Source organism: Lycium barbarum, chromosome 7 (genome assembly GCF_019175385.1).
Source record: "Lycium barbarum isolate Lr01 chromosome 7, ASM1917538v2, whole genome shotgun sequence".
In the NCBI taxonomy this organism is placed as follows: domain Eukaryota; kingdom Viridiplantae; phylum Streptophyta; class Magnoliopsida; order Solanales; family Solanaceae; genus Lycium; species Lycium barbarum.
In genome coordinates, this window is record NC_083343.1 from 126,255,640 (window position 1) to 126,376,147 (window position 120,508).

A 120,508-nucleotide genomic window follows, 5' to 3' on the forward strand; every position below is an offset into this window, starting at 1 on the left:
CGGGTATATGTGTGCAATTTCGCAAAGGTTAGGGGCATATTTGAGCCTTCGCTGTTCTATTTATGAAAGTAATTTATTCATCGTGTCTCACCCTTGGTAGAATAAGTTTCTAGCAACTAAAACATAATGTTTTTTTCGTCGGATGGGAATTAATAAGAATATGTTGCTCCTATCCTACGAGATAAACATGAGCGGAGCTATGTTGTTTAAAGGGAGTCAATTAACACTCATTCGCCAAAAAATTATATTTTATAGATAAGTACTATATTGAATCTCCATGACACCATGTGTATATATACTTCTTTATATTTTAATTATTCTTTTAATGATTATGTTTCTGCCACAACACTACTAATCTTAAAAAGTAGCAATACATAGCTGTTCTGGTTGATTATGTAATGGAATAGTTGGGTTTACACCCAATTTTCATAAAGATTTAGTTGATCTCTTAATATATGTATAGCCAGGGGTGTTAATGGGACGGTTCGGTCGGTTCGGTTATTTTAAAAAAAAATATACCATCTCAATTTTTCGGTTATTTTATTTTGTATAACCAAAATTAGACTTTTCGAGACCGTCCCATCATCTCGGTTTTTCTTCGGTATCGGTACGGTTCGGTTAATTTTCGGTTATTTTAGTTTTAAAGTGTCACCTAAAAATACACCACCATTAAAATGTAATGACACAGACCTCCACAAACCTATTTGTAGTATACCATCAAATAAAGCTTCTATTTGTTTCTTATGAAATATTTAATGTAAAAGCTATTAAAAAAAATTACACAATGTAATTAAAATGAAATGTGTTATATCAAGTAGCAAGACAACAACGATAGCATCATCGCGACGTGAATCCTCACTGATTGACCAGGGAGAAGAATAACTTGCCGAAGACAACAATTTTGAATTGAACCAAAACAAACATTAGCTTGTAGGCCACATAAACCACAACTTGAATTTGATAGATATACATCAAGCAACATAGTAGAAGAGACCAACATGGAGGTAAACTTATGTTAGTGCTAACTATAACCAATAATGCCTACTTAAATCATCTAAATCTATGACTGTATGACTATGTATATGAGGTATCCTTTTGAAACTAAATCCAATCAACTAAAGGCCCAAAATTTAGTGGCCAAATTCTTTTTTATATTTGAAACAGAACTTATAAAATATATTTTATATATTCAATTTAACATATTTGTAATATATAAAATATATTTCATACATGTAAGGCTATTCGGTTCGGTTCGGGAATTTTTTGGTTTTTTGTAAAATAAAAAGACCACCCTAATTATTCGGAACGGTTATAAGCTTAAATAAAAATCCACGGTTTTATTGCAAAAACACTATAAATCGGTTCGGTATGGTTAGGTTCGGTCTGTTTTTCATAATTTTTTGAACCCCTATGTATAGGGTCAGATAATAGCTATTGGTCAGTTCACGTGAATCCGGGGGCAGCTCAACAAATTTGGTGGCGTAAAGCCAAAGTTTATTAAGAGGCCTTGAATTGTTTTCTTAAAAATAACTTTTTATTTCATTTAAAGTTCATTTTTCTAGCTTTTTGAGATGTGAAGTTATTTGTAATATTTTTATAATGGGTTTCTTCTAACAACTTTGTTTCTTGAAGATGTGAACTTTTTATTTCATTTAATGTTCATTTTTCAACTTTGTTTTTTGTGTGTGTTTGAGCCCACATTCATATTTTATTGTTTGACGTATTTCTAAATGAGTATTAAAAAGTGAACAAATTTAATATACACATATATATATATATATTCTATCTCAATATGTGACATTTTTGTTTATCGAAAATTAATTTGACTAATTTTCGAAGCTAAATTGGATGATATCAACTTAATATTTTAAAATTTAAAGTTAGATGTTCAGAAACTATAGAAACGTACTATACGTTGCAATTTTTTCATGTCAGTATGGTGAAAAATACATTTTAAAATATTGATCAAAGTTCACATAGTTTGAATTTCGCGAAATGGAATATATTACTACATGATTTGAGGAGGAGGGTGTAATATTCTAATAATAGAAAATGATTCTAGAAGTTGATAACTTGATATTTATACAAGATTTCATTACTTCATTTTGCTTGATATAATACTAGGAGCCGTTTGGACATGATTTGAAATCATGAGATGAAATCATGTTTGGGCATGCAATTTGGATTTCTTAAGTTGTATTTTTTTTATTTATATAGACATAAAACCTCACAAGTTGTGAAAACCATCAAAACTTTTCCAATTCTTATACAATCTTACCAAATGAGCAAGTAATAGTTCATAACAAAATTAATACGCTACTAGAAGAAATTTCTAAAAAACAACATCAAACTTAGTTCAATAAAATGAAAAATTGAACATGAGTTGTAGTGTAATTACTCTGTAATATAATCCTCCCACATGGTTGGTAAGAGTAAATTTGTTATAAATATACTACCAATTTGTAACCTTTTAATATCTGATATAAATGGTTAGTAAACTGGTAGATATATCTACCAAATTATGAATCTATTTTTATAAAATATAAACTTATGGGTCAACTTTTACATTTAAAAAATTTGAAATCATGATTTGGAATCCCAAATCTTGCCTTTTCGGGTGATTTGGGATTTCGTCTCATGAGATGAAATCGCATGTCCAAACGCTGATTTCATCTCATGTCCAAACGCCTACCTAGAAAACTTGAAAATTAATGAAAAGAAATGTAAAATTTAAATTCTTCAATGCTCTTGCTGTTGAAGATATTTTATTTTTTAACCTTAAAAATATTCAATATTCTTAAAGACAATTAACCACAACTATTTAGAATCTACTGTTATAATAGAAAATGAGGTCTCACAGATTGAGGACCTAAAGCCTCCGCTTCAGTCGCTTGGCCCTTCGGCCGGCCCTGGGTGAATCATATGTTACCATGCAGATCAGCCCCTATTGTTATTAGAGGCAAATTCAAAATTTGAAGTTTAAGGAATTTTATAGCGGCGTCAAGTTTACAATGGATTTTTTTATACGATATGGAAATGGCCTGAAATTGAGTTGCTTGAGAAGGTTGTACAGGAGGCTGTGAAGGCTTATACTGTTAGAGTTAGTTGTTAATTCCAGAAACTTACCAATAGGTCCCTATAATTTAAAATACTAGTTTGGTTACTTACATATGTTCCTCAATTGTAATTTCTTATTTTCAGTTCAGTCTTCTCCTCGACAGAGGTTATTTGTAGTCACTATCAGCTCATTTGGAGCTTATTAATGAAAAACTATCTTTTAGCTCTCTTAGTATAATTTAGCTTAGTTTTAGCTAGCTTCTTCTTCCTTTGAAATTTAGTATTTGTATCATTTTTTCAGAGATATACATTGATTTGTTAGAAAAATTGTGCAGAAATTAATGGATTCCCATGAACTTCCAAATCATACTCTCGATCGATCTGCCACTGGTTATTATGCTTATGGTGTTTTAGTAGCGGCGTAAATATATTTTACAAGAAAATTAAAAAAAAGAAGTTATTTCTACATTAATTTGCACAATATAATTTTTGAACGAAGGAAGTTCGATTACAGCATCATTAACTCATTACATGCATGTAACTCCGCCACTAGTTATTTCCATCTTTTTTTCAAATCGTAATTCGTTTGGAACTTTCAATATCCCATGGTCATCTTTTAAAGGTAAAATAATCATTTACGAATGATATGTCAGGCATATGGCACCATTGAATCTTTCTTTTGACTCAAGAATATATGCTCTGGCATTTGAAATAGGATGCTAAGAATTGAGACGGAAAAATAAATTGCCTTGATCATTACTTAATATTCTATGTTACGAGAGGCGGAATCAAGTTTTTTAATTTATGGATTCTGAATCATATTCTTTTTGTTTAGAGGCTTTTGAATTTATTAATTATACATATAAATAAATCTTTTAACACAAATACAAGATTCGAGTCAAAGCTATCGAGTTTTATTGAGCTAAAGGGTTGACTCTGCTATGCCCTTAAGTTTTTTTTTTTGTTTTTGTTTTTTTTTATATATGATTTTTTACTCGGTGTTCGATATCCGCTTTGGGGCTGACTAATTCACATTCGTGCCTGAAAATCCCACTTTGGGAGGGTAAAACGCTCCTTTAAGTTGCATATACAAAGCGTAACACATACTCCTTCCTATATGTGTTTTAGTGGATTATTAGTTTATGCCACGCATTAAAGTTGTTGAATTCTTGAAGCGCTCAAATATTATTGAATCGTGGGTAGATATGGAGTCTTACATGTAAAAAATATCATGTGAACCTTTACAAAAGGAAAAAAGAAAATCAATGATCAGAGACGAATTCGAAAATATATACAGTACTAAAGAAGAAGAAAAAAAAAGTATTGACGGGGAGGTATTTCTCTTAGATTTATAGAATTGGGATGTATTTGTATATATGAGCCTGTGTACGCATACCTTATGTGTGTGTGTCATGTATTATAACTTTCTTTTCACCAGAATATCTAAAAATCTCATCTATTGCGTCATTTATGCGGTGCACACTCGATTATTTGATAGTTTTTACTCCCTGAATATTGACGTGACAAAGAGCGTGAATATAGGTGAAGCATGGGGATGAGGAATAATCGACAAAATCAAATCAACTCCTGGTACAGTATTTTTCCAATCATCATTCTAAAACCGACCGCGTAAAATTCAAATTCTAATCCAATAGTGAAAAGCTGATAGGAATATTTTCGTCAATCTTCAACCAATACATTTCAGGCGATCAAAATATCAAATACTAGAGTCTTTCTGCATGTTATCCCAATTATGAGATCATTACTACTAAGATGTATGAAATAAAAAGCCAAAAAAGAGGATAACACAAAGGCAGCATTTCAAAAGATTGGAACAACATTTTATCCATCAGAAGTCCTCTCCGAGAACAGGTAAAAATGTTGATAAATTCATCTCATCATCACTCACACTTTAAGGGGTTAATTTTTCCTTCAATTTCAGTAACATTAACACATGAAAAGAGAAAATGAACTATCCAACTGATGCTGACTGCACTCAATTAATGTTGTAAAGGAGAAGAAACCACAGACCTGAGTTGACAGTAGTATCCATCGTGTGTGGACGGGATCTTTTAGTATTAAAGATGCACGGGGGCAAAGTTTAGCTACCGATACTTGGCATGCTGCTCATTCCGAATTCCCTAAGCTTATTAAGCTCAGGAACTATTACTGAACTAAGATCCGGTCGATCTTTCTTCCTTAGCTCAGCACACTTAAGTGACAATTTTGCAATCGTAAGAGCCTCTTCCACTGGCCAATTTGGTACTGTCGGATCTAATAATTCTGCAAATTTACCTTTCTCGATGGCCCTCTCAACATGATGAGTTAAACCCATTGGTGGCCTTGCAGTGATAATTTGGAGCAACATCACGCCAAGCGAATATATATCTGATTTAGTCCCTAACTTTCCTGTTTGTTGATATTCAGGATCTATGTAGCAAAAAGTCCCAGCAGCTGAAGTCATGTGATATTGTGTCACACTATCGGCTACAGATGATGGCACTAACCTTGCCAAACCAACATCACTGATTTTGCTTACATAATTTTTGTCTAACAGAATATTTCCTGGCTTTAGATCCCGGTGAACAAGAGGTTCTGGTTTTGCTTGGTGAAGGAATAGAAGCCCTGTTGCAATCTCAGCAGCAATTTTGAAGCGAATTTCCCATGGAATTGAAGGGGTATTACCTTTCCGAAAAAGACGATCTTCCAAGCTGCCATTATTCATAAGCTCATAAACTAAACACCCATACTCAGGACATGCACCTAATAGTAGCACCAGATTCGGATGTCTAATGAGACTGAGGACCTCAACCTGTAAATGGAAAAGAATTTTTCATGTGCATCAGCAGGTTTGTCAGATACCCGAGCTTTTAGCCAGAATTGTCCCTTATCTACGGGAGTAGGTCTATTTTTGTCCTGTAAATATAACCTTGAGCATTTTTGTCCTTTAAGTTTACGGAGTTACCTAGTACCTGTTGCTAGTGGGTGGCTACTAGCTGGTATCCCGTGGAATTAGTCGAGTTGCGCACAAGTTGGCCCAAACACCGATTATCAAAAAAAGTTTACTGAAGTGGAGCACCTTACGTCCAACTAACAGAATGGACTTAAAAACGAATGATGACTACCAAAAACACTATTAAAAACACGACAAAAACTGACCGACTTTCGGACCGACCAAAAAACTGACATAAAGGTGCTCCACTTTAGCTAACTTAAGGGACTAAAGATGCTCAGGGACTCAGGGTTATATTTAAATGACAAAAATAGACCCACTCCCATAGAGAAGGGACAATTTTGGCTAAAGACTCAAATACCTTATACTAACATCAATAAACAATTTAACCAAGAAAGAGGACTTCTATATATATTAGCATAGATGAGAGAGTGCAAGCTACAGCATCTTTTATAGTTCTAGGTATAGCAAGTGAAAATCTATTCCATCTACATTAGTAAACCATCATTTAAATATTTTCAAACAAAAGTTTCATTGTACATCTCTAAGAACAGGCTCATAAATGTACTGGTAAAAATCTCTTCACAAAGCTTATGCACATAATCGAGAAGCTTTTAGATGAAGCATGCATATTAAAAATAAGAAATAACTACCATGTGATGCATTAGTCAAAAACATTCCTGTTATATATCAATCAAAAGCAATCATGTCATGCATAAAAATGTATCAGTATACATGCATTTGTCTACTTTCTACAATTTTTATCATGATTCCTCAAATGCATCGCGACTAATTAACTCTAGAAGTGACTCAATGAATGCACAGAATTCTATGGATAATGAGGTTGCTCAGCCCAAATAATGCACGATGCTTCGTATCTTAATACGTATTATAAAAGCAGAGGGTATCATTGAATTAGAGATATAAAGAGGTACCTCTTGTTGGAACTGTTTCTTCCCTTGTGCAGCATCAGGACTCAGAACTTTAATGGCAACAGGTGTGTGATCTAGTTTTCCCTTAAAAACAGGTCCATATCCACCTTCTCCAATTTTTTGTGAACTTGAGAATTTGTTGGTGGCTGCCTCAATCTCTTCTATTGTATACTTCCTATAACGTAGATTATTCTGAGGTCGAACATTCATTGTTCCTTTCTTTTTTTCTGCCTCTCGCTTAATTTTTAACTCCGCATACTTCCTTCTTTGTGTTTCTATCTCAGCCATCTTTTGTGCTTTCTTAGCAGCTTCAATAGCAGCTCTGCATTTAGCCTTTTCGGTCTCAGCAATTGCGAGAGCCGCCTCTTCAGCAAGACGGGCTTGTTCGCACTTGCGAGCTTCTTCCATTTTCCATTTATTAAGCTCTTCAGCCTGAAACTTAGTAGACATATCACATATGAAAAACTTATTGCAAGATAAGTAGAGGGAGAAAGCCTTGGTCATTAAGTTTGATGTCATAAATTTGTAACTCGTCTTTCCAAGAGCCATGTATGGGATCAGAGACATACTAACAATTTGTTCAAAAACGTACGCACAGTGGTGATGCGATGTTATTTCTTAGTACTACCTTATAACAATTATTTCTGACCTTACATATTTCCTTGGAAGAATAACTTCCCATAAAAATGCTGAATGCACCCATGTAGTTTTGGGCGTTGGTAGCCGCTTGATTCTACTCATACTAGTAGATTTGTAGAAACACGAGATCCCTTATAATTTTTATTCGATAACCGTGGTGTCCGGCCCAGCTTGAGCGCACCTCAACTAATTATACGGGATATCTGCTACCTCCCCAACAACATGTACCAGGTAATTCTATCAACCAAGACTTTGAGATGAAGAGAAATCACCTAGTGTTCTTGTCTCCGCTGAGATTTGAACCTGAGACCTCAGGGTTCTCCTCCCACTTCATTGACCACTAGGCCACACCTTTGAGTGCATAATTTCGTTTAAATCATTGAACGGGTAAACTAGGTTTCTTGAAACTATGATCTACGTGATACAATGCAAGTAATATGTTTAATGCTTTTTGCAGATAGTTGGGCCCATGAATTTCTTCTTTTTTGCTATTTTAGATGTCTTCATCTTTGTGGTCTAGGCAGTTAGAGAATGTGATATTACCGCTTGGTTGGCCGTGATAGCTTCTTTGCAAGCTTGATTGTACATATCCAAAGTTTGCCTTAGCTCAAGTTTTAGTCTTTTCATCTCGGCGTCCAACTGCATTATCACATATGATGAGACAGAGGCTATTACTAAGCAAAATTTGATACTTTTCACATAATGGAAATGCTCATAACATCTATTAAGCAACAAATTTGAGTTGCGATGTATTTTGCCTGTTTGGTCAAGTTTCTAAAACATGTTTATTTCGAAAGTGTTTTTTGTCAGAAGTGCTTTTTAAAAAAGTACTTTTGGAGAGTAGCAGTTTGTGTTTGACTAATTAATTTGAAAACACTTTTGCCAATATTAGAGCAGTACGTTGTGGTTGGCTAATATTTCAAAAGTGCTTCTGAGGAAAAGCTCACTTATTTTTTTCTCTAAAAATTTGTCCAAACACCTCAACTTTCTAAAATAAGCACTTTTGGCTTCCCAAGAGCTTGGCCAAACAGGCTAGTAGTTTCTATGATTGTATTGCACTTACTGAACTTGAGGAGCTTTCATTCGTTGGAGGGTCTTTGACTGCAACCTGTGTGAAGTCAAGATTTTCGGCCGACATATCAACTGATCTGGGGTTAATAGCGAACCGAATACTACCATCAGATTGAGAAGTGTGCCTATATGAATTCGTCTGCCCGGGAGGATGAAGATTATCCGTCGCTACATTAGATGGTCCTTTTTCAGGCCTAGCCTTCTCAGATTCTACAATCTTTTGCTCTGACCTTGCGAATGACAGCCTATTTTGTATCATTGATTCATTAAAGTTAGCTAGCACAAGCACAAAACGAATTAACACTTTTGCTTAGAGCATCAGGAAGTCTAATTCAATTACACAAAGATGATAGTCAAAGATAAAAGTGTTTTGACTCCCAACATAGTAGTTAGTAGTACATAAAATGAGAAGGACATAATAATATTCAGAAATAAACAAAAAATCTTTTGAGTTAATGATTTCCCATAAATTAATTCTTAAAATCTTATCTAACTACTTATCCTTTCGTCTACTATCATAGAAAACTGAAAATTGAAAACTGCCCCAAAGTACTAAACTAAGTTTAACTGCTCTGCATTTGCAAAACGATGCGTGTCCTAAAAAGTCATGACACGTTTTCTTCTGATTCTTCGGGTCCAATTCAGAAATATCAAGTGACACCTATAGTTTGAGAAAGTTGTAATTACTCCCTCAAAGATAAGGACAACAAAATAAGAATAATGTTGGCGAGTTTTTATATCACACTCGCTTATTTTATACCTGAATGAATTTTCTAAATCAGAGTTACTTAAACGAGAAGTTGACCACGCTGAGGAGGATGGTTGCCTTGCTGGTGCAGAAGGAGGCGATTTTGCTGCTAGTCGGACAGATTGTTGCTTGCCTTTTGAAACTACGTATACAGTACAAAATTCTGGCGCAGCCTTATTTATCATTGTTGGCACATCATGAGTCCAATATTTCCTGCAAAGAAGGTTATAAGCCAAGTTCTTTCTTTCCTCCATAATGAAGCATAAGCAACAGAGAAATTGGGAGATAATAACCTGCCAAGAGCACTCCTAGATGATGCACCAAGAACGATGTTGGTAACACAGTTACTGTTGATGTAGTCAAGAAGTCCCTTTGACACTTCAGTATTCTCAAGGACAATCTCATTCACCACTATCTGCAATAACCTCAAATAACCATTTTAATTGAATAAAGTAAGATTTAGTTAAAGCTGTGGAATGGATAAGCGCGTTTTCATCTAAACTTTTATGATGCTACTCTAGGTAATTTATAGATTACTTTAGTGGTGCAAAATACTTAAGTAGAACAAGAGGTTTTAGAGGGGGGAAAGAACAGAAAACACCTATTTCTTGTGATCTTAAAGACCATACAGAGGACAACGTGGTGTTTAAGCTTTTTAACTACTATGTTACTAGTAATGTAGAGTGGAAATAAAGACTTTTTCCACGTTATCTAAATATGTATAACTTATCAAATGTATTCCTTATAAAGAGCAGGTCATTACAATGTAAAATGAGAAGGTTAAAGTTAAAGAGCTTCCAGGAACGTATCAAAAAAATTCAGAATAGATTAAAATAGGAGCATCGTGTTTAATATAACGGATTTGGTCTAATCAAAGGAAAACAAAGGATTAAACCATACTTGAAAGGAAAAGAAAGTGCTAAACTTATTATGGATATTCTCAAAAATGACACTTCCCTTACGTTTTCTTGTTTGTTCTACTCAATCAACCCCTATGATAAGATTAATTCACTTACCCTTTTGCGCACAGAATAAGCCCTGAAAGGTGTGAAGACATTTTGAGTAGCTTCATCGCTTGATCCTCCATTTGAATCTGAATCAGCATCATCCCCACCAACCGCTACAAAATAACATCAATGTCACAATAAACAACCAAAAATTTCAATTGTTCCATATATAGAAAAATGGCGATTTCGAAACCAAAAGCACTTATTTTTGGTTAAACATCCCGTATTCAAAACCTACTAGCATGACTAATGCGGTTTCGCGCCCTATAGGGCCCATAAAAGGGAACCACTCTCTATCAGGAGTTTCTCCATTCCTACGGCTCGAACCTGGAGCCTTTGGTTAACAGTGAATGGATCTTATCCATTATCACGCTCCTTCGTGGTAAACCAAAACGCATACTTAACTAACATCCATTGGTGCAATAAAATTTAATGAGTTCCCCTTACAAAGACTTCTTCTCTAATAGAAAATAGAATTTTAAATTTCTTCCTAAACCAATTTTTTTATCCCAATTACATTATCAATACGAATGACCTTTTTTATAATAATCCTGTGTGTCCGGGTCAGCTTATGCAGACCTCAACTAATTCCATGGGCAACTGTTGCCTCCCACCGACACAGATACCAGCCAACTCTGTCTACTAAGGCTTCAACATATGAAAAGAAATCACCTACTCAATCTGTCTCAATTTATACGGCACAGTTGGAATTTCGAGATTCAAACTTAGTTTGACCATGTATTCGGACATAGAAGCTTTTAACTTTTTGAAATAAAATATATATATTTGGAAACTACGTAAAAGTAATACTATAAATCACAATACAAGAACAACTTAAAATATTTAAAAGGCATATAAAGAAATTCTGGTCAAAGAAAACTTGGTTGACTCTCTAAATTTCAACTGTGCCTCATAAATTGGGACAGAGAGAATACATTTTTTTTTTTTTTTTTTGCATCCATTGAGATTTAAACCTGAAATCTCATGGTACTCGACCTACTTCATTGATCCCTAGGCCAAACCTTTGACGAACATGAATACGAGAAAATTGGGAATGTGATGAAAGCAGAGAGAAGGTACCTACGATTTGATGAGTTCTTGACCCGAACATGAAGCAAAACAAGAATTTGATTGCTTGTAAGGAGATTATCAATAGCCCATTTCACGGCAGAATTGCTATTTTTATCTTTATCAACTGCCACAACGATAGGGTGGCTAACTACATCTGTCAAAGCCATTTTCTGTTCATTTATTAACACAAAGAAAGAATGCTAGAGCTAGTTAGTCATCTGCCACCAGCTCTGCCACTTTCAACCACCATAACGGTGGCTAAAGTCTTTTATTTTTCCTTGTTCTTTCACGTGTGGACAAAGGGAAAATTGATGCATGTGCATGGAATGCCATTAGTTTTACAAAAAGTAATTTGTGTTGTTCCCCAAAAAAGATGGATCAATTTGTAAGTTTATCTCTGCTCCATTAACTATTTTTAAGCTGTTTGACTAGGCCTATGGTGTTGTTTTAACTCCTTTTCCCATTTTTATTTTTTATTTTTTTTTATTTTTTTTTATTTTTAAGAATTGTGTTGTGTCCAAACTAGCTTGTGAGCATCTGAGGTACCTGCTTCTCTCACCAGCATAAATACTGAATAACTCTGTCCAAATTCCACAGGTACTTGCTACCTCTCATCGGTATAGGAATTAGATGCTGTCTGTTACCTTGTCAAGAAAAAAAAAGTATAGGAATTAGATAACTTTGTCCAGCTTGTGCACACCTAATCACAGGATACTTGCTACCTCCCACCAACACAAGTACTGATAACTCGTTCAAGTTCCACGGGTACCTATTACCTCCCAACCAGCACAGATACTAAATAACTTTGTCCACCAACGTTTGGACAGATGGGCGAAAATCATTTAATCTTTCTAGTTTCTAGATTAAAATGAAAAAGAAAATACAAATATGAAAAAGCTAGAAGAAACAAAATTTCTGCATGTTTTTCTATGCGCTAGTGTCCGACCAACTTGTGCACATCTCAGCTGTTCCACGGGATATCAATACCTCCCACCTCATTGACCAAAAATGTCACTCTTGACCGTAATTTTTGCCGGTTAAATGAAGGATAACACATAAATATCCTCTAAATGTGTCCCGAATTTTCAACTACACACCTATAGGTCCTCCAAAAAGTTTAGGCGTGTAGTTAAAAATTGAGGACAAGTTTGATGGAATATTTATCTATTTCTTAAACTATGAGACACAGCAAGTACAAAAAGACATTTAATTAGGGCGGAGAGCATACAATATTAGAAGAAAACTCAAATCTAAATTGCTCGTTATGGATGTATAAAATGTCAAAGTGGCGCTAGGATAAAATATCTCATGGAGCTTTTTGACTCTGAGGCATAATGACCATTACTTTTGATTATAATGCAGTTGTTGCTACTTCAAATAGCTACATGAAGAAAATTACATACAGAATGGAGCATGTGCTAAACTACATACAGAAGCCTACTCCAATAAAGAGCCATTATCCCAGATTACCAGGTAAAAAATGTAAGGGCTTGACTACATTTTGAGCCACATATTTAGTTTATACTGCAAATCTAAAAACGGAAGAAGGTCAAAAATGGCCTTAACGTAATAGAAATGGCTAAAAACTGCATCTACCTATTGGATCAAATTTGCCCTTAACGTATTACAAATGGATCAATAATACGTTTAAGGGTATTTTTTTATCCAATTGGTGGAAGGAGGGCATTTTTTAACCATTTATAATACATTAAGGGCATTTTTGAAACATCAGATAATGAGGCTAGTTATGTTCAGGTTTTGCTTTTGAACTTTCTTTGAGCTTTCAAGTCCACCACAATCACTGTTATATTGTCCTTGCTGCCCTTCTGAAGAGCTCGATTCGACAAGCATTCTGCTGCTGCTTGTGCTGCTGGATCAATTCCTTCGCCCCTTTCCACGGGGAGCGTTACACCGTACTTTTTATGCCACAAAAGTATGCGTTTACGAGCCACATCACAAACTTCTTCATTTGTCATGACATCCCATAAACCGTCACTAGCAAGAATAAGGCATTCGTCATCCTTGGTTCGAGGTATGAACGTTACTTCTGGATCAGGAATTATCCAAGGCTTCAAGTATTTATCTCCTGCAATCAAGTACCGTATTAAAGAAAGAGATAAAAGACCTACTATTTACTAACAAAATTAGGACTTTTAGTGTGTCAAGTTTACTGGCCACCAAATCTGTCCAACTGATAGACGCCCAAGAAAACACATAACAAGAAGATTGCTACAAGCTGGATAACATTATGCAATCATGCAGCTCACTTAGTTTATTTTCCAGTGAGAATTCTAATCCTCGAAAGCTTTGGCGACCTAAGCATAGGTGGCAATCATAATTTACCGTCCAAACATCTTAGACCAAACAGGAGAATAATAGTCATACCCGCATTACTAATATATTAGAAATTACAGTATATTGGATGTATCACCAATCATGCGTATAGTTTCTATTTTAGAACAATGAAAGAATCCACTGTGTCACGTCTTTTAAGATGCCCTCAGAAATTCTAATATGGTAATGAACACTGATATCCATAATAAGACAACTGAGGGTGACCATTATATCACAGTCTCGGACGAGAAAAGGGACATTGACCCTAAAATCGTGCATGTTCAGTCATTACTGACGAGTATTTATCTTGAAGCAAAGAAACTTTTGACAGCAGTCTTACAAGCTATTTGTCATTCCACAACTCTACGCAAAAGATGAACGAGAAAGAACATCCTAACTTTACATGCCTAGCAGCAAACCCACCCTTAGTTTACAAGTTACCGGGTGACAGACCTGAAAGAATTTGGGCTTCCTACTAATCGGTAATCACAAAGGAATCTCTCAGAATAATAAAATGAACAAGTATAAATCACCATAATCAAGAACCACCTCTGCAGGGACAGAGGCAGTCGCTTGCATCTTTTCTTTTGTTCTGCGATCTAATTTGTGGTAAGTCAATGGTCACATCTTATATCTCTAGGCATGTGTTTTGGACTGGTCTCATTGTAAAATCAAGTATGTTGTTCATCTCAAATTCGCAATGCCCACACTACCATGGTCAGGCAAGTTTAAAGATTTTTAGGACATTGATAAAACAAGGAACGGAGAGCATAGCCTTTGCAGTAATGCAGAATCAAAGACCAATAACCAATTCTTGGATCTTTTCATATACAAAACTGAAGCATGGTTATGTGGACAGGCAACAAGAGTTGTAGTCTGCTTCATGGTGGGGAGATATTTCTTTCAAGACAAAAAACAAAAAGAAACAATATGTAAATGTCTAGTAAAAGAAATATTTTTGTCTCGTCATAAATTATACTATAGTTATATATACCTCCCTCTCCTATATGTTATATTGCGTCCTTTACACAATGCAAGATTTTTTGAAACACTCCTAAAGCGGCAGAGCGATGCGAAGTAAGGGGTTATTACTTCTGGAGTGAAGTGATGCGCTCAAGACAATGAGGTGCAGTGATCGTAGCAAGAAGGTGTCACCTCTTTGAAAATGACTCTAAAAAATGGATTGAAAAAAGAAGGAAGAGAAAAGGATGGAAGTTTGCTATTTGAGCACAAGACCTCTTCATTTACAAACAATGCTCTCGCTGTCATAGATACACTTCAATGTTATCTATGTCAAAATTGTCTCATTTTTCTTCTCGAGCTTTTTACACCCCTTCTTCTACTCCTTTTCACTAACTTTCCTCTCCCTTCTCCTCTGCTAAGTAAAGGAAAAGGGATCCCTTTTGTTGAGAAATTATACTTTAAAAATACGGGAAAACCATTTTTTTTGGTTATAACTTATATATAAACTGTTGAATCCCCTTGATATAATGAAAATTCTAGTGAAGTGGCAAAAGGGGTTCAAAAACTGCTCTAGGTCATTGGTCCAAATCCTTGGTGTGACATTCTCGTATTTTTTTTTCTTTATTCCTTGTATAAATTCCTTGCCCCACCTTGCTTGTCAAGATTCTTTGACCAGACCATACTCTAAGGGTAGCTCGTACAGGCTTTAGAGGTGGCGCTCATCACTTCATTCCTGTGTTGCACTTAAATCCATACAGTAATAAGGGTGCATGTTTTTTCCATTTCCAACAAACTGGGTCTTATATCACACAGATTAGTTAGTTTTTGCATATTAGGGTCTATATCACAAGGCCCAACAGACTAGTATTGTTACACCATACCATGACCAATGCATGAACCTGAGCCATACAGAACAGATTGTTATACCGTACTACAGCCCTATGCTACATGGACCAAAAGCCTAACAATGATCGTCCAATCCCAAGTCCTATACAAGGGTTCTCTTCTTTTGCGCATATAAAGGTTGTTTGGTTGTTGGTTAGAGTAATGCAGGGATTAGCTATGCATGGTTCAGTTATAAATGTATTAGTTATTCTTTCTTCTACCCCGCATAAAATTATTATTAGTTATTCTTTCTTCTACGCCGCATAAAATTACACACAAATTGACTCATAACTTGTACATGTTTTAGTTATGAGGAATTGTAAAATGATAACCAAACACCGTACTTGTTGTTCTGAATTTATACAAAGTAAGTAAAAGCTACCAAACATGGAATTAACTATGCTAGTTTTAATACATGAACAACTCCCTTCCTAACCAGCAACCAAACGACTCCTTAGTAATGTGGACTACTTGAAATGTGTGTACCATTCTACTAGACTACTACTACACAAGAATTGCTGATCAAGCCTATAAAAGGAAGCTAATGAAAGAGATAAGGATTTAGGTTTTGAGATATAGATAACTAACATATCTTGCAAATGCTAGAGAACAGGTTAGCTAGGAGAAACATACCGATAGACCTAGACATTGCAAGAACACCGAAAACACGATGGCCATTCCACTGTATCACCTTACCACCAGCTGCTTCAATCCTTTCATATTCATCTTCTCGGTTTGGCTGGCAAAAAGAAAAACAGAACTAAAAATAAGTACAAACAGGGATTATTTACTATGCAAGTAGATTTGTTTAAAATTTCGCCTTACTTTGTGATCCACCGACAATGCCATTGGTTCCTTCCCACGACACAGAACAGCCCTTGAATCACCACAGTTTGCCACTATAATGTGAGATGAACAAATAGCGGCAACAACGGCTGTGGACCCTACAGTTTCTGGGGCAACAGGCTCATGACTAGCCCCCCCTCCAATCTCAGCATCAACTTTAAGAAAACAGTTCGTAAATGCTCTATTCCAATGCTCTTGGCAACTTTGCTTAATACTTTCATCACTGAGATTCATCATAAAAGTTTCCAATTCCTCAGCCAATACAGCATGAACCCGGTCTCGGCAGTAATTCGCCACCTGAAAAGAGAAAAAAGATTCAAAATTTTTGTTCATATGTACTCCCTCCGTCCCAACTTATGTGGTACCTTTAGGATTTCGAGAGTCAAACACGTTTCTTTGACCGCAATTTTTTCATATGCCTTTTAAATATTTTGAATTGTTAATTATTGTGACTTATAGTATTTTTAACGTAGTTTCCAAACATGTAAATTGTATTCCAAAAACCTTAAAGATTCTATGTCCAAATTCACGGTCAAAATTAAGAAGTTTGACTCGAAAGATGCCACATAAATTGGGACATAGGAAGTAGTTAACAAGGAGTCGTGTGAACCAAAGTCAGAGAGAGAGAGAGACCTGAGAACCACCATGGCCATCATAAACTCCAAAGAAATGAGTCGTCAAATGACTTAAGCGTCTAGACAGTCCATCAAACACACGATCACCAATTAGCATCTGTAGAGGAATTTTCAAGAATTTTGGAACAGTTGCAAACGCATCTTCCATTTCCGGTCTCCTTCCACATATAGACGTATGTCCCCATAGAGGCACGTAATCCACATCAAAAACACTGCGGCTGACAGAAAGTGCCACGGGTCTAATCACATTTTCCTCAATATCTGACTCAACCGAAACTTCAGTCTTCGCAATAAGTTCGACACTGCTGATACTTTTCTGAAAATCCACTAAATCTTGACCTTCTATGTCGGACGCTATCTCAAAGCCTATAAAGTCATCAGCGCATATACTACTACAGTCGCTCACTACTGACAAGGAACACGAACTATCAAGAATCTGATCACCCTCCAATGAGAAGGAATCATCATCAAGCGACATAGTCCCTTCACTTTTGCTCTCTTCAAGCACAGATGATGATACCGTAATACTAAAATCGCTCTCTGAATCAGCAGAGCTGCAATCATCATTGCCCCCAGAAACGGGGTCCACCAACGCTTTTGTCACAGAATTAGAATACAAGATTGTTGTATCGTCTATAGACTTTAACCTAGTAACATCCATATCACTTCCTATGCTTGAATTGTCACAGATCAAACTACTAAATATAAATGGCACTGCAACCGTATACATTTCCTCCATCGTAACGACTACACTGAACGCAGTAAAAGTTAACCACCAACCCCTCGAAAACTACAGTGCCTTTCATTGTTAAACTAATTCATCACCTCTCTTTAGAATCAGTAATAGTCCTATCATAAGCTTCAACAGACCATTTTCCATTGCCTAAGAGAATCAACTAGTAGTAAAAAAGCATTCTTTTTACATTTCACCACACCCCATTAATCAAGATTCTTAACAGAAATTGGTAATCAGATCTATTTAGCAAACAAGAAACAGCAAGAACCCTTTTTTTTTTTGGTCCTAAATCTTAACTTTTTCTTCTCTACACACCAGCAATTATAGCTAAAAACCAAAACAGGTAGTGAGACAAAAACCCAAAATTGACATAAATTTTTAGTCTTTAAACACAAGAAAGAGAGGTAACAAGAAAAAGGGTCATGTGAATTAACCTATGGAAAGCAACAAGTTCCAAGAATCACAAGAAATCACTGAAAAAGCAAGTACCTTTTTCTCATAAAAACTTCAGTAACCTGGATCTGAGGCAATTCATATCAACCGCACTTTGAAATATATATAGTCCTTTTTTCTCTTCCAAATTTCAAATAATGATGACCCCAATATGGCAATATGTAACAAACAAATAAAAATAAATGAAATAGCCACTACTTAATATTTTCTTTTCAAGAACATGTACTCTTCTTCACTGTTGACATTATAAGACAACTAGAGTTGCATCAAAGAATCAAGAATATAGGAAATCAGGTTGCTTTCTGATTTACAGAATAAAAGTTCTATGTAGAGACGTTCCTTTTTTAATATTTTAAATAGTAGTATTATTTTCTATCTTTAGCTCAGGAGTGAGAGAGTGACAAAAATGGTTTTTTATGTCTAGCAAGTTTTTTTTTTTCTTTTTAATTCCTTTAAATATAATTCTAAGTAGTTCTGGTCAGTTAATTTTTTTTTTCGTTTAATATTTTAATGAAGTTTGTCTCTTATATTTGAAAAGAATTGTAAAAAGAGATTAACCAAAACTGCTCAACAATCCCATTAAATTCTAGAAATCCAACACAAAAAATTATACTAAATGTCAAATATAGCAAAAGTTACGCTCAAAGGTTGTTCAATCTCTAAAAAAAACATACCCCTCTGTCCCAAAAAGATTGTCCTCTTTTGACTTGGCACAGAGTTTAAAAAATATAGAAAGACTTTTGAAATGTGTGGTCCAAAACAAGCCTTAGATATTTGTGTGGCTGTAAATCATCTCATAAAGTTGAATTGTTTCTAATTATAGAAAGGAGACAATCTTTTTGGGACAAACTAAAAAGGAAAGGAACACAATCTTTTTGAGACAGAGGGAGTACAAAACTAGCAAAAACGCAAAAATGAGTCCCTCCTAGATCCTCTTTTTTCACAATCCCTAACAAATTTAATACTTGTTAGAATTTATTAAATATTCGAAGACTAAAAATACTGACAAATTTAATGATAAGAAAATAAAATTACTCCAAAATATATTAAAGAGGTTATTTTAAACCTTTTCTAAATATAAAATGGACTATTTTTATTATTTTCTGGTTCAGTAGTCATAAAAGCTCAACAAAAATGAGTTGAGTGGACAAAAAGTAACAATTTGAGGAAACAATAAATCCAGACAAAAAATAAACAAAGGACAGATGTTCAAATCTGAAATGGCACATTAAAGCAATATAAAATGTTTGCTCTTTCACTTTTTACTCTCCAATTAAATGCCCCCACACTCCCTGTCTTTTGTGAACAAAATTAAATGACTTCGATAGTGACCCTCACTCATGTCCAATATTATTCAACAAAAAATCTTCTAAGTAGATGCTGTCATCCAAAGGTAAGATTCCACATTCATCCGAAACCAGATGTCTTCTATTTTTTATTTTTTTTATGACATGAAAATTCACAGCCGCTACTCTTTGAATTTGTGCACAACCCAGCTCCTGATGCAATAATTTGCAAACCACACGTGAGAGATAACTAGCACTAGACAAGCCTCGTGCGATGAGCTCGACCCAGAAGGCAAATTCCCTGCTGTTATAGGCATGAGGTTTCGAACCTGAGACATCCATTATAAAAGCTTTATGCTCAACCAACTGATCCACCCTTGCGGGTCAAATGTCTTCTATTTTAACTTTCATAATATATTTTTCAGTAGAGAGCGTTACCGAACATTTTATTATGTGAATCTAAATTAATCTAACCAAGCAAGTTCTGCACTTCAAATGTTTGGAATAAAATAAAGAATAAGACAATTACGTGATAACTATGATTTCATTCTTTCGGGATAAATTACAAAAAATGTACCACATAAAATAAGAAAGAGTGAACATAAATTATGCAGAAATCTGTACATTATCTTTATGCGAGATGGAATGCGAAATAAAATACGCACACAACATAAATACTTAAAGTAAGCAATTCTTACACTGTATAATTAGTTTGTGAACCAAAAGGTCTTTAAGCAATTCTTGCATAATATTTTATATAACTAGTCTGTAAGACAAACAATAAAAATTTGGTTAATAAGATATAAATAGTAATTTTTACTTGGCATAGCTTACTATGTTACATATTTATGAAACATAACTATACTTTTTAATAATTAAGTTTAGTAGCTATAATATTATATTTTTACAACTTATAGCTACCCACTTTTCTACCAATTAATTTACCATTCCCTACACCCCTATTTTTTAGCTGCACACTTTCTCTCTCTCCCCTTTTTCTAAATATATACGTTTCTAACTCCCCATCTCTCCTAATTTTGTGCTTTTCAAATCAGTTTCTGATTTCTTTCACTTCCTTTTTTTACTCTGTATTAACTGCTCATTAATTTCAACCTTTTACCCCCAAAATTCAACTCTATTTCCTAAAATATGTAAGATTCTCTGTTATTTTTGCGTTTTAAACGACGAATATATATTTGAATTCATCTGTTGAAATATCGAATTCAAGTTGAGTTCATAATTGAGGTAACAACGTTTTCACTGTAACTTTTTTTTTCTGAAATTTTGAAAAATATAGTCAAAATATATGAAAAATATATCTGAAATATAGTCAACAGAAACCAGAATAAGTAATATTGAACATATTAATCAAAATATAATTAAAAAATATAGCCAAAATATAGTCATAATTGAGTTCATAATTGAAGTAGCAAGTTTTCACTACAACTTTTTTTTCTGAATTTTTTCTAAATATAGTCAAAATATATGAAAAATATATCTTAAATATAGTCAACAGAAACTAGAATAAGTAATATTGAACATAATAATCAAAATACAATTAAAAATATAGCCAAAATATATATGAAAAACAACTAAAAAGTTCAGAAAAATATAAAAAATAAAAAAGTTGCAATTACACGGTGAAACGTGTAATTCAGTTGTTGAACAAATCAAGCTTTGCATGATTTATGGAACATTAAAAAGAGATTTTTTTTTAGTTATATTTTGGGAAAAAATATGAAGAGAGTTTTTTAATTCAAATTTTATGTGAATGATTAGATGTTGAATGAGATATGTGATTAGATAGGGAAGAGAATAAGATTTGTGTGATTTATAGAACATTAAAAACAGATTTCTATTTAGTTTGAAAAAAAAAAATTCCCTTAAATAGAGGCATTATTTGCTCAACAGTTCCGTATATTTAGTCTATATTTTGGTTATATTTATGCGACGCGTCCAGGACCTAAATGTAGGAAAAACCAGCTACGAATTGTAAATAATGAACTTATAATTATAGCTTGTTAGAAGCAGCTAAAAGGTAGCAATTTGTGAAAAATTTATATATAAATATACTAGATAATGTAAGGCCCGTACAACGGGCCGGGCCCAACAATTAACTTTTTGTTTTTGTTTTGGTTTTGGTATTTAAAAAGGGGGAAAATAGAATTTCTTTCTTAAAGTTCAACTTTAAATATGAGAACCAAGAATGATTTTGTCTCTTTTCGTACTTAGGCGTGGCATCTTGCTATTTCTTATATTGGATTGTATTTGTTATGGATTTACACATTTGGAAATGATTTGTTGTATATTTATTAACAAGTAAAGTTAATGTAAAGAGAGAATGTAGTAATGAAAATTGATGTGGTTGAAATCAGAGTCATTCATATTAATGTTTTAGGTTTATCTATTTAAAATATATTTTATTATTGAAATGGAGTGTCACTTTGAAAGACAATTATCTAAACCCAATCATATTCTTGTAAAAAATGTTAAAAAGAAATTATATAGATCCAAGATGGTTAAAAGAATTAGGTTGTATCTAATTTCTCATCATATTTATGTTTTTTCTCCATTAAAGGAAATTTTACTCTTTGAAGTTCAGCAACAAATATATGGAACGCATATTTCAGAAAATTATTTTCAAGAGAAAATAAATAATATTCGAAAACGTAATATCAAAGTGAAATTATTAAATATGTGAAAATAATTGAAAGTAAATGAAGAAATTGGAAGGAGTTAGTATGTAAACTTAAAAAGGAAAAATTGATTGAAGAAATTGTGATTGTTGTCTTAAAAAAAGATGAATATTAACTTTATTTTTGTTAAAGTAAATTTATGCATAAAACCACAGTTACGTAGACAAAGAAATATTGATCTTTAAGGAACTGAAAGAGAAAAGTCTAAGTAGTGATATGTTGAATTGAATGTTTTGGGAAAAAAAAAAACTAGCCCTTTTTCTTCCTCTCGTTGTTTTACAAAATATAAGTCAAATAAACCTTTAACCCTAAAATAAAAGGGTTGATTGAAAAAAAAAAAGTGAATTTTGTTAGTTTTGAGAGGCAAATTTGAGCAAGTTCTTCAACGATAAACGCATATTTAGGATCAATTTTAAATTGAGGGTAAATGTGCTCTATTTCTCATAGTTGAGGGACAAATCTAAGTCCGTCCAACAATAAAAAGGGCATATCTAGGATGAAATTCAAACGGAGGGCCAAGTAATTTTATTTCCTACGGTTGAGATGCATTTTTGGCCATTTTTCCTACCGTTTAGCATTCAAAGTGGTGATGTAATACTACCTGATAGAATCAATAGTGCCATTTGAAACAAAAAAATTATTTCTAATCTATACTATATTAAAAGCACAAAGGACCTTAGAAATGTTGTTTGAACTTTTTGTCCTTCATTAAAAGACTCTACAATAGACATAATAGTCATTTACTATTTTCCTCAAATTATTATAATAATACATTATTATATAGACACTAATAAACTTTTTTGGCGAAAAAACAAAAATTAAACTTTTATTACTTCTTATATTGAAAACGGATTTTTATTACTCACTTCAGGTTTAGAATTCCTTTATAACTTGGACTTTGGAGAACAAAACGTGAGCAGCTGATTTAAAACCACCATGAAGGTGACGAAAATTAGTAATACTATTTGTGAAGAGATTTAGGAATTTTATACCAAAACTGGTTTCTCCCCTTCTTACCTTTGTACTACTTATTGTTTATGCTTTTCTAAATTTCAAGTTAATGTAATTTAGTTTTTGGTTTGTTTTGGTTATTTTGCTTATTGTACTATTTTGATAAGGATTTTGAGGTGATCTGTTATTTAGTTGATAACTGTGGTTTTAACTGTGTATTATCAAATAAGTGAATTATGTTGTTTCAGGATTTGTATTATTTTGTTAATGGGAGGATTTGGAGAGTAAATAAATAAAAAGCGCAATTTTTTGTTTGAGGATTATCAATTTAGAACCTGTTTGGATTGACTTATAAGTTGCTTATAAGTTGTTTTCAGTTTTTTTGAGTGTTTGGCTGGCCAGCTTAAAGTCATTTTATGCACAAAATAAGCCCAAAAAAATAATTGGGCCCTTTTGGCTTAACTTATCTAAAGCAGCTTATAAGCCAAAAAAAAAATAAGTTAGCCTACCCCAACTTTTTTTTTTTTTTGCTTATAAGTTGTTTCCAGCTTATAAGCTGCTTATTTTAAGTCCATCCAAACAGGCTCTTACAATGGTGATGATATATGAAGATGTGTTCTAGAGATGATGAGCTACATGAATTCTCAACTCAAACGCCCCACTAATTCGCTGTAAGTATTCTTCTCATTATTATTTTAAATTTTATACTACAAAATTATTATCAACTGCATAACTATTGTCTTCTTTCATCGCTTCGTTTTTATGCAACACCTCAAATAAGTACCATAGGTAAAGCATAAAATAAAGCACAAAAACTTACATCCGAATATTGTAAAACATAGTTCTTTATAATGATCTCACGTGAATAATTGAGGTTGGGGTCGGGGGGCTGCTGGGGTGGTGGGGGGCACTAAAGTAAAGCGGTGAAAGAATTTATTATTAAAGACAACTTGAAGACAATGGCAATATTACAGTATGGTAAGATGATACTGTCGCCCCATATAGTATATTTATTTTCACTTTCTTTTAATTGTTTTAGTGTTCTAAATTTTAGGATTTTCCGTATTTCTAAATAAATAAGGATTAATAAACACAACTTAATTTATATTAAGGTCCTAAATATTTTTAAAAAAGTAAGCTGAAAAATTATAATTATGTTATATAGTCCAACTTCTTAATTTTCTATAAATTACTTAGAAAGTTAGAGATTTTATAGGCTATAGGCGTTGGCATCACAAAGAAAATTTATTACATTGAAAGTTTTGATCAACTCTAGAAGGGAAAATGGAGTAATCCTATAAGATTTGTACTTGCCAATTGGCTTTAGGATTTTTCAAAATATAGTTGGGTTTGGAATCCTAAATATTAGGGAAATGATTAAATGTCTATTATAAATAAATATTAGGAAAATTATTAATTTTAAGTTCCAAAAATATTGGGGGAATAATTATTGTCTATTTATTAATAAATATTAGGAAGATTATTAATTTAAAGTTGTGACTAATGCAAAATTTAGTTTTAAAGGGTAAGTATATTTTCTATTTTTACTTTTAATAAAGCTAATACCAAAATTTAGAAAAAAAAATATGACATTATTTTATAAAATATGTCAAACCCTAAAAGTGACAACTCAAAATGTCACAATAAAAAACGAGCTTACGAGAAGGCATATGTTAATTTAAGGGTGTCTAATTTATATTGTGACATAATTTAAAATACAATTACGTAACTATCAATTCTAAAGTATTATAATTAATCTAAACTATAAAAGAATTTCGGCCAAAAAAATAAAGGTTTAAATATAAAATAAAATTTCGTTTCGTGATGTTTAAAAACAAAAATAATTTTCTCTGGTAGGTAATATCATTACATCTTTAAAACAAAGACAAAGAAAATCTAAATACTTATTAAACGTAATTCAGCAAATAAGTCAATGTAATAACATTATTTTGTCAATTAAGTGAATGTTGAATCTATTTTAATGCCCATTACTATTTTACATAATTTGCTCTATTCGTAAGAATTTTAATTTATTGACACGTGCAACGCACGTACACTAAAGACTAGTCATTAAATATCTTTCAAGCACTCTTTATTAAATTTTCTAATCATTTATCATAGCAAAATTTATTTAATTTTTTTTAGATAAAACAATTCTAAATTTACTCCATTTTAAATTTATATGATCATTCTCATACTTGTTCAATTCATATTATACGATATTTTTAGCTTTCATACTTTATTTTTTGATAACTAATCATTTGCATTAATTATCAGTATAAACATTACGATGCTTGTAGCTTTTATACTTTACTCCAAAATAAATAGTGTTTTACATAATAAATGAAGTATTGATTTTTTTTCTTTCAAAATTTCCTATTTAGTAAGTGTGTTTTTATGCAACCAAGAAATCATATTAAATATGTATTATTTAATTATAGAAAATGTAGTAAAAACGCATATTACTTGCTAGGGATGATTGAATATCTTAAAAGGTATGCTCAAGCTAAAAATACTAAAATATGGACCAAAGGGAGTAATTTTTATCATTCAAAGTACTAAATAATAGTTAAACATGATATCTTGTCTGTTGTATAATTATTTTCTGACATTTATTAAGTCGGTACTTTCTTTCATGTTCCCTAATATTCATATTTTTCAAAAGAAAAAAAAAAGGGAAAAGCTTATAATTAGTATCCAAAATTTTAAAAAAAAATCTAGCATAGAAACCAACTGGAATATACAATTTTGATATTCGTTGTTGGATGCAAGTTGCTTGTGCATCTGCATCTACATTGTGCAATTTTCTATGGAGATTAGGAAATGATAACTTGAATAACATTAGCACTTTTATGGGAGGAAGGATAAATCTTAAACATCCTTTGTTTAATGGACCCTTAAAAGAGATCCAAATGTGTAGCAAAGAAAAAATCCAGATACTTCTAATTGTCAAAGCTGACAAACTGGGACACCACGTGTCCATTTCAGACGTTTTTTGGCCCTACAATTAATTCTCAGTGAATAAGGATATAATAGTCAAATCAAGTGAAACTTTACTAAGCAGCTACGGTATAGCAACCTGCGGTAAAGCACTTTATGACTGAGTAAAAAGACAATATTGCCCTTGGTCGTCCATGGGCTTCACTCTTCTATGTAACTACTAGATGGCTTATGCCCGTGCTGCGCACGGGCCCAACACTTTGGATTATAATGTATCTATGTATATGTAATTGTGTTTAGATAGTGATAATATATATATATATATTATGTTCAAAATACGATTAATATAACATTGTAATTTGTGCTCCGTAGCTAAAACTTTTTTTTCCCGTGAGTTTGGATGTGGTGGGTTCCACTTTTTTTCTCTCTTTTTTTTTTAATACTGGTTGGTATTTAATATGGTGCCCAATATTTTTTTTAATATTAGTTGTTGTTGGGGCCCATAATTTTTTTTCCACTTTTTTTTTTACATTGTTTGTTTTTTTAATATGAGATTCATTATATATATATATATATATATATATATTGCTTGATTTTGTCAATAGGGGATACTCTGTTCAAAACACGATTAATATAACATTGTAGTTTGTGCTCCGTATTTAAAACTTTATTATATTAGTGTTTGCTACGAATACGCACGTGGCAATGAATCCATCATTATTGACTTAATGAGATACTTTGAAAATTATATGAATATTGTTTGATTTTTTAATATGGGGTGCACTTTTTTTTTTGACATTATTAATTTGCACTATTTTTTTAATATTAGTTGTTGTTTAATATATATGGGGCCCACATTTTTTTTTGTGTAGAAGAATTAAAATTATGGAGCCCACAATTTTTTTTTTAATATTAGTTTTACACTATATAGAAGAGATGGGGCCCAAATTAAAGTGGAACGGACGACGAAAAAATGAGCCCCAACCGGCTCTTCTATATAGTGTAAATAGAAACTAGACGGTGTATGCCCGTGCGCACTTCGTATTATAGTGTATCTATGTATATGTAGTTGTGTTTAGATACTGATAATATATATATATACACACTATGTTCAAAATAAGATTAATATAACATTATAGTTTGTGCTCTGTATCTAAAACTTTATTTTATTCGTGTTTGCTACAAAAATTTATTAATTCTTTTTAAAACAGAAGACTTGTTTAAAAGAAAACTATTTTCCTCTGTTTGAGATAAAATAATAGCAATATTTAAGCATTAGTTGATACTTTCAATTTTAATTCGATTAATTTAAAAGTGTAAAATACTTATTATTTTTTATCAAATTTTGATTTGGATAATTCTAATTCAAATTATTAAATTAATTTTACATGTTTGAAACGAAACAAAGAAGAAATTAACTTTCTATTTAAACTAAGAAATTCTATTTTTTAATTTTTGGTAAATATTCTCGGTTTAACTCAATTTACTTGTCATGTTGTCTTTTGCATGGTTTTTTAAGGAAACGTGAATTAGAATTATAATTTGACTAATTTACCTTATTCATTATTTGATCTCCATTTGATATTAATCTCTTTTCACATTTATTAGAGTAACGAAAAAATGAAAACGTAATTAAATTCTATCTTATTTTAATATATAAGTATTTTAAGTATGTTGTTGTACAATAATTTCATTTGCTCCCACTAATAGGTTGATACGCATGTGGCAATGAGTCCATCATTATTGATTTAATTGTTTGATTTTGTAAGACTTTTTTTTTTAACATTGTTTGTTTTTGTAATATGAGATTCTTTTTTTTTATTATTAATATTGCTTGATTTTGTTAATATGGGGTCCACTTTTTTTTCCCGTGAGTTAGGATGTGGTGGTTTCACTTTTTTTTTTTTTTTTCATACTGGTTGGTGTTTAATATGGGGCCATGAAGAAATTCTATTTTTTAATTTTTAGCAAATATGTTTTGTTTAACTCATTTTACTTGTCATGTTTTTTTTTACATGGTTTTTTAAGGAAACGTCAATTAGAATTATAATTTCACTAATTTAGCTTATTAATTATTTGATCTTCATTTAATATTATTTTTTCTTTTATGACATTAATCTCTTTTCACATTTATTGGAGTAAGTAAAAAATGAAAAAGTATTTAAATTCTATCTTATTTTAATATATAAGTATTTTAAGTATGTTGGTGTACATTAATTTCATTTGCTCCCACTAATGGGTTGATACGCATGTGACAATGAGTCCATCATTATTAATTTAATTGTTTGATTTTCTAAGCATTTATTTTTTAAAATTGTATATTTTATTAATATAGGATTCACTTTTTTTTTTAATATTGCTTGATTCTGTTAATATGGCGTCCACTTTTTTTTTCCCGTGAGTTTGGATGTGGTGGGTCCCACTTTTTTTTTTTAATACTGGTTGGTGTTTAATATCAGGCTCACAATTTTTTTTAACATTGTTTGTTTTTTTAATATGCGATTCATTTTTTTTTTTTAATATTGCTTGATTTTGTTAATATGGGTTTTATTTATTTTTCCCATGAGTTTGGATGTGGTGGGTTTCACTTTTTTTTTTAATACTGGTTCGTGTTTAATATGAAGCCCACAATTTATTTTTTAATATTAGTTATTGTTTAATATATATGGGGCCCACAATTTTTTTGCCTGATTCTGTTAATATGCGGTTCACTTTTTTTTCCCGTGAGTTTGGATGTGGTGCGTTCCACTTTTTTTTTTTTAATACTGGTTGGTGTTTAATATGGGGCCCACAATTTTTTTTTAAAATATTAGTTGTTGTTTAATATATATGGGGTCCACAATTTTATTTTTTACAATTTTGTTTTTGGATGTGGTGGGTTTCACTTTTTTTTTTTTAAATACTGGTTGGTGTTTAATATGGGCCCACAATGTTTTTTTAAAATATTAGTTGTTGTTTAATATATATGGGGTCCACAATTTTATTTTTTACAATTTTGTTTTTGGATGTGGTGGGTTTCACTTTTTTTTTCTTTTAATACTGGTTGGTGTTTAATATTGGCCCACAATTTTTTTAACATTGTTTGTTTTTTTAATATGGGATTCAGTTTTTTTTTAATGTTGCTTGATTTTGTTAATATGGGGTCCACTTTTTTTTTTCCCGTTAGTTTGGATGTGGTGGGTTGCACTTTTCTTTTTAATACTGGTTGGTGTTTATTATGGGCCCACAATTTTTTTTATGGGCCTGTTTAATATGGGGCCCAAAAGTTTATTTAACATTGTTTGTTATTTTAATATGAGATTCACTTTTTTTTTAATATTGCTTGATTTTATTAATATGGGGTCTACTTTTTTTTCCCGTGAGTTTGGATGTGATGGGTTTCACTTTTTTTTTTTTTTTAATACTGGTTGGTGTTTAATATGGGGCCCATAATTATTTTTTTAATATTAGTTGTTGTTTAATATATATGGGGCCCACAATTTCTTTTGCCTGATTTTGTTAATATGGGGTCCATTTTTTTTTTTTTTTCAATACTGGTTGGTGTTTAATATGGGCCCCACAATTATTTTTTAACATTGTTTGTTTTTTAATATGGGATTTTTTTTTTAATATTGCTTGATTTTGTTAATATGGGTTCCATTTTTTTATTTTTTTTTAATACTGGTTGGTGTTTAATATAGGGCCCATAATTTTTTTTTAAATATTAGTTGTTGTTTAATATACATGGGGTCCACAATTATTTTTTTGGATGTGGTGGGTTTCACTTTTTTTCTTGTCTTTTTTTTTTTTAATACTGGTTGATGTTTAATATGGGCCCACAATTTTTTTTAACATTATTTTTTTTTAATATGGGATTCATTTTTTTTTTAATATTGCTTGATTTTTTTAATATGGGGTTCACTTTTTTTCATGTGAGTTTGGATGTGGTGGGTTCCACTTTTTTTTATAATACTGGTTGGTATTTAATATGGGGCCCACAATTTTTTTAAAATATTGGTTGTTGTTTAATATATATGGGATCCACCATTTTTTTTTTGTACAATTTTTTTTTTAGGGCCTGTTTAATATGCGGGCCAAAAGTTTTTTTTTTTTTTATAGGGCCCATCAACGGACGACGAAGAAAGACCCCAACTCGTGCTTCTAATAAGTACTAGATGGCCTATGCCCGTGTTGCGCACGAGCCCAACACTTTAGATTATAGTGTATCTATGTATATGTAGTTATGTTTGGATAGTGATAATATATATATATATATATACACACACTGCGTTCAAAGTACGATTAATATAACATTATAGTTTGTGCTCCGTATCTAAAACTTTATTATATTCATGTTTGCTATGAAAATTTATTAATACTTTTTAAAAGAGAAGAATCGTTTAAAAGAAAACTATTTTCCTCTCTTTGAGATAAAATAATAACAATATTTAAGCATCAGTTGATACTTTAAATTTTAATTCGATTAATTTAAAGGTGTAAAATACTTATTATTTTTTATCAAATTTTGATTTGGATAATTCTAATTCAAATTATTAAATTAATTTTATATGTTTAAAACGAAACAAAGTAGAAATTGATTTTCTATTTAAATGAAGAAATGCTATTTTTTAATTTTTGGTAAATATTCTCGATTTAGCTCATTTTACTTGTCATGTTGCTTTTTGCATGGTTTTTTAAGGAAATGTGAATTAGAATTATAATTTGACTAATTTAGTTTATTCATTATTTGATCTTCATTTGATATTAATCTCTTTTCACATTTATTAGAGTAAGAATAAAAATAAAAAATTAATTAAATTGTATCTTATTTTTTAAATATATAAATTTTATGTATATTTATTTTAGTAAACATAACAAATAAATGACATGGCGGACTAGCAAATACAACAATTAAATATTTTAAAGAAAAGTAATAATATGGGGTCCATGTTTTTTGCTTGCAATAATTTCATTTGCTCCCACTAATGGGTTAATACGCATGTGGCAATGAATCCACTATTATTGACTTGATGGAGATACTTTGGGAATTACATGAATATTGTTTGATTTTTTAATATATGGGGTGCACGTTTTTTTTTTTTTTTTGATGTTACCTTTTTTTTTTTTTTAAATATGGGATCCACTTTTTTTTTCATGAGTTTGGAGAGGGTGGGGTCCACCTTTTTTTTCATGAGTTTGGAGAGGGCGGGGTTCATCTTTTTTTTTCTTTTTTTTTTAAGAGTGACTAACGACGAAGCATGGGTAAACCACACTTTTTTTTTTTAATATTGATTGGTGTTTAATATGGGGACCACACTTTTTTTTTTTAATGCTTAACGGACGACGAACTATGGGTTGAGACCCATGCTTCTTTATAGTAGTTTTTTTTATATTGCTTGATTCTGTCAATATGGGATACTATGTTCAAAACACGATTAATATAACATTATAGTTTGTTTTTTTTTAATATGGGATATCACTTTTTTTTTATAAGTTTGGAGAGGGTGGGATCAATCTTTTTTTAATGAGTTGGGAGAGGATGGGGTCCATTTTTTTATTTTTTTTAAAAACTATATAGAAACACTTTTTTTATAGAAGCATTTTTTTTTAAGAGTGACTGACGACAAAGCATGAGTAAACGGATGCTTCTATATAGTAGAAAAATAGAAATATAATAAAATATTTCTATCTACTTTTTAAAAGAGTTGGTAATGTAAAGTATAAAATGTCATTTTTTTGCCCTTAAATAAAAAAGTGGGTGGGACCACAAATGATTTTTTTGCCCTTAAATAAAAAAGTGGAACCAAAGGACAGACGACGATCTTGCTTATAAACTGGCTCTTCTATATAGTAGTAAAGTAATATATATATTGTTCAAAACACGATTAATATAACATTATAATTTGTGCTTCGTATCCAAAACTTTATTATATTAGTGTTTGCTACGAATACAAAGTTGACAAAAATTTATTAATAGACTTATTCAAAAGGAAACCGTTGATACTTTGAATTTTAATTCGATTAATTTAAAAATGTAAAATATTCTATTGTTAATGTATGTAGATTGGACCTAAACAATACCTATTATTTTTTTATCAAATTTTGATTTGAATAATTCTAATTCAAATTATTATATTAATTTTACATGTTTAAAATGAAACAAAGTAGAAATTTGATTTTCTATTTAAATGAAGAACTACTATTTTTTTATTTTTTGGTAAATATGTTTGGTTTAACTCATTTTACTTGTCACGTTTTCTTTTGAACGGTTTTTTAAGGAAACGTCAATTAGAATTATAATTTTACTAATTTACCTTATTAATTATTTTATCTCCATTTAATAATATTTTTTCTTTTATGACATTAATCTCTTTTCACATTTATTAGAGTAAGGAAAAAAATTAAAAAGTAATTAATTCTATCTTATTTTAATATATAAGTATTTTAAGTATGTTACTGTACAATAATTTCATTTGCTCCCACTAATGGATTGATACGCATGTGGCAATGAATTCATCATTATTGATTTAATGAGATACTTTGGAAATTACATAAATATTGTTTAATTTTTAATATGAGATGCACTTTTTTTTTGACATTGTTTGTTTTTTTAATATGGGATTCATTTTTTTAATATTGCTTGATTTTGTTAATATAGGGTACACTTTTTCAATCCATCATTATTGATTTAATGAGATACTTTAGAAATTAATTGTTTATTTTTTTAATATAGGATTCATTTTTTTAATATTGCTTGATTTTGTTAATATGGGTCCACTTTTTTAATCCATCATTATTGATTTAATGAGATACTTTAGAAATTACATAAATATTGTTTGATTTTTTTAATATGGGATGCACTTTTTTTTGACATTGTTTTTTTTAATATGGGATTCATTTTTTTAATATTGCTTGATTTTGTTAATATAGAGTCCACTTTTTTTCCTTGAGTTTGGAGATGGCGGTTCAACTTTTTTTTCTTTTTTTTCTTTTAAATATTGGTTGGTATTTAGTTGGGGCCCACACTTTTTTCTAATATTGGTTGATGTTTAGGTGGGGCCCACACTTTTTAATGAGATACTTTATAAATTATATAAATATTGTTTGATTTTTTAATATGGGATGCACTTTTTTTTGACATTGTTTTTTTTTTTAATATGGGATTCATTTTTTTAATATTGCGTGATTTTGTTAATATGGGGTCCACTTTTTTTTCCGTGAGTTTGGAGATGGCGGTTCCACTTTTTTTTTTTTTTTTTTTTTTAAATATTGGTTGGTATTTAGTTGGGGCCCACACTTTTTTCTAATATTGGTTGATGTTTAGGTGGGGCCCACACTTTTTTTTTCAGTGGAAACAGACGACGAAGCATGGGTGGTCTATGCACGTGCTGCGCACGGGCCCAACACTTTAGATTATAGTGTATCTATGTATATGTAGTTATATTTGGATAGTGATAATATATATATATATATATATATATATATATATATATATATATACACGAAGCATGATTTTGTGCTCTGTATCTAAAACTTTATTATATTCGTGTTTGCTACGAAAATTTATTAATACTTTTTAAAAGAAAAGACTTGTTTAAAAGAAAACTATTTTCCTCTCTTTGATATAAAACAATAGGAATATTTAAGCATCAATTGATACTTTCAATTTTAATTCGATTAATTTAAAGGTGTAAAATACTTATTATTTTTATCAAATTTTGATTTGGATAATTCTAATTCAAATTATTAAATTAATTTTACATGTTTGAAACGAAACAAAGATTTTCTATTTAAACGAAGAAATGTTATTTTTAAATTTTTGGTAAATATTCTCGATTTAGTTCATTTTACTTGTCATGTTGTCTTTTGCATGGTTTTTTAAGGAAACGTGAATTAGAATTAGAATTTGACTAATTTACCTTATTCATTAGTTGATCTCCATTTGATATTGATCTCTTTTCACATTTATTAGAGTAAGGATAAAAATGAAAAAAGTAATTAAATAAAAGAAAAAGTAGACAAATAATATGAGACAGAGAGAGTAACAAAGTTCGTGGCGACAGTAAGCATATTTAGAAAACATCCTTCAAATTGTAAATTTGCCTTTCTATATCGTCTAATTTAAATCCTTTTGAGTTATAAAACTTGTGAAGTGCCTTATATATATGGGTAACTACAACGTGTCGATGTTTATAGCATACTCTATTGTGAAGTATAAAAATCGTGTTCTACATATTAACCACTTGTACTGTTGTTTGGACATGATTTGATTAAAATTTGAAGAAAAAAGTATTTGAATTTGAAGTTAAAATAAGATTTAAAGTAAACTGTTACAATTGTATTTCACTTAAAAAATTTTTTTGTGAAAATCATTATTTCACTTAAAATAGTTTGTAAGCTTGTTTTTAGAACTTTTAAATTCTTTTATTATAAATCTGAAATCATAATAATAAATCAGATTGATAAATAAATACTTCGTACTCATTTGAAATAACTTTAAGATATTATTTTCAATAGTGAGAATTATTTATCAAGCGTGAAGGAAAAAGTCTTGTCATAGAATTATGGAATTTTTACCTGTCATAACTACCTCTAAGACTTATTTATGAATAATAACTACCTTATTTTTTTATTTAATTTTTATAGCTTTATTTTTCCAAAATTACATTTCATAACTAATCCAGTAACTTTTGAAATATATGTACCAATTTATTCTCCCTCACTACACATTTATTATCTTCTCCAGACCCTAAAAAAATTCTCTCTCCTCTTTCCCTTTCCCCCCACTGCCGCCTCGGCTCCGACATCTCCTTAGCGCCACCGCAGCTAAGGCTGCTCTTGCCGTCGGTGATGCCAGATTTGAGTCGCATTTACATCAACCCTACTTTTTGCCGAATAATTTTACATTTCCATTTTTGTTGAAATCTTGTGCGAGATTATCGAATTTTATTACTGGTGTTAAGACTCATGTGATTGTGGTGAAATGTGGATTTGATAATGATGTTTTTGTGAATACTGGGTTGGTTTGTTTTTATGCAAAGTGTGGGTTTTTAGAGGATGCACACCAAGTGTTTGATGATATTCCTGAGAAGAATGTTATTTCTTGGACCGCGATAATGACGGGTTATATTGATTTTGGGAAGTTTAAGGAAGCTATTGAGTTGTTTAAGGAAGCTATTGAAGTTGAGGCCCTGCAAATCCTGTTAATATTTTTTTTTCTTTCTCGTTAAGATATGCATATGCTCAAGTTACAATCTTTTCAAGTAAGTATGGCACTCAGAGATATAATGATGCGAAGAAGGTGTTTGATGAAATGCCTCAAAGATATATTGTTGCCTCTACTGTTACGATATCATGTTATCTTGATCATGGGTTGGTGAATAAGGCAATGGATGAATTTCGTCTGGTTTCTACCAAGGATAATGTTGGCTGAACAGCTATGATTGATGGTGGTTAGAAATAGTGAAATGAAAAATCTTGGGAAATATATTTCAGTATGTTTCGTTGTATTTTAATGTATTTCTAATTTATGAAACAGTTTCTGATATATTTCATTGTATTCCATTGTACATACACATACTACAATTTTATATTTCTTAAACAATCAATCATATTTCATTGTATTTCAGTGTATATTTTTTTGTATTTGGAAGTATTTCTAAAAGTTTGGAATGGAGTAATTTGGAGAGAGAAAAGTGAGTTGTTGTGGAACTTCAACAGTTATGCGACATACATGGTTGATTTAATTTGACTTACCATTTAAAATGAAAGAAGAGAATCTATTCCATAAATACAGCCTATTTTTACTCTGCCAGATTTTATATTTCAGTGTATTTCAAAAATGTGAACTCTCCCAGATTTTGTATTTCCGTGTATTTCCCTATATTTCGAAAACGCGAAATACAACTAAATACAACAAAAATTAGCTACGATTTGTAAATATAGAAAAAGTAGCTATAAATTGTTAGAAACTATTAAAAGGTAGCTGTTTATGTAAGTTTCACTATAATTATTGTAGAGGGGTACACTGGCCCATATTTATTAGTACTAAACTATTTGACAAAAGTAAGAAACACTTGTCGTAAAATGTTAGGTTAGATGGTGTGTATATTGATGTAAACCCCTTTAATTTGGCCACTTTTTTTTTTTTGACGACGAAGCAAACGACGAAGAGCGAGTAAGAACTCAGTCTTCTGAGTAAGAACTCACTCTTCTAAATAGCAGTAAAGTAAAATATCACAAGAAAGGTTATTTGATTAATTTGTATTTTATTAAATGGTAAAAGAGATAAGTAACATGATGGGATTGAGGGCTACCCACGTGGCTAGCTTTATTTTCACAATTGAGATGGAGGGTTCAAATGCTAGTAGCGTAGCATCTCCCTTGATAGAACCCAAAGAAAAAAAAAAAAATGACATAATACAGAAGATTTACATTGGTTGGCCAAAAGAGAGGACATCACTCACTTGTCTTGGACGATCTCAGTGGAAGTGGATGTAACAGGCTATTGCTTCTCTTGGGCCTATTGCATTTTGTTGGGGGCAATTTGCACGATCGTCCTTTATACGGACTGATTTTTAATTTTTGACCTTCGCTTAAAAAGGTAACTGAAAGTATCTTAGAGTTTTAAGTTCGAAACTTAGCAGAGTTAAAAATACAAATAATAATTTTGCAAGGCATAGAATCTATGCCGGAGACGACAGACTTTTTCTTATAAGGCAAACTTATGTCGCATAAGACAGATTTTTTTGCAAAAGTCTGGCCTTGTAATTTTTTTTTTTTTTTACTGAACGGGAGTTCGAACTCAAAATTTCGGGATATTTTCAACCATCTTTTTAAGTGGAAGACAAAAATTAAGGCCCACAATTTGAGGGCCAAAAATTAAAGACCACCCCATAAGAAGGACAATCCGATCAAAAAAATATGGGCAATTCGCAGAATTGCCCTTCTTTTGGGGTGGTCTTTAAATTTTGCCCCTCATATTTGTGGTCTTTAAGTTTTGCCCTTAGCTTGGATACTTGAGGTTCTGGGTTCAAATCCCTGCTCAGGCATAAAATAAAAAAATAATTTCGCAAGGCACGGCTGGAGGGAGTATATGCCGGATCCAGCATAAAGTCCTTAAGGAAAAACTAAAGTTATGCTGGAGGGGGCATAACTTTTCCTCAAGACATAGTTTAGTTATGCCTTATGGGGCAAATTTTTCCCTTAAGGAACTATGCCTTATGGGGTAGACTTTTAATTAAGGCATAACCAAAAGTATGCCTCATAAGGCAGAACTTTTCCTTAAGGCACACTTTTAGTTATGCATTAAGGAAAAATTCCGCCTTATGGGGCATACTTTTAGTTATATTTTACGGGACACACTTTTAGTTAAGGCATAACTAAAAGTATGCCCCATAAGACGGAACTTTTCCTTAAGGCATAATTAAAAGTTTGCCTTGAAAAGTAAAATATATATATATATATATATATATATATATATATATATATATTGTGTGTGTGTGTGTCTCAAGGCAAAGTCTGCCCCCTTCGGCATAACTTTAGTTTTTCCTCAAGGATTGTATACCGGATCCGGCATAAAGTCCTTAAAGAAAAACTAAAGTTATGCCGGAGGGGGCATAACTTTTCCTCTAGGCATAGTTTTGTTATGACTTATGGGACAAAACTTTTCCTTAAGGAACTATGTCTTATGGGGCAGACTTTTAATTAAGGCATAATCAAAAGTATGCCTCATAAGACAAAACTTTTCCTTAAGGCAGAACTTTAGTTATGCCTTAAGGAAAAGTTCCGCCTTATGGGGCATACTTTTAGTTATATTTTATAGGGCACACTTTTAGTTAAGGCATAACTAAAAATATGCCCCATAAGGCGAAACTTTTCCTTAAGGCATAATTAAAAGTTTGCTTTGAAAAGTAAAAAATAAAATAAAAAATATGTCTCAAGGCAAAGTTTGCCCCCTCCGGCATAACTTTAATTTTTCCTTAAGGATTGTATGCCGGATCCGGCATACACTCCCCTAGCCCTGCCTTGCGAAATTATTTTTTTATTTTATGCCTGAGCGGGGGTTCGAACGAAAAACCCCAGGTATCCAAGCGAAGGGCAAAACTTAAAGAACACAAATATGAGGGGCAAAATTTAAAGACCACCCCAAAAGAAGGGCAATCCGTGAAAAAAAATGAAAAAATGTTTGTTGGCCTATGGACTGGAGCAAAAGTTGAAAAAACTATACTTTTGCCCTCCAAACAGGCCGGTCTTTAATTTTTACCCTTAGCGACCGAATTTATGCCTACGAAAGTGCTAGTTTTTTAAGAGCGTGAAATATGACTTAAGAATATTATGATACGAAAATATAAATTTATGCCTTACAAAAAAGTTATTGGTATTTCGGTCAAGGTGCAAAACATAAAGACTAGACAAAATAGGAACAAAAGTTCCAATGACCCGCAAAAGTTTGCCAAAAGGCCCAATATAATATGACTTGCTAACCCGGTAGATTTTTTTATTTTGTTTTTGGTTGGGGTAAGAGTAAGACAAAATTTTATTGATATGAAAGAAAAATACAGTTACTAGTACAATTGAGCATGTGACTAGAAAAGGTTGAAGATTGTACTTCGTAATTTAATTTAAGAGATTTTAACTATATAATAATCATTTGATTGTAATGTATTCTAATGTAATCTTTATTCAATTTAAACTTAATGAATTTATTAATAGCCTTATAATCACACACTTGTCTAAAACTTGCACAAATTTCAAAAGTCTTGTATTCTTTTTCAAATTTCATGACTAATCAAATAAATCATTCATGCCCGGTTAAACAAAATCAACAATGCTGCATCAGATGACCAAGAACTAAGAAGCAGTTCTTGCACCAAAGTTAGCTGTTGGGTTTCCAAAATTAGGGATTTATGCCCCACATCGCACATATCTGTTTATTTTCTCTCCTCCTCCTTTTCTTTATTTGTGTAAAGACATTGATTATTTAAAATAAATAAATAAAATGGAGCTGCTAGGTGTCACCTCGGTTTCCCGTGGTTCATAGGAAAACCATGTTTGTTTTCATTGTTCTTAAAATTATGTGGTATGGTGTTGTAAACCCGTTATTCATTCCATGATTATATAACCATGAAAAGTTCCAATTTTTGAAACCACGAATTTAGTGATTTTTCCGTAGTTACGTATTTCATTTGTCCATTATACCCTCCACCCGCCACCATCCACCCCGCCCCGCCCCGCCCCACCCCACGCTACCACTCACCCCACCCTCACCCCTGCCCCACGCTACCACTCACCCCCACCAACCCCCCGCCACTCACCCAACCCCACCCGACCTACCACCCACCCTCACCCCCAACTACCCCATTCCTCTGCCACCCACCCCAACCACCCCAACCACTAGCCACTACCCCTCACCACCACCCAATCCCACCTAACAACAACTCACCCCACCCTCATCCCACACTACCCACCCCTCCACCACCCCACTACCCCTCACCACCACCCACCCCCACCCCCATAACCACTCACCCCCACCCTACTAGCCACTACTCCCACTCTCATCTCACAATCACCCACCTCACACCACCCACCCCTCCCCCATCCACTATTTACTTATTTTTTAAAGTTCCTATTTTATTCTTTACCTGAATTTTATTAATATATATAAATTATTTCTAATTAAGAATTAAAGGTATTTTAGTAAACTTACAAGTTATTATACAGTACCATACAATCAAACCAACAATACAAGTGTTATTAAACCACAACAAACGATACAGTCTATCCAAACATTGTATTCATTAATACAGTACAATACAATACAACACCATATTGTACCATACCATACTGTACATTAATGAACCACGGGAAACACCCATCCAAACAGAGGGTTAAAGACAACAATCTCCATCTGTAAAAACCAAACAAAACAGAAAACAAACAAAATCAATCCCCCAAAACGACATCACTCACTAAAATCCATTTCCATCTCATACTTTTAAGCAATTTTAACTTCAATTGTCTTTGGCTTCTTTGGTTCAGGTGGAGGCAATTTCTCCACAGTCACAGTCAATACCCCATCTTGACAAACAGCAGAAATTGCATTTGTATTTGCATTTTCAGGCAACACAAATTTCCTCATAAATTTCCCAAATCTTCTTTCCATTCTCACATATTTTGCTCCTTCTGATTTTTCCTCTTCTCTTTTTCTCTCGCCGCTAATAATCAACACATTGTCTTCCTCTAATTGTACTTTGATGTCGCTTGACTTCAGACCTGGCATGTCTATTATAAAAATGTACGAGTTTTGGTACTCCTTAATGTCCGCTGGTGTCGCGGCCATGGCCTTAGCATCTCGCACGTAGTTCCTTGATGGGACATTATTCGACTTGTCTGAATCCTGAATAGGACACATATAATAAATAAGAAAATATTAAAGAAACAAGAAGATATTGAGCATTCGTTAAAAAAAAAAAATTGGTTATAACACAAGATACAAAGGCATTTAATCATGTTAAAGGTCGTGAATTGTGATGGCGTAGTAAGTACTATTCTATCTTTAACTAGAAATCTCATATTCAAGCTGTGATTTACCTTTAGTAAGAGGCGCATCATCCCAAAATGAGACTTTCCAAGCATAAATTTATTTTTTAAATTAGTTAAACTCCATAATGAGTACCAATTCGCAAATAGAAAACTAAAAAATCTCAAAGCTAGGTAACTACAAAGGATAATTTGAATCTCTTTTGTTAGAAAATGATCAAAAAATGACTTTTTTAGTACAAAAACATATACATGAATGAATACCCTTAGACTTCATGAAAGATTTTTGCCTAGGAATAAAAGAAGTTCAAAAATAATGTTCAAATCCAAATGTAACATTATATTCTTGCATTTTTTAACCATTTGTTAGAACTCCTGACTCCATATAATGTAACACTAGAGATTCCAATCACAAATTTTCTCATCAAAGTTTCAAACAATAAGAAAAATGCTAACAATACGAGTTGTACAAAAATTCAATAATAAAACAAGATGCTTACATCTGCAGCAAGGTCCATCATGTGGTGGAGAGTGTGAAAGAGTGGATTATCTAATCCCATTAACCTGATATCCATTCTTCTCTTCTTAATTTGCTGTGATTGAGATAATTTAGGATTTTAAAATTGAATTATATTGCTTCTGAGAATAAATTGGATTGTGGATAATGTAGATGGAACTTTGGTCATTTATATATAGTGTGACACAAAGGGAAACAAGAGAAGCTTCTGGAGGGACATGGAGGAAGGTATTGCAAATTTCTAGGATCTTCTCTTATTATAACTTCTACATCTTCTAGAGTAATCTAGAACAATTGGTTGGTTAAGGTCGTTTGATACCTCGTTATAGTTACGCAGGTATGTATTGGTAATATAAGGATTTGTTGTGAAAAAATATATGTATTATTTTATGCATGAATTAGTTAAGTCGAGTTTAATTAATATTCATGTATTAGTTATTCCACCTTTTATCTTGCATTATATATGTATTAGTTATGCGGGTTTCTAAATTAAACTAAATACCGTATTAATTTTATACATGAATAACTTAATTATCTTCTAACCAACTACCAAAATATGATAGGGTATTACTTATGCGAAATTTAATACCTACATAATTCTACTCCAAACAAGCTACCAAATATGCTATATTACTTATGCAGAATTTGATACTTGCATAGCTCACCTCCAAATCAGCAATCCAAGGACCTGTGTTTCTAGTTTTGGCTCGCTAATTTTAGATTACTGGCATTTAACCCCAAAATATAACACCTTTTACCACCAATATATTACAAATCTCATCCTAATTCCTAACCTCTTTGCTAGCAAAATTGACCCTCCGGCATATTTTTATTTGAAAATGGATGGAACGTAAAATTACGACTACTAGCTGTCTCTCAAAATGTAGATTTATATCCACGCTAGCTTCTTGAATATAAATTTCAATGTCAACCGCAACCCACCCTGGGAAAAGACACTTGTTGAGCTATATTTGTTGAGTTTGATTACTACTTTTATACCATACGCCATCCGCTATTATAATTTTATATGGTAAATTGAGGTGTTTATGGGACACATCTATGTTAAAAAGATGTGTCTAGGTGGTCATTGGCAAGTTAAAATGTTTACCGTTGATCTCAAAATGGATTATTTATGTATTTGACCTTTATTTTGGCTTAAAAATTTCATATTTTTTTCGGCTCAAAAGCCACGTGTCTTCATTTTATTTGTTTCTTTTCCATGAGAGTCGCGTGCCGACTTCATGCATTTTATTATTCCACTCTCACATATTTGTCAACTTCAAATGTTATCTTAATTGAAGTGTTTAAGTGCAAACAAAATAAAGAAATTGCACGAATTGCCTTTTAAATGGGCTGGACTTTAATTTTTGCCATTTAGCAATTGAATGTATTCCTGGTTGGACATAAGTTCTATAGTCTTATAATTTCGCGGGGCATAAGTATATATTTTTTGTTGTAGGATATTGTGATGCAAAAATACATATTTATGCCCGCAAAATAGTTACTCCTTCGTCTCAATTTAAGTGTCTTAGTTTGTTTGGACATGAAGTTTAAGAAAAAAGGAAATTTTTTAAATCTTGAATCAAAGATGTTTATAATCCTTTATATTTTGTCCCTTAATCGTAAAATGTTGGAATGAAAAAACGTACTACATATAGAGAGAGACACTCTTTTTAGGACAGATCAAAAAGAAAAATAAGACAGGTAAATTGGGATGGAGAGAGTATCTGTTATGAGGGGCAACAATTAAAGACTAGCACAAAATAGGGGCATAAGTGTCAATGACCCCAAAAATTATGGTAGATAATTTTAGGGAGTTCTAAGTTCGGGACAGATTTACAGCATTAGTTATAGATTCAACAATACTTGATAAATTTAACTCAAAGTTTATATTTATATTAAAAAAATCACTCAATATAAGCTCGTAAATTGACATATTACAAAGAACCCCATGGACGTTCCCAAGAAGTTCTTGATGTTCCATCAAACGAATTGAGAAGTGATGAGATATAGAATAAAATAAAATAAAAATTCTTTGAAAAGAAAAATATAAAATCTCAAATTCACAAGGAGGTATGATGATGATGAATGAAACACTATTAAGTGGCTGCAAAAGCCAAAAGCCATGCCCAATTGCCCATGGAATAAGTGATGATGAGCCCACTGGTGTTAGCCACCTGTTTATGCAATCAACGTGCTGCACCCCTTCTTTTAACTGGCCCAATCTCAAATATCCTTGTCAGTTCTTGCACACATTTCCACACAATTATAAATATAATATTTTTTTATCTACGTTACTTACAATTATAAAATATTTTATTGAATTTAATACCAAATAAATAAATAAAATATGAATAAACAACTGGATATAGCAAGTCAAATTTGATTGTTGGTGTGAAAGTTTGTACCAATAATTACCATCCATCCATAGTCCTAAAGTTTTGAATTAAATATTTAAATAATCTAATATTGGTATCGTACCCAATTGTTTTGTAATAGATCCATTTGATGGTGTTTTCTGTCTGACCCAAAAAATCTGTTTTGTAACTGCCGCATTCTGTGTCCCAAGGTATTTGATTTAGAAGTCAAAATTACTTTTAAAGCATAAACCAGAACTTGGCAATTACTACTCCACTGGTATTGTGACAGGATGAAAATATTCGTCTTTAATTTAAGATTTCGAATTCGAATTCTGATAATGACAAGATCTCCTTAAGGAGCTTTTTTAGAAGTGAATCTATGTGTAATTTATTAACTCACGGGAAAGTTGTAATTTTACTTGAACCTTATATATGTATCGAGAAAATCAATAAATCTATAAGTATTTAATTATTAACTCAGTTAATATTATATACTAATAACTTGATATTATTGTAGGAACTCATAATAAAGTTAAATTCTAAACTTACCTCTCGTGCTTCTCCCTTATTGGACACTACACATGGCGAATCCAAATTAATCAAACAATAAATTTCGGACAACAAAGAGTTAAAGAAAGTAATAATCCAACACGACATTCATATAGAAGAAAAGTCGATTGTATAGAACTAATATTTCGTTCTCATAACTTTAATATTTTTCATAATAAAAATTTAAAATAATTCCCATTTAAAACTTGCTTTGATACTTGTGACTTCTTATTTTACATAATTTTGTAGTAAAAAAATACTTTTTGAGAAAATTGACTAAATACATCGTACTTATCATATACAAAAGAGATCTCTTCGTAAATTGGTAAAACTGTCAAACACCAAAATACTTCTCTCCCATAATAACAATAACATCTTCTTCAGTGTAATCTCACAAAGTGACGTCTGAAGAAGGCAGAGTGTAAGCAGACCTTATCCCTATCATGAATGTAGAAAGGCTGTTTTCAAAAGATGGCTCGACAAAAATATTTCTGAAAGTGAATAATTTTTGTTAATTTGGCCAAACAACTTCCAAGATTAGAAGTGGATTTACTTTCTTAAATTCAGTGATCAAGATCACACACAAAATGAGAGGAAGGACAAGTTAATTATTCTCAGATATAAACCGACACGTGTCCATCATCCAGAAAACCCTCATCTTTCATCAAATCCATAACCCTCTCTCCTTTCCTTTTCTTCATTTCTCCGTTATTCCGCCACCACCACCTTTTCACTCTTGTACACTCACTATAAAACAACCTTCTCAAAACTAGTAATCTCTCATAAAATTATGGGCTTCAATTTCCTTCTATGCTGATTCAATATTGAGCTCCCAAATCTACAGAAAAGTAAACACAGGAGTAATACTACTATTTTTCAGATATAGATATATATATATATATAAGTGTATATATACCATTTAAATCTGTATGTGTAGATTTTATTAATCTGAGCTGGACCCATTTTAGATCTCCCTAAGTTAGTGTCTGGGTTGGTTTTATTTTTCCTGTTTTTCTTCTCCTATCTCTTCTTGATAATAGATATACACAATATATACAGTGTATATACACATTTTAACTCTGTATGTGTATCTTTTTTCTGTTCTGAGCTCGACCCATTTTAGATCTCCGTAAGTTAGTATCGGGGTGGGTTTTATTTTTCTTCTCCTTTTTTCTCTCCATCTCTTCTTGATAATAAATATACACAGTATATACAGTGTATATACACTTTGTAACTCTGTTTCTGTAGATTTTAACTGATCTGAGCTCGACCCATTTGAGAAATCCGGATTTTAGTATTTGGGTCGGTTTTGTTTTTTCAGTTTTTCTTCTTTTTTTTTCTTGATCTGTTCTTGATTTTTTTTTGTACAAATTGGGTGGTATTTGGGGAATATTTTATATATATAGAAGGTTTAATATAATCAGTTGGTGGTTTGAGATTAAGAAGTAATTTTTTGCTGATTTTAGTAATTTTTAAGGTTCTTGAAAAGTGGTGAAAAAAATGAGTGTGAGTATGGAGGAAGATGTTGATTCAACTTCAAAAATCCATTTACCTGCAGATATAGATTGGGAAATGCTTGATAAATCCAAGTTTTTTTTCTTAGGTGCTGCACTTTTTTCTGGTGTATCAGGTGCATTATATCCAATTGTAGTGTTGAAAACTAGGCAACAAGTTATGAGTACTCAAATTCCATGTCTAAAAATGGCTGTATCAATGTTGAGAAATGAAGGTTATAGAGGATTTTATAGAGGATTTGGTACTTCACTTACTGGTACTATACCTGCTAGAGCACTTTATATGGGTGCACTTGAAATGACTAAAAGTAACGTTGGAACTGTTACAGTTCAGCTTGGGTTCTCCGAGGCATCGGGGTCCGCGATCGCCAACGCTGCTGCAGGACTTGCAGCAGCGATGGCGGCTCAATTGGTGTGGACCCCGGTCGATGTTGTGAGTCAAAGGTTAATGGTACAAGGAAGTGGAAATCATGGAAATGGATTGAAGTGTTATAATGGTGGGATTGATGCATTTAGGAAGATTGTTTGTAGTGATGGATTGAGGGGATTGTATAGAGGTTTTGGTATTTCAATACTAACTTATGCACCTTCAAATGCAGTTTGGTGGGGTTCATATTCTGTTGCTCATAGAGTGATTTGGGGTTCAGTTGGTGGCTATTTTTGCAAGAAAGATGAAAGTGGTGGTTATAGGCCAAATGGGATGGCTATGGTGGCTGTACAAGGGGTAAGTGCAGCTATGGCAAGTGGGATTTCTGCATTAGTAACAATGCCACTTGACACTGTGAAAACAAGATTGCAAGTATTAGATGAATGTAGTGGTAGTAGGAGGGGACCCACAGTTTTACAGACAGTGAGGAATTTAGTGAAGCAAGGTGGATTTGGTGCTTGTTATAGAGGATTAGGTCCAAGATGGGCATCAATGTCCATGTCTGCAACAACTATGATTACTACTTATGAGTTCCTCAAGAAACTATCCACCAAGAATCAAGGTAGCTTTGGTTGAGTGATGAAATCTTTCCTTGATACGACGCGAATCTGAATTAGTCAACCAGTGGGAAAATGGAGCCCACGTTGGTATGGGAAAAATGAAGCCGTGTTTGGTAGGAATCACGGACTTTCTACGTCTGCGAGTCTGGATTAGTCGACCGGTGGATTTATGTACGGTGTGAATTTGGATTAGTCGGGCGAGTGAATTCCGGAAAGTAAAGCAGAGGTCACCTAAAAGAGAAGGGAAAATGGAGAAAGATGTTCTATATTTTGAATCCTTTTGCAGTTTTTTTTTCTTATGTTTTGCCTAATTGTACTAACCCAATGTAAATTTTGTAAAGATGTAGTAGCAATGTTATGTTAATATTCTGTGTCTTTCATGTTATGATCACTACTTATGAGTTCCTTAAGAAACTATCCACCAAGAATCAAGAGAGCTTTGTTTGATGAAATCTTGCATTGACATTGAGCACAGAAACTAAAGAGGAGAAATGGAGCCCTTCCGGGCACGTTGCGAACCTGAATTATTCTGACAAGTGAATAGTGGAGGTTTATACGTAAAACAAAAGGGAAAATGGAGAAGATATTCTAGATTTTGAATCCTGTTGCAGCTTTGTTTTTTCTTATCTTTTGCCTAACCCAATGTAAATTTTGCAAAAGATGTACTAGTAGCAATGTTTTGTGAGCCATTTTCGTTGTCTTTCATGATGTCTCTTGTTCCACTACTATCCATATTTATAGTAAGATGTTCCAATCTATGAAAAGATTGGAACTTTCTAATGTAAATTATGAAAGTGAAGTTACTTGAAAGTCAGGAAATTGAGGAATGGCCTCTTGCTGCATGATGCTCCTCTTCACATATCTATTATCTATATATTGGAATTTGTGAAACATCTCTGGCCTTGTTATTCTTTCCCCTTTTCAAAGTTAAATACGTTTTGTGTTTGTGTTTGTTTTTGTTTTTTGTCAATGCCCTGTTATCCATAACAAAAACAAAATAGTGGTCGTCTGATTTAGCAGATGATGCATGTGATTATGTGAAGTAACTGTTTATCTAGCAATTGGGAAGTGGTTTCTTTAGGTTCTAGTTTTTGGACCCAATAAAATGACCTTTTTCTAAGCCACTTTATGTCAAGTGGATTTGGCACTTTTTGTAGATTCTTTTCTTTTCCTTTGCTTAGTTAAACAAAACAAACAGAGATGAGATAATAAATATAATCCCCTAGATTTCCAATACTGGAACATATTAAAAATCTATAGGGGTCGGTATTGGTTGGTTGAAAGCCTGGAAAGGTGTTGTGGTGGGAAAATGGTTGTAAATGAATCTGCCCAGTTTTCGAAAAAATGCTTGAATTGTTTATGAGTAACAAATAAAAAAATGATAAGTCAAAAGTATTAGTAATAAATTCTAAGAACTGCAAACTACCTATCTTAAAGATCTTATTATCACTTAGATATTTGTTGAAGAGGGCAATTATATATTACTACTATACATGGAGATTTGAGATTACCACTGGAGTAGTAAGTATCTTTCTATTCTTAATCTAAGGTCTCGTATTCGAACTTATTCATCTACATTGGGAGTATTTTACCTTTAGATTCATCTACATAGAAAGTATTTTACCTTAAAGTATAATTTTTCGACACAAATCTAAATTAATCAAACACGAATAGAAAAAAAAGATTTGAGATTTAGAGTCCGTCAGCGGAGAAGTGAGCCATGAAGTGTGATTGTCTCTGTCCATCATGAAGAGACAACACCTCTTGGTCAGAGGTTATGTCACTAGTAAATGGCTCCTATTCCTAAATCTACCCTTTGCACCTACTAAATATGATTAAAGAATATAAATGTTGGGATGAGGTCATTTGGTTCTTAATAATACTCTACATACTTACTGAAAGTGTGTCATTGTTTTCTTATTAGTTGGTCTCAAAATTAATATAGTATTTTATATTTAAAAATAATTTAACTTGATTTTTTTATTTTGCTCTTGATGACAAGCTTTTATAGCTATCCAAATGTTATTTCATACGTATTTAATACAGTATATTTCAAAAGCCTTATAATCATATAGTAAATATTATTACTCTTGTCTAAATTTATGTTTCATACTTTTTTTTTAGTCTATTCCCAAAAAATTATCATACTTCTTTTTTTTAAGAAATAATTTAACTTTAAACTTCTTATTTTAGCGTTTATAAGATGGTTTGGCCATACAAATGTCTATGATTTGTTTTAAACCACAAGTTTTAAACGTCTCTTTTTCTTTTTAAAATTTGTGTCCAGTCATATATACAGTCACATAAATTGAGACAGAGGAGATATAAGATATTTTGACACCATCAATTCCAAAAGTCTTAGTAATTTCTTGTTATAACGTTGTATCCAGTTAAACTATACCATATAAATTGAAATAAAGGATATACTTTAGCGTAGATGGTCCAAAATGTCTCTTAAATTTTTTTTTTTTTTTTGGTCTTCCATTATGTTTAGGGTTGTTAACCCAGAATCAAGTATTATTTGTGTTGAGTATATGCCAATAACTAAAATAATTTTACCCTCATACATCAAAATCTATTTGGATAATTTTTTCTCTATAAAATAGTGTGTGGCGACTAGTGCATGTGAGAAGTTAATAGCCTTAGTTCAATAATGATTCAACTTCTTTCAATATCCAAAGATAAGACAAGATAATGATCGAGTTCAATATATTTGTTTGCAAAGTAACCATAAAATATAGCCAACAACCTAGTTAAATACGGAGAGCTAGACTTGTTAATGAAAAAATTAGTTAAATTTGGAAAAGTCAAGTAGCTCTCCTGTTCTGGGTGCCCAATCTCAAAGATACCTTATCTTTCATAATTAGACGTTGCTTATTTTCTCTATTTACTTGATATATTTCGTTTTATGTGATTGATAATGAAAATAATACTATCAAAGTAACAGTTGAAAGGAAGGGAGGCAGAATTGTTCAATAAACTTCGGGGTGTTGGTGAGATAACCTGTGGAATTATTTTATCCCGTGTTTAGTTACTGTATTAATTACTAGTGAATTAATCCGCGCTTCGCGCGGTATTGGAAAACCTAACAGCATTTTGCATAAATTTTTTTATAATACTCAAATATTAAAATGTGGGAAAAAAATTAGGTATTGTAAATCATCAAATTCAAATGGATTAGAACTTGTAATCAATTTACTATTCACGCTTAGTTGTATATACTTTTCTAACTTTTATTTTCTTTTAATTAATATATAGATAAAGTTTAATTCCTTTATTCTTCTTAAAAAGCAGGTAATCAACAAAAAAAAAAAAAAATCAAGAAAAATTAATTCGTTTTGTAAGTTTGTGTATTAAAAACATGATCTTCCCTTTTACAAACAATAAATGTTTATTGGTATCTAACTCTAACTTTTTACTTCATTATAAAGTTGAATTCTAGTGGTTTCATAATTTTCTTCTTGATTAAAATCTAAAAAAGGTAAATAAATAAGAAAATACGAACCTGAAAAAAATACAAAACTAATTCCATCTGACCCAAATCAAGTATCAAATTGTATGAATCTTTTTTTTTTTTCTCCTTTCCTTCTCCCTTCTTTTTATATATCTTTTTTTCCTTTTCCTTTTCTTACTTCCATTTCTTCTACTCTAACTCGTTTCTTTTGAAAGTTTCTTCAAAATTCAACATACTGCATTAAATAGAGAGATTATTCACAAGAACTTAAACAACAATTTCAAGCTTCAGTCTCTTTCAGAAATTAAAAAAGTAAAACTTACATAAATAGCTACCTTTTAGTAGCTTGTAACAAGAAATAGCTATAAAATTGTTATTTACTAAGCGTAGCTGTTTTTTAAGTTGAAACGCGTGTATTTCATTTTTTTGAAATATACTGAAATACACGGAACGTCCGACACTGCTGAGTAAAATTAGGCCGTATTTATGGAAAAGTTTTTTTTTTTTTTAAATTCAGGGATTCGTTTAAATCTACCCATTAATCACGCGTAATGAATGTTCTTCCATAACAGATTACGTATCTCTCTCCACTTTTATCACAATCAAAACCTTTTGAATTCAAAAAATACTGAAGATCTAAAAAGATCCAACTACAGAAGTATCTCTTTGAGCTCTGTTTTCTACATTCGAATTCTTCAAAATCAAGTCGAAATACACTCAATAAGATACGAACGAGTGTATATATGGAATTTTAGTGAAGATCAGATTTGTATTTCAGATTCTACAAAAGGTATGTTTCAAATTTTCAATGATTTGCGTGATTTTTTTTAATTCAATTTTCTGTGATTGGAACGATGAATTTTTTTTTCCAATGCAGTCAATGTTCTTCTAGTTTTGTTGAATTATCAAAACGAAACATGTCAAGCATAACAACAGCGATCAGACACTCCGGTTTTGGAATGAACAGAATTGCTTTGTTGATTACAAACTAGACGCAGTTGTCTTCAAAGATTATTGTTCATACGGTGAATTGGTTGAAACTATAGCAATTCAGTTAGGTGTTGATATTAGCAGGAAAACGATATCAATAAAATATGCTATTGAAGGAGACAACATGCCAATTGAAATACGCAACAATATGGGAGTAAGGGTGTATGTTGAGCTTAAGAGAGAAAACAGGGGATTTGAAGCATATCCGTTGTGCGTTAGCATAACTGATAATGATCTTGAGAATTTTGTGTCCGGCGAATCTGCAGTTGGAGATGATATGTTTCAACTTGAATTTAATGATTATATGTATGCTATGGACGTAGTTGATTCAAATGATTTGGATGCGTCGGATTGTGCTAAGGCTGTTGTTTTATTTCAAAACAACGATGACTTGATAATTTCAAGCAAGGAACATAAGGATGTTTTTGTTGATCAAATCTACAAAGATAAGGACACTCTGAAGAATGTTATGGCGAATTATGCAATTCGAAAAAGATTCAATTTCAGGATGTAGAGGTCGAATGCCGTAAGGTATGTTAGTCACCTAAAAATATGAAATACATTGAAATATACTATGAAATACATATGAAATATATTGAAATATACTAAGAAATACATTGAAATACAGTGACGTAAACTGTTGTATTGCCATTACATTTCAGTTGGATTTAATTAAATATAGTGAAATACGAACTGTTTGAATTATTTAATTCCATTATCTAACCATTTCAGTATATATAGACAATGTATTTATGATGTTGTATGTGTTTGAAACTTCAATCTGACTGTTCTTTTCTTGTTTTGGATTATGTAGTTACACTCTGGTATGCTGTTCAACTGATTGTCATTGGAAATTCAGAGCTTCAAGTATTGCGAACTCTGAAATGTTCAGAGTGAGATCTTTTTATGACGAACATACGTGTCCATTGAAGGACAAAGTGTATTCCCAAAGGCAAGCAACAAGTTGGTTGATTGGTGCGTCAGTTGTTAAGCCAAAAATAGCAAATCACAAGAGGAAATATACACCTGGTGATATAGTAGACGATGTAAAAAATGAGTATGACGTTAATGTTTCTTATATGACGGCCTGGAGGGCTAGAGAAAAGGCAATGAATGAATTAAGAGGGGAACCAACAGAATCATACAAGAAGTTACCGGGATATGTCTACATATTGGATAAAACATACCCTGGATCACATGTGAGAATGCACAAATCACAACAAAACGAGTTCTTGTATTTGTTTATAGCACTTAAAGCGTTCATAAAAGGCTTCGAATGTTGTAGACCAATAGTTGTAGTAGATGGTTCCCACCTTAAAACTACATAACGGTACTTTTGTATCAGCCAACACGTTGGATGGTGCAGGTAGATGCCAAAATGTTTAAATACATTTTTTTCTGTTTTTTGGTATATTTCGTTGTATTTCATTATATTTATAATGTATTTCAAATATGCTTTATGCTATATTTCACTGTAATAATACACAAAAACATATATGTGCAGGTAACATTCTACCATTGGCATATGGTGTGATAGATTCAGAGAACGATAAGTCTTGGACCTGGTTCTTTGAGCAGTTCAAACAAGCTTATGGGAATAGGGATAACATGTGTGTTGTATCAGATAGACATGAGAGCATCATTAAGGCGGTGAGTAGAGTGTATCCAACTGTGCCACATTTGGCGTGCATATGGCATTTATGAAAAAATGTGACCATGAAATACAAGTCGAATGGTGAAGTATTGAGTCCTGTATTCTATGCACTTGCAAAAGCATACACACAGGCTGAGTTTGATAAGCTGATGGAGAAGATTGAGAAGGTTGATTTTCGGGTAAAAGAGTACTTGGAGGATGCTGGAAGGGAAAAGTGGGCTCGACTGTATTCACCCGTTAACAGAGGATGGACAATGACGTCAAATATAGCCGAATGTATTAATGGAAAATTGGTAGCAGCAAGAGAGTTGCCTGTTTTCGATTTTCTTGAAGAAGTGAGGAAGATGTTTGGGAGATGGAATTGCACTAATAGGAGGAACGGTACATACACATTCACAACACTTGGGAAAGCATTCCAGCAATTATTATCAATAAACGAATGTAAATCTCTACGTATGACGGTATGTTACTGTTTATTTTGTTGAAGTCTGCCTACATATATTTCAGCATATTTTAGAAGGTACTTAAGTAATTCTGTTTGGATTGTATATTTCCATGTATTTCATATTAAGTAATTCTGTTAATATTCAATGTATTCTGGTCTGACACATTTCGTCTTGATTAGGTTGAACCATCAACTGAATATGTGTATACCGTAAATGATGAGGCAAGGCGATTCATAATTGATCTTAAAAAGAAAACATGCAGTTGTCGGATGTTCCAAATGGACGAGATACCATGTCCACATGCATGGGCTGTATTGAAGAGTAAAAGTCTTATGCCTGATGAATATTGTTCAGACCTATTCAAACCAAAGACAGTGATTAAGACGTATGATGTGCCTGTGGATCCTCTGCCTGACGAGAGAGTGGAATATTCCCAAACACATAAGCGATGAAGTTGTTTTGCCACCAAGATACAAGAGACCCCCGGGAAGGCCAAAGAAAAAGCGAGATAAACCATTAATGGAGACGATGATTGGTAAACGTAGGAATGCTTGTAGTACTTGTGGACGTCTTGGTCACAATAGACGTTCTTGTTCCAATGAGCCACGTAAGAAGTAGATGTTTAGATTGCAATTATTTTTTTTTTAAAAAAAAATACCTTATCCCCAAAAATATTAAATAAAGAAATTTTTGGTTCATCGTTGTATTCTGTATTTTTTGTCCTTCATTTTCATAAATAATATTGCATACAATTCGGTGTTAACGGACATTAAAATGAAAAATAAGTGAAATGTTTAAGAAATATTAAGTTGCATTAGGACTGGAATAACCAGAAGCAGGTGCTGGAATACAACCCTGATATTTTGTATTTCACTATAGTTCGGTGTATTTCCTTTTGCATTTTCACTATATTTTTTTTACATTTCACTATATTTCTGTGTATATCTCTGTATTTCAGTGTTCAAAATGTAAGAGTATTCCAGTTCACCTGGAATAATTTGTCGAATTGAAGAGTGGTATATAACATTGGAATATATTGAAAATGCACCAGAGGCTGTTTTCATTAAACGATAAATAAAAATATGGGAGACTTAAACAAAAAATAGTTAAGTCATTGATGAAAAAACATTTCCATTTGTCAATTCCTTACAAAACAACACAACAAAATGTAGAAAAATGGTCAGCAAAACAGTACTGTGAAAAACGATTCAACATTACAACTTAGTGGACTAATTAACAACTACTGTGCCGACCACGTTGTAATCTATGGCAGGCCTAACTGGTCTTGGCGGCAGTTCATTGTCACTGAAGGCATTCAAATCAGCCTTTTGCCATCCGTATTCCCATAGTAATGCCCCGTATCTATTACGTAGTGTTTCTGCATCAATTTCAGATGGAACGCCTCATCCAGAACAAACGTATTCAGCAAAATGCGGCAACATACACACCACAATCCCTGAAAAAATAAAAAATAAAAATTATTATTGGTTGAGAATTTTGAAGAAAAAAAAAATGGAACTCTGATGTTGAAAGACATACATGCTGCAAGAGGCTTGTTCATAGTTGTATTCTGTAATTTTTGTCCTTCATTTTCATAAATAATATTGCATACAATTCGGTGTTAACGGACATTAAAATGAAAAATAAGTGAAATGTTTAAGAAATATTAAGTTGCATTAGGACTGGAATAACCAGAAGCAGGTGCTGGAATACAACCCAGATTTAATAAATGTTAAGTATAGCAGTATCTTGAAAAGATCTATAAGATTGAATGTAAAATTTACCTCTGTTGAGTTGAAAGATCCTTCGTCCGTCTGATTAATCTCTTCAGATGAAGCTTTACGTGTATCTGCTCTTAAATTTCCGGCGGTCACTACAATTTCCGGAACTTCCTCATGCAACTTTGGTCCAACACCCTTTTGAATAAGAAAAAATCAAAATTTAAAACAAAATCATAACATAAAAATATAAGGTTGGAGAATTACTAAATACACAGAAATAGGGCCAGGATTAGATTGATTCTGTGGGGGTGGAAATACATAGAAATACAAAAAAAAAAAAAAAAAAAAAGATTGTAAAATAGACAATTGTATCAGTGAAATACAAACATAACGCCATAAAATACGAAAGTTTGTAAAATAGAAAATACCGAGGAAAACATAACTTTAAAATTTAAGACTGGAACATGGCAACCATATACTTTTTTGTGCATACAATGCACAACAACATAACTTTAAAAGATGGATTTCACGTCACAAACTCATTTTACCTTAATTGACTCATCATCATGTTTGGGAGGAGATGTTTGAATGGTAGAATCATGACGTAAGTTTTCTTCAGGCGTTAACTGTAGCCCAGCATCAGTTTGATGCTCCGGCGCCTCACTATCGGCAGCCTTCACATAAAAAAATGAATTAATATAAATTGTATTTCGCAATAAGAGTATAAAAATGTTAGTTCAATTACAATTTCACACATTTACCTTGTCCGCAGAATTGTTCACCTTGATTGCTTCAAATAGCTTCTTGAAGTTGTCATCCATGAAAGTTCGAAGCTTTGACAACTCACTTGTGAACTCACCAACGACCTAATATTTAAACAAAAATAGTATTTCAATTTGTTTAGAAACAGTAAAGTAAATACACCAAATTTTTTTTTGTTTCATTACTATAATCACTTACTGATTCCTTGAAAACTTGAAAATCTTTCCTTAGCAATTGTATTTCCTCTTTCATGGATATAGTAAGGACATCACGTAGGACTGTGGTGTTTTGGGGTCTATTCATTTGTTCATTCAACTTTGGTGAAGCAGACTTCTGTAAAATAAGCTTTTGAGCAACCTTTTGATCCTTGTGACTCTTCTTCACAGTTGTCTGTGGTTCGGTGTGGATTTGTTGTTTCTTAGATGTGGAAGCTGTTGTAGGAAGTTGTCTGCGTCTCTTTGAAGGTGGAGAATCTGTCTGATTCGTCCGTTGTTGCTGTTTGCCCTTAGAAAGGTAGGGGGAGTAGTACTGAAATCATCAAAGTCATCCACTGGCATATCTGTGACTTGGGTACCTTCATTGGCATCAACTAAGACATTTTTGTCTACTGTATCGCGACAGACAACAACATCGAGCAATTGGAGGCTCTCCAACTCACTGCTAGTGGGGATTGTATTTGCAAATGTACAGCTCTGAAGAAGAAAGAAATAAAATGCTATGAAATATAGTGAAATATAATGAAATACAAAAAATCGGGAAATACACCGAAATATAGTGAAATACAAAAAATCAGGAAAAAAAACCAGCAGAAAAGCAATAATATGAAAGTAGAACAGTGGAGCACAAACTAAAATCAGTAAGGCATAATTGCAAAATAAAATGCTATGAAAAAACATAAAAATAAGTTAGAGTGTCGAATATTACCGACTGTTTGCCGTCTCTAAAAATGCCTTCCATCAAAATATTATATTTTGGCTGACTATCGATGGACCTCCAATTCAACATTCTTGGAATGGAATTTCCGGATTTAATAGCGAGATACGATGGAACTCTTGAACAACACTCATAAAGCCAAACTTGCATAGCCAATGGCATCCCATGGATCCTATAATACTGTGTTGTGGCAGAATACTTCTTGCTGATGCTTCTAATCAACTCGTTAAAAGCTTCTTTGCCCCATGGATAATCTACATACCTTCCATCCTCAACCACTTCAAAATGAACCCTTGGTATACTCGTTTTCCTAGGCTCACCGCAAAAGATGTATGTATTTATAAAAAACAAAATTGCAAACTTAACAGCGTCCTCATCATTATCTCCCCAACACTTATTCTTAAAGCAATCAATGAACTCCAATCTTTTTACTTTACTCCTAGTTCCACCAAAATATACATCCATAATCCTATTCGATTCTTCCTCATCGTATGTAAATTCACCTTCATCGGCTACACAATTTAGCCCGCTCATAAGGGCAAATTCTCTCATGGTAAATCTCAATACGGCACCATTTATATCAATTGTAAAGCAATCAGAAGTGCTCTCCTTGAGCTCTCTTACCATGAAGCACCTAAAAATCTGTGCTTGAACCTCCAGGTGCTGCATTCCGAGGAATTTCCCAAATATTGTCTTGGAAAAGATCTCTAACTGTGGAACAGTTAGCTTACTCTTGATATCTTTGAACACCTCGATATTAGTGTGTCGTTGCATCGATGGAGCCTCTTCAGGATGACTCCTAACATAGAATTTAGTTTCCTAAAATAAAAATGCAACACTAAGTTAAGGCTGAAACAATTGTATAAAACATACACACACAAGAAATATGCTAAATTGCATATCCAAGAAAAATATACACACAAAAAAAAAAAAAAATGCATAACACAACTAACACAGCTTTTAAAATCAATAAGTACAGAATAGTAAACATATGTACTTGTGAAAAAACATAGAAATATAATGAAATACAGTTAACCACGAAAAACAACTTCCACAGTTATGTTGTATATGATATAAACTACAGTTGATGCACATATAGATTTTATTAAATACACAGAAATATATTGAATTGCATATCCAATTGAAAAGTTTTACTATGTGTGAGGTATGCCATGTCATATTTGTGTGAGGGTGTTTATTAATTGACAAGTGCACAGTGGGTCCTACATTTTTACTCTTTTCACTAGTGACCTTTCATTTTCTCTTCACATGCCATGCTACCACCTTGGAAAATTTATTGTGCTTCCCTTTTTTTTTTTTTTTTTAGTATATATTCAATTCAAAGTTGCTACATTTTACATCCGAGAAATTCAAAACTTTAAGTGTCATCAAAGTAGACCCTGAATAGGGTTGTGCAAAAATCGATTTAACCGATAAAATTGAAGGAAAAAAATATTATTGATTTACCGATATAGAGTTATTGAGTTAATGATTTTTATACGATTTTGTAATTTTTTTTATTGGACTACCAGTTCGATTATGATTTTTACATTTTTATTAACGGATAATCAGTAACCCAATAAGAATATAAGGTCTTATTAAAATTATATTTTTAAGTATATTTCAGTGATATATCTTTGTGAAGATGCAGGAGGCCAAACCAGTTATGTTTGAAAACTTTGTTGGTCCAGTTTATCGGTTAACCGATTTTTGCACAGCTCTAGATTCAGGGTCTACTTGTGTAAAGCACCAACAACTCCATGCTATGTGGTTTTTAATTAAAAAAAAAAAAAACTTTTCAAAGTATCCTAAATTTCATCTTTAGTTATCAGTTTTTTAATTTAAAACTTTTTTTAAGGCCAAATATTTTCTTTCAAGGTAGTTCGGAGTTTAACTGAATTATTAAGAAGAAATTGAAAAATTGGATAATGAAACGGAAGAATATCTTAAAGAATTTTAATCTATGTATAATAGAATTGATTTTTGAATTAATGAAAAACAGAAAATGAGAAGAGAGGAAAAGGGTTTAAAAATTAATGAAAAACAGAAAATGAGAAAAAAAAGGAAAAGAGGAGAGAGAAATTGAAGAAGACGAAAAAGGAGGATGAGAGGATAAAGTGGTGGGCCCTCCATTATAATTCAATTAAATAGTCCCTCACACACCATGTCATACATATGCCTCTCCCATGGTAAAATTTTTCACAGTTATGTTGTATATGATATAAACTACAGTTGATGCACATATAGATTTTATTAAATACACAGAAATATACTGAATTGCATATCCAATTATGTCGAAATATACAGAAATATAGTGAAATACAAAACAACAAATCGAAAAATTTCATCAATACTTGTTCATCCTCTTCCAGATCTACATCTTCAACAACATTTTTACCCTTAACGTCTGAAGAAGGCTTGGTTACTTTTCTCTTATTTTGTTAAGCAACTTTAGAACCTTTTTTTTACTGGTACATCATCTTTTTGCTTGCTCCGTTTTGAAATTTCAGTTGGAGGAAGTTGACGCATCCTTGATGGGTCATGAATCTTCTTGCTTCTTCTCTCAGCAGCAATTTTAGCAGATTCTCCTGCAATTGGAAGTTGTTGTTGTGAAAATCCCAAAGAGAAACTAGGACCATCATAAGCATGAGGACTACCTCGAGTATTCCTACTTGGAGTATCTCTTTCCGCCATTAAAATGGAGAATTAGATCTTGTTTTAAACACTCTAACAATGGCTGAAAACAGAAAAAAAAAATGAATGAAAAATAAACAAAGAAAACGATGAAATATAAGAATAAATATAGAGAAATACAACAAAGAAAGTAAAAAAATTCTAATAAATTATCAAAATTCGTTACCTACACTGTGTGGGTAATGATTAAGGAAGATGGAATCATGATAATAATGATGATAGATAATTGGCGTATAATACGGTTGAAGATATTGAAGATGGGAGAGAAATTAATTTGAAAAGAGAAGAGATTGGGAGTTATTGGGGAACATGGGTCGTAAGTTTAGGGAAATACAGAGACGCTTGTAGAGCAATTACAACTGGTAATTTTGAAATTAATTTAAGCTATTAAAAATAAATAAAATAAAAGGTAGCTATTATTAATAAATAACTGTTAGAGGTAGTTATGTCCAGTAAATTTTTCATTAAAAAAATTGAAAAAAACTATAAAAGTGAATATTTCCTTTCAAATAAGAATACCAGTGTTATTTTAAAAAATTATATAGGTTGACAAAGGAGAAGATGCTTGTTCCCATGGCGAGTGAATTTTATGAAAGACCTCGTGATTAATAAAAAATTATAAAAGTAGATTCCCCCCCCCCCCCCCCCCCCCCATCATATTGACATGAGGAGAGTTGCAACTTATGGTACTTTTTGTCTAATTTATGGATATCTAAATTTAGATTTCAAAATATTGAGTTATTTGTGATAATTTGTCAAATTGACTATCAATAAGCGAAAACTATCACATAAATCGAGATGAAGGGAGTAATATTTTTTTGGTTCCTAAATATTTGAAAAAAAAAGTAGTATCAAATTATACAACCATTTGCATTATCATTCAAACATAAGGGAAATAATAATAATAATAATAATAATAATAATAATAATAATAATAATAATAATAATAATAATAATAATAATAATAATAATAACTACAACAACAATTCTTTCATCAACATACTCCTGTTGCAGCCTATAAACAGAAAAGGATCAAAATAATTTGGTCTCAATTGAAACAGTAAAGAGTCCACAAATAAGAACCAAACCTCTCTCTCAATTATTCTTACAAAGTAATTTTAGTTTTCTCACCGAACTATTCACAAAAATATCACAAACTTATCAAATGAACCAAATTAATTATAAAAAATAAGACAGAAACAGAAAGATATACATTAAAAATACATACTACTGTAACATTTCCTCTTACAGTTTATAACATCATAGATGAAATAGCCGCATTATACAAATATCTCTTCATTATGCAGTCGTCCAATCATAATCATCTATAATTGTTCTTGATTTGTAGGTAATTCTTGTAAGCAAGCTGATAATCTTAAATTCATATTGAAGATTATATTTGTTTCCCTAACTCTATATTGGAGTGCATACATTAGAGGCTCAAACTATGAGATGTGAAAATAAATTGAGAAGGGAAATAAAACGGAGAAAGGAAGGTTCTTTCTTACTTTTTGTAAATGGTGCATATTCTGTTTTGGTGGAGTAAAGGAAAACCTTCATCAAATTCCATTATATAGCTATTTTCTTGTGGGAGAGAGGGGAATGTCAAGTGTTTTTTCTATTATTTCTTTTATTATTATTATTATTATTATTATTATTATTATTATTATTAATAATTAATAATGCTAGTGCACTATTGATAAGTAAGAAAGTTAATTGGTATTTAATGAGTTTGAAGGTTACTGAGGAAGTAAATACGGGAGTTTAATATGAAAATAAATACCACAAATGGGAGAGAGAAAGAAGTGAGTAATGGAAATTTAATAACCACGTAAATACTACAAAGTGGGGAGACAAACGGACTCAAAATGCTATACTGACATTAATTAGGCCAAAATACTCTACCTAAATAGTGTGTCACCTACATGGCCTCTACGTTAGAAAACATATTAATTAGAAGGAAATTAATAAGTCACTTTCGAACTTTTTTAATATAGCACATAAATGGTGAAAAAAATGTCAAAAAAAGGAGAAAAAAGATAAATAACATTGGTGACCATAAAGAGGTGCCACATCATCTTTCTATTGCCTAGCTTTATATTATATATAGATTTGTACTAAAATTGTGGGATTAGCTATCCCATATGGAAGGTGGGATAACTAATCCCCTAAGATATCCGGATCCCAAGACATTTAATATCCTTGTTTATCCCATCCCACCAACCAAACGACCCCTTATTTCTTGAAAGTTGTAAAATTTGTATTTAAAAAACAGCAATCAATATTTTAAAAACATCTCAAATTCGAAAAAGAAAAAAAAGACTTAAAAATTACAAAGAAAATATATGACTTAGTGATCAATGAACAGTGCAAACTTTGGAGATAAGAACACAAATCCAACAAAAAACAAAAACATTCTGAAGTTTTGGTGCGCAATTCAGCGTTTATGCTCGTTAAATGTAGCAGGCTAGCAGCTGCCTAATAACTCATTGAATGTACGCACACAATTTCAAACACGTCAAGTGTGCCCTGGACTCACTGTGGTCCGCCCCTCTACCTTTCTCTACTTAATTACCAAGCTTTTGTCAGAGACTGCTCTATGCACTCACTAATAGGAAAATAGACATTAGACTCTACCACCAAAGGATGTGGTGCAGCGAATAGAATTGGCTCCTCTCTTAAATAGAGGTCTTGATTTCGAATCCTGAGTATAGAGAAATCCTTGATAGGGAGCCCTTCTTCCGAGAGAGCCCTACGCGGCGCAAATCCAAATATAGTCGAGCTCCAATATAGGTACCGACACCGGGTGGGAAACCCAAAACAAAAAATAAAGACATTAGACTCTCTAATATATTTTAGTAGACCCTTCACAGTAAGAGAAAATGAACTACCAAGTACTTTAGCACTCATGTTGCATAATAATTTCCAGAAAGATATTGGCTGCTTCAGAACGCATCGGATTAGATAAGGAACATATAAATTAAAGGCACAATCAATTTATTGAACCATACATGCAGGCAAAGCAAAATTAGCAGGAAATAAAAGGTTGACGAAAGACGAAATTTTTTTTGAGGAAGAACAATATAATCCTTAACACCACATAACTGGGAAAAATGGCTTCCCTTAACAGAACACAGACTACTTGAGACTTCAAATGTCTTAACACCATAACGTTAACCTACACAACTAATTATGGTTTGAAAACCTAGATAATACACAGCATGGCATACTACATAAACAAACTAGACAACTACATTCTTGCAAACTAGATAATAGATATTCGTAACCTAGAATAGAACCCCTATGGGCTATGACATCTAAAAGCTTCTCGAAAAATCTCCATTTCTCACACTGGAAAAAGATCTTGTTAACAATTCCCGATTTCACAAAGGGTGAATCCAAATAGTGCAGGTGCAATCAGGCGCGTGCTCTCTTGTTGCTGCTGGTGCAAGATGGGCACTTGTACTGCTTGATATGCTCGGCCCTGGCAGGAGTGATTTTAACACACTTGCCATGGAACCATATCTCACATATGTCACAGCAGATCCAGAATTCATCAGATGCATAGTTTTCTCCGCAAGCCCCACATAGCGTTTCTCCTTGTTCATCATCTTCTTCCAAACCATCTTCATCCTCGTCTTTCGGTTGTGGTCTTGAATACTTGGGCTGAGATTCAGAACCACGTTGTGTCACCTATGATCAGATCAGAAAATGAAACAGTAATTCAACTGGCAGTTTTTTACAGAATAACATCGACAAAGCAAACTAACAAGTATTGAATACCACAATAAGCCTGAATAGCAAAAGTTTCAGGATGGGTTTAATTATGTAACCCATAAACCTTCAAGGACTCAGTGAGTTGTCATATTTTGTTTATTTCATATAGGTTGTTCAGGTTTTCTAGATAGATGGCCTGTCTATTAAATCTGAAGAAGAATGGTGCATAAGTTAGCCTATTTAATCTCCAGTTGGAAAAGCTATTAACATTTAGTTCATAAGTTGAAACACATAAAGCCTACGTACAAGTGAGATAAGGGCCAGAACAGACTTAGACGTTATTGGAGAAAGTGCATTTAATATAATAAAATATCCAGCCACATCTCAAAGAGAAAGGAAATTTGCGATGTCATGAAGAGATTCATACCCATGATTCAAGAATCTAATAAGCATAAACACATAAAACACTGCATAAAATCAGACGGGTGGAAGAAATCTAACAGACACCCTGTTAGCAAAGAACCTAAAATGTCCAAATATGAAAAAATAATGCTAGAAAAATGTTCTATAATCACCTAATTGCAATGAACTTATGAAGAATATGTTGAGCTAACGCATTTAATCCAAAAACAAATGAAAAAGGCAAAACTTCCATTTGTCACACAAAGGTACCATGATGACTACCTTTGAGTTAGACTTAGATTTGGTGCTGCTGTGATTTGACATTGATGACTTGTCTTTTGATTGTTTCTTGGCTGTCCCAGACACAACCTCAAAAATTGTAGGGAGATCATTTATCATATTGAACAATCTTCTCCTGCAACTCAAGATAAAAAGAGCCACTTAGACGATATGCCAAAGCTTATTTTAGAAATAAAAGCACCTCATCTCAGCCGGTCACTCCCACTCAAGAGTTCAAACCCAAGAAGTTACACCCTTGCTCTTACAGTTGCAAAAATAAGGAATAATTAAGTACTCCCTCGGTCCCAATTTATGTGACAGTTTTGTTTCCCGAGAGTCAATTTGACTAATTTTTAAAGCTAAATTGGATTAAATAAACTCATTATTTTAAAATTAAAATTTATATATTCAAAAACTATACAAAAAGTACTATAAGTTGAATTCTTGTCGTGTCACTATGATGAAAAAAATACATTTCCAAATATTGGTCAAACTTTACATAATTTAAATCTCGAAAAATGAAAAGTGCCACATAACTTGGGACAGAAGGACTCGACTGGAGTCCGCAGATATCCGACACCATAGAGCTGGAAAACAGAGCAGGAGTCACTCTAAAGATTACTCAATAGAAACCATAAATTGCATCAGTTTAATTACAGCATAATATGAAATAGTAGAAAAGAGATAGGAAAGGAACTAGCTACAAGGTAAAGGTTTGTAATTTAAGTTACCACATACTCACAAGTCACACCATTGTGTTTATCAGTGCCACATACTCATAAATCATATCAGATGAACCGACAGAGAAATATGACAAGGCACGAAAGCACATTAGTAAGTTGAGATAGGCGTAGAAATCACCTCTTAATTTGTAACTTTGAAAATTTTGCTGAGACAGAGTAGCAACATTTAGGAAAGACAAAATTTCATTTGAGCTAATAACAACAGCATACCCAGTGAGCTACAGAGAATTAAAAAAAAAGAAAAAAGAAAAACCGGAAACATACCTATCAGCTCTATCAAACCCAAATCTAGCACCAAAATAAAAGGCAACAGAAAGTAACCACGCATCACTATGCACAGCGACCAAGGACAGCCAGTCCTTCTCTTGCATGCCATCTCGGGCAAAGTTTATCCCCAAAGCAGGCTCAGGAAGCTCTGGGGGTACTTCTTCGGCTGGTAAATTGACTTCCCACTGTTCACTGGGAAATCCATAAAGGCAGAGGTTTTCCTTCTCTGCAATTGATTGAGCATAAAAACATAGTTTTAGCTTCAGACTTAGTTATGTAAAAACAACAAGAGTGTAACGCAAGGCACAGTGCAATCACAAGAAAGCATCTGAAAAATTGAAAAGAAACTGTAGAAGGAAACCTTGGAAATAGCTAGCATCAAGATATGGATGCAAGTGCAACTATAACCATGATCAGTCTTTAGCAAAGATTTAAACAATAATCAAGTTATCATAAGTCATAACACTCCTACAAGAGAACTGATAGCCTTTATCATGCTTAAGAGAGAGGGGAGGGGAGGCTAAGGATCATAGAGTCAAGACCAAAAGAGAAAGTTGGTGGTCAATGAAATGGGTGCAAACCTATCGAACAAGTCCTAGCGGAGACAAAAGCACTAAGTGATTTCATCCTATCTGCCTAAGCCGTAATGGGTAGAGCCACCCAATACGATGGTGGGAGGTAGCAAATACCTGTGAAATAGTCGAGGTGCGCACAAATTTGCCCCAAGTCCCGAACACAACCGTCATTAAAAGAGGGAGAAAGAGAGAGAGGACCCAAAAGTGAAAGTTATCTATCTTTCTGAAAATAATGGAGAGATGATTCTTTGTAAACTTGTGGAACACAGAGGTTGCTTTGTAGATCTCTGAGATATTTGTGTTGCATAAGTATTTCTAAGATTAAGGATAACATAGGGAACGATCTTGATCAGCTTCTTTTCTCATTGAGGTAGTGTTTTGTCATAATTCACAAGTCCACAGTAAAGCTTAACCACTGTTTAGTAATAACTATTCATATTATGCAAGTTGTCTAAACATGTGTTGGGAGTGAAAGATTAAACATTCAGGAACGAGATATAAAAACAGCTCGGCTCTAGCTTTTGTTGCATTTATGCTGCAAGCACATATGTTCTCTCAACATCACTCCAGCACCACCTATGTGTTTAAAAGCGAAAAGCGCACAAAATTGACAAGGTTCACGAGGCTTGAAGTGAAAAGCGAGAAATGAAGTTCACACTTTCTTGAAGTGAAGCGCATAACTCCTTGCAGCATCCACTATGCAATATTGTTGATACTAATCTACTTCTCAAAGTTGAGTACTGTTGCTCAGACTCTCCATAAATGTTGCCACATCAGTGTCGGATTCTCCAAAAATACACTACTTTTGGAATATCCGACACGCACCCGTCGACATTTTTGAAGAGTCCGAGCAACATAGGTACCGACCGCTTCCTATTGGAATCACTTTGCATAGCTTCACTCATGAAGCGATATCCCTTTGCTTCGCATAGATTCATCCCTTTAAGCACCAAGCAATGACTTTCAATAAAACTAGCTCCACCAAACAATAACTCAAAAGAAGAAAGAACTGGATGGGAGGTTTTCATCTTGTCATGAATGAGACAAAAACCCTTGTAAATCTTTATCATAGCCAAGAATTCCATTTGCAACAATTTAACTCGAAGCTCCCTCAGACTTCAATAAAGAGAATTTTGTTTGAATATGTGAATCAACAATGCTTTATTCACTATAAAAATATGGAAAAAAATAGTATAGCCAATTTGAATTACCAAAATATCAGATATTTAAAGCTCTGACACTATTAAAAGAATACATTACAAATGACCTCTCTGGCACTTAGTAAACTACTATTGAGATAGAAACAGCACTCATAAGTGCCACAATTTAACCAAGCTCTGCGACAGCACACTTATAGAAAGGCACTTTAATTTTTACATGCAATAGTCTTAATCCCCGCAAGGTAGTAAACTGAAACAATGAAGTAACTCAAAAAACTTTGATAATCTGACTATATTGATAATAACATGCGATAATAGGAAGAATAGGCTAAAATTTTATGTGAAGCATAAAACTAACAACTGCACCTACCACCCAACTACAGTAAAAGATCAGTAAAACACAATAGTAGGACGGAAACACTACAGTCAGATATGAAGAACAAAACCAGTAACACCCTGAAATGGCCAAAAAGTAAACATGTACTCCCTCCAGTTCATAATAAGTGTCAAGTTAACCTTTTTCACACCCCTTAAGAAAACACTAACTCCTAAAAAAAATGATATTTTGACTAAACTACCCTTATTAAATGATATCATAGAAAATTGGATATCATAGAAAATTGGAGTAAGTTAAAAGACTTCTTAAGGATATGTAAATAAGGGAAAATCTGGAAAAATAAAGTTAATTCCTTATTGATTATGTAAAGGACACTTATTATGAACCAAAACAAAAAGGCTAAGTGGACAGATATTATGAACCAGAGGGAGTAATTCTTTAAAAACAAAAAAAAAAAAGGAAATGGAAACATGGATATACAAACTAATTGCCAAATCATTAAACAACTTGCACCAGGGCTCCACAACATCCACAAATGCATTTCACAGTTAGATTACAAGTATAATTTTGTTCTGAAAAATATATGGTAATAACAAAAGCCTAACAAAATGAAAAGAACACAACACTCTGATAATAAAAAACAAGACTTTACCTGGGTCGCATTGTTGATAAAATTCTTCAACATCTGCAACAACCCCACATAACAAAAGATCAAATTAATTCCATATACTTGCATGAAACAAAAAATATTGATAAAAAATCAAAAAATAAAAGCCACAAATAACAAACACAAAACAAAAGGGGCTACATATAAATGGGTAAAATTCTTCAATATCTGCAACAACCCCACATAATAAAAATTTGAATTAAAGCCATATACTTGCATGAGCCAACAATAAAAATTGGTTTAAAAAATTCACCACAATTTTTTATTTTTTTTATTTTAAAAAGGGCTACATATAGATGGGTAAAATTCTTCAATATCTGCAACAACCCCACATAATAAAAATTTGAATTAAAGCCATACAATTGCATGAGACCAAAAAAAAAAAAAAATACAAGAATAAACCCACATATAAAAAAAAGAAACAAAAAGGGGTTACATACATAAAAAAAGGCTAAAAATTTTAAACATTTTCAACAACCCCACATAAACAAAGATTGAATTAGACCCATATACTCGCATGAGACAGTAAAAAAAAAAATACAAGAATAAAGGGGTTACATATAAATGAGTAAAATAGTGAATTTGAAGTTGTTTTTTAATTACCAGTAGTGAGGGCTTTAATAAGACCAGCTCTACGACCTTTAAAATCTCTAAATACTTCTTCAACAGTTCTAGGATTATATTGTTGTGCTCCATCCATTACAAACTTACTATTTTTGGATGAGAGAGAAAGCTAGAGAGAGAAAGAGATTGGAGGGAAAAATGTGAAATTTTTGGGGGAGACTGAAATTTTAACATGGAGGGAGGGACAAGGGTTTTTTTGTGTGTTGTGTGTGTGAAATGAGATGTTGACTGAAAGTCAACAAATCAAATTTGGGTTTTGTATAAGGAGAAATGTCCAAATTGACTCTTTTTTTTTTTTTTTTTTTAATTTCATATTGTTGTTTGGTAGTTGTATTGAGTTTTGACTAATTTAGATTCACGTCGCTGAGGTCTTAGCAGAGAAGTGCTTTATATTCAAAGCTTGAACTGAAAATTTTTAATTAAAAATAAAGGAATCTTATCCATTTCGCTAAAGAATTGGTGAGTAATTTAGAGTTTTTACTCTTTAAAGCAACTACGATAAAACTTCTAGGAATTTTCCCTCCAATTCTTTAAGAAAATATTAAATAGTTTCTTTCCAGAGCTCTAGCTAGTAGTTATGCGGCTGTAATGGTGGTGAAGGGGAAATGAAATTTCTGGGAAGACTGGAATTTGAGGGGTTTATAATAGGAAATGAAGGAATCATATTCATTTCGCTAAGTTTTAATGGTGGAGGAATAAATAGAAGGGAGGGATAAAATGGGTTAGAGGTGCTGAAGTAACATGTCACGTGACATCCACTTCATTAAATGACATTGCTACGTAGGACTGGATGTCTACCTTAGACAATTTTAACGGAGGTGAGATATATTTGAACCAATAATATAATGACAGGGGTATATTTGAACTTAAAATATAACGAGGGTATATTTGACCCTTTTCTAATAGTACAGGGATATATCTGGCACTTTTCAAAAAAAAAAAAAAACAACTTCTGATTCGAGTCTCAGAGCCACATAATAATCAACAAAATATGTTGACATTCAAAGAAATAATCAAAACCACATTATTAGTGGCTTTGGTGAAAATTTAAAATTAGTAAATAGAATCTCGATCTCTAATACCTTAATGTTACATAATCTAGGATAACTGGCTCGAGTGCACGGATAGCTTAGGACTTCCATTTAAGGCATAATTTAATTTTCTAAATTTTGTAAACTTAGATACTTCAAAACTACAAAATTGAAATTGAAAATATTTGAATTTTGAAGTTTAATAGGAGGGAGGAGAAGGGTATTTGTGTGAAATAAGCATTGACTGAAAGTCAACAAATCAGTTGGCTTTCGTGCAAGGTCCGAATTGACAGTTGATTTTCAACCCGTTTGACCAGTTTATGTAGTAATTCAACTTTAAAACATATTTTTCTCCTCAACTCTCTTAGTTGAATCTAAAGAAAAATATTATTAAAAAATTCTTACTTCTAACCATGTATTTACACTAGAATTATTAGGATCTGCTCAGACTCATGATTTGAAGATGACGAGAGCACCACCAAAGACATATACACATTAGTTAAAATATGTCACACAATACTGTTTCGTAAGATAATTTTATTAAACACACATACAACAATAGAACAAATGTACTAACTTACAAAGAAGAATTAAATGATCACGAAATATGTATTTTCAACCGTGTAAAACTTGCCTAGTACATTCTTCAGGTTGTTTAATGATAAAAGAAGGTGCATCCTTTTCTAGAGTTGATCACTCCACAAATCCGTATTGTGATTAGCCTTCTTTTGCAGTAGTATCCAACAAAAGTATTAGAACATGCAATTATAGAACTAAGCAACACTGAAGATGCAAGATGTTTTCTGATAACCAATAAATTAGCAAGAGTAGAATGTTTATGTACACAAACAATAAAACACAATATGGAATCTTTGACCAAAGCAATCCATTATTTAAACCAATTAACAAATATAATACAGTAACGACTTATAATAAATTTTATTCAAAAATTTGAACGGACAAAACTAATGGCGGATGCTTCAACCGGATGTATAAAACGTTATTGACAGTAACATTTCTCTGGCAATAACGTTTATTAGCTGTTAATTGGGTTTGCTTGCTTAAGTATTATGTTACCATAATAAAGTTCCCTAAAGTTGTATAGTTTTTTTTTTTCAAATTATGTTGAGTGTTGAAAGCTTTGTCGTGTCCGACATAACTTGTGGGATGCTGTGTTTATACACATGTAGGGCGATTTTGCCAAACGAAATCTAAATTTATGTCGCGCCAAAAAGATTAAAGGGCAAAAATTAAAGACCGCCCCAAACTAGGGTCATTTGTGCGAGTGACCCCGGACAATTCACATGAATGCCCCTATCTTGGGGTGGTCTTTAATTTTTGCCCCTCAAATCGTAGGTACTTAATTTTTATCCTTCAACACTTTAAGTAATAAAAAAGTGGTCGAAAATATTCATGACATCGCAAGAAAAAATCGGATCTATGACCTATTTTCGCAAGGCAAGGTTTCTATGAAACTATGCCTATTCCGGCTAAGTTACATAGAAATTATGCCTTGTCCGACATAGTTCTATAGAATAAATAGAAATTATGCCTTGTCCGACATAGTTCTATAGAATACATAGAAATTATGCCTTGTCCGTATTATGTAGAAATTAAGTTATTCTACAGAACTATGTCGGACAAAGCATAGTTTTTATGTAACTTTGCTCGAATAGGCATAGTTTCTAGGAAACCTTGCCTTGCGGTGTTTTTTTTTTTACTCTGCTGGGATCGGACCCATAATCGTTGATTTTATAGACCAGCGAATAAGGGTACTTTTGCCCATAAATTTTCATTAAATGAGAAGCAGGGACAAAAATTAAAGACCCGCGATTTGAGGGGCAAAATTAAAGACCAGTCCATTGGAAGGGCAATCCGCGCAATTTTTTATTTAAGTATGTGACATTTTCCTTTACTACTCTGGTCTAATTTAAGGTGGAAGGAAGAGAGGAAGAAAAAAAAAGAAACAAATCGAAATATTTATAACTGGTAAAGTTGCTGCCATATAACTAGGAGGTCACGGGTTCGAGCCGTGAAAAGAACCACTTGCAGAAATGCAGGGTAAGGCTGCTTACAATCAGGGGCGGAGGGAGGAAGGGCTAAGGGGGTTCGCGAACTCCCTTCGGCAAAAAATTACACTATTTATATATGGTTAAAATTATTTTTTATGTATATATAGTAGACGTTGAACCCTCTTTGGCTTCTTCGCGTGTTTACTTTTTCATATTTTGAAACCCCCCAGTGAACATCCTGGCTCCACCACTGCCTACAATAGACCCTTGTAGTACGACCCTTTCCAGACCCTGCGCAGAGCGGGAGCTTAATGCACCGGACTATTTTTTTTTTAAACAGAAAACAAATACATAAAGCATAAGATGAATTTCTCCAATTAATAGAGGCATCCAAATGTTATATTTGATTAGTTATAAGTCCCAAATATACTTTCAATCCCATGAAATCTTTGATGTTATTGTTATTTTCTTCATAGTGTTTATCTATACTATTTTGTCATGGCTTCTTTATTTTCTTCAATCTTTATCTAATTTTTTTGTCACGCTTTTTCTTGAGCCGAGGGTCTTTCGAAAACAACCTCTCTACCTTCCAAGGTAAGGGTAAGATCTGCGAACACTCTACCTAAACTTCACTTATGAAATTACACAGGATATATTGTTGTTGTTGTCTAGATTGATTTGCAAAGATTTTGGATTTCTACTTAGGCGAAGGAATAAAAGATCCTCAATAATGACATAAAATAAGTTTCCGCAAGCATCAGATATCAGTAGTTGTTAGATTTTTAGTAGTAATAAAGTACCTTTTATTTTTATTAGTACATATTTCACCAGTATAAGCATCATCATTTGAGCTTCTAAAGGAGTGCTTTTTCTTATTGTAAACACGACTAAGAGCCCGTTTGGATTGGCTTACAGCTTAAAGCTGTTTGCAGCTTATAAGCTGAAAAAAATAAGTTGGGGTAGTCCAACTTATTTTTTTTGGCTTATAAGCTGTTTTCAGCTTATAAGCTGCTTTAGATAAACTAAGTCAAATGGGTCCAATTATTTTTTTGAGCTTATTTTAAGCATAAAATGACTTTAAGCTGACCAGCCAAACACTCAAAAAAGCTGAAAACAGCTTATAAGCCAACTTATAAGCCAATCCAAACGGGCTCTAAGAGCATGTTTGGATGGGCTTATGCCTATAAGCTGCAAATTTATAAGCTAAAAAAAATAAGTTGGGGTAGTCTAACTTGTACTTGTTTTGGCTTATAGCTATTTTCAGCTTATAAGCTGCTTTAGATAAGCTTAAGAGCCCGTTTGGATTGGCTTATAAGTTGCTTATAAGCTGTTTTCAGGTTTTTTTGAGTGTTTGGCTGACCAGCTTAAAATCATTTTGTGCTTAAAATAAGCTCAAAAAAATAATTAGGCCCATTTGACTTAGCTTACCTAAAGCAGCTTATAAGCTGAAAACAGCTTATAGGTCAAAAAAATAAGTTAGACTACCCCAACTTATTTGTTTTAGCTTATAAGCTGTTTGTAGGTTATAGGCATAAGCCCATCCAAACAGGCTCTAAGTCAAATGAACCCAATTATTTTTTTGAGCTTATTTTAAGCACAAAATAACTTTAAGTTGGTCAGTCAAACACTCAAAAAAGTTAAAAACAGCTTGTAAGCAACTTATAAGTCAATCCAAACGAGCTCTAACCCTCTACAGATACAAAATGGAAAATTCCTTTACCAATTACCTTTTAGCGCCTCCCACCCCTATTACCCCCTGAAAAGAAAGAAAGTAAGCAGTGGTATAGTTGCAGAATATTCATTTTGATTAAAAAAAATCATAAATGGAAGTAAAAAATTTCCTTGAAAAACTAGTGGATTTCTTACTTATTCTCTAGTGTTTAATATGTTAGCAAGGAAATATTATCCTAAGAGCATATATATGTGATCTACCAAAATACTATAAGGTGGGATGGGTGGGGAGTGGGTGTTCGGGGGGTGGTGGGGGGTTCGATGGTCAAGGGGTTGGGAGTTGGCATCTATGGAAGGGTTGGGAGGAGACAATAAATTTGAAATCATTTTTTTTATTTTTAAAGAACTTATTTTCGTAGAGAAAATATTATCCAAGAAATTTTAACCAACTAAACATGAAAAAATTAGAAAATATTTTCGTTCATAACAAACACACCCTAAATCCAACTATCCAAGCTTTTGCTCAGTTGTTTCCCCAAACGAAATCTAAAGTTAAATCTTTTAAAGCCAAATTAGAAAACCAAATCAAAACGACCATTAGTTTCCAAATGGACTAGGTTGGCAGCACAGTTGATAGATTATTTCATAAAAATCAAAAAATATACAAAGCTTAAAGAACTCTGACGAATACGGGGAAAAAATAAAAATAAAAAATAGTTGCCTCCAAGAGGACAAGACACGAGAAAAGTGTCTGAAACCAAAATGCCAAAAAAAAAAAATCATTTTGAACCAAAATATCTTAACAAAAAAAATATTACAAAAATACCTTTAGCGTAGTAAAATACTGCGCTATAACACTTCACAGAGACGGAGCTATTAAGTGCTATAACGCAGTATTTTACTGCGCTATATAAATGTTTCTCTCACCTATAACGCAGTAAAATACTGCGCTATAGGACTCCGCTATTTTTCAAAACATTACATTTTCACTCCTTTTTACGTAGTTTATCTTTTTTACGTAGTTTAGCCGTATATTAATCATGCTTTGAGATTCCGGAACTTCAATATTTTATATAGAACTCTAGTTATATTTATACAATTAATAAAATAGGCTCAACACATCAAGAATACGCAATACTTTGGATTGTCGTTTTAGTGGTTGAAAAGTGCTCGAAGTTCTTTTTTGTTTGAAGACTTGTAGTCATTAGCTTTAAGTTATTTATCTTTTAGGGTTTCGTCTTATTTTTAAATTAATGCTTAACTTTATTTCGAATGTGTCACGTTTTTTTTAATTATCAATTTAGGATGTGAAACTATAAACAATAATAAAGACTAAGATAATATTTATAAATATGCAAAAAATATATAATATTTACGATAAATTGTACAACACTAATGTATATACACTATCGAGGATGGGTCCCACATGCATGCCAGAGACTATCCCTAAGCCTAAGGCTCATACCATCCCCACCACCCTCGCCATCGTCTCCATCGCCCTTTTTTCTCTTAATAACCGGGCGCTCGAAGTCATGATCATCTCCTCTTCCCCTAGCCCTTGCGCCCTTAACTAGAGCGTGTTTCTTCTTGGGATCTAGTCCCGCTGGCACACTCAGAACCTCAAGCTAAGTTAGGTCTGGAAACTCGACCTCTTCCTCGTCAGGAGTTGCCACCGCAGGCGCCGAAGGATGAACCTAAAAAATATATAATAATTAGTACCATTTCTTATTTATATTGAATACATTAACGTTATTTATTTAATCAAACTTGTGTGTCAATGAGCGCCTGAGTAGGCTCCTGAGATGGGTGTGGTGGTGAATATGAGGTAGTCTCCTGGACGAGATGTTGTTCGAAGTCCAAGTAAAGGTTATAAAATTTAAATAAATATTTACCTTATATTGAATAAAATTAGTTTTAAGTAAAAAACTTACATGCGCCTTGGTAGTCTCATGAGAAGACACCTCTGTCTCGGCAGGCTGATGAGAATGCTCCTGAATGGGTAGCTCCTGTGGACCCACTGGCGCCGAATCCTAAAATATGAAAAAAAACGAAATAATAAGTAACATACATATTTAAAATAAGTACTTTAAATAATCAAATATTTATATTAAATATTGACCTTATATTGAATAAAACAAATTTTAATAAAAAGCTTACCTGTGACTCGGTAGTCATATGGGAAGACACCGCTGGCTCGGCAGACCCATGAGAAAACGCCTGAGTGGGTGACTCTGGTGGACCCGCTGGCGCCTAATCCTAAAATATAAAATATTACTAAATAATGAATAACATATATATATATATATATATATATATATTTAAAATAAATAATTTTAAAGGAACAAATAAGTATTTTAAATACTAACCGGGATCAAAAACTCATCGAAGTCAAGAATCGTGGCTCCCTCTAAATTCCTCACAAACCGCTTATCAGCTAATGAAGCACGTAACGCCGCCCAATCAACGTTATCACGCTCCTCCATGTATGCATTCTGGCTCGGCTGTGATGAAGACCCGGGTATCTCAGCAAGTAAGAGCGCCAGCGTAAACGTAGGTGAGTCCCCAGGTGAGCTGCCACCGGCCTGGAACGGCTGCGGATGGACTAGACCGTGAACGCCCTCAGGAATGGGATCGGCCTCATCCGCCTCATCTACTAGATGGTGTCCCCCACGACCAGGTCCTTTAGCAACAGCGCCGCATCCTCTATGCGCACGGCGTCCTCTGGCAGCACGGCGTCCTCTGCCAGCACGGCCTCGTCCTTTAGGAGCACCCGGTCCTCCTCTTGGCGTTGCCTAATACTCAGCCTCCGGAGCAGGCTCTTCCCTGCGCCTAATCTCGCCTACCTGCCCGATACCATCCTCGAATATCCGTATCATCTCCGCGGCAAGCCCCGCAAGCCCAGGGTAAGGCATATGCTCTAACCCAAGATGCGTAAACGTTGTATGGCCACCAGCTGCATTTGTGTTTAACAGAAAAAAAGTTTATTTTTAAAACGTAACAATTAATGCAATTAAATAAATCTAAATACGATAAACTTACCAATGCCTCGTATTGCCCCGCGAATGCTGAGTATCCTACATCCCTAGGGGGACGCAAAGTTGGGTTGCCGATCAATCGGCGTGTGATCTGATGATACCAGCGCATGTAATGCTCAATGGGAGTCAAATGGCCGACCACCGCTAAAGTGCCCAACCTGTTCTCCCAACGGAGGAGCTGGACATCCATGAAAGCCAGAAAAATATCATCAACGGCAGCCCGATCGTCCCGCTGGTAGTGTCGGAGCTCATGATGGACGTCAGGGGGTATACTCTGTGTATGCCCAAACTGTCGTAAGACACGCTCGGGCATGTGATCCTCTACGATGTCCAGGTGTATCAATGGACACCGCGACCTCCAAACCCCCTGACCTGCCCTACAGAAGGGGGGCAAACCATCTAATATAGCAGCGTACGACATCCATATAAATAGTTGTATAACATATAAATACAAATCAGTGATCACCAAGTAGAAAAGACGTTTAATTAAATTATTAATGTAAATTTGAATAGTTTTACCGCATTGTCCATCATGTGATCAAGCTAGTCCACATCCCGGTCAAAACCCGCTGTCCACCTCCTCGCATAAGCCATGTCGATCTCGAGGTGATGCCTGGGTACAGGCTAAAAAGGCAGCATCTTCTCCCACTCCTATAATTGTAAGCGATATTAGAAAATACGATTTTTAAGTCATCATTTCAAGAGGTTTGTCTACATTAAAGGAAGCCACACTTAAAATATTACCTGGAGAAGAGCAAAAAATCCACACACATCTCTGACAACACTAACAGACGCTCGGCACAGGCATCTGTAAAGATACGCCAAAACAGCACCACCCCAGTTGTAGTCTCCCAGGCAGTCCAGATGCTCTAAGAAAACCAAATAATGTAGCTGACAAAAGCACTCGATGAGTTCGGGAACAAGATGCCCCCGAATATAATAAGCAGGTACAAACGGGCATGACGATCAAATAAGTGCAGAGTGCACTAATCTTAACCCGACTTTGTCCCGAAATCTGGCCCTCGGCATCAGGCACGAAGTCGGTGAGCCTAGTAAACTCTGTCGCCTACGTCTGACCAGGAGGAGGCTCATACCGAGTGTGTAGTGGCTCTCCATCTATCCTCAATCTGAAGAGGACCTCCACATCCTGAAGTGTAATCGTGGCCTCACCAGTGCGAAGATGGAAGGTATGTGTCTCTGGCCTCCACCGCTCAACCATGGCCGTGATGAGTGCCCAGTCATACTGTACTCGACCAACGAACACGCAACGGTAGATGCCGCCCCGAAACAACATCTCCAACACGCGAGGGTGTGGGGGGTGCTCGCGTAAAAGAGTCCACGCTCTCTGCAGCCTACGGGGACGGAGCCTAGTAGATATCCTTATAGTACTGGCCCATAATAACTCTGACCTATGATTGTCTTGCAAAGACAATACTAATCTATCAGCGGGCCCCGGGTGATCATCAGGACCCGGGTGAGCATCGGGCGCCGGGGGAGCATCAGGCCCAGGGGGAACATTCGGATCCATGAAAGAGTCCGGTCTGTACAAACTAAATTAGTCATTATTCTTGAAATGAAAGATAAATTATATTAACTAATTAATAATTTGTAGGGAATATGTGAATTATGTAGTATTATATCTTGTGAATAATTGACATGGGATATGCAGTAAATTTAATATGTGATAGTAAGGACATATATGTGATGACAAAGATTTTTAAGTTAATTACTTTTGAATTATGTGATGGCAAAGACTTGTTAAGTTAATTATTTTGAGAATCGAAATTCAGCAGTAATATTTGTTTGGAACTCTATTTTGAATATGTGATATATTTTTAGTTGACCAAATAGCCAACACAACTACGATAAAATTAAACTAAAAGAGTATATTCGTCGACCACATATTTTCCTACAAACTTTACATTTTTTTCGTTAGCTTATGTATTTATGAAAAGAAGAACTTTAACTATTCTTTTTAAGATAATCTTTTTTTATTTAACATATATATATTTACGCTTTTAAAATTATATAGATTAACATTTCATAATCATTTACAACTTGTTTGGATGGTTGTTACCTATTGTATTATATTATGTTGTTAGTTTAAATAAAATGTTTGCTTTGATTGTTACTTTAATTTTATTGTTATGTAACGACCAAAGGTCCTATTTTATGTAATCACTGATTTGGTCCTATACAATACAACACAATACGATAAATGTCAAAACAATACATAACAATCATCCAAACAAAGTCTTAACAACATAATAATTCATTACCAATCAACTTCTTTCAATTCATAAACAATATTTAACAACTAATAAATTCATAATCAATATTTAACAAATAATCAATTAACAAAATAATAATTCATTAACAATTCATAAATAATTAACAAATTAGCAACTCATAAACATATAACAAATTAACAATTCATAAACATTTAACAAATTAACAATTCCTAAACATCTAACAAATAATGAATTAAAAAAAAAATCAGAACAGTGGCAAAAGCCACTGCCCAGTCCGAACAAAAACAAAAAAAAAATGATTTTTTTTTTAAAAATAGCAAGGATTAAATGTTAAGCATGCTTAGAATATAATGTATATAACAAAATAATAACAAAAGTTCATAGTAGAAAACCTTAATCGAAGATTTTTTGTAGAGTTATTTTAATCGAGTTGTACGCCGCTTTTTCCCAAAATTCGAACTTAGAATCTTGCTCCTTGACTTGAATATACCGAGAATCTAAACTTTCCAGACGAAATTTAATAAAAAAATGACGTTTTTGGATGTGGGGACCACCTCGGTTTCCCCTCCAATGGCGTTTCAACTTTTTTTTAACCACTGGAGGGACCAGTGGTGGAACCCGATGGGTTTTAAGGCGGAGTCCTATAGCGCAGTAAAATACTGCGTTATAGGTGAGAGAAACATTTATATAGCGCAGTAAAATATTGCGCTATAGCATTTTACGGCTCCGTCTCTGTGAAGCGCTATAGCGCAGTATTTTACTGCGCTAAAGGTACTTTTGTAACATTTTTTTTTTGTTGGGGTATTTTGGTTCAAAATATTTTTTTGGGGGGCATTTTGGTTCCGGACCCCATGAGAAAACAACCTATATTCAAAATCGGACCGTAACCGATAACCCAACCGTAAAATTGGCTTATCAATCCGACCGTAACCGATAACCAATCGTAAAATTGGCTTATCGGCTTACTGGTAATGGGTTATCGAATTAACGGTTTAAAATTTTATAATTAACGGTTTATACTCAATTTCCTTATCGGGTAAACCGTTAACCCATTAAAAATTATTATATATACATTTTTATCCCTAGATATATAAAGCATCTAGTGTCAGTTTCTAACTAAGAAATCAGTTTCTTAGTTACGAGGAAGGTGATTTTTGGCTTTCGTTTGTGCCTAGTGCTAAGGATTCAGAGCATTTTGAATGGAACCCTTGAAAGAAAAGAAGAAGTTTTAGGAAATGTGAGAAATTCCTCTCAGAAGGTGAAAACTGAAGAAGCAAGAATTACAAACAACACCCATATATTTAATGGGTCTCAAGTTGATAAAGATGTGAATTTTTCCAGTGTCGCTAATGTAAAGCCTTCAGTGGAAGTTTGATGTTGTGATTTTAATTTTTATGGTCCCTTAGATTTAAACGATACAACGACCGATAACCGCCCGATAATTGCTAACCGAAACCGAACCAACCAATATCTTCTCGGTTGGCTAGCGGATTAGTATTTTTAAAAGTCGATAACCGCTAAGCGTAACTATCCGCCCAATAACCAGCCGTATATATGGCGTGAATTCAACTAGAAAATTCCAGACAAAAAGAACATATATTTCACATATCTGTACAGAATTCAGTTTCTGGGGAAAGAAAAAAGGAAGAGGAAACTATCATCCAACTTTGTGTAATCTTATTCCCGATCAGCACCTGGAAATAAGGAAATAATTCATTGCTCTTACTAATAATTGAAACAGCTCAGAAAAAGAACCTAACAAAGTGGACGTCTATCATAAGACAGCGTTCCATTCGGAGCTGAAAAGAATTTGAAGAGCACGATGAATGAAAAATAGAAAGGAACTACATCTATGTATACATGATCTTTCAAGAATCTCAGCTTCTTCAGAATGTCAACTATGGGTGTGATTTGACCTACTCTGTAGTATCAGGCTCCAACTTCGGTACAATAGCAGATGAGAGTTCTATATGAGATGCACGTACAGCGCCTATTAGTTGCTCAGGCAACTCATCGGGGGTGTTGCCCTAACACAAAATAGCCAAATACATTATCAGGTTTGGCATATAAATAATTTCACAGAAAGGAATACAATTAGGAAGGAAGTTTTAGAGAAAAGATGAGTTGCACATTTGCATGACCTCGGGAAAATGCCAAATACATCAATCCATATTATTTCACCTTCTTTTTGTCATTAGGGAGCAGGGATACATGAGGGTTGATTGGGATATGGTTTGGGATACGGATTTTATTAACTAAGGAAAATTATGATTAGAAATAAAAACTTACAAAAAAATCATGAACATGCACAGAAAATACAATGGCCAAACTGAAGAGTACACTGGGATATCTCCTTTAATCCATCTTCATAACTAAGCAGATAAAACAGCTTCCTTTTTTATTTCCCTCTAGTAGTGCAAATGCTACCTTCTGATAATTTTTTGGGACTGTTACTACTTTAGGTACTACGATAAAGGCACTTCTACATTTACTTAAGTTCAAGATATCGTATAGTGTTTGTGGAGAACTACTTGAGTGGTTTGTGAAATGGTTCTAGAGGCAGTCTCTATGAACCTGAATGCTTTTTGATGTTGTGATGATAGAATTCCACCTTAAGAAATCACTCCACATTGAAAAACTTCCCATATTCCGGGCAGTGAGATGATACCAACACTGCAAGATCAAGTATAGCACTGTTGATAAATTTCCATCCTATCGAAATGAATGGCCCACCTATCCTCCTGAAGTTTCCCCACGATTACCCATTATCTTGAAGAATTTTTTTCTTTAAGTAAGCATTAGGAGCAAAGTTACCCAGTCCCTGTGTTGGTAGGAGATAGCAAGTATCTGTTGGAATAGTTGAGGTGCGTGCAAGTTGGGCCTAGATGCCACTGTTATCAAATAAAGGAAAAAAAAAAAAGAGATTTTCCTATGTACCGTATGCCTCAAAGCAATGTCTTGCTTTGACTTAATACAATCAATAAGAGTAAGTAGTAGATGGCCTTACCACTACTTTTAGATTGTTTATAAGGGAAAGAGTTTATCAAAAAGTGAAAAAATTGCCCGTAGAAGAAAACAAATGTAATATTTAATTAGGTATGATGAGAGTATAATAGAACACTACAATGATACTATGTTCTTATTGCTACTATCTCATTTTATTCTTTTCTCAACTCAACAGTGTGAACCATACTATGTTCTTATCAGGAAATGTATGTTAAGCTTTTTGGTGGAGTCTGGAAATTCTCTGCAATTTACATAAAGATTTATGTAGTTATCAATTTCTGGCATTATAGAACTTAAACGGGAGTCCAGATACCCAACTTCAAGTCTATACTAAAAAACAGCCGAATGTTTCAAGTTATACGTATTAGACTAACTTCATTAATTCATTTTGTTACTCTCTCATCCCAAAAGGAATGATAGGAGTATAGGACTACAAGTATGAGGAATACTCATCTGAATTTAGGTCTCTATTGGTACATCAATTCCTTGATTTTTCAAATGAATTTTATACATATTCCAGAACTACTTAAAAAGCACTAAAAGTCACAATTATTTGTAACAGTATTTAAGAAGTATTTACAAATCCTAGAATAAAATAATTTGTTTGACTTTTCCAAATAATAAAGGTGCAATATAAAATGGGACAGAAGTCTTCCAAACTCGTACCTATATAACTCATACTCAAAATTATTCCCACATTCCAAGATAGTTGGACCCAATGTTCTTTGACAAGGTTCAACAAACTGTCCAGATGAATTTATCATAAAAAACAAAATCTTGCAGGTGAAGGTTTATTCACATACCTGTACAAGGAAAGCCATGTCAACTACTAGGCTCGTAATTACACCGATCACAAGCCCCAAAACTCCATTTGCCACAGTGGAAGAACCAATATCAACATCAATCTACAGAATATAAACAACACATGATCAAAAGCGAGACTACAATTGTCCTTACCTGTATGATATATGCATGGCATATTGTGTCTCTATATGTTAAAAAAAAATAACTCAAAGAAAAGGGACATAAGTCTTTACTTCCAAATACTTGGGACCGCGGATGTAGTTACAGTCAACTGCCTTCCCCAGTATACAAGGGGTACTTCCAACACTCTGACGCACAATCCATGAGCCCTTCATGTACATGACAGAGGTCAAATTCTAAGCACATACACATTGTAATAAAAATATAGCAGGAAGGAAATGGAGAACACAGCAAAATCTCTGAAAGATAGCCCACAAGTTTCAGCATGCATATCTGTTTAACATGCATGTTCTAAAAGGGAATTTGTTATGGTATCAAACTAATTTTATTTGCAGAGATTGGTCAAAAACTGGCACTTGTAACCCAGGAGTATTAACAGCAATTTCAATGCAGAGAGCCACTAAACTTTCTGACAAAAAGAAATGCACAAGAATCTCAACAGAGAATATATTTGAAAGCGGGGTCATAAACGTCTCATACCAAGATAGTGTCCCTGATCTCTCAAGTAAATTCTGTATTGGTTACATCTTACATCGTTACTCTTCAGCTATTGGTTAAAGTTTCAATGTAATATTCGAGTTATCTCACTTACTCATTCTCAAAAAAAGAAGGAAAAAGAAGTTCTCACTTATGCTGCTCTATTGTCATCCTCTACCCATAAATCATCGCATGAAAACTACTATCTATCTCAGCCCACCCAGCTCTTTGGCCAAGTTATGAGTTTCTTGAACATAGTATTCCGGAGAGAAGTGTACTCGCTTCTCTTACTGTAAAAGATTTTTCTGAAGAGGTGTTTAAAATCAAACCACCAAATTTGTCCTAGAATCGTATAAAATCATAACTAGTTAAAAGCATCTGTATGATTGTATTCGTCGTAGTATCAGAAACATCATCAGTCAACATTCTACTACCGGAAATCATTCAGGAAGTTGATAGAAATAAAGGTACCTTTGGCACAGACGGGATGAGCTTCATTCTACTATTGCGGAACTCATCATCCCCATCAACAAATCGTTGCAAAAGAGAACCAGGAGTTAACTCTTTCATGACAAAATAGAAAACCATGCTGTAATGTGTTGATCCAGGAACCTTTCAGAAGACAAATGTTGGTTTATTTATTTCTTCCCCAAGCACTTGTTGCAAGTTTAACTCAAAGCAGAAAGTAGCAGTGGAATAACTTACTTGCACATTTACAACCAAGGAAAACAGTCCTTTTTCCGTAGCAACCTGGAAATAAATGCAACAAGACAAATTAAAATATGGTACTTGATCTACTGACTACAAACAGGCTAAGCTTAAGTTCTACAGCTAAAATAGATAGCATGCACAATGTTAAAGCACTTGATTGGAGACATAAGCAGGACCACATCTGTACTTCGGAATACAATTTTTCTGCCCTTGGTAAAGAAACCATAACCTAGCATACCATTCAGGTCTTCTGGAGAGCTCTACCCCAACATAAGACAATTCCCGGTGAAAATTAACAGTCCATGGCAAAATTAAGTGCAGTCGCATGGATCAAACAACTGCTCAAAGAATTGAAATTTGGAGAAATCAGCTAGATTGAAACACACTGTGATAATCAGTGGCTCTTCATATTGTTACTTTATAATCGATTGTTACTTTATTACTCCCTCCGTCCCAATTTATGTGGCACCATTTGACTTGGCACGGAGTTTAAGAAAGAAAAAGAAGACTTTTGAAATGTGTGGCTGTAAATCATCTCATAAAGTTAAATTGTTTCTAAATATAGAAAGCTGACATTCTTTTTGGGACAGACCAAAAAGGAAATGGTGCCACATAAATTGGGATAGAGGGAGTATCAGATAAAAGAACTTTTTGGGGACACCGTAACAAGTTTGTGTACTCACACAGATCAGTTTGCAGATATATCCATGAAACTAGTCACTTCTCCCCACATTAGTAACATATGTAACAAGCACGGTATGATGACTTGTATGCACCGGCTTGAGGGAGAGTTTTAGATAGTTAAGTAGCAAAGTATAAATAGTTATACTTAGTGTAAGTATTCTCCATTGAGAAAACACGGTTATGCAAAAGCGAATCAAGCGAAGACATTATTCTTTTCCCCTTTTATTATTTCTATATTGCCATCATAGAATGAGCTCTGTTCTTGAAAATTTTGACGAATGGTGTCTGTGCGTGCGTGTGATTATGATATCGTTTCTTCCTTTCAACATTTTCTATTGGAACCAAATGAAAATGAGGAGAACATCTCGACTGCAATGTGATGTTCTCTGCTGGTTACCCATTCAGTTAGCAACAGAAAATACCCTGAATGAGTAGACATTCCCTTGAAACGAAACTAATATATTACTTACTTGTGCTGCACAACCAGGACGTCTAGCAACATGGTCCATCCGTTTAATATCTTTAAACCAGTCAACAGCAACAAGATCCATCAGAGGTTTACCAGCAGGAACCTGCATGCACTTTCCGAAGTGATTTTAGCGCATGGTGACATATATTATCTAAAAACCAAAGAGATTATCAAGGAAATGAGAAACAAATAAATGACCTTTGATTTGTCATAGCAAAAGTTCTTGCTACGAACTCTGAAGTTATTTCCATCAGATATTCTCCAGCAGTTACGACCATTATCACGGTCATCACGTCGAAGATTACCCGAAAAGATGGAAAAATCAATTTGATCCAAAGGTTCTTCTTCAAGTGCTTCACAAGTATAAAACTGTCAGTTACGAATTTGCGCACACAATACATATATTTAGTCAATATTACAAACACGATACATATGGGACAGCACATACCAGTTCTCTTCATTTCATGGTCAGGACTGGGTGGCATTACCTGCAAAAAGTCCAAGCCACATGCTCTCAGCACGTATTTATGAAGGAGATGCCTAATGTACTATGAATATGTACAAGGTCCAAACCTCTTGATCAGCCCCTTGAAAATCTTCTTCCTCATCAGAATACTCATCCATCATTGAAGCATCTCTGTTTGCAGCTCGTATTTGGTCCAAAGAACGAGTACGATGATGAGGAGTCTCCTGGAGTTTTTGACTCTTCTTGGCAGAGACTGAAGCTGATGTCATATTAACCATAACTGGGATTCTTGGAGCAGCAGTCCTTTCATCTGTTTGCGAAAAGTATTCACGAAGTCCTAAAGGAGGATAATTTAAACGTAAGTTACACATTAAGCTTTCATCAAAATATAAGTCAAGGAAGTACACAATTTCTTTTCCATTTTTCAATAAATCAAATCAATTCACTAATGGCACCAATATGATTCTGAAATTTACAACTTCGTGTGCAGCATTAAGCTTGTAAGAGTTCTATCCAACTGTCTATATAAAAAGCAACATCTCTTTACCCCGTATAAACAAAACATCAAAGGACTCCTGATCCTCCATAAAGGTTATTTAATTCCTTCAAGTAATTCTTTGTTCATCTCCCTCCAAATAATCCAAAACAAGCGGGCACAATATTCCACGTGCTTTCTTTCTCTTTCCAATACCACTTCTCCTCCAAAGGCCTCTCACTGTCTCAGATATGTCCACTTAATGATGAACATTAAATAGATGAAACTCCACAAGCCCATAGTGAGTTTTCTATCAAATGTAGGTGATCCTTGTCCTCCCCTCACCTCCCCCCCCCTCCCCCCACCCCCCCCCCCCCCACCCAAAAAAAAAAAAACCCCATCTTAAACATACAAGACCAAATCATCAATGTATTCCTCTTCTTCCTTAAACTACTAGCCGTAAGAATGGCCACCCAACATGCATACGATCTAACAAGATCACTTGCTTAGGTGTGTTCATTTTCCAAATGATTCTCCATAAATTGTTTATACCCATCCTATTCAACAATTATTTGTAGTTAGAATGAAAGGGAATCCTCTCAGCCATGGACCCTTCCCCTCCCAAGATTGCTTCTCTATATTACATGAGGAGCTCCTCCGTATCATCTATTCCCAATCCACAAGACAATATCCCAAGATATTCCACCTGTATTCCATCTTAACAATTATGCCAATCTCGCTTCCTTGTAACTTGCTATGGAGTACAACTGTGGGAACATCACCTTTAGTGTAAACTCCCAACACCAAATATCCAGACAAAAATGTATCTGGTTTCCATTCCCGACTAGGAAATCGATTTACTAAAAGAAATCTCCCAAACCCCCTTCATTATGCTTTTCCACGCACAAAACCCATAAAATTTGTTACTTCTAGTGGACCATCCATATTCACTTCATCCATATTGGTTGTACTAATATTTATTTGATCAAAAGAAAAGAAAAAGAACAAAGAAGGGAAAAGAATCATTAACTCAGCTACTTTTCCCTTCTTGCTTTTCTGTTGACCAAACAACTATTAATACAACCACTATCTTACATCCAACAAGAAGTTAATAGGCGTGAAGAGGCGGAAGAGCAAGGCTGAAGCTGCCTGAAATCGCTTACAAGCACTAGCGACTCTCCAACGCTAAACACTATATATCATAAATAGATGATGCATTAGCAAATTTAATGCAAATGAAAAAGTATGCCACTACAAACTTGAAATTTCTCAACCATGTGACTTCAGCAGAGCATAAGAAAAGCTAACCCGCCACACTGTTTAACATCTGCAACAGACAATGTTGCTGAAATGAAGAGATATAGCCCACACCCCATCCTTTTAAATCAATCTGCATAAGATGCTGCACTTGTGTTCTGGGCCTCCCATTAAGAGGTTTGAGTGGGGAAATATTGAATCCACCACCTGTGAGTGGTGATAATGGTTAGCATATAACATAAAACCTTCAGAATACTACTGCAGAAGATATATAGAGAATCATCAATCCTATGATTTTCATATGCATTAAATGCAAAGAACTAAATGAGTGGATGGAAGTAGAGGTTACTCTCAATATGAGCTCGAATATATCCAGGTAGTGGACCACAATTCTCATGATCCCTGGAACGAAATAACACAACTGCAGAATAACGATGACAAACCAAGTACAGTCATAAATAAACTGGAATAAAAGATAAACCGATAAGAATAAGAGCCTTTGGCTATACTTACCATAACTTCCATCATCATTTCGACGCCAATAACGTACATAACAAAGATCACGAGGCCATACTAACCTGCATACACAGTTAATGTCAATCTAAAATACCAAAAATTGTTTGAAAAAAGTTTGGGCCAGCATAGAGCGGAAGGTTAGAGGGATTCATACAGCAGACTACAAGTAGTTTGGGACCAGGCATACTTGATTGATTGGACTGGAATTCTGCAATGAGACTTCCTTTTCTATCTTTCTTTTTGTGAGTGTTTTTTTTTTTTTTTGGGTTGTGGGGGCCGGGGGGGCACAAAAGAAAATCATAATTTTAGTACGGAGATGCATAAACTCTGATGGTGATTTAAAACCAGTGTATTAGGAGATCCATTTAACTCATGTTGCTGCTGGAGCTAATTTAACCAAACTAAAGCAGAAGTCAAATGAGAAATACAAAATAGATAAGCAAGCCATTACAACAAAGAAGTCTGTATTCTTACGTAGGGAACCAGTCAAGTTGAAGTCTGTGATAGAGTATTGCTGTGTGTCCATCTACCTCCTCAACTAAACTACCATGCTGGAAGCTGCAGTCCCACCTGTTAAACCAGTATTTAGAGCCTGAATACCAAAGAATGTAATGATAATGACTTTTTTATTGGCTGCATACAATCACCTTGTCTAGAGACTTTGTTCCCCAAAATGAGAAACTAATTAAAAAGAATGCTTCATAATTTGCGATAAGCATCTGAAAGAAGTGTTTGACATAACTGAGAACTCCATGAAGGCTAGTGGCGCAAGGTTTGGAACTCGGTGGACAATGGGCCCCTCTACCATTCTCCACTTAAATAAGGGAAGGATCCATTATCCCCATAATGATGTAATTAGGATAATCCTTATCAGAAAAAATTATATAATTCGGAGAATTATAAGGTTGTAGTTATTTTTTTCCAATGTGCTAAACACTATTTAATTCTCAATAACTTGAGAGAGTTATCATGCATTCACAGAAAGTCCCTAGGACCACCGAGGACCAGCAACTTATGGATACCAAAATGAACAAAACTAAGTGAACTTGGTTAAAAAACAATAGAAAAATTAGCCATCAGAAATTAGTGCCAATTGAGAGCTCGTAGCAAAGCAGTTTACTGATAATTTCCTGACAGAAACCTATCTATGAACAACAAAAGCACTTTGAAACGAAAAGTAAATACGAAGACAACAAAGAATAACTTGACAATACACATTACTTACTCAAAACGTGTTGCATCCATGCTCATAACAAGCTCAAATATATCTTCACAACTAGCCTCCACAACCCCAACAGCCTTCATTGCTCTACTACAGCTTTTTGGCTACACAGAGAAAAGGACTACATGAAGAAACCCTGAAAAACCATATTTCTGTAAATTAGGAAATGCTTGAGCCAGCATATAAGACAAAGATGAACCCATACTAGTAAATCGCCATCCAGAAGCTCCTCAAAAATGCGAAGGCCTGCATTCACACATTAGAGAGGAAAATTGTCAATGGTCTGTGAAGATACCACTTGATATGTTCTACAGCTTAACTATACTGAAAAATACAACAACAACAACAAGCCCAGTATAATCCCACTATGTGGGGTCTGGGGAGGGTAGAGTGTATGCAGACCTAACCCCCACCTTGAAAGGTAGGGCGGCTGTTTCCGAAAGACCCTCGGCTCAAGAGAGGAGAAAAAGAGAGGAAAAGACAAAAGGTTAGATATGATCAAGCGTATCGCAAACAATATGAAAACAAGAAATAACAAAACAAGAAAGTCATGATAAAAGGAGTATCAACTGGTATAGATAACTATGAAAATGAAACCATGGAAGTAAATAAATCATTTGAAACCAACAGATACTCGCAGAAATCAAGATACAAGAAACTATAGAACAACATAACTACTCTTAAGGGAGGATAAACGCGACTACCTACTATCCTTCTACCCTAATATGATTCCTCCATATTACGACAGTGAACATAAAAGAACACAGATTCAAATCATTGCCGGACAACACATGCTTACAGGAAGATAAAACGGATGAAAACATTAAACAGACCATTTTGGCATTGAAGTAAGCGCCAGTACTTTCTGGAGAATACTTGGTTACTCCCATTCTGGTTTGCCAAATCAGAATCGAATTCCTTGGTCCAGTCAAATACCGACTCAGGAAGACCTGTCATGCAAAATGGATAGTTGAGCAAATATGTAGAGCAAAATAAGCCAAGACAAGAGACAAACTAACAACCTCTTCCAATGGTTGTTCTTCGCAGCAAGTTCGGATGAGAATCATCTTCATCCTCAGCAGCACTAAACCTATAAAATTGGGCGACCATTACATTTGTAAAAGCTGGAGCAGTTGAAAGAAAGTGCTTCGATTAAAAGAAATGTGCTATATTGCTACATAAATCTTATAAGATGTGTCATATGTGTGTGTGTGTGTGTGTGTAAAAGGCACAATCGAGGAAGGAACTATAATCTTCCAAATTATTATCACATGCTTCACAATCTTAGTAAGCATAATTAGTTGTTTGGTCCTCCCAAACTGAATGCCTTCTTTCATCCATCGAGAGTCAATTCAGACCAATTTCTAAAGCAAAACCAGAAGGTGATTCATCTTTCAAAAATAAGATACTTGAAACACGAATGCACTACAGGATATACGTTTTTGCATTTTGAAAGTCTTAAAACATTTTAAAAAAATTATGAAAGTAGATCAAATCTAAAGAAACAATCCCAATTAAAGCCACTAAGTTTGGGATTGAGGGCAGCCAGAGCCGGTATGTTTTAAGGACCCCAATGCCTTGGATTAAGGTGGGCATACATCACTTGTTAACTAGGTTTTTCCCTCAAGAAGTTGGAGAAGCGTTCTCATAGACTCTATCAATACAACTAATAACGAAACAAAAACAAAATGGAGCAACTGTATTGGCAAATTATAGGAAACCAAGTCCAGAACCCCATCCACACTTCCTCAGGGAAAGGCGAGATGCCCAAGGAAAAGAAAAGGCATAGATCTTAGTAAATTTAGCTTTGCTTTCTTATTTTGGCCATCCTATTTAGTAGTGGACTTGATCTCTTTAATGACCAAATATCAGAAAACATTAAACTCAGTAGGAAGTATTTAGCAAACTCACCCTTTTGTCTGCACACTCTGTTTTTCACAGTTAGATTTAAAAACCAATTTTTTTGATGCAGTGACTAGTCAAGAGCTAAATTAATTTCAAAAGAGAAATGTAATAGAAACATAACACAAAGAAAGTGGAATGCACTATTTTTCTACATTCTGAGTCGAATATAGCGACACCTCCAAAACTCGCAGAAGGCAAAAGCAGAATACTTACTGACTTTCATGATCTGATGAGGAAGCATTCCTCCCGTTGTCCATATCAGATTTATATTCAAATATATTGTACTTATTGCCATTAGTTCCTTGCGACTCCTGATGCTGCAAACTTAAGATATATTACTACCTCCAAGTATATCGAGACAAAAAGAGGTGGAAGAACTCTATGTCAGCAGAGAAAATATCAAGGGGAAGCTTTAATGCACAAGAGAAAACAACCTGATCAATGATTGATTCAATTTTTTCTTTCCAAATAAGTGCCTCCTGAATGTTGAAAGCTGCCATCTGGAACAATAATGATTGAAGATGGTAAAGTAAATTGTTTGGGGCAAGAACAGAGAGTATTGAGAAAGATCACGCACCGTGACACGATTATACTTGTCTTTCTTGTTGTAAACTGATAAGACATAGACCATCTGAAAGATATACATAAGATTAACATCCTCAAACAGAAATATTAAGTATGCCTATTCATGAAGCAAATAACAAACAGGCATCAAAAAAGTTATTGTAGGACATCATACAAAATTACAGTATTCAACTGTGATACATCGTTGTCTGCACAAATATTTCTTAAAACAAACAGTCAAAAGATGGTTGGTTGTTTGACTCATGCAACAATGAAGTGATGAACTACCACCAGACTCATTCAGAAGAGAGGAGGAACAGAAGAGGAAGGTGATGGAACGGTTATTTTTAACCTAAACAGCTAAATTGATTTAGCTCAAGGTTGCCTCACAAGTAGAAAGGTAAATACACAACAATCTCGCCTGCAAAAAAAGGGTCCGCATCCATCATAAAAGTCATTCCTTGAAATGCCATCCAAAATTTTAGCAGTAGAAAAACCTAGCAGTGTCACACAAAACCTGAATCAAATGTTATAAATGGGCCACCTCAACATCACAAACTCATATGGCATGAACGGATAGAAAATGAAGATCATTTTGCTATTGCCTTAATGCATTGGCTTTGATCCCTTCAGAGATGCTCCTATGAGTGCTTTATCCATCATCCTGCCTTGAGCTTACATCACCAGAAAGATATATAGGTAATGGAGGGTCTCACTGCCTTAATCCCCTGAAACTATTAGAGAAGCTTAAAGGGCTCCCATTGGTTAGAATGGAGAATCTCACCGTACAGATACAATAATCAGTCCACCTTGTCCATTCGTCTTTCTCTAAAAGCAATCCTCTATAACGTAATTCAAGAAACCCCAATTTACATGATTATACGCCTTCTCTGAGACAAGCATATATAAGATCCCCGGGCCCTCGCCCCGGCCTCCCTCTTAATATTGGAGTCCCCCAGTTTATTGGAACCAAAGCAGCATCAAGTATTTACCTCTCCAGAGTCGACTTTTTCGATGTTCATAGTTTCACATCTAAAACCTTCTTAAATCTAAGTAGAAAGCTAAATCAATTTGAAATCTCAAATGTTTTTAAAAGTAGCAAAAAATGAGATTATCAACGAAATAGCATCAAACAAGAAATGTCCCGAAATCAAAAGATTATAAGTTGTGACAAATGAAATAATAAACAAATTATCAACTACATAAGTCATTCATCTTGTTAGGAGAATGCTGAAGCAATATAGGGACAAGAAGAGAGACCTGCACATGGTGTTCATTGACCTTGAAAAGGCGTATGATAAAGTCCCCAAGGAAGTTCGTTGGCAGTGTTTGGAGTCTAGAGGCATACCTGTGGCTTACGTTAAGGCAATTAAGGATACGTATGATGGAACCAAGACCCGGGTTAGACCAGTGGGAGGTGACTTAGAACACTTCCCGATCATGAGGGGGTTGCACCAGGGATCAACCCTTAGCCCGTTTCTTTTTAGCCTGTTAGATGAATCGACCCGACATATTCAAGGAGAGGTGTCGTGGTGTATGTTATTAGCAGATGACATATTAGATAGTACTGACTAATGAGACGTGCGGTGGAGTTAACGATAGGCCAGAAGTTTGGCGACAGACTCTAGAGTCTAAAGGTTTCAGCTTAAGCATGACTAAAATAGAGTACCTGAAGTGCAAGTTCAGTGATGTGGCGCGGGAACCAGGGGTGGAAGTGAAGATCGATGATCAAGTCATATCCAAGCAAGGAAATTTCAAGTATCTTGGGTCCACAATTCAAGGATAAGAGGAGATTGATGAGGATGTAGCACATCGTATTGGAACGGGGTGGGTGAAATGGAGGCTCACATTCGGGAACTATGCGAAAAGAATGTAGTCCGGGGCTTAAAGGTATATTCTACAGAGTGGTGGTTAGACCGACATTGTTGTATGGGGTGGAGTGTTGGCCAGTCAAAAACGGCCATGTTCAGAAGATGAATGTAGCGGAGAGGAGGATGCTTAAATGGATATGTGAGCATACTAGGAGAGATATGATTAGGAATGAAGTTATATGGGACAAGGTGGACGTGGCCCCGTGGCGGACAATATGGACAATATGAGGGAAGCGAAACTGAAATGGCTTGGGCATGAGAAGAGGAGGTGGGTGGATGCGCCAGTAAGGAGGTGTGAGAGGTTAGCTATAACAGGAGTTAGGAAGGGTAGAGATAGGCCGAAAAAGAACCGGGGGAGGTGATTAGACAGGACATAGCACAAATTCAGCTTATTGAGGACATGACCCTAGATAGGAAGGTATGGAGGTCGAGGATTAGGCTAGAAGGTTAGTAGGTAGACGAGGGTTCTCCCTATTAGTAGTATCTAGTTAGTAATCATGTAGTTTCTTTCCATGTGTATTATTATCTGTTGTTTCATTTGTCTTGTATCTTGCTATTGTGTTGTCATAGTCTACTTGATATCTTGCTTCAAATTCTTTTCTTTTCTTTCGAGCTGAGGGTCTATCGGAAACAACCTTTCTACCCCACAAAGGTAGGGGTAAGGTCTGCGTACTTCTTACCCTCCCTAGATCCCACTTTGTGGGATTACACTGGGAATGTTAGTTGTTATCATATGGTAGGAACTAGGAACATGATGTCAAACCCCGTAAAACCCATAATGTGGGAAGATAATGCATTCACATTTATAATAAAACTAATAATGCATAAATAGATATTCAAGTAACTGTTAATTTTGAAAGAGAAACGATGCAACGACCCTTCTTTTAAATGTTTATCGCGTGTATTTTCTTTATTCCATCAATATTTTTCTTTAACTTTGGTCAAGCTCTCTACTTTTATAATTAGGTTATTGATGTCCGTGTCATTTTTTTATTATTTTTCTTCTTTTCCCGAAAAGCTTTTTCTTTTTGTTATGCATTATCATATATAATAAATGTAGTTTCCTAGTTATTTAGAACACATTAATTTAGACCCTTTAGCTAGAGAAGGGGGAATGATACTAAAAAATTTATACCGGGGTAAGTTAATACTAGAAAGTGCAAAATAGACGTCGGATTTAGACCCTTTGGCGACGGAATACTAAAAGAATTACACAAGGGGGAGGTTAATGATCTAAAGAGTAAACTAGACTTTGTCCATACAAAATCACCTCAATTACTGTATACTGAAATAGGAAGGGGAGAATGTCTACAACTTAAAGTTGATGGTGAAGAATAATTTATGCCACAAAGATGGAGCCGGAATATGACTTTTAAACTTTCTTAATTCTTAATTTGAGAAATAACCTCAAAAATTCCTACCCAATGATGAAAATGCTAGCATGGTGCATACCCCATCTCTCTTTTCAGTCTGCCTATTATTTTGGTAATCTGAATCAATTGAACTATATGTAAGAGAGTGGGGTTTCTAAGAGGGACTATAACTGAGTGACATTTCAGATGCTTCAAGTTCCGAGATTTAAGCTACTTTTTAACCAGAAGGTTTCTTTTGCTTTATATTTGATGATGCACTTGGATGTAAGAGGGGCTCCAAGAACAGCTCCACCGTCATTTCCCCCTCCCCTCGAATCGTTCCAGTACGATGGACCCGGGGGGTCCACCAGAGAAAATGCAACAGTGATAGAAGAGTTCGCTTTCAAAAACCACCATCAACTTCCCAGCTCTAATACAACACGTTTCTCATCTTCTTTGCCCCCAATGGTTTAAGCATCTCTAGGCCCTTATCCATCAATTTAAATATATATATATATATATATATATATATATATATATCCAACAAGTTTCAAGAATTTTCAACCTAAATCCGCAATTAATTGAACTCTAGAAATCGCTCTAAATTTGTCCATCACAAGTCACAGTGAAATTTAATACTAGACACATCCAGGTCATACAACAACTCAATTCAACCATTGATGGATTAAACAGTACTAACATTAAATATTTTAAGCATATTGTGCCACTTTGCATTGTTGGATTTAGTAACAATAGTTTGTGATTGACTAGCAAACACAGCTCTTGTTAATTAAAGCAAAAATCAAACAGTAAGAAAGGTATTCTTTTACCAAAAGCATTTGTCATGCATTCTTAACTGGACTACCCCCACAATATATAATGCAAAGACAGATATCATGAATAAGCAGATCAAATTATTACAACCAATGCTCACATTTTCATGCATATTAGAAGTCCGTACAAACAACTGCTAGATGAATAATGACAATTTAACAATTCCACCTAGAAAAAGAACTTGATTCCATCTAATTGATCAGTTTCTCTCAAAGAAAGTTAGTACTGCATGTATACTGGTCAGAAAGTAAACATCAACAGTAAAGAACAACTCACATGTCCATGATGAGTCTTCAGGCCTCGGTCCTCCACCCGACAATTGCCATCTATAGGGAGTGTCTTGATTGGAACCTAATAATTACGGCAACATCATAAATCAATTATTAGGGGGCTTAAGAGAATACATTTCTCCACTGATCCTGCACTATTAGAAACAAATATCCAATCAAAGTTCCTTAACTCACATTTCAACATCCTACACGAATCAAAGATGATATCCTGAGAGAACACCATTTGTTCATGAATTTAATTGAAAAATAATTCCATCAAAAGGTCAGGTAATTTGAGTTCAAAGTTACACAGCTCGATTCCAGGCTAGTTCGGGTCTGATATATGAATTCTCACTGTACATTTCGCTCACTTGGACTCGTTTTATCCAATATTCAATAGTTTGGAGTTATGTAACACTAGCGGTTCTCTAAATTTGCTAGTGACATTCAAATCTCAAAATAATAATGCTCCCTCCGTCTCAAAATAAATGTTTTACTTTCCTTTTTAGTCTGTTTCAAAAGTATGCATCTTTCTATACTTGTTAACTCTACGATTCCAACATTCTACATAGCATGTTTAAGATCACAAGATTTACAAGGCATTTTGGTACATTACACACATCTTTAGTTCAAGACCACAGGATTTTAAAGTTTGTCTGTTAAAACTAAGACACTTAAATTAAAACGGAACGAGTGATAATAATACTACTAGTACATACCAAGAGTTACAATCATACTATAGTAGCTTTAAAATTGAAAGTAATGATTCAAATTCAGGAAACTAACCACATTGTCCTGAGGCTTTCTCTTGTAGTAGGCCAACAATCGAGTCTCGAGAACAAAATAGCGCATATGAATATACGATCTCCCTATCTTCCTCCTCCCATACCGCACCATCCACCCCTCATACACCACCTTCGACATTTCACTTCAATAATCCAAAACAATCCAAAAGTTCAAATTTTTCCAACCTCTTCTTCTCTAATTTTGGTGATCTCAACAATTAACAACTATATAACAGTCCTTCGATAATAAATCGCTAAAAACACCTCAAAAATTGCCAGATAACTTCAATAATCCACAAAATTCAAACTTTTGCTACCTCTTCTTCTTCTCTGATTTCACTGATCCACAATTAACAACTACATATAGTCATTCGGCAATAAATTGCTAAAAGCACCTCAAAAAATTGCCAGACAACTTCACTAATCCACAAAATTCAAACTTTTGCTACCTCTACTTTTCTGATTTTGATTACAAATCGCTAAAAATACCTCAAAAAAAAATATTTTTTCTACCTCTTCTTCTCTGATTTCAACAATTAACAACTATATATAGTCATTCCACAATAAATCACTAAAAATTCCTCAAAAAGGTAACTTTTGCTCTCTCTTCTTCTCTGATTTCGCTGATTTCAACAATTAACAACAATATAATAATCCTTCAATAATAAATCACTAAAAAAATACCTCAAAAAAAAATTGACAAATAACCGGAAGCTTAGAGTTTAAATTAAATCCTCACTTCCGCTAATTCAATTAACAGTATGCGATTATATCCATCAGATTCACTGAAATTCAAATTTCAAATTTGTAAAACCTTAAATCAGTAAATGACGGTGAAATCTGTGACTCAGCAAAGTAATTAGTTGACTAAAAAAAAGTGATTCGAAAAATTGAATTTTAAAAAGTTGTTGTAACTTTGTAATTGGATTGTGAAAAAGATTATCTGTAGTTCAAATTGAAGGAGAATCCGAATCTATGAAGTTCGAATCTTCTTTTGCACGATTCTGAAATTGCAGCTAAGAGAAATTTGGTTGTGTACTCAAAAAAATATACGCGCACCTTGTTTTGGGCTCGTGCCTTGTTTGGACGGTCGTTAGTTTAAATATGACGTTTGTTTTAATTTTTTTACTTAAATTTTAATATATGTATTGTTCGTGTAGTTACTTGTATTTTTTTTCTCATTTTTATTATATAATAATTCTATTTTACTATTTATCCTGTCTTTTTATGGTAGTTTTGTTTCGTATTCTACTTTTTTTTTTTTTGTAGTTCTATTCTATAAATTGCTGATGTGTGAAATTATGTAATGACGAAAAGGTTTATCTAAATGTTTTGTTAATTAAAACAATACGATACGATATAATATAACACATTACAATATAATACAATACGATACATTATGAAATTACGTAATAACCATCCAGACAAAGTGTAAATAACAAGCCCCCGTTTGCCCATAAAATTTTCACTTTTTCCCCGAATTGTTTTTTTCACGTAGTTTGAAAATGAGGTTTGGCCATGAAAATTTCAAATACAACTTGAAAACACCTGAATACTGTTTTCACTTTCAATACATTCAGACAATTAAATATTTTTTGTGGAGAGTATAAGCATACACAAATCCAACTAAAAAATCTCAAATAAATTGGAAAAATATTTGGTTTTTATGGACAGACGCTTACTTAATATTCCTTTGTTCACTTTTAGTTATCAAGTTTCACTTTTTATAGTCAATTCGATTAATCTTTGAAGTTAAATTAATTTAAAATTTAACTATTCGAAATGTATAAAAAAATTCTATAAGTTTAACAAATAAAGGTGAACCGAGAGAGTATTACTGTACTAATTAATTGTATTTCGTATTTATGAGACATCACAATTCAATTTATATATTGTATGTCATATTTTCATTTTAATGCCTTTGCCAAAAAAATTTTAATATACAAACAAATAGTCATGTTTTATAAGAAGGTCGAAATCAGATGGGGTCTAATATACCTTTCTACTGTTCTAGTGGATTAAATAAAACTCCTATAAGTAGATCTTAAGTTGTTTGACTTTAAATGGTCATTTCAATTTCTTTGGCTTAATTAAATACTAATTTAGCATATACTCACATACTTTGTTTATTTAATGCATGCATAAATTATTAATAGTCTTAATTACCTCCTAGACTTAGTTATTTAAAACCTAAACACCCCCCCCCCCCCCCCAAATAAGACTGACATAGCCAGGACCGCAACTATCTTGCTTTTCTCTTTATAAAAAAAAAATATACATTGCGTTTTACCTCAATAATTAGTATTTTTTTTTAATTTATTCTATGCAATGATTATTGAGCCAATTATATTTCTGTTCTTACACATGTTTGAAAACTGGAACTATTTTTTAATTGCTTAATTCTTTATAATGCATTGCATATTTTACTCCGACAGTGTAATTTTTTTTCTTGCATGTTTTCGCTATCAGCATCTTATTTCTTTGATATTTTCATCTCATCTTCTTTGGTCTTGTTTTTTTTCTTTTTGAGCGGGAGTCTATCAGAAACAGCGGGAGTCTATCAGAAACAGCCTTTACCCTACAAAGATAGGGGTTAAATCTGCGTACACCCACCCCCAAACCCCACTTGTGAGATCATACTGGGTATGTTATGTTGTAGTATATTTTTTCCTTGTTTCTGTCAAGCTCATTTAGACTCCAAAAAAGCCATAAAAAACAAATTATTTTTTTAATCAAAATCATGAAATGCCAATCAAGTGTTTATAGATTTGCTCTGACAAAGATGATCGAAAATTTATAAATTTAAAAGGAAAAAATGTATTTTATTTTTTAAAAAAAAATTGCCACATGGTAAACGCTTGTCTCTCGCCTTCATCAAGTGAGATCGTCCAGGGGATCAAAATTATCAAATAGCCAAGTCTATAGAAATGAGTAGGAGTGACACTTTTTTTTTTTTGTTGCAAAGAGCTACTTAAACAAACATTACATAATTACACCTATATAACGTTTTATCAGCTTTAAATTTTCCCTACTGCTATTTAGTTGCTCTTCATTCATTTAATCAGACCTATATTAAAAGCATGAAGAAAAAATACAATGATGCAAACATGCACAATATCAATGTTAAAATGTCAGCTTAGGCTACATACTTATTGAAGACACATTTTTATCACATCATACTATTTCATTTCCTATTGAAACAGGTTAAAAGCAAACTGAAAAGAGGATGTTCAGTAAGGAACAATAATAGATTCTATGAGCTCTTGCAGTGGAGCCAGCTCCTTTTTGTCAATCAGCCCAAATTCCTACAGAATAAACATCATTTATAAATGTTAACAAAATCAATCCTATAGATAAAGGATCATATGAAACCATAACAACAAAGTATGCTGCATACTGGATTCAACTGAACCCAGTGTTTTCAGCACGAAACATATATATATATATGTCAAAAATCATTAAAATTTCAACAAATATTAGATTCTGAACCATAATTTCAAATGTTCTGAGTTGAATGATAATAACTCAAAGATTGAACGCATAAAGTTTAAATTCTGAATGCGCCTGAAGTTCTTAACATAATCAACGTTTTCAAAGCAACTCGCATTGCTCCTTAAAGCACATAATAGAAACTGCACTAATTTCATTACGCCATTTTTTGGGTAACTTTTTTTTATCTATGGTTCCAATTGACTCCATTATTCCCTATTGCACAGAAGTTCAAACTATTGCCCCAAAACTCTTATCTAATTATGGATTACAATCTACGCAGTCACAACTGGGGTCTGAGGGGCATGGATTTAATTGTTTACAAATCATATGTTACTTTCTCAGGTCCACACATAAGAGTAATAGCATATAATTGCAAATCTAGAAACCAAAAGCTAAAGAAGAAAGTGCATTCAGGATCTGCAATTTAAACGACTCACATGGGTGAAGAGTATGAAATGCTTGAAGCACGTATTCAAATGGGCTTCCTCCTTAAGACTCACAATCTTCTGAAAATGGGAGTGATAAATATGTGCATATACGCGAAAGAGGCGTTTAAATATTGTCTTGACAACATCCTTGAAGTTCGGAGGAAAAGGTGCGCCTACAAAAACATAGCCCAGTCGACAATGAGAAAAGGTAACAAAATATTGTCTAAACTAACAAAGCAGTTGATTTTAGTTAGCAAGAATTCGCCATCCAACTCCATGCCACCTACTCCTGCACATCCGCCCTTCTCCCCTCTTGGCTCCCAAGAGGAAAATTTTCACTTCACTCAAGATGACTCCTTCCATCCTTTTTATAGAAACAAGAAGTTGATATGACTTGCATATTAGTAGTAGTTGTTAAAAGAAATAGCTAGTTTTCAAATATAAGGTTCTAAGTAGAATACTTAGTAGAATCTGAAATAATTTAGACATTAATGAATAAAAAGTAGGTCATATGAGTTGGGACAGAAGAGTATTGTTTACATCTCTAAAATGACATTAAAACATGAGTGTGGAAGCTGTTAACTAGTACTTACCAAGCCTTTGAGGAAATAAAGATTCATCATCCAATTGAGTTTCAATCCAGTCCATCAAATATTCAACATACTTTGGAGCGGAAACTTCAATAGGCTTCTTAATCTGTACACCATCAGCCCACCTATACTCATACCTAAAACACAATATGTGAAGTCAAGAATGGTGTAGTTCGTTGAAGAATACTCCGGATTAAGTTTCCACCTAACCTAATCCTAGTGTTAATGTTTATCTCATATATATTTGGTCTTTTTGGAATTAAATCACAAAATGAAGGGAAAATATTGTCACTTCTTAGTATTTTACTTCAAAGCAACATCAAGACATCCTCTCAACATTGCTGCACACTTAGAATGCACTACAGCAGTGTTCATGATTTTTCTTACAAGACCATCATCTTGGCCTCCTTTAAGTTCTTGAACTGTTCAAATTACAAATTCTGGGCAGAGTATTATATGGCTATGAAATCCTAGACCAAATGCCTTAATGTCACGTCACTTGAGAAGACTGTTCTGATTAATTTCTAACAGCTTATGCAAGAATCATGCACCCCCTTAAAAATTGCGATATGGGCAGGTAATTTGGAACAGATGAAGCAGCTGAGTTTTCATATCCCTGCGATTTAAAAGCCACACAAGTTCCACTGTTGGGCACTAGAATTCGAAGATGGTCCTCAAGCAGTTTGCATGAATCAACTCCCATAACCAGGGACAATTTAGTGACTTTTTTTCCCCAAAGGATGACTAAATTACATATCAAATAATGTATATAATAAAAGTGAACTGGAAACAGCTTATTTACGAAACATACTTGGGGCCTGCAGTCATTGTAGGGCAGTTTTCTGGCGTACAGAATTCAGTGAGGGTGCCATAAAGCAGATTCACCTGGTTGAAGAAATCCACAGCTGCATATTAAAATATTAAAAAAAAATCAAATTAAAATTAATCAGCTTACAGCAACAAGTAAGCAAACAGAATGTAGCATATTCAGCATTCTATTTTCAGCATTGGCTTCAAATACAGAGTCACATATATACATCATTATACTATTATAGCTACTGTGCAGAACTTTCTGCAGTGCACATGCTTGTTAATATGGTATATTCCACCAGCCTCTAGACTTTGATGGGATGTCCTCACAATTAATAACAAAATGTTGATTAATTCAGAATTTGTGAGACTTCGCGATACTTTTTCTGTGAAGTCCATTCGACAGGCACTTGGATGACCAACGAAATAAAGACGTTAAGGTTCACTGTATTATAAGCATAAAGAGTATGAAATTGAAATAATATTACATGATACAGGAGAAAAAATAAAGTGTGGTGAGGGGCTTGAGATTATTGGCTTAATAGATGTTAGAGAATACACTGTCCCCTCATTGGTTATGTAAGGGTTCTCAAAGGAGTTTATAATGTCTTGAGCCACTTTACCCATTGCCTTAAGATTTTCGATTGGATGTCCAGATTCTGCCATGGGGTATCAGAGCCAAACTTTGGTGAGCCGTTTTCACAACCTCTTTCTATTTCATGTTCTATCGCTCTGAGCTTTCTCACTCAACTCCGGCCATGGAGCTTTTCTGGACTCATCTCTCCCTTCAGCCCATCAACTAATAATTGCTCCCAGCCCGCTCGAACCATCTGCTCTCTTTCTCTCTCTCTACTTCAGACCCATTCTCTTCTCCAAAAAAAGGAGTCAAAATCTGGGCTATATGTGAGGGTGTTAGAGAATACACTTCTACCTCGTTGGTTGCGTGACGGTTTCCAACCTAAGCATCTAATTTTATCTTGCATACCCTAAGTCATGCTTTTCACTAGTTTGTTATGCTAGAGGGTGACAAAGTAAGTTTTCAGGCACTAGCACTATCCTGACATGATGAGCATCACTCGGGATTTCATCCATGATACTCAGCTAGGATCTACAGTGCTTTAATTGGCCCTAGGCACTGATTTAAGGTTAAAATTTTAACCAAAGTTTAATACCAATATTTTTCAGTATTTACATAAAGTAGGTCGACTGCTTTTTCTTAAGCCGAGGGTCTTTCGGAAACAGCCTTCCTACCTCCCAAGGTAGGGGTAACGTCTTCGTACACTCTATCTCCGCAGACCCCCCTTGTGGGATTACGTTGGGTATGTTGTTGTAGTTGTACATAAAGTAGGTCGACAATTGGAGTTAATGTTTTGGTGAATATATGACCTTTTATTAGTACAAAAGTAAGTTACATGTCACCTCTTTAGGATTCATATACTGAAAAGGTATTACAATAAATAGAGAGAAAAAAAAACATTTCCAAAAAAAATGGACATAGTTTTAGGACAACCCCAAGAAATAAAGTAGATCAGTCAATTTGGGGAAGATGGAAGTGTGTTCTTTTTTCTTTCCTTTCCACATAGCCAAAAGAGAAAAGGGAGGATAGACTGAAGCTCTAGTTCTGGAAGTCAAGATTTTGGAGATTAAAAGCATGTGAGATTTTTACTCCGCAAAACAATTAAGACAGTGACTCCAGCAACCACATCTTCCTATCATCTCAAACACCAGAAACAGAGGTAACATTAATGTGCCAATGGATGTCCATCATTATGTATGAGAACTGAGAAGACAGGAGGAAATAGAGAGAGAGAGAGAGAGAGAGAGAGAGAGAATGTACTGTTGACAGCTAGCCATTCATTAATATCTTCCCCGGGAGGAAGCCTTACGGCCTCTCTCAAGTTTCCGCTGCCTAATGTGGCATCAATGTGCTTTCTTAATTGTGCCCCCTGCAACAAGGAAAACGGTGAGCAAAGCAAGAAACATAACCCATTCAGGAATGAAAAGTACTACTCCACTTCTCTACCCATAACTCTACGGTTTAACTCAAATTCCAAATCAAAATAAAGATACAAGGGAAGAATGATAACAAGCAAGAAGACTAAACGAAAATGAAAAGTTTTGCCCCCAAGAATCCAAACTCTAAGCATGAGATACTTTAGGTTGTAGAACTAGTCAACTATATCAACTTTAACATGCCAAAATTTGAAGTTGGATGAGCTTCCAAGAGCTAACAAATTATTATGTCAAATCATCTGAATCCATTAATTCGTTCTTATCCTGATAATTTTTGTGTCATAGCTTGCTGCATACTAATACTCTCCTTTTCTTGCATACTAGCACTTGAAAGTGGAAAGAAAGCCAATTTAGCTATAAACTTGCTGAGCACATAATAGCATGCATACAAGGGAGGGATATTCTACTGAAATAGAATCTCCATCTCCTACGATGTATTCGGGGATCAGTTACAAAAGGTGCGGGCGTGAAAAGTCGCCAATGACCCTGGGGTTTAGGGTAGGGTATACCATGTTCAATAAAATCATAACAATAAGCTTAAAAAATTGCAGCTAAAAACAAAGTTTTTTTAATTTCAAAATTCAACTACTGACAAGATTATAATTAGCACAAGAAAAATAATTCAGTAGAAATGTAAGCATGTTTTGAGGATTTCAAAGATCTAATATCCCTTTAAACTTGATAACTTGAAGATGTCTTTTGTTTGAAGTTTTAGAAATTGGTGCAATCAACATCAAAGTAGGTGAGGCCAAACACTTGACATGCAGGAAGTAACTGCCAAGAAAACAAAAAGAGAACAGCAGAATTTCTTCTTTAAACTAGGAAAGAGCCTAACCTTACTCCCTGAGGGTGCACTCTTTTTGGGCCGGAATGTTCTCTGATTCCTATAAACAAACAGCAACAGGCGTCAGACAAATGATGAATAATGCTAAGTTCCAATTCGCCAGATAGGATAGCAAAGCACTCTTTCAAAGATAAAGCTAAGATAATGACAATGAGGAGTAAAGAGAGTATGCAATAAATCTGTAAGAAGGTTAAAAACAAGTAAATTTGAGAAATAATGTGAGCTATAACTTATATTTAATATATGAATAACAGAAATAGCATTATCTTCATTGACCTGATGCCTTAAGAAACGCGAACTTGCTAAGGTAATGTGTTATCCTTTTCTGTTTACCCTGTCATTGCAACTATTGAGTAAGTTGGCTGTTAAACATAAAACCAGGAGGACACAGAAATAAAGAGATAGAGAAGAAGCTGTCCACATTTTCCACGACTTGTGAAATCTTCTATGGTCCAAAAAAGGAGATAATTTCTGTTAGCGTAGTTCTTTCTTCTTATACACAACAGAACTTCCAATCTCCTGTTTGATCTTCAAATAGAAACTACGTGGTAAAAAACGATCCTTCTACAAAGTACAAAACAATCTTTACAATACACAAACATATGAAAGTTATACTTCCATTTGGCAAGTTCATCTCCAATTAAAAAAAGAAAAGGTACACGACTATTCACTGAATACAACACTAGATCAAATATTTGATCTTGAAATAGTAATAAATAAACACCCTAGATTTCTATCCCAAAACAAGTGAAACAAAAAGCATAATGGTAATATACGAGTCTGGGGCGGAGCTAACCTACGAGTTACAGGTTTACAAGAACCCCAGTACCTTTTTCCCAGATCCTATATATGTACTGTGAACCAAGTTATTAGTGTATATTAACTTGAGTTCATCGTAGAACCTATAAACCTCAAATCCTGAATCCGTCTCTAATATACACGTGAAGTATCATCAAGCCCACACGTAAAAGTTGTAAACCTAACAAATTTAGCTAACTAACAAATTCCAATCTTCTGGAGTGCACAAACAGTTAATCCAAAAATAGTGAATAAATTTAGAATCTTCTAAAAACTTATTCAAAATAAGAAATAAACAGAAGAAACAGCCTGTGAAAGTCTAAAACAATCAAAACATCAATGAGGCAACAAATAATAACAATAAAGAACCTTAAATTCAGCAAGAAAAAAAAAACAGATCAATAAATTCTTATCATGAAAGCATATAGATCATCATCAATTCAGAAAAAAACACAAGAACAATTTACAACATACCACAATAGAAATTAAAACATAAAAGGAAAGAGATGATTTAATTATACCTTCCAAGACCAAATAAACTCATATTTTTTCAGATATATGTAAAATGATTTTGGAAAAAAAAAAACTGATTCTTGGATAGAAATGTTTACGCAAAGAGAATGAGAAATATAGTGGAGAAAGATCGGGCAGCGGAAAACTAGCTGCCCAGATTTGAGGGGCTTTTTTTAATAATTTTTCGCGGGCAGGGAATTTAATTTCCTATATTTTAAGTTACTACTCCTTCCAAATAAAAAATAGTTCCACTTAGTTATTTGCACACCCCTTAAGAAAATACTAACTTCTGAAGTAAAAAATGTTATTTGACTAAATTGCCCCTAATTAAATAGGTATTGAAATTTGATCACATAGCACTTAATAAGGATAAATCTGAAAACATAAGGTTAATTCTTTCTTGATTTGATAAGCGGACGCTCTTTTTACTCAAGAAAGAAAATTCTACGTTGGACATTTTTTTTTATCTGGAGGGAGTACCTCTGTTTTAATTTTTTTTTTGTCTTGCTTTCCTTTCTAGTCCGTTCAAAAAAGAATGTTTTTTCGTTTTTTACAACTCTTTTATTCTAACTTTTTACGTGACATATTTAAGATCTCACTATTAAAAGGCATTTTGATATATTCTATATATTATTTAAGAACACTAGCTTCAAAAGCTTTTTTTACTATTTTAATCTTCGTGTCAAATGAAAATCAGACAAATAAATTAAAATGATGACCGAAAAGGAGGAGAAATGGTGGCAAAAGAGAGATAGTGGAGAAAGAGCGGGCAGCGAAAAAAAGAAGCTGCCCAGATTTGAGGGTTTTTTATACTACTTCCGTTTTAATTTATGTGAACTTAATTCTTTTTAGTCCATGTCAAAAAAAATCTTCTTTTATATTTGAAAATAATTTACTTTTATGCAATAATTTATAATCACACAAAATATATGTGACTTGATTTATACTGCAAGTTTAAAAGTCCTCTCTTTTTCCTTAAATTACGTGTCCAATAAAATAGATTCACAATTTTTTTTCTAATATTTTTCACCCCTCCCCAAGAAATCCCCCTTTTCTGCCCTTGATGAGTCGAACCCAAAACGTTCACGTTGGAGGTGAAGGTGCTTATCATTCGAGCAATATCCTTTTATTAAATAAGTTCACATAAATTGATACGGACGGATTATAATTTTTCGCGGGCAGGGAATTTAATTTCCTATTCTTTTAGTACTGATGTTTTTTTTAGTACATTAGAATAATCAAAAAAAGCTGTCACGCACTGACTTTGTACCCAATGAAAGGAAATGAAAATTGGAGAAAGTATTTGGCATTTTCCTTCCCTGGTGCTATAGTGACGTGTTCCTGACCGCATCTATGCGTGTCTGGTTGACACGTGTTTTCTGCAAGTGATCAGTTCTGTACTCTTATTTCAGCCTCGAGGAACTACGAAGAGAAGCAAATGGACGCTCCCACTTGCACCAAATTTTAGTAGGCGTTTAATCATGAAAATCAAATATTTTTTATTTTATTTGGTATTTTATAGTTAGAGTTGAAAATGAAGTTGTGTTTAGTTATAATTTTTGTAAAATATATTTGGTTAAAATATAATAGTTCAACAAAAATAAAAACCAAGACAAAAAAAGAATAGCTGGAACAAGTTCAGCCCAAATGAAGTTCAACAAAAACAAATAATAGCCGACATATACTCTCTCCTCTCACACAAATTAGGAAAGTTCTAGAGTGGGTGGCTTCACCGGAGTAAAAGCCACTGCACTTTCACCACGGCTGAGCGATCTGGTTTTCCGATTTGGATTTACGTCATCTTCGCACCCAAGCTCTCACCGGTGCAGCAAATCCATATCCAAGGAGTTATAATCTCAGAACAAACAGATCGTCTTCCTTCAAGTAAGAGGTGCTCCCAAACTTTAATTTCCTTCATCTGAGTGAGAAAACGCATGCTATGTCCGCTATCTTCTACTGTATTCTCCAATGTGATGGAAATTACCTGATATACTTGGAGATTGTTGATCTGTTATAAGTGTTGGGATTTGTGCTGCAAACGATCTCTATAATCCTAATCAGTTAGGTGGATTGTAGTCCTCAACTTGCGATTGAAAAGAAACATCTTTGAAAATACATTGATTTAACTCAATTTAGCTAGAATATGTTTGTTACTAGCTACAACTAAGTCTCCTCCATTTAACCCAGATGGTTAATTTCAGATCCAAAGTAGTAGCTTGGTAGTGACCTACATACCCAATAAACTAAAGAGTTAAATATCTCAATGACATTCCCATCTTACTCTTGTAATGACTATACTTTTGCTGCTGCACATTTATTGACTCAACTTCACTGGGATGAGCCAAAGATAATACCACCATTAGAAGTTTTATCAATATTTGTGTCACAGAGTCAAAGTACATCAATGCCTCTTGAGTTCTTAGCATTCCTAATCCTGAGGTTTGGGACTTGATGTTTATCCAAATTTAGGATCTTCCTTCCTGCACTAGGTAAATCAGTAAATGAATTAAAGCTTATTGTACCTGCAAAATCAAAAGCTAGGTTAGTTAAAAAATATGCCAATGTATTCCCCTCCCTGTATACATGTTGTATTAGTACATTGAATTCAGCCTTCATTCTTCTAATTCTCTCCACCTCTGTGATAATACACAATGGTATCTCCCATATTCCATCAACCACATTCTTCATTAGTAAAAAGTCCGTTTCCAAAATCAGTGGGTGAAATTCATGAGTTACACAATATACCAGACCCTCCATCATTGCTCTTGCCTCTGCAACCACATTAGACTTAAGTCCCAATTCCTTGCATTCTGCATATATCAAATCTCCATGCCAATCTCTCACACAAAAACCATAAGAATTAGGACCAGGGTTGCCCTTTAATGCTCCATCAGTATTACATTTATACCATCTCCCATAAGGCAACCTCTAGTAGACAATCTTAGAAATCAAAATAGGTTTATATCCTTCAAGAAATACCACCAGTTCAGGCCAAAGAAACGGAATGTTTTTCAACCATGGATATCTGCTCTTTGTTAAGTAGTACAAGTTCCTATTTATCTCATGAATAACTCTATTGAAACTCACCCGTCCTCCATGTTTAATAGTGTTTCTTCTCTTCCACAACTCCCATGTGATCATAGCAGGCACAGCATGTAGGATAGGTCTGAATTTCTCTGCACACTTAATCTTCCACCAAGTTCTGATAACTTGATGTATCTGAATGAGATTAATTTGAATTCCCACTGCCTGCTTAAAAAAATTTCACACATCTGTTGCAAACTTACTTGTTAAAAAGAGATGTTGCATAGTCTCCTGCTGTGAATTAGTACAACAATAGCATCTTGACACAGCAGGAATTCTTATCCTCTTTAGAGTATCATCTGTAGGAAGGACAGCTTTCCATAATATCTATAGAAAAAAAGATATTTTAAAAGGAACCCCCTTAATCCACAAATGCTTAAAGTCTACTTCTTCATGCTTCCTCTGCCTCAAAATGTTCCATGCACTATTTACAGAAAACTTTCCTGTACTGGTAGGCATCCACTAAGGTATGTCCCAATTTCCTTCCAGTTCCCCTATTTGAATTTCTGATTTGATGTGCACCACTATATCTGTTGGAAAAGATTGTATAAGCAATTGAACTTTCCAATCTCCCCCATCTATAAGATCTGCCACATCTTCTAGTTCTTCATTTAAAGGGAAAACAATGGGAACTACATAGTGTAAGGCACCCAACTTAGTCCAATTCTTATACCAAACATTGGAAGTACCTCCTTTAATCTGCCACCAGATCTCGTGCTCAATTGCCTCCCTTACTTGAATCATTTTATTCCAAACTTGTGTCCCCCCTCTCCATTGAACCAATGTAGGTATCACCTTCTTACAATACTTATAGCACATGTAATTTGCCCACACAGAAGATGCGGTTCTGAATCTCCACCATAGCTTAGCAAATAGGGCATTAGATACATCAAAGAGAGATTTAAATCCTAGTCCACCTTCCAAAGTTGGAAGACATACATCCTTCCAAGATACCCAATGTCTACTCCTCCCTTCTTCCTTGCTACTCCAAAAGAATCTAGCAAAGATCCTATGAAGTTCCTTTATTACACACTTAGGAGGTGGAATCACTGAGAGAATATGAATTGGCATGCTTTGAAGAACACTGTTGATCAATACAGCTTTTCCTCCAACAGAAAGTAGCTTTCCTTTCCAAGAGTGCAATTTCCCTTTCACTTTCTTGAATAGATCAGCATAAAAAATCTTCTTCTTTCTGGAATGGCAGATAGGGCAACCTAGATAAGTAAAGGGGAATTGCCCCTTAGTAAAACCAGTGATGTTCTCAACTACCTGCAACAAGTTACTTTCCACCTTAGAGTACATAAAGAATGAACTCTTGGATTTATTAACTAATTTCCCAGATGTTTGTTCATATTGCTTCAAAACCTGCATAATTCTCCCTAGTGAATATGGATCAGCAGAAGCAAAAATGATTGTGTCATCAGCATATGCCAGGTGATTCAGAGGATTTGTCCACTTTGGCATCCCATACCTAACATACTTATCATCATCAAATAAAGCATTAAGAGCCCTTGACAGTACTTCTGTTGAGAGTAGGAATAAAGCAGGAAAAAGTGGATCCCCTTTTTTCACTCCTCTTGAGGAATGAAAAAATCCAGCAGCTTGCCCATTTAATAACACAAAGTACCAATTGTTCTCTATCAGCCTTCTGATCAAATTAATAAGATGTTCTGCAAAACCCATCTTTCTTAAAACATGCACTAAATATTTCCAAGATACCCTGTCATAAGCCTTGGCCATATCCAATTTAATAACCACATTTGCAGGCTTACCCCTAATCCTGATATCTGAGACTATTTCCTGAGTGAGTAGGATAATCTCAAATATACTCTTCCCTTTTACAAATCCAGATTGATTTGACGAAATCAATGTAGGGAGAATGCTTTCTAATCTGTCATGTAAGACCCTTGATATCACCTTATTAATGAAATTAGATAAGCTGATAGGTCTCATATCTGAAAAAGTGTGAACTGACTGTTTCTTAGGAATTAGAACCAGGTTAGTGTGGGTAATAGATTTAGGAAGCTCTTTGCCATCAAAGAAGGCCAGAACTACAGCATGGACATCATTTTCTACTATTTCCCAACACTGTTGATAAAATAAGCCTGTAAAACCCTCTGGTCCACTAGCAGTGTCTCCCCCCAAAGCAAAGACTGCCCTTTTTACCTCCTCCTTAGAGGGATAGGAACATAAAGCAACATTTTGGTCATGTGATACCATTGCTAGGACATGTTGGAGAATTTCAAAGTATACAGTATCACCCTCTTGTTTAAATTGATTGTTGAAAAACTTAACTGCTTCCTCTGAGATCTGTTCCACTGATTCCAGCCACACCCCATTGCTATCCTGAATTCTGTTTAACTGTAACTTCTTCCTCTTACCATTAACATGATTATGGAAGAAATTTGTGTTTTTGTCCCCTTCAATGAACCAAGTAACACCAGCCTTCTGCTTCCAATATTGTTCTTCAATATTTAAATACTTTTTCAATTCAGCTTGTGCCTTCTGAAGAACAATTCTATTGATTATGCTAGGATCTTCTTCAAACAAATGCTCCTTCACCTTGACCACCTCTTCTCTGATAGACAATTGTTTGAATATATCCCCATAAGTCTCTCTACTCCACTTAGATAATGCCCTCTTAACATTTTTCAATCTCTGTTTAAATGCTAAGAAAGGAGTCCCCACAAATTATGTCTGCCAGTGCAACTTGACTACCTCCTGAAATGACTCATGTTGAGTCCAAAAATTCAAAAACCTAAAAGGTTTCATCAGATTGATAGATTCTTCACCACATGAGAACAACAGGGGGGAGTGATAAGATCCTGTTCTAGTTAAATGTTCCACTTCAATCTGGGGAAATATTTCCTGATATAAAGTATTTACCATTATTCTATCCAACCTTTTGAAAATACAGTCCTCAGTAGCCCTACCATTCCACCAAGTGTATGGACTTCCTTTAAATCCCATGTCAAATAGGTCACAAGAATTTACACAAAATGCAAAATCTTCACATTCAGTTAGAGTGACAGGTGAACCCCCTAGTTTCTCCTCTTCTGATAAAATAACATTAAAATCTCCTCCAATCATCCATGGCAAGTTCATAGAACTTGCAATTTGGTACATGTCATCCCACAATGCTAGCCTCTCTCCTTCGTCACATTTAGCATAGACAAAGGTAGCAATGATATCCTTACCTATGTCTTGGTGATGAATTTTTAAAGTAATTTGTTGTTCTGTATCCATTAAGACTTCCCATTGTAGTGCAGCATCCACAAAAACCCAAATTTTACCATTTTTATTAGCAATAGAAGCCTCCATGCCAAGTCTTCTTTTGTATTTTTGCAAATGCCTACAGTTCTGAAAAGGTTCCAATAGGGCAACTATGAAACATTTGTATTGATTTTGTAGCTTGATGAGCCTCTGAAAAGCCTGTTGAGTTTTAACAGACCTAATGTTCCAAATTAAAGCTTTAATCATCATTTAATTTTTGAAGAGCATGTCCTCCTTGAAATTCTCTTGGTTTGAGTTACCTCCTGAACTTTATGTTTCTTCCCACTTTTAGCTAAGGCCTTTGGTGATAAACCAGCTGTTCTAGCTACTTCATGGATGTTGTTGGCCCTGTGTTCCATCCATTTATCCTCTTCTATATGCTGCATCCTCTCTGAAGCTTTTTGAATTTTAGTTTTAGAAACTTTATGAGAGACAATATCTTGGATATTAGCATTAGGATGTGGGCTATTATGTTTTATTGCTGACAAATTCAGATTTTTGGTTTCAGGCACATGATTCTCCTTTTCAGCATGGAGCAGCTGTAATAAAGAATATGAACTATCAGCAACCTTTTCATTCAAATCAATCTTCATATGCTTTTGTTCTTCATTATTTGCATTTGACTGTGTGACCTTTGTATTGCACTGCTTGACAGGATCCAGCATGCCTAAATTAGTATGTACCATGACTACTTCCTGATTGTTATACTGAAAATTATTATCTGTATCTTCAGTCTCATCTACTTTAATTTCCTCTGAACTACTGATGGGTAACTCTGATTCATCATCCGGAGGTTTCCTTTCAAGTTCCTGAATTCTCCCTGTATTGATCTCCTGACTATGCTCCCTTTCATTTTTCTCTACATATTGCCCTTCTATACTATCTGAAGAAGATGCACATGTGGAAATCTCCTCTCTATGCTGTGAAGAGTTACCCTCTATCTCTGTCCTCTTATCTATACTTAAATCATTTTGCTCTAATGAAGAAACTTCTTGTGAAATGCTCTGTGTCTCCTCATCTTCAATACACTCAGGTTCCTCCACCCTATCACCCCATTTTGTCTGCTTTTTCCCATCTTCAGAAATTGATTCAGTCCCATTAACCTTGTCAACAGTATTTCCATTCCCCTGCTTCCCATTTGTTGTCTCTTGTACTTGCCCTTGCTTTTGTGCCTGCCCCTGATCCACTACACCTTTGTTTTCACTAACCTTTGTAGTATCCACATCTTTTTTGAAATTATCTCTAGCTTCAGCTTCCTTCTCTATCAATCCATTATTTTCAGTGTGTTCCTCCTTGTTCTCCTCTGTACCCTCAGTCAATGCATTAAATTTATTATGAGTTTGAATGGTATTTTTTGTCTGAGTTGCAGGTGTGACAGTCTTCTTCCCATTATTCCCCTCCTCTGTATCCTCAACCTTGTTCCTCATATCATTCTTTGCAGTCCAACTTTGCAATTTTCCAACTGTTATTCCACTTGACAAAATTTTAGCAGGATAGTTCATCATGTTACCTTGATGATGTTTCACCTTTTGTTCTGCAACTTTTATGCTAACTGATTCCTCAGGCTTGGCTTTCTCTGTTGGTGCATCTTTTGTGTGTTCACTTGCAGATTTTTTTTTTCCTCTCATCAAACCTTAATTCAGGATTCAAGATTCTACATTCCTTCTCATCATATCCTTGCAATCTGCATTCAAAACAGTATTTAGGTAGATGATCATACCTAATGGCTACTGTAATAATTCTCTCCTGTCCAGTGTCCTCATTAACAATAACCATCTAAATAGACTCGGGAAGTTCATCATTTAGATCAACAAGAACATTTACCCTAGCACAACTAGGGCATGTTTTATTAATCGTTGTCATATCCAAGTGTAATGGTTTACTGATAATGTCCAAATCCACCCTATTAATTAGAATGAGCATGGTCGTATGCAAATATAATTTACCCAACTATGAGTCGGGGTCGAATCGCACAGAGAACAATATATAGGCGATTAGGAAAAGTAGGAATTATCACCAATAATAGCTATGCCAAACAATAGATAATATTTTGGTTTTTTTTTTGGACAAAATTATAACTAATGCAAAAATGTAAACTAATCTAGAAAGCAAATAAAATGATCAATGGCCAGAAGCATGGATACAAGGGAAACTACGCTCAAGTAACGATCCAATGTACTTCATGATTTACAAATAATGGTGAGTTTATATTACTTAGCCTCGGATAATGACTCTAAATTAGCTTCTTCCGAAGACTAACTAGACTACCTAATTGAATATCCCTAAAGCAATTAGGAGCATTAAGAACACCCGAATATGGCTACAAGTGGTGTCGCCTATCCCTAGGTCGATTTCCATTAGATGAGGGTTAACGCAAGGGCTGTGCATATTAACGGTTAAACCAATAACCCGAACTAATTATTGGGTTATTGGGTTAATGGTTCGGGTTAATGAATTACTGATTTGGGTATCGGGTGGTGCCCTGTGGTTATTGGCTTATTGGGTCGGGTCACGGTTTGACCATTTTTGTTAACGGGTGAACCGATAACCCGATAACCATTTTTTTTTTGTTTTTGGAAACCACTAAGTAAACCTTAGTGGAGGATATTTTATTAATAGTAATACACTAGTACAGAATAAACAAGACAATAGAAAACATGAATGGTCTGCAAAAGCAAACAACATAAAGCAAAAGGAACAGCCCAAAAAAAAAAAAACCAGTCCCGACAAAATTCAACCTAGCCTCAATTCTTAGGGTTTCAATCAACAACTGAGCTCATCGCCTAAAGGAGATCTCCAATTGTGAAAATGCCTTCTCATAAGACATTTATGATAAAGAAGAAATTAGCGAAGAAGCAAAGAAGCAAAGAAGCAAAGGCAAAACAGGCCAATTCCTTACTGGATCCAGATCTGTTTCTTTCAGGTAAAAGTCTTTTGCAACTTATTTCCCTAATTTGAGCTTGATGTTGAAGTGATAAATCGGGAAACCACTGTATTACGCTTCAATTTGGACTGATTGTGTCTTGAGTTATTTGAATCAAACGTACTTGTCCATCTAAAGCCCATTATAGAACACTCTCCATGAAGACATGAAAATGTAAACTTACTAAACTATTTTTTACTTCTTCTACATTGCTTTTAATTCTCACTCTTGTTTATGTGTTTTTGTATTTCTCTATTTTGGGGTGTTTGTTGGGGTTGGGAAATTAGGGAAATCACTTCCTAGCAAAAAAAGTTCTTCGTTGTTGAAATATTTTTTGCTCAGTTTTGAAGATGGGTTCCTTGTTCTTGAAATCTTAACGGTTAACCCGATAACCGAACCGATAACAAACAACAACCGATTAACCGATAACCCATTAACCGATATCTTAACGGTTCTTTAATGGTTTAACATGTCTACAAACCGATAACCGATAACTTTGAAACCCGAACCGAACCGACCGATATGCAGCCCTAGTTAACGCCCCAAATTCTTGTTAATGAATCTTTCCCAATCCCGAGTTTGCCTCTTCCAAGTTTACATCGAAATAAATGGGCAAGTCTTAGGGTTAGCTACTCCCTTAAGAATCATTCAAAATGAGATTAATTAAAGAAACACTAACCCACTTCATTAAGAATAAAATCATTCAACACATAAGCAAAACAAGAGATTCAATCCAAACTTAAACAATGTATACTTCCATAAACAAGGTTCAAGTATTGAAATGAAATACTACACACATAAATATTCAATACAAAACAAAGAATTGAAGAAAGGATTAACAAATATCTCATTAAAGTGTTTCCAATCTTCTCCTCCAATGGTGTTGGTGATGAAACCCTAGCCTCCAAGTTTATGTGTTATGCCAAAGATGATAATGTTTTTGCCCTAAGCCTCTCTTTTATGCCCCATATTTCAGATTTGCAATTCTGCCCGTTTTTGCGAATCTGTCCCGTTTTTGCAAAACTGTCCAGTTTTGACAGTTTTGCAAATCTGTCCAATTTGACCTCTTTTTGACTTTATTTTCACTTGGTTTTTTCCGATCACTTCTAAATCATATAAAACCTGTAAAATAGATGTAAATGATATTAAATGCACTATTTTCTCAAGCAAACATAGCAAAAATATAAGATTAAAGAAGAGATAAGTTGGTAAAATACCAACTTATCAAACCCCCAAACTTAAATTATTGCTTGTCCTCAAGAAATTCAAAACATACAATCTATTTATAAGGAATTGACTCAATAGTGCACCAACACCATACCTAGGGCTGGGCATAAAATACCGAAAACCGAATTACCGAACCGAACCGGCTATTTCGGTATTTCGGTATTCGGTACTGAAATATAAAATTCGGTATTTCGGTTTCGGTATTCGGTTTTTACAATTATACCGTTCGGTATTCGGTAAATACCGAAATAAATACCAATATACAGGCCCATTGTATTAGATTACTAGTCCAGCCCAATAGGCCTACCCGTCATTCACTTCACACTTCACCCAATAGACACCAAAGCCCAGACCTAAAAGGCTAAAATCCCTAATCACTCGTCACACACAATCTCTCTGTTCTCATTTGACATTTCCAATTCCCTCTAACACACAAAAAAAAAACAAATTTCGAGGTACACCCGATTTCTGAAAAAGCTAGTATTGTAGAGAAAGGTGTTGGTATTGATAATGTTGATCTTGCTGTTGCTACTGAACATGGATGTCTCGTTGTTAATGCACCTACGGCTAATACTGTTGCTGCTGCTGAACATGGAATCGCTTTGCTTACTGCTATGTCGAGGAATATTGCTCAAGCTGATGCTTCCGTTAAAGCTGGTTAGTAGTATATGTTAGCTTAATTTGGTTTCATTATCTATATAAATGACGGTGTATGGAGATATAATTTATGTAGTTTGAGTATGAGGTTGTTTTTACGAGAGTTTGATTAAAATATCATTGCTATGCAACTATGGTGTTGTAGAGTAGATCGGATCTAAATATGACTAGTATGTGAGGAAAAAAGAAATTGTTGAAAGCATAAGTGATAAGTCTGGTGCTTTAAAGCATTTTTGCATTTAGCTAGGTACAATGAAGTGCATTTTTACATCCACTGTTAGGGGTATTACCGTGGATTTTGACTTTAATGTGGTATTACCGAATACCGTACCGAACTGAAGTTTGATTTATCGATTACCGAATAACCGAACCGAAGTTTGAAAGTTCGGTATTTGGTATCTACTTTCGACTACCGAATTACCGAACCCGAACTTTGAAAATACCGAACCGAATACCGAACGCCCACCCCTAACCATACCAAGTTAAAAAGTCTACTTTAAGCACAAAAACATGACTTTGATTGGTACCAACAATTAATTCAAAACATATGAATCACCAACTTCTTCTTAGAAACTTCATTTTCCTTTCAAGTGCTCAAACACCAAGTTAATCAAAGTAGCAATCAAGTCATAACACTAAAGCTTCAAAATTTGCCTCCTTATCACAAAACAACTTTCTTTTGTTCATTCCTCTCAATTGGAAAATGGAACAATTTCACAACTTAAATTCTCATGCCCCTCACACTCAAGAGAAAATCCCACACTTAGAAAATGTAATTCAAAACACAAATGGGATATTAAATAGAAAGAATTAACTCTCTTCTCTCACAAAGATGTTCAATTGCACACGTAGTACCATAAGCTTGCCCTTCATGTATTTCTCTACTAATATAGACACACTTGGTTCGAAATCAATTAGGACTTAAAGGGTTGTAATGTAGGCTTTTGGTTAAGGTAGGGACATAATTTGGAAATAGTGACTCAAAAACCTCCCTAAGCACTACAATTTTCAACAATCAAAGCACACTTCCTTTGAAAATTTTCCACCCCTTTATTGACCGTAACATGAGCTACGGATCGTCATTTAGCTCCAATTTGTCCGTTTTTCAGCATTTCATCTCATTTCCGATTCTTAGTTAACCAACCCTATAAAACACAAAAATAACATAAGAAACAATGTAAAAACACTTAAAAACAAGCAACACTTCTAGTTACAAAGGCATAAAATGTGTCGAAATTCACGGCACATCAACACCCCAACTTAAGCTTTTGCTTGTCCTCATGCAACTACAATAAGATTCACTACTAACACACGACATCTTAGCAAAATAAGAATGACTACGGTGGTTTTGGCATGTGTTTCTAGCACGGACTCTTCAATCCAAGAAAAATATTAAGGCTCTTATCCATCTCCTATTTGTGACACAAGATGCACATTTCAGAAAAATTTCAATTCACTATGCAACCTCAATTAATGACACAATCAAAGTACGGGGGTCTCTATGCACATGAATTTCAACTTCCAGAAAGCCAGTTACTTTGAAACATACAATCCTTACGCCCTCACATAGACGAATGTCCCAACACACATTTTCAACATAAATGGGACAGAAGACTAAAGAGACAGAAGAACACTCACACTCACAAAGAAATTTGCATACCATGCGTGCACATACCATAGGCTTGCCTTTATTTTCCATGCCTTCAACTTTGAACAATTTGATTGTGATCACATTAGGACTTTTTGGGCTTGTAACATTGGCTTAGGGACGGGTAGGATGAATATTTGGATATCGGTGACTCACCCTCCTCGACACTTCTTTTTGACTTCATTCACCATTCTTTCTATCATTTCCGACCCTCCATCTTCAGCGTGGATTTATTTAGAGCTTATATACCTATATATCTATAATTTTATATATATATATATATATCCACGCTGAATTATGCCCCTTAATATTCGCGATCACCCCCAACAGGCCTTTGGCCTCATTTTTCGCATCTTTTACTTATTACCCCCAACTTAGGCTTTTACCTTCATTTTTCGCATTTTTCACTTGTCACCCCCAACTTAGGCTTTTAGCCTCATTTGTCATTCTTCAGTGTCAAGGAGGGACTTGGTGTCAAATGGTTTTTTTTTTCACAGAAGGGAAATAGGTTAGTTCACGGTTAATCGAAGAAAAAGTCTATAGGCTCAAAATGGGAAACTAGGGATCATTTTCTGTACGGGCTAGGCTCATTTAAGATAAACAGGCTTTGGGGTTAATACAAAGAAAGTCTAAGATCACTTCACAATCAAACTCTCCTAAGAATTCACGCACGACCAACCGGGCAAGTTCTAGATTACAAGCATCATATGCAAATAGAAACTAAGAACTCACAACACAATGGCATAAGAATTGTTTAAATACTCTGACTTCATTTCCGTTTGAAGATTTCACATGCATGAACACCCTTTCTTTGCAATGTCATTAAAAGAACCATACATGTCAATATATCAACAACTCATTCTTGATGTACATCACAAATTATTTTTCTGAGGGATATCAATGAACTGTAAAAACCACTTTTATCTATGCTAGAAACACGGACCACCACCACTTAAGTCATCATTACTTTACTTCTATATTAAACATCCTAAACATGCCAGGTTTAACATACACATAGCATTCTTCGGGAATAGAACACATAGCAAAGAATAGCCGAAGAAGGTCCTAACACATACTTAATAATAAAAACACTACCAACAAAAAACACAAACAATAACAGTTGTCCGAAACACATGCTTACTATCACAAATATCCACCAAAAACAAAAACAATAAAAACAATATCCAGTATATCAAAATAGCAATCCCAATCAAACAATAGCAATTACCCACACCCCCAACTTAAAATCATGCATTGCCCTCAAGGCATCAATATAATGCATCGAAAGAATGAAGGGCCTCCCTGAAGCGCACTAGACGCTCGGATCTGCAGCAGCATTACGAGGTGGAGCAGTGGTGGTGGAAGGCTGGCCAACACTGGAAGTCCCAGCCACAGTGGGTGGGGGAGAAGTATGGTGAGCCGGCTCAATGGGATGGGTTGAGCTAGAAGTAGCTCATGTGGTGTCTGAACTCAGCCGGGACTCTTGGCGGATCTTCTTCAAAGTACGTCGCTCCTCCTCCTCATTCTGTGGGCGCAAATCAGCAAATGTATCAAGGCTCTGGAGAATGGGGTCGAGGTTTTCATCATCTGGGGAGGCTCTCCTGTGCTTCCCTTTGGCCAAAGAAGGGATATCCTCTTCCAACTCCTCGTCGTACTCTTCCTCAACCGTGTCCTCGATGTCATCATCCCCTAGTAGGCTCTGAACCGGCTGGTATAGGCTCTGTACCAACTCCGTGTGTACTTTAGGAAGCTGGTCCGTCGCCACAGCCACTTCCTGGGCCTTCAATTTCTGCACATCATCCTTGACAGACCGCAACTCACTTCGAATAGCGCCCAACTCCATAGCAGGGTGTGTCCTGGTCAGCTCAGTCATTCTGTTCTCAATACCATCTATCCGAGAGTGGATCCGTAGGTGGCCATCAGCTAGCTGTTCTTTGATTGGCCGCAACGCAGCATCAATGGCTCTTTTAGTGTACAATTTCAGCTCAGTCATGAGCTGTTTGACCTGCCTATCTGTGCGATCTGCTTGCAGGACCACTGCCCCAAAATTCTCCCGATTGAGCATCATTTTTCTCGCAAGCTCGGGTAGGACTCCCGGTATTGGCTGAGCCGGTGCTGGGCTCGCTCCAATCGACGATGTAGGACCACCCGAAGTAGGTGCGGCTGGAGCTGGCATGGGCTGTGTAGCATGAGCAGCTGGTGGAGCCTCAGAATCTATGGGCTGACCCGCATCAGCTTCCTCAGCACCCATGATAGCCAAGGGTATAACATCTGATCCCGTTGGC

General features: G+C 34.1%; 11 protein-coding genes and 1 long non-coding RNA gene across 18 annotated transcripts; 3 read left to right on the forward strand and 9 right to left on the reverse strand.

Annotated features, from left to right (window-relative positions):
* Positions 1–4,876: 4,876 nt before the first annotated feature.
* LOC132604235 (U-box domain-containing protein 35-like) lies at positions 4,877–11,793 on the reverse strand. Of its 2 annotated transcripts, none has more exons than XM_060317654.1 (8): positions 11,492–11,793; positions 10,417–10,520; positions 9,694–9,815; positions 9,413–9,613; positions 8,645–8,897; positions 8,125–8,220; positions 6,946–7,374; positions 4,877–5,869 (listed from the first exon to the last, which is right to left on the reverse strand). In XM_060317654.1, exons 1-8 carry the CDS (start codon positions 11,643–11,645, stop codon positions 5,159–5,161), a joined length of 2,070 nt encoding a protein of 689 aa, XP_060173637.1. In that variant the 5' UTR covers positions 11,646–11,793; the 3' UTR covers positions 4,877–5,158. The 2 variants fall into 2 exon arrangements, with proteins under 2 accessions (XP_060173637.1, XP_060173638.1); XM_060317655.1 differs by having other exon boundaries at positions 11,488–11,659.
* Positions 11,794–12,793: 1,000 nt separating this feature from the next.
* On the reverse strand, positions 12,794–18,728 carry LOC132604236 (probable protein phosphatase 2C 6). Of its 2 annotated transcripts, XM_060317657.1 has the most exons (5): positions 18,367–18,727; positions 17,140–17,695; positions 16,486–16,803; positions 16,294–16,399; positions 12,794–13,564 (listed from the first exon to the last, which is right to left on the reverse strand). In XM_060317657.1, the coding sequence occupies exons 1-5, from the start codon at positions 18,375–18,377 to the stop codon at positions 13,230–13,232; spliced, it is 1,326 nt and encodes a 441-aa protein (XP_060173640.1). In that variant the 5' UTR covers positions 18,378–18,727; the 3' UTR covers positions 12,794–13,229. The 2 variants fall into 2 exon arrangements, with proteins under 2 accessions (XP_060173640.1, XP_060173639.1); XM_060317656.1 differs by having other exon boundaries at positions 17,140–18,728.
* A 21,181-nt stretch (positions 18,729–39,909) lies between these two features.
* LOC132602591 (17.3 kDa class II heat shock protein-like) lies at positions 39,910–41,391 on the reverse strand. Its single transcript, XM_060315404.1, has 2 exons — positions 41,224–41,391; positions 39,910–40,580 (listed from the first exon to the last, which is right to left on the reverse strand). The coding sequence occupies exons 1-2, from the start codon at positions 41,296–41,298 to the stop codon at positions 40,179–40,181; spliced, it is 477 nt and encodes a 158-aa protein (XP_060171387.1). The 5' UTR covers positions 41,299–41,391; the 3' UTR covers positions 39,910–40,178.
* Positions 41,392–44,739: 3,348 nt separating this feature from the next.
* LOC132604237 (uncharacterized) lies at positions 44,740–47,035 on the forward strand. The gene has a single exon (XM_060317658.1). The coding sequence runs from the start codon at positions 45,650–45,652 to the stop codon at positions 46,664–46,666; it is 1,017 nt and encodes a 338-aa protein (XP_060173641.1). The 5' UTR covers positions 44,740–45,649; the 3' UTR covers positions 46,667–47,035.
* A 4,183-nt stretch (positions 47,036–51,218) lies between these two features.
* Positions 51,219–52,798, forward strand: LOC132601907 (uncharacterized). Its single transcript, XM_060314957.1, has 3 exons — positions 51,219–51,604; positions 51,909–52,399; positions 52,599–52,798. The coding sequence occupies exons 1-3, from the start codon at positions 51,219–51,221 to the stop codon at positions 52,796–52,798; spliced, it is 1,077 nt and encodes a 358-aa protein (XP_060170940.1).
* Positions 52,799–52,810: 12 nt separating this feature from the next.
* Positions 52,811–53,646, forward strand: LOC132601908 (uncharacterized). The gene is made up of 2 exons (XM_060314958.1): positions 52,811–53,209; positions 53,374–53,646. The coding sequence occupies exons 1-2, from the start codon at positions 52,811–52,813 to the stop codon at positions 53,644–53,646; spliced, it is 672 nt and encodes a 223-aa protein (XP_060170941.1).
* Positions 53,647–54,509: 863 nt separating this feature from the next.
* LOC132601909 (uncharacterized) lies at positions 54,510–59,304 on the reverse strand. Its single transcript, XM_060314959.1, has 8 exons — positions 59,080–59,304; positions 56,602–57,429; positions 56,207–56,369; positions 55,876–56,108; positions 55,677–55,781; positions 55,464–55,589; positions 54,979–55,110; positions 54,510–54,650 (listed from the first exon to the last, which is right to left on the reverse strand). The coding sequence occupies exons 1-8, from the start codon at positions 59,302–59,304 to the stop codon at positions 54,510–54,512; spliced, it is 1,953 nt and encodes a 650-aa protein (XP_060170942.1).
* Positions 59,305–62,350: 3,046 nt separating this feature from the next.
* Positions 62,351–68,303, reverse strand: LOC132604238 (PHD finger protein ALFIN-LIKE 4-like). Its single transcript, XM_060317659.1, has 5 exons — positions 68,055–68,303; positions 67,437–67,469; positions 64,710–64,938; positions 63,706–63,838; positions 62,351–62,997 (listed from the first exon to the last, which is right to left on the reverse strand). The coding sequence occupies exons 1-5, from the start codon at positions 68,149–68,151 to the stop codon at positions 62,722–62,724; spliced, it is 768 nt and encodes a 255-aa protein (XP_060173642.1). The 5' UTR covers positions 68,152–68,303; the 3' UTR covers positions 62,351–62,721.
* A 5,815-nt stretch (positions 68,304–74,118) lies between these two features.
* On the reverse strand, positions 74,119–77,357 carry LOC132604240 (uncharacterized). The gene is made up of 7 exons (XR_009568680.1): positions 76,569–77,357; positions 76,344–76,475; positions 75,829–76,223; positions 75,156–75,742; positions 74,947–75,045; positions 74,721–74,819; positions 74,119–74,483 (listed from the first exon to the last, which is right to left on the reverse strand). It is a non-coding gene; the product is annotated as an uncharacterized LOC132604240 (long non-coding RNA).
* Positions 77,358–79,653: 2,296 nt separating this feature from the next.
* LOC132604241 (protein ENHANCED DISEASE RESISTANCE 2) lies at positions 79,654–97,002 on the reverse strand. 4 transcript variants are annotated; one of them, XM_060317660.1, is made up of 23 exons: positions 96,983–97,002; positions 95,925–96,066; positions 95,146–95,220; positions 90,826–90,879; positions 90,683–90,748; positions 90,462–90,565; positions 89,366–89,433; positions 89,177–89,293; positions 88,549–88,589; positions 88,347–88,447; positions 87,596–87,691; positions 87,119–87,183; positions 86,955–87,026; positions 86,657–86,812; positions 84,981–85,210; positions 84,856–84,895; positions 84,606–84,760; positions 84,409–84,510; positions 83,249–83,293; positions 83,015–83,155; positions 82,120–82,215; positions 81,886–81,987; positions 79,654–80,103 (listed from the first exon to the last, which is right to left on the reverse strand). In XM_060317660.1, exons 2-23 carry the CDS (start codon positions 96,060–96,062, stop codon positions 79,993–79,995), a joined length of 2,175 nt encoding a protein of 724 aa, XP_060173643.1. In that variant the 5' UTR covers positions 96,063–96,066; positions 96,983–97,002; the 3' UTR covers positions 79,654–79,992. The 4 variants fall into 4 exon arrangements, with proteins under 4 accessions (XP_060173643.1, XP_060173647.1, XP_060173644.1 ...); XM_060317664.1 differs by lacking the exon at positions 96,983–97,002 and having other exon boundaries at positions 89,206–89,293; positions 95,925–95,990; XM_060317661.1 differs by lacking the exon at positions 96,983–97,002 and having other exon boundaries at positions 89,143–89,293; positions 95,925–95,990.
* A 1,973-nt stretch (positions 97,003–98,975) lies between these two features.
* On the reverse strand, positions 98,976–105,563 carry LOC132604242 (MOB kinase activator-like 1A). 2 transcript variants are annotated; one of them, XM_060317665.1, is made up of 7 exons: positions 105,420–105,563; positions 104,092–104,140; positions 103,081–103,189; positions 101,245–101,338; positions 100,437–100,570; positions 99,853–100,016; positions 98,976–99,228 (listed from the first exon to the last, which is right to left on the reverse strand). In XM_060317665.1, exons 1-7 carry the CDS (start codon positions 105,440–105,442, stop codon positions 99,154–99,156), a joined length of 648 nt encoding a protein of 215 aa, XP_060173648.1. In that variant the 5' UTR covers positions 105,443–105,563; the 3' UTR covers positions 98,976–99,153. The 2 variants fall into 2 exon arrangements, with proteins under 2 accessions (XP_060173648.1, XP_060173649.1); XM_060317666.1 differs by lacking the exon at positions 105,420–105,563 and adding an exon at positions 104,377–104,436.
* A 6,907-nt stretch (positions 105,564–112,470) lies between these two features.
* LOC132601910 (uncharacterized) lies at positions 112,471–113,396 on the reverse strand. Its single transcript, XM_060314960.1, has 2 exons — positions 112,532–113,396; positions 112,471–112,475 (listed from the first exon to the last, which is right to left on the reverse strand). Exons 1-2 carry the CDS (start codon positions 113,394–113,396, stop codon positions 112,471–112,473), a joined length of 870 nt encoding a protein of 289 aa, XP_060170943.1.
* Positions 113,397–120,508: the final 7,112 nt, after the last annotated feature.

Excerpts from the sequence above, each read along its gene's own strand:
- LOC132604235 (XM_060317654.1), bottom strand. The coding sequence starts at position 11,645 with ATGGCTTTGACAGATGTAGTTAGCCACCCTATCGTTGTGGCAGTTGAT. Across the intron at positions 10,521-11,491 it reads GGTCAAGAACTCATCAAATC|CGGTTGGTGGGGATGATGCT; the intron begins GTAGGTACCTTC and ends GTTATTTTGTAG. Across the intron at positions 8,898-9,412 it reads GATTTAGAAAATTCATTCAG|GCTGTCATTCGCAAGGTCAG; the intron begins GTATAAAATAAG and ends GATACAAAATAG.
- LOC132604236 (XM_060317656.1), bottom strand. The coding sequence starts at position 17,880 with ATGGAGGAAATGTATACGGTTGCAGTGCCATTTATATTTAGTAGTTTG. Across the intron at positions 16,804-17,139 it reads ATGGCCATGGTGGTTCTCAG|GTGGCGAATTACTGCCGAGA; the intron begins GTCTCTCTCTCT and ends TTCTCTTTTCAG. Across the intron at positions 16,400-16,485 it reads CATTGTCGGTGGATCACAAA|CCAAACCGAGAAGATGAATA; the intron begins GTAAGGCGAAAT and ends TCTTTTTGCCAG.
- LOC132602591 (XM_060315404.1), bottom strand. The coding sequence starts at position 41,298 with ATGGATATCAGGTTAATGGGATTAGATAATCCACTCTTTCACACTCTC. Across the intron at positions 40,581-41,223 it reads TGATGGACCTTGCTGCAGAT|GATTCAGACAAGTCGAATAA; the intron begins GTAAGCATCTTG and ends TGTCCTATTCAG.
- LOC132604237 (XM_060317658.1), top strand. The coding sequence starts at position 45,650 with ATGAGTGTGAGTATGGAGGAAGATGTTGATTCAACTTCAAAAATCCAT.
- LOC132601907 (XM_060314957.1), top strand. The coding sequence starts at position 51,219 with ATGCCAATTGAAATACGCAACAATATGGGAGTAAGGGTGTATGTTGAG. Across the intron at positions 51,605-51,908 it reads AAAAGATTCAATTTCAGGAT|TTACACTCTGGTATGCTGTT; the intron begins GTAGAGGTCGAA and ends TGGATTATGTAG. Across the intron at positions 52,400-52,598 it reads ACCAATAGTTGTAGTAGATG|GTAACATTCTACCATTGGCA; the intron begins GTTCCCACCTTA and ends ATATATGTGCAG.
- LOC132601908 (XM_060314958.1), top strand. The coding sequence starts at position 52,811 with ATGAAATACAAGTCGAATGGTGAAGTATTGAGTCCTGTATTCTATGCA. Across the intron at positions 53,210-53,373 it reads GTAAATCTCTACGTATGACG|GTTGAACCATCAACTGAATA; the intron begins GTATGTTACTGT and ends CGTCTTGATTAG.
- LOC132601909 (XM_060314959.1), bottom strand. The coding sequence starts at position 59,304 with ATGGCGGAAAGAGATACTCCAAGTAGGAATACTCGAGGTAGTCCTCAT. Across the intron at positions 57,430-59,079 it reads AGCAAAAAGATGATGTACCA|GAAACTAAATTCTATGTTAG; the intron begins GTAAAAAAAAGG and ends TTTTTATTTTAG. Across the intron at positions 55,590-55,676 it reads TGAACAATTCTGCGGACAAG|GCTGCCGATAGTGAGGCGCC; the intron begins GTAAATGTGTGA and ends TTTTATGTGAAG.
- LOC132604238 (XM_060317659.1), bottom strand. The coding sequence starts at position 68,151 with ATGGATGGAGCACAACAATATAATCCTAGAACTGTTGAAGAAGTATTT. Across the intron at positions 64,939-67,436 it reads TTATCAACAATGCGACCCAG|AGAAGGAAAACCTCTGCCTT; the intron begins GTAAAGTCTTGT and ends AATCAATTGCAG. Across the intron at positions 62,998-63,705 it reads AATCTAAGTCTAACTCAAAG|GTGACACAACGTGGTTCTGA; the intron begins GTAGTCATCATG and ends ATCTGATCATAG.
- LOC132604241 (XM_060317660.1), bottom strand. The coding sequence starts at position 96,062 with ATGTCGAAGGTGGTGTATGAGGGGTGGATGGTGCGGTATGGGAGGAGG. Across the intron at positions 83,294-84,408 it reads GTCCTGGTTGTGCAGCACAA|GTTGCTACGGAAAAAGGACT; the intron begins GTAAGTAATATA and ends ATTTATTTCCAG. Across the intron at positions 81,988-82,119 it reads GCGGTCCCAAGTATTTGGAA|ATTGATGTTGATATTGGTTC; the intron begins GTAAAGACTTAT and ends TATATTCTGTAG.
- LOC132604242 (XM_060317665.1), bottom strand. The coding sequence starts at position 105,442 with ATGAGTTTATTTGGTCTTGGAAG. Across the intron at positions 101,339-103,080 it reads TGAATGGCTAGCTGTCAACA|CTGTGGATTTCTTCAACCAG; the intron begins GTACATTCTCTC and ends TTTAATATGCAG. Across the intron at positions 100,017-100,436 it reads TTTATTTCCTCAAAGGCTTG|GCGCACCTTTTCCTCCGAAC; the intron begins GTAAGTACTAGT and ends ATGTTTTTGTAG.
- LOC132601910 (XM_060314960.1), bottom strand. The coding sequence starts at position 113,396 with ATGAGAGGAAAAAAAAAATCTGCAAGTGAACACACAAAAGATGCACCA.